This window comes from Panthera leo, chromosome D1 (assembly GCF_018350215.1).
Source record: "Panthera leo isolate Ple1 chromosome D1, P.leo_Ple1_pat1.1, whole genome shotgun sequence".
Classification (NCBI taxonomy): Eukaryota; Metazoa; Chordata; class Mammalia; order Carnivora; family Felidae; genus Panthera; species Panthera leo.
The window spans coordinates 101,515,230-101,659,408 of record NC_056688.1 but is presented as its reverse complement, the minus strand read 5'-3'; the positions used below and the strand labels follow the sequence as shown (position 1 = coordinate 101,659,408).

Here is a 144,179-nt window from a genome sequence, read left to right as displayed (position 1 = left end):
GCATTGACTGACCAAATGAGTCACAGGCTTAAATGAAGTTGCTGTTCTTTTTCTGTTTTTTAAAAACACTTTTATTTCTTAAAGAAATGTTGTCTCATACTTTTTTCATTTTTCTCCACTGTGCGGTATTTAGGATATTTCTCCGCTGCTCTACACAGGTTTTTCTCTCTTTGACTTGTTCCAAGTTTGAGTGACATAATATCCAGAAAATGTTGAGCCCTGTGCCTGGTATCTTGCAAACACTTAGAATTGTAACTATTCCTCTAATTAAGAGTTGAAGATTCAGGACAGGTGTCCCTGAGGACAGGTCCCTGATGGAACAGTGAGTTACTGATGTTCCACACTGTAGTTTGTACAGAGTACCTAGTACAAAATGCAGGGACTGACTAATTGTGTTGATGGGAGGGGGGGAGGTGGGGAATGCCAAATGTTAACTTTTGACTCGAAGCATGTGGTTTGAGTAGAAGCATGCAAGAACATTCTAGGCACAAGGAACTGCAGGCTTGAATCCAAGCAGAGGTGGTAACGGTGCAGGCTTTTTCAGGCAGCAGCATGAGTTCTGAGGGTCAGCGTCATCAAGGGCATGGCAACGGTGAGTAGCAGAAATGGCTGAAGAGGAAGGATGTAACTTATGACCCTTTGTGCCTTGCATGGGACCTTGACACATTATTAAGTTGCCCTATTGGTCTGAGGTTCTTGAAATGGACAGGTGATTTACAATAGGATCACAAACAACAACAGTAACATTTTTTTTTTCTGATTTAGTTTCTACTTATACAAGTGCTAATGACCCTGCTCTAATCTGGTCAGTCACATTTTTTGGGGGGGTATCTTCCCCATCATGCAAGAGTCTTTTACTAAAGTTGAAGAACTCATTCAGTGAGAATGTCCTATTCCTTCTTTCTATCCTTCCAAAAAATGGTCTCTGGCCCCTCCTTCTTGACACAGTTGGGCCAAGAAGCTGTGTCTTTTTGCAATCTCTGTATGGTTTCTAGCAATGCTAGGTGCTCTTTGATGTTTTCTGTCTCTCCCTTTACATTAGTGCCCTCTCCAATCTGTGCTAATTTGGGGACATTTTATTATTATGCCTCCACAACACTAGTCATAGTGTATAACGTCATATATTTATTTGACATCCCTCCCCCAAACTGCAGTAATTTCCACAAGAACAGGCATTGTATGTCTCTCTATTTTAATTTTTGCTTGTTTTTTAAAAAATTTCGATTGATATTTATTAAAACCTTTATATATGTTATCTCACTTCATCCTCACAACAGTTATATGGGGAAGACAAATTATTTCCATTGTATCGATAAGAAAACAGGTTTGGTGAGTTTAAGTGCCCTGCTCCTGGTCATACAATTAGTGAGCTGTAGACCTTGGGTTCACACTTAGGCAATCTCTGTCCTGGGTTTGCTTTTTAACCCTTATAAGTTCACTTAAGTCCTTACCTTGCCTCATAGTTGTATCTCTTTCAACATCTAATTCAGTGTTGGATACCCAAGAGTTGCTCAATGGATATATTTCAAATGGATGAAAATAAGTATGGTCTGGTGTAGACATAAAATTTGCTGTAACCATGAGGCTTTGCTTCTGTCTCTCAATTTCAATTTCTCAAATGCTCTCAATTTCATTGTTTGCAAACTGGCACATTTTATTAAGTGGTACTCAATGTGGTTCAGAGCTAAAATTCAAAGGCCTTTTCCTTATTGTCATTATCACCATTAACATCATTACGGACTACAAGTAATTCTTGAGCATCTATTATGTGCAGACCATTCTATTGGTTATTCCTCTCTGCCAAATTCTGTTTGATCTCAAATACGTCAATTAAACTCACAAAAGAAATGGACTTTCCAGGTCAATTGGGCCAATTATATTTGTGATAAATGATCTCTCCCTTTATTCCAGAAATAAAACTGAGCACTGTAATTGTTCACTTAGAACCAGAAAAGCGTATGAAGATTGGCTTTTCCGTGGCATATCCCCAAGGGAAGATCAGGCTTATATTTTCTCCTCCCATTGTTACCATTGAAAAGAGGATTCCTGTGGAATGAATAGAAGGCACTTTTTTTTTTTTTCCCTAAGATAATGTGAGAAATTCTGACTTCAGTTGAACTTCAAACAAAATCATTATTTATTTTCAGGAAGTAAGTATTGTGTTTAACTAGAGGAAAACGGTCAGGAAATCACTATATGGACCAACCCTCCCCACCCCACCTCCCCTTTCTTGATATAATCAAACCAAAGCGTAATTTGACTTTGTGAAATACAACAAGGTTTTCTTCCTTATTAAATATATTTGATGAGAAAAGCTGAAACGTTTCCAAATGTCTTATCTTTAGTTCCTGTCTTTTTCAGTGGAACAGACAATTAGATGTGTACGTGATGGATGTTTTTATTCTCAGGAACCCTCTGTAGCTAGATGTAGTTGTGTGTAGCCTGCCTCCTTATATCTTGCAGGAAACTTATTAGGCCTTAAAGTAGATCAAAGTACAGGAATTAACTTCAGCCAAAGTTTTCATGACCTGAAAATGTTTCCTTTCCTACATTAGGCAGTGCATGGGATAGGAGTTCCTTAAGAGAAGTACAAGTTTATCTATCTCTCTCTACCTATCGTCTACCTATCATCTATCTATCTATCACTCTATCTCTCTTTCTATCTATCTACTCTATCTCTACCTATTTGTATGTAATCTATCTGTATCTATTTCTCTGTGTATCTATCTGTACCTTTATCTGTATCTATTTATATGTTTTTTCACTTACTTTAATATCTGAGATCTTTGTACAGAAATATAGATATAGATATGATGGAAGGTACATTTGGCCTGGAGGGGACTGAGAATTAAGAGATCAGTTCCTTGTGGATGACCACTCTCAGACACATCTACCTCTTAGAAAGATCTCCCTATTACAGGGAGGTGTTTGAGAGCTGGGGAGGGGGAGATGTTTTGTTTCTGCCCATCCCTTGGCTCTAACAAGGCATATAACCAGCTTTAAGTCTACGAATGAACACAGGTAAATGTCAGAAGAGCTCTTTATTGTGTGTCTCCCTATATAATAACACTATTCAATATATTATGCATTCTATTTCACTCACTCTCTTCACAAGGATTCTTGGAAGAAATCATTTCAAAGTTGGTAACAAGAATGGTGATGTTTTGCCCAAACTCTTGGTTGATTTACCTGTCTTTTGGATGCTACTAATTTTATAGATGGGCTGCTAAAAAGTTTCGAGTCAAAGTTTGTTGTCCCTACAGAACAGTGGGTAGGACTTTGTGCAATAGGTTCCATCCTTGCCTCTATGTTATGTCCTGGTCTTGTTTTTCCTTTGCCTTTTCTTATTTTATTATCTCATTTACCTGTGTCTTATATATCACCCTAAATGCCTTTGACCTTTTTTTTTTCTCAATTCGTAAAAGTGGGGACGTACATATTCACATATGTTTATATTCATATATATGTTTATTTTACATTTTAATAACTGGAGAGGCAAACAGGAGAGTTGGGAAAGAAAAGCCTCTTGCAATTTTCATTCCCAATAAAATACTGCAGTCGAGCCCAGCAATTTACCGGCTTGTATAAAAGCCACATATTGAAGAAAGGGAGGTTTCTTCATGAGAACAAATGAAACTCTAAGGAATCATAGCATAGGTGCAATTAGACGTCCTTGGGAGATGAAGCAAATTTTTCTGAAGGACAGATTACTGAGGTGAAGAAATTGTGAAATCATAGAGAATGCAACACATGATTTTAACGTCCAGCTTTTAAAGTGCTTAAGCACATCTGTGATCTCTTAACGGCCCCCTGAACTAAGGAGGGTAGGTGAGACAATAGAGTTTTGCAGCTTATCAGTTTATTTACATTGTCAGCAGCAAGATCAGAACTCAGGTCTCTTGGTTCTTGGTCTTAAGCCGCTTTCAGGAACATACTTTGTGAAAATGACAGCCTTGAATTCTAAGGCAATTAAAGTGTCACTTATTCCAAGCTTCTTTTGCTTATTACGAAGAATTCCTACTTTGACAATAATTATAGCATATGTATGTATGCATGTGTTTATTTATGTATTTTAAAGTTAAAAAGTGTAGATTCTTACCATCAAATAGATACAATTCCAAGAGAACAATTCTTTATTTTTCTAGCTCAGTTGTAAGTCCATCACCTAGCATCTGAGCAAAATTAAGTTTTTTAATTTTTTCCCTCAAGCATAAGAGATTTCTATTTATTGCTTTCAAGGAAATTATAGTAAATACATTTCCAAGGATATTCCAAAATATGCTTAGACTAATGAACGTATGCTTCTTCATGTAATTCTCTAGTAAAGACAAAAGGAGGCAATGACCAGAAGAGAAACCAGATCACTCCTTCGAGCTGCCTTTTTCATATCTTTCACGGGGTGCTCAATCACCCCAAGTGCAAAGAGAAAAAAGAAAGCTCAATTGGAGTTGGAGGAGAAAGTCATTGAAAAATCCATGGTGACAGGGAATAAAAGGCACAGCGTGGTGAATATAGTAAATGGTATTTTAATAGCATTCTATAATGACATGTGGTAGCTACATTTGTGGCAAGCCTAGCATAAGCTATCAATTTGTTGAATCACGATGTTGCACACCTGAAATTAAGGTAACATTGTGTGTCAACTTTACTCAAAGAAAAAAATACGGTGACACTCACTACGTGAGGAGCATAGTAACCGAACTCCCGAGTCAGCATACCACTGATTTCTCTGTTACCTAAAAAGAGTGATATCCACTGTAGCATGAACATATCTCAGAGTGAACAACGTATATGCATCAGCTGGGTTTTTCCGTGATCTCAAATGGCAAATGATAGAAGTTGATATACTGAAATGCTGACATAGTTATTCATCTTTCCACAGAAAAGGAACATAGACACCCCACATCGATGGATGAGAAAAATTTCACCAGAGTGAAAGAGTTTATACTTCTAGGGTTCACAGCAGACTTGTGGTTACAGAGAGTACTCTTTGTCATTTTCCTCACCATCTATGTCATCAGTCTGTCCGGGAACATCACCCTGATTTCTCTGATGGGTGCTGATTCTCAACTCCACACACCCATGTATTTCTTCATTGGAAATCTTTCCTTCCTGGATCTCTGGTACTCTTCTGTCTATGCCCCCCAAATCCTCATGACCTGCGCTGCGGAAGACAAAAGCATCTCCTTTGCTGGCTGCCTTGCTCAGTTCTTCTTCTCGGCTGGGCTGGCATACAGTGAGTGTTACCTGTTGGCCGCCATGGCTTATGACCGCTACACGGCCATCTCCAATCCTCTGCTTTATTTCCAGGCGATGTCTTCGAGGTTATGTACTGGTCTTGTTGCAGTTTCATACTTTGGTGGCTTTCTCAACTCAACCCTCATTACCAGTGAGACATTTACCCTGAGCTTCTGTGGGAACAATGTCATTGACGATTACTTTTGTGATCTACCTCCCCTTGTAAAGCTGGCCTGTGACGTGAAGGAGAGCTACCAGGCTGTGCTCTATTTCATACTGGCCTCCAATGTCATTACTCCCACTGTGCTCATCCTCGCCTCTTACCTCTTCATTGCTGCTGCCATCTCAAAGATGCGCTCCACCCAAGGCCGCCTCAAGGCCGTCTCCACTTGTGGCTCTCACCTGACGGCTGTCACTTTGTACTATGGCTCTATTCTCTTCATTTACTCCCGACCAAGTACCAGCTATGCCCTAGAAAGGGATAAAGTGGTTTCAGTCTTCTATACTGTGGTCATACCAATGTTGAATCCCTTGATTTATAGCTTAAGAAATAAAGATGTTAAAGATGCCCTGAAGAAAATGTTAGATAAGGCAACATTTTCTTAAATGAAACTCTTGGGGAAACACGGCTGTATCTTTTTTCTAGGTTATCCCCATGTTACTGTTACTAGCTTAGACTCTCAGGAATGATGAAAAGAAGCCAAAAATAAAATTATTGGATAATGCAGAAACACTAGACTGCAATTGTCTTTTTATGTTGGTGCTAATGTATGTGGATACATGCTTACAATAGATGAGGCTGGGGCATTTGGAAAAACTGCTATGCCTGCCAGCTGGGGACAGAGTCCAAAATTCCTGGGATTCTGAGAAGATTGAAGGAGAAGAGTTTTGTTTTGTTTTGTTTTTTAAATTTTCACTTGGCAGTTCATAAGTTACCTGTAAGTATATTTTAATCTCTAAGTGGGAATAATAAAATTGGTTATAGAATCAGCGTGATGATTAGATGGATTGAATGACTTACTTCAAATCATGTAGTTCATAGGGGAGGAAACGGGAATGCAAACCCAGAACTTCTGACTCCAAAGGTTCTTGCCCCATTTGTTGGGAGAACAGAGTTGGGAAGTTGTAAATAAAAATTATATTGTAAAATAGCTTTAGAAATAAGTTTAACTTTTCTTCTCTCATTTCTTTCCTTCCTTCCTTCCTTCCTTCCTTCCTTCCTTCCTTCCTTCCTTCCTCTTGCCATGATACAAAGATGTTCTTGGTGATATACACAGGAAAGGACAAATATCTTAGAGTCACAGTGAGCTTCCAGTGAAAGAGTATTTTCCTCAACAATTAGAAGAACTGAGGGCAAAAGAATAGCAGTTGTACAGAGACAAAAGTGGAGATATAGATGGAAATAGATAAATAAAGAGATAGAGAGACAGATTTCAAAGAGGTTTATATCCGCAAGAAGATTTACAGTGAAAATCTACTAGGGGAAACAATAATCGACAGCCATTAAGGTTCTGCGATTGTTTCTGTTTATTTGCTGGTTCAATGTGATGAATGAATTAGTGAGAAATTAGAGAACATGTAAACATGACTTCTCACATTCCTAATTTTAAGCCTAATTTTAACTTTACATATAAAATGTGAATTTGTACCACAGAAAAAAGCCCTACTGTTGCTAACCAAGTATATTCATTTGCTAGTGTTGCCAGAATGGGTGGCTAAAACAACAGAAATGTATTTTCTCACAGTTCTGGATGCTAAAAGGCCAAGATCAAGGTGCCATTGAGGTTGATTTGTTCTGAGACCCCTTTCCTTTGCTTGCAGGTGGCCACCCTCTTGCTTTCTCCTCACACGGTCTTTTCTGTGTACAAGAAGCCCTCTTTGCGTGTCCAAATGTCCATGTTTTCTTTTTGTGAAAACATGGATCAGTTTGGAGTAAGAGTCACCCTAAACATCTCATTTTAACTTAATCACTTCTATAGAGGCTCTGTCTCCAAATACACATTCTGAGTTACTATTAGTCAACATGTGAACTTGAGAGGGTTGCCATTTGACCCATAATATCAGGGCTTAACAGGGGGTTCCTGGTGAATGAGACAGGGAAATGTAGCCTGGAAGCCTAGTGTAGACAAGAAAGCATAGTAGATCTTCTGGCAGTAAATATATATGTGTGTATATATATATATATATATATATATATATATATATATATGTGTGTGTGTGTGTGTGTGTGTGTGTGTGTGTGCAAATGATACACTCTAAACATTTTTAATTAGAACATTTTGGGGAGTTTCTATTATCAGACATGTTTATGATTATATTGTGATTTCATGGTAAAAGAGTGAAATTTTAATACAATATTTTTCGTCATATCCTAATTACTATATCATCCTCATATTCTAAGCAAACTCTAATTGATTCTTTAGAGACTGGGATAGATATTGCTAGGCTGTTCTGTGGCAGAGGTCTCAAAGGGCTGTTGAGAAAATACATATATCGGCTCCAACAAAGCGTGCCAAAATATCAGAGGACAGAGAAAAGCCTGTAACTTCCAGCATCTGTCCTTCCTGACCAAAGGGTAAGCAACTGGAACCAGGGGCAGTTAAGTGGTTTGGCCTCTCATTGGCCTCAGCTCGATTAGAAGGGGGATACAGGGTTTGGCATGGCTCTTAAAGGATTATGGTTATGCCAAATACCACACACACACACACACACCCCTAAATACCATTCAGATTCCACTAATGGCATGCCTAACCTTCAGCTAGAATTTGAAGGTCAGTCTGGTAATTATGCCGAGTCGTTGCATATTCACTTACACAGTGAGGTGGGCAGAGGAGAAGATTGTTGACATGCTTTTGGACTCTAGTGGTCATGGCACTCTGTGCTGTGCAAGCTAATAGTGTGTAATATTTTCACTTCCTGTTCCTCATTTTCAGGTGCTAGAGGGACACATTCTTCCCCCAAATATTTAGTGTTCCAGTGAAGGGAGGAGGGAACAGGAGAATACACGTCTTGAGAAATCATTCTTATAGGCTGCTTTGACATGATTGGCTCGGACTTCTTCTGTGTCTTTTATTTCACATTCATACTTTCATTGCAATTTATTTCAAATTCAAGATAGATTTTGGCGAATCTTGATGGGTATGAGTGTGATGGTTATGAGTCTTTCTTTAATTATCTTCTTGCTGAGTGATACAGTACTCTGAGTCAGAAAAGTTCAGTTGAGGGTAAATTTGTCCTGAGTAGTTTGTACTAGGTTAGAAGTAGACAATATTTTGAGGAAAACAGCTTCAAGATATAAATATAATTAGTCATTTATTCATTCTAGAAATATTTATTAACTTTCAATTAGTTGCTGGAGACAGTTCTATAAGCTGGATGCAGCAATAAACAAAGTAGAAAACTCATCTTACTGACCTGTGTCTTGCATGCTGGTGGGGAAAATTGGACTCTAAACAATATTCAGGAGTTAGAAGATGACACTAGGTCTTGTGGAAAATAGAGCAGAGTCTGTGCTCACACCCTCATCTCCTTCAAGTCCCATTCAAATGTCATTTTCTGACAAAGGCCCATCCTCATCCCTCTATTTTAAATCCCACGCCCTCTAACCAGCAACGTCCATCGTCTCGTTTTGCTCAGACTCTGCTCTATTTTCCCCAAGACGATTTGTGTTGGTGTAAAGGCCAAAATCCTTAATATGGCTTCCACTAGGCTTTGTGAGCTGATAACTTTTCTGGCTCGTCCACTGGTTCCACTTTCCACTCTGTCTTTACTTAACCTCTCAGCTCTTTGGGCTCACCAGTCGCTCTCTCATGTGAGGGCTCTGATATATGGAACTGCTCTCCTCTCTCTCCTTAGCCCTACAAGGGGCTGGCACTGGGGTCACTTCTCAGGTCTCAATTTCAATATCTCTGCTTCTGTGAAGACTTTGGTCAGTAGACCAAAAAAATTATTTTTTTTTAGTAGAAGGGTAGTAACAGGCGCTGTCGGATATTTTCATTTGTATCCCAAATTATATTGTATTAAAAATGAGCTTAATAAGGCACAGATATTTTTCACTGCATAGACACATGATAACATGGCAGATGAAGTTCAGAGTAACTATTGAGACTGTGGCCATCAGCCACAGGTTTTTACATTTCAATATATTAGCCATAGGTCACTGCCGAGAAAGCTATTAAGCTTGAGCCAATTCAGAAAAAAGATTAGCGTACCAATGAACACCAACGTAGCACTATAAACGTGAAGCTTCTGGGATGTGAGATGTGAGATTATTAAAGATAAGTCAATTATGTGAGTAATTTAGTTTGGTTGATGTCCTAAATAAATGAAGACAAGTGATGAGAGAGGGTTGTAAGAGTAAGTTAAGCTCACTGATGGAGGCAATATAGGACTAAAATATTTCTCTGTGCTAATGAGATAAGATCCATTATATAGTAATAGATGGAGAAATGAATAATCTTCAGGATTCCAAGCTTTATCTACCACAGTGTCGCTGATTAAGTCGTGTCCTCTCTGAACATTGTCAGCTACGTTTGAAAGATCAGAACGCCTAACATTTAAAGAGTGAGATACCTCCCTTTCTAACAAGCAGGAACAGTAGATCTTGGGGTAGAAAGTTTGCATTTGCAGTTTATAGAGTTATAAACCACTTCGGGCTTAGCTCAAAGGAAAACGTTCTGAACATGGAGGTAAATCACAATCGTTTTTCAGTTTTAGTTTTCTCCTACTACCGTGTTATCTAAGTGACAGTCAGCTGGCTACTGGGGCATTAGCCCCAATTCTGTATGGTATTTTTTTTCTGCAAAATTTTTATTTAAATTCACCTTAGCTAACATATAGTGTAGTATTTGTTTCAGGTGCAGAATATAGTGAGTCATCACTTACGTATAACACCCAGTGCTCATCACAAGTGCCCTCCTTAATGCCCATCACCCATCTAGCCCACCCCCCCCCACCTCTAGCAACCCCCAGTTTGCTGTCTATAGCATGTTTTAGAGTACTCCTTCTTTAAAAACTTTTTATTTATTTTTGAGAGAGAGAGAGAGAGTCAGAACATGAGCTGGGGAGGGATAGAGAGAGAGAGAGAGAGGAAGACACAGCATCCGAAGCAGGTTTGAGGCTCTGAGCTGTCAGTGCAGATCCCAACATGGGGCTTGAACCCACAAACTGTGAGATCATGATCTGAGCTGAAGTTGGAAGCTCAACCACCTGAGCCACCCAGGGGCCCCAGACTCCTCCTTTTTAACTTCTCCCTCAGAGCTTCAAAATAACTTGGAAGAATTCATGGCTTCTCAATAAATCTTTCACACCAAAAATTGTTTTTTTCCTAATGTTCAGCATTCACTTATATCCAAAAACACCTCAGGTATTTATATAAATCTCAAATCAATAAAACAAAGTGGGGGAAAACATTCTGAAAAAAAGGACTCTTAAAGATATTTTTATTAAATCAAGAAATTCAGTTTGCCAGAGGATTATAACGTTGCCTTGGCTAGGAAAGCAAAAAAAAAAAAAAAAATACTTGCAACAGACATAAATGGCTTAACAGCTGAGGGCACATACTCTTGATAAAGAAAATTCTGGGTTCAAATACCAGCTCTGCTATTGACCAGTTCTATAACTTTGGAATTATTTCTTAAACTCCATGAGAATCACAATAGTACCTACTTTCGAAAGTTGTGGAAAGGATTATGTGGATTGAGATTAGGATTTAAAATATTAACTGACACTGAGTAATATGTACGTATGCATATATATACATACATATACATATATGTATATATACAGTATGTTGGTATTTGTATAACCATCAGCACAATGACTGACACGTAAATTCTCAATAATATTTGAAGGATACTGAAATTTTTTGAGCACGCACTATGTACGCACTATGTACTTAACATTGGGTTGGGTATTTTCACGCATGTTTCCTTCAATCAATCCAATAACCTGTTGGGGCTTTATTTTTCTTGTCTGTTTGGTAAGACTAAGGGACTTGCCCTGCATTCAACAATTACTAAGTGAAAGCCCTAATTCACAATCAGATTCTAACACCAGTTCCCGGGGTCTTCCCAAGTGACAGACTGAAGTTCTATCATTCTAGGCAATCACAAATAAAAGTCCATAGATGTCCTAGTAATTACTGACTTAACTTATACCTTTGTTTATTTATTTCAATAGAAAAACCACAAAGTGATTTTTTTCCTCCTCAAAATCTTTACCAGGCTTTCTCCTCTGTGGACATGGAAGTAGGAAATCGCACCTTTCTGACTGAATTCATCTTGGTGGGTTTCTCAGCAGACCCACGGTGGCAGCTGATTCTATTTGGAATTTTTCTGATACTCTATTTGATGACTTTGTCGGGGAATATGACCCTGGTCATCCTGATCTGGGTTGATTCCTGCCTGCACACGCCCATGTACTTTTTCATCGGCAATCTGTCCTTCTTGGATTTTTGGTACACTTCTGTGTACACTCCCAAAATCTTGGCTAATTGTGTCTCAGAAGATAAACGCATTTCCTTGGCTGGATGTGGCGCCCAGTTGTTTTTCTCCTGTGTTGTAGCCTACACTGAGTGTTATCTCCTAGCAGCCATGGCCTATGACCGGCATGCTGCAATCTGCAACCCACTACTTTATTCAAGTACTATGTCCAATTCTCTCTGTACTGGACTCGTTGCTGGCTCCTACTTAGGAGGACTTTTAAACGCCATAGCCCATACCGCCAACACTTTCCGCCTGAGCTTCTGTGGTAAAAACATCATAGACCACTTCTTCTGTGATGCACCACCATTGGTAAAAATGTCTTGTACAGATACCCACGTCTATGAAAAAGTCCTCTTGGGTGTGGTGGGCTTCACAGTCCTCTCCAGCATCCTTGCCATCTTGGTTTCCTATTTCAACATCCTCCTGGCGATCCTGAGGATCCACTCAGCCTCAGGAAGGCGCAAGGCCTTCTCCACCTGTGCCTCACATCTCATCTCAGTCATGTTCTTCTACGGATCCTTGCTCTTCATGTATTCAAGGCCAAGTTCTACCTACTCCCTGGAAAGAGACAAAGTAGCTGCTCTGTTCTACACTGTGGTCAACCCATTGCTCAACCCTCTCATCTACAGCCTGAGAAACAAAGATGTCAAAGAGGCCTTCTGGAAGGCAGCACAAACCATAAGGCCACAGAGATGAAGGTTATCTTTTTGCAGATTGTTCTTGTTGCATAATTTTCCAACTCACTGACTTATATTTATATATATGTTTCTAAGCATTGCAATTTTTTGTAAATACAACAAATTATACTTAAAGCAATGTCACACTGAGGAAACTACTCTTTAAGTGTTTGCTATTATTTTGTGTGATTAAACTATTTCACATCTATTAAGATTGGGTTGATTGATGTTTCACAATATTGTGTTTTTGCTTCTTCTTAATTCTAGATTTACATAAAACTTCTCCTCTTGATTATCTTTGGGGGAACCTTGGAAAGACAAGAGAAATTGAAATAGTTTTTGTGCATGCAGTTTGACTTTGAACTTTGGCAAGCAAATTGCTTTTCTTTTTTAATTTTTTTAATGCTTATTTATTGTTGAGAGAGAGAGAGAGAGAGATTGAGAATGAGATGGAACATGAGCAGGGTAGGTGCAGAGAGTGAGAGACACAGAATCTGAAGCAGGCTCCAGGCTCTGAGCTGTCAGCACAGAGCCCGACGTGGAGCTCGAACGCATGAACTGTGAGATTATGACCTGACCCAAAGTCAGATGTGCAAGCAAATTGTATTCTGTGGGGAAAAGATCTAGAATGGTTAAACCTCTGGAAATTTACTGAAGATTTTACAAATATTTATTTTTAGTAAGGCATTCTCTCACTATTTCTTCATAAAGCTCTAAGTGAGTAGACAGAAAATATCCTTCTAAACCTTGTGTCTTCTACATCAATTTAATATTGGGCAGTATGTTTAAAAGTTGCTTAGGACAAGCAAACAAACAAACAGCCAAAATATTTTTTCTACATGTTTGGAGAGATATGTGTCTCTGGAATTGTGGTGTATCGCCCCAAAAGAGTGGTCTCTCCATGGAGAATAGGATGAGTACTCTGCTTTCCACTCCTTCATTTCTACCACTGCACACTCCCCATGACGGAAAAGATGAACACCAAGTGGAACAAACCAAACAAATAAATAAACCTACAAAAGCCCCACTGTCTTCTAGACACAATTTTTCTCCCCCCGACCCACCACAAGATTTTAAGCACGACAAAACTTACAGCTGAATATTCAGAACATAGAAGAATTAGCTGATTTTTTAAAATACTCTTTACAACCACAGTGAAAATTAAGGATTATTAACTACATTTGACAAATGAATAGCCTGTGACTCACAAGTTAGTACTTTATTATTGAAAGACTATAGCTACTGTTGTAGTGAGCATAATTATTTATTTATTTATTTATTTATTTGTTTGTTTGTTTTTAAGTGCATTTATTTAAATCCAAGTTAGTTCACATACAGTGTAGTCTTGGTTTCAAGAGTACAACCCAGTGATTCATCATTTACATATACCACCCAGTGCTCATCCCAACAAGCGTCCTCATTAGTGCCCATCATCCATTTAGCCCATTCTGTCACTGATCTCCCCTCCAGCAACACTGAGTTTATTCTATGTATTTAAGAATCTCTTATGGTTTGCCTCCCTCTCTATTTTTATCTTATTTTTTCCTTCTCTTCCCATAGCTTCCTCTATTTGGTTTATAAATTCTACATATGAATGAAATCATACGATGTTTGTCTACTGACTTATTTCATTTAGCATAATACATTCTAGCTCCATCCGAGTTGTTGCAAATAGCAAGAATTTATTCTTTTTGATAGCTGAGTAATATTCCATGGCATATATACACCACATCTTCTTTATCCATTCATCAGTTGGTGGACATTTGGGCTCTTTCCATACTTTGGCTATTGTTGATAGTACTGCTATAAACATTAGGGTGCATGTGCCCCTTCAAATCAGCATTTTTGTATTCTTTGGATAAATATTTAATAGTGTAATTATTACCCTATAGTCATAGGGTAGTTATATTTTTATTTTTTTTTATTTTTTTTTTATTTTTTTTATTTTTTTATTTTATTTTTATTTTTTATGATCATATCTTTTTCTTTTTATTTTTTTTTATTTTTTTAATTTTTTAATATATGAAATTTACTGTCAAATTGGTATATTTTTAATTATTGAAGAACCTCCATACTATTTTCAAGAGTGGCTGTACCAGTTTGCATTCCCATCAACAGTAAAAATGTTCCCCTTTCTCCACATCCTCACCAACATCTGTTGTTTCATGAGTTGTTCATTTTAGCCATTCTGACAGGTGTGAGGTGGTATCTCATTGTGGTTTTGATTTGTGTTTCTCTGATGATAAGTGATATCGAGCATCTTTTCATGTGTCTGTTAACCATCTGGATGTCTTCTTTGGAAAACTGTCTCTTCATATCTTCTTCCCATTTCTTCACTGGATTATTTGTTTTTTGGGTGTTGAGTTTGATAAGTTCTTTATAGAATTTGGACTATAGACTATAACTTTGGGTTATAGACTAACCCCTTATCTGATGTGTCATGTGCAAATATCTTCTCCCATTCCATTGTTGCCCTTTAGTTTTGTTGATTGTTTCCTTTGATGAGGTCCCAATAGTTCATTTTTGCTTTTGTTTCACTTACCTCCAGAGACAAAACTTGTAAGAAGTTGCTGTGGCCGAGTTCAAAGAGGTGCTTCCTGTTTTCTCCTCTAGGATTTTGATTGGTTTCTTGTCTCATATTTAGGTCTTTCATCCATATTTAATTTATTTCTGTGTATGGTGTAAGAAAGTGGTCCAGTTTCATTCTTCTGCATGTCACTGTCCAGTTTTACTTCACTATTTGCTGAAGAGACTGTCTTTTTCCATTGAATATTCTTTCCTGCTTCTTGAAGATTAGTTGGCCACATATATGTGTGTCCATTTCTGGGTTCTTTCTTCTGTTCCATTGATCTATATGTCTGGTTTTGTGCCAGTGCCGTACTGTCTTTGTGACTACACTTTTGTAATATAACTTGAAATCCAGAATTGTGATGCCTCCATCTTTGATTTTCTTTTTCAACATTACTTTGGCTGTTTGGGGTCTTTTCTGGTACCATACAAATTTCAGAATTGTTTGTTCTAGCTCTGGGAGGAATTCTGGTGTTACTTTGATAGGGATTGCATTGGATTTGTAGATTGGTTCGGGTAGTGTAGGCATTTTAACAATATTTACCCTTCCAATCCATGAACATGGAATGTTTTTCCATTTCTTTGTAACTTCTTCAATTTCTTTCATAAATTTCTATGGTTTTCAGCATACAGATCTTTTACCTCTTTCATTAGGGTTATTGCTAGGTATGTTATGTGTTTTTTTTTTTTTTTTTTTGGTGCCAATGTAAATGTACTAAGTGCTCCAAAACACAAAGGGTATCAGAATGGATTAAAAAACAAAACAAAACAAAACAAAACAAAACAAACAAGATCCAGCAATAAGCTGCTTACAAGAGACTAATTTTAGACTTAAACACACCTGCAGATTGAAATTAAGGGAATGGATGACCATCTATCACGCTTGTTAATGGATGTCAAAAGAAAGATGTAGTAGCAATACTTATATCAGACAAACTAGATTTTAAAACAAAGATGGTAACAAGAGATAAAGGAGGCTATTATATCATAGATAAGGTCTCTATCCATCTAGAAGATCTAACAATTGTAAATATTTATACCCCTAACTTGAAAGAATACATATATATAAATCAATGAATAACAAACACAAAAAACTGGTTGATAATAATACAATAACAGTAGGGGCCTTTTACCTCACTTACAACAATTGACATATCCTCTAAGCAGAAAATCACAAGGTACAATGGTTTTGCATGACACACTGGACCAGGTGGACTTAACAGATATTCAGAACATTTCATCCTGAGTACTCATTCTTCTTGAGTGCACCTGAAACATTATCCACAATAGATCACATACTGGGTCACAAATAAGCCCTCAACAGGTACAAAAATACTGAGATCATACAATGCATATTTTCAGATCACAATGCTATGAAACCTGAAATCAATTACAAGAAAGAAGTTGGAAAACCCTCAAATACATGGAGGTTAAGGAACATCCTATTAAAAAATGAATTGGTTAACTAAGAAATTAAAGAATAAATTAAAAAAAAATACTTAGAAGCCAATGAAAGTCCTAGATAGTCCAAATACTTTGGGATGCAGCAAAGGAAGCCCTAAGAGTAAATTGCAGTTCAGGCCTATCTCAAGAAGCAAGAAAAGTCCCAAATAAACAACATAACCTTACACCTAAAGGAGCTAGAAAAGGAGAAGCAAATAAAGCCTAATGTCATCAGAAGTGAAATAATAAAGATTAGAGCTGAAATAAATGATGTAGAAACAACCAACCAACCAAACAAACAAACAAACAAACAAAAACCAGAACAGATCAATGAAACTAAATGCTGGTTCTTTGATAGAATAAACAAAATTGATAAACTCTTAGCCAGACTTGTCAAAAAGAAAAGAGAAAGACCCAAATAGATAAAATCATGAGTTAAAGAAGAGGAATCACAACCAATACCACAGAAATACAATTATAAGAGAATATTATGAAAAAATATATGCCAACAAACTGGACAATCTGAAAGAAATGGACAAATTCCTAGAAACTCATGCACTACCAAAAACAGAAAGAAATAGAAAATTTGGACAGACCTACAGACCTATAACTAGTAAAGAAATTGAATCAGTTATCAAAAATCTAACAAAGAGTCCTGGGCCAGGTGGCTTCCCAGGGGAATTCTACCAGACATTTAAAGAAGGGTTAATACCTATTCTTCTCAAAATATTCCAAAAAATAGAAATGAAAACTTCCAACTCATTCTATGAAGCCAGCATTAATTACCTTGATTCCAAATCCAGACAAAGACCCGTTAAAAAGAAGAATTATAGGCCAATATCCCTGATGAACATGGATGCAAACATTCCCAAAAAGATACTAGCAAATCAGATTCAATGCTACATTAAAATAATTATTCACCATGATCAAGTGGGATTGAATCTGGAAGGGATCTGCCCCTTCCCTGGCTGCAGGGCTGGTTCAATATTCACAAATCAATCAATGTGATACACCACATTAATAAAAGAAAGGATAAGAACCATATCTTAATAGATGCAGAAAAAGCATTTGACAAAATACAGCATCCTTTCTTTATAAAAACTCTCATGAAAGTAGGTATAGAAGCAACATATATCAACATCATAAGGCCATATATGAAAGACCCATAGCTAATATCGCCCTGAATGGGGAAAGAACTGAGAGCTTTCCCCTAAGGTCGGGAACATGACAGGGATGTCCGCTCTCACCACTGTTGTTAATCATAGTACTGGCAATCCTAGCCTCAGAAATCAGACTACAAAAAGAAGTAAAAGGCATACAAATTGGCAAGGAAGAAGTCAAACTTTCACTCTTCTCAGATGACATGATACTCCATGTGGAAAACCCAAAAGATTCCACTAAAAAACAATTAGAACTCATACATGAATTCAACAAAGTCACGGGATATAAAATCAAAATACAGAAATCAGTTGCATTTCCACACACCAATAATGAAGCAGCAGAAAGAGAAATGAGGGAATTGATCCCATTTACATTGTAATGGGCACATTTATAAAATGCATTTAAATTAAAATTTTAGGACAAATATGTGTATTCACTTCAGCATTTGTATTATCTCTGACACTTTTGATCTTTCTTTTCCTCTGCATTCATCAAATAATGCCTCACTGCCTTCTCTTTTCATCACAGTATTCTTACTATTTTTTTAATTCTTCTATTACAGAAACTCTGGATAGCATAAGTCTCCAGAATTTCTTCACATTCCCATAAAGCACAGTGTGCAGGGGAAAAAAATAGGTAACTTAGGAGAGATAGCAAAGTAAAGCTTCATCTTTTGTGATATTATAAGCAACATATGCATTTCTATTTTGCATTAAAACCCAATGTTGCTTTTTAAAACACTATGTTAATATTAGATTGAACCAATATTTTATAATATATAGTCTGATCACTAGAGTAAATCAAACTAATATAAATAAAACTTTTTCACTGGATTTCTTTGAGTAGAAAAAAAAAGGTGGTTTTTGTTTTGTTTTGTTTCGTTTTTAAATTTTTTTTAATGTTTATTTTTGAGAGAAAGAGAGAGACAGAGCACAAGCGAGGAACGAACAGAGAGAGAGGGGGACGCAGAATCCCAAGTAGGCTCCAGGCTTGTGGGGCTGGAACCCACGAATGGTGAGATCATAACTTCAGCCAAAGTGGGACACTTAATCGACTGAGCCACCCAGGTGCCCCTTGTTTGATTTGGTTTAGTTTGGCTTGGTTTTTGTTTTTTAAAGCCAGTTTCTCAAGCTTCCCCTGAAGCAATGCATTTTCCCTGAGCACTGATTGAGAAATATATGTCAATTCAGACTTCCGAATGTGTTAACCGAAAGAGTTTTTTCAGTGCCTCTTTCACATCCTTATTCCTCAGACTATAGATCATGGGGTTCAACATAGGGAAGAGCACAGTATAAAATGTGGACACCATTTTGTCCCTCTCAAGGGAATAGCTGGAACTTGGGCGAGAATAGATGTAGAGAATGGAGCCATAGTACAAGGTGACAGAGACCAGGTGGGAGGAGCAGGTGGAGAAGGCCTTGCGGCGGCCCCGGGCGGAGCGAATTCTTAAGATGGCAGCGATGATGAACAGGTAGGAGGCGAGGATGAGCATCGTGGGGGTGATGACATTGGAGGCCAGGAGGAAGTAGAGCACAGCCTGGTAGCTCTCTCTAACATCACACGCCAACTTCACCAGAGGTGGGACATCACAGAAAAAGTCGTCAATGACATTGTCACCACAAAAATCCAATGTGAATGTGTTGCTGGTGAGTATTATTGCATTGACAAAACCTCCAGTGTAGGAATATGTAACCAAACAGATGCACAATGTCCCTGACACGGACTGAGCATAAAGCAGAGGGTTAGAAATGGCCGCATAGCGGTCATAAGCCATGGCAGCCAACAGGTAACACTCACTGTATGCCAACCCAGCAGAGAAGAAGAACTGAGATACACAGCCAGCAAAGGAGATGCTTTTGTCTTCAGAGATACAGGTCATGAGGATCTTTGGGGTGTAGACAGAGGAATACCAGAGATCCAAAAAAGACAGATTCCCAATGAAAAAATACATGGGTGTGTGCAGCCGGGAGTCATTACAGATCAAAACTATGAGGGTGGTATTTCCTACCACAGTCAGAGAGTACACACCAAGGAATACCGCAAACAGGACCAGCTGCATCGTTGGGTCTGTGGTGAAACCCACCAGAATGAACTCAGTCACCGAATGATTGCTTCTTCCATGACTTAAGGAGATACCATCTACAAATGAAAGAGTGAAGAGTTTAACACCCTCAGCGATACTACAGGAGATCCTTCTCTGTGATAGGGTAAGGGATATCAGAACAGGAATCTTGCCTGGCTAGGGCAGGTGATGGGAATTTTTGAGTCTCAAAATATTCATTTCAATGAGATGCATTTAACAATAGGAAAGCTTGAATGATCTTGGGGCCTTATTCATTTTTTTTAAGAAAATAGTTCTTGAGCCCCAGGTTCCATCTGAGCATTGGGATATAGCAATGAGGACAATAGGGCTGACCCTTATTCTATGGAGACTTTATTTAGAAGGGAGGCATACGTAATAAATAAACAAATAAGTGTAGAAATATTTTCAGTTAATTTTAGAAATATTAAGAATATAAAACTGGATGGTGGAGTGAAAATGAATTGGGAGAGGAGCTGATTAAACTTAGACAGTGAGAGGAAACATTCCTTTCAAGTTGTTCAAAGTCCATGAGAGATGGGAAAGTCCCCGGGGTTTGGAAGGTGGTAACATTTGAAAAACGGCACAATATACGACCCCAAAATATGGCATTTTGACATATTTTTCTTTTTCATTAATGTTGTAGCATGTATCATTACTTTGTTTTTATTGACAAATAATATTCCTTTATATAGATATACCATATTATTTTACCCATTCATCAATTGATGTATATTTTACTATCAGTAATTTTTGCCAATTATGAATAATGCTGCTATGAACCTTCCTGTAGAAGTTTTGTACAGACATGTGTTCATTTATAATTGCTGAGTCACATGGTGTATCTATATTTAACATTTTGAGAAACTACAAAACTGTATCTCAGATTAGCCCTGCCATTTTTCAATCACATCGGCAAAGTACATGCATTCCAATTTTTCCTTATTCTAGTACAAATTATTGTTTTTTTTGATTTTAGCAATCCTATCGGGTGTGAAGTGGTATAATATTGTGGTTTTGATTTACATTTTTTTTTTAATGCTTAATTTATTTTTGAGAGAGAGAGACACACAGACATACAGTAGGAGCCAGGGAGGGTCAGAGAGAGAGGGAGACACAGAACCTAAAGCAGGCTCCAGCAGAGATCCTGACATGGGGCTCAAACTCGTGAACCACGAGGTCATGACCTGAGCTGAAGTTGGATGCTCAACCCACTGAGACACCCAGGCACCCTTGATTTACATTTTCTTAATGACTAATGATGTTAAGCATCTTGTCAAGTGCTTATTGGCTATCTGTTTATCTTCTTTGGAGAAAAATATTCAAATCTTTGCTCATCTATTAATTAGTTGTGTTTTTTTTTTTGTCTTTTCTTTCTTGAATTGTAATACATCTTATATTCTGGATACAAGTCTTTGATCAGATATATGATATGCAAATATATTTTCTAATTCTCTGTTATCTTTTTATTTTTTTCATGGTCTCCTTTGATGTACAATAGTTTTTAAATTTCATAAAGTCCGATTTATCTTTTTTCTTCTTCTTTGTTCTTGGTGTCTTATTTAAGAAACCATTGCCTAACCCAAGTTCATAACAGTTTGCTCTGTTTTATCCTAAGTGTTTTAGTTTTAGTTCTTACATTTAGGTCAATGATCGATTTTGAGTTAATTTTTGTATATGGTGTGAGATAGGGGTCCAACTTCATTCTTTTGAGTATGCATATCTAGTCCCAACAGCATTTGTTGAAAAGACAATTTTTTCCCCACTGAATTGTCTTGGTACCCTTGTCAAAAATCTGTTCATCATTATATGTTTCCTACTGTTCTTGTAACAAATTACTTTACACTTAATGGGTTTAAACAACAAAAATATATTATCTTGCAGTTTTGTAGGTTAGAAAGAAATCCAACATGGGTCCAACTGGGCTGAAATCAAGAGGTAGGCAGGGCTGTATTGTTTTCTGGAGGCTGTAAGGGAGGATCCATTTCCTTGTCTCTTCCAGCTTCTAGAGGTTGCCCACATTCCTTGATTCATGGTTTCCCTTCTCCATCTTCAAAGTCAGCACCATTGTATCTGTATGGCCAGTTTTCCATAGTTACATCTTTTGGCTCTCAACTCTTGTCTCTTTGTACTTTTAAGGACTCTTGTGATCACATTCAGCCTAGGTGATTATCCAGGACTATCTATTTTTTTAATCAATTAATTAGTTTATAACAATATTTAATGTACATTTATTCTTAACATATAGAACATACAAAGATTTTTTACTGAATAAATGATATTCATTAAGCCAGAGGAAAAGGAGGAATTTACATGAAGTTTTTTTCTCTACTTTTTTTTTAACTACATTATCTTCAAATACAGATGTGGATTCTTAACACTGAAAAATCTTTGAAGCTGTGTTTTTTCCTTTTAGTTGCATTTTTTTTTCCTTTTTTGCTTGTCCTGGTAACTGTTTTATAAATCAATCACTATGCAACCATTTCTACATCTTGAGATTCATGAAGCAAGTTGTGGTCAGCTGCTCTCTTGAAATACAGCATGACTTCATACATACAGAAACTTGTACATTACCCTCTTTTCTTGTTTTTATTTTTGTTTTTGTATTTTTTTCTTGTGTGTGTGGGGGCAGGGGGGGACATATGGCCCTAATGAAAAAGAAACTAAAAATTCTGTACTTAAAAAAAAATGAAGGTATGTTTAATGTACAACTTGTATACACATCACAGCCAATAAGCAGTAAAAAAAATTTTTTTAATGATTATAGGAATTGTGAAGAACTGTCATGTAAAAGGTCAATGGGTAACAGACAAGACAACAGTGGTGAGATAATCAGGATAATCTACTTTAAAGTCAGGTGATTTGCAACTTTAATTTCCACTTCCATGTAATCTAACATATTCATGGATTCCAGGGATTAGACCATGGGCATTCTGGGGAGACTTTCCCCTACCTACCAAAACCAGAGTGTAAAGATTTATTTCTGGGTTCTCCATTCTATTCTACTGATCTTTATGTCCATCTTTCTGCCGGTACCTCGCTGTCCTAATTACTGTAACCTTACAGTAAGTTTTGAAATTGCTCTTAGCTTTTCTCTTTAAAGTAATTCTTGGGGCCCCTGGGTAGCTCAATCGGTTAAGCATCTGACTCTTGATTTCAGCTCAGTTCATGATCTCATGGTCTATGAGACTGAGCCTCAGGTTGGGTCTGTGCTGTCAGCACAGAGCTTGCTGAAGATTCTCTCTCCTTCTGTCTGTGCCCCTCCCCCGCGCACGCTGTCTCTCTCAAAGTAAGTAAATAAACATTTAAAAAAATAAAATAAAATAATTTTTATCTTCCTTCGGCCGCCCCATATACTTTAGTTCTCTTCCACAGTTGCTTCTCTTTGTTCAAACTTGCATATAAAAAAAATTAGGTTTTCTCACTTCTTGAGATCTTCATTTCCTTATGAGCGCCACGTCCTGTAATATTTATATTAAATATATTGTATGCTTTTGTTCTGTCAATCTGTCTTATGCCAATTTAATTCTCAAGCCCAGCCCAAAACCCTAAAGTAAAATTTTGCCTCTCCTACACAGTTTTCTTCCACAATCACAGAAAGAGGAGCCTTTGGCACATTTATCATAAGTCCCAGTGAGACAAACAAATTGAGAATCAGAGAGAAATTTCAGAGTGGAGATCAATAGATTAACCCATCTGGTTATGTCAGGTAGCAAAATATGTGATGTCATCCTAAGTCTTTTAGGTCTAAAAGCCTGGGACTTAACATTATTCTCTAGATTTTATAACTAGCCATGTACAATGTTTAAAAAGACACATCCCAGCTTGATATCGTTTGTAGTAATAATTCTCAATTTTATCACATTCAGAAACTTCCATTTTAAAACAAACATTTAAAATAATTTCTTTTTATGGTCTTAAAATGAAATTTATAATTAATATAACCTATGTACAACGTATGTGTGTGTATGTATATAAAATATGCCAATTCGAAGGTAAAGCGATAAAAAAAGAAAAGTAGCTCATAATGTAACTCTGATAATAATTATAGGATTTATTCCAAAATAATGTGAATTTCAATATGTAAATTCTGGAACACTTGGTGAAATAGAATCATCACATATGTATTAGTGATTCAGATATCAAGAGTGACATTTCCATTAGTGGTAAGATTTTTCTGACAAGGTGAATAATTCTTGATAAAGTTCCAAACAAAATTAATGGCAATCTTCCCTCAATTTTGAATTCTTAGGCGGGTTGACTTATAGTAAAACCTTGCAAAATATAGTGTATACTTGTAAAGTGGGGTAGATGTCAAACTGACGTAATTATAAAGATCTTTTTTCAAAGCACAAATGTCCATGAAGACACCAGATGTAAAGAGTGGAACAGTTGTTTTGGTTGGAAGTTCCCCATACATGCAAAATATTTTCATCCTTGTCTGCCGCTTATTATATAGGGCCTGTGATCTTTGTGACAGTCAAGAATCCAACCACACATTTCAAAAGGATTTTAAAGGATGTTATCACTCTGGGAAGAAACTCCACTCCACAGCTTTGTATTTTACTTTGTAGACTTTTGTACCTTTTTTTTTTTTAATGCTTATTTATTTATTTTTGAGAGACAGAGAATGCAACCAGGGGAAGGACAGAGAGAGAGAGAGAGACACAGAATCTGAAGCAGGCTCCAGGCTCAGAGTTGTCAGCACAGAGCCCGATGTGGGGCTTGAACTCGCAAACCGTGAGATCATGACCTGAGCCGAAGTCAGAGGCTCAACCGACTGAGCCACCCAGGTGCCCCACTTTGTGACTTTTGTAGGATTCCTCTGGGAAAATGTGAAGAAATGGAAAATAACTGGAGAGTATCTGAGTGGTAAATTTCCACTTTTCATGGGCCTACAGGGTTACTGGGGCCACACAGAGATAAGAGCCCATTAAGATATAAATTTCGGGGCGCCTGGGTGGCGCAGTCGGTTGAGCGGCCGACTTCAGCCAGGTCACGATCTCACGGTCCGTGAGTTCGAGCCCCGCGTCGGGCTCTGGGCTGATGGCTCAGAGCCTGGAGCCTGTTTCCGATTCTGTGTCTCCCTCTTTCTCTGTCCCTCCCCCGTTCATGCTCTGTCTCTCTCTGTCCCAAAAATAAAATAAAAAAATAAAAAAAAAAAAAAAAAAAAAAAAAAAGATATAAATTTCATGAGAGCAGGGATTATTGTCTGTTTCATTCATTATTATATGCTTATAACTAGAATAATATCTGATATATAATAGACACACAATAAATATTGAATGAATGAATGAATGAATGAGCAGCCCTGAGTTGGAAAAAGAAACAAACCAAAAGAATTGCTTTTCTGGGTGGCTTCTAAGAAATCTCGGTGATGTTATTCTCACTCTTTATCGCTGGAGTCTGCCTGCCGTTGCAATGTTGTGAATCCTCCAGGAGTTGCAATGTGTTGCCAAATGTTACACATTTAAGGACAGGAGCTGTAAACAGATCTACTCTGCCTGCTGATGCCAGTGCAAAAACAAGTAGGGCACACGTTTCCTTGGGTAGAGAGACCGGGCTGAAGAGTTGAGTTCTATTTTCCCGATCAGATCACAGTCATCTGGCTAATTAATTGCTAACCAGCTAACATGTTATTCTTCCTAACTAAAGTTATGCTTTCCTATTATACGGTAAATCACGTATTTCCGCCTGTAATTACTCGAATATAAAGTGTGTGTTTAGAGAGATCTCCTTGAATTCTTCTCAAAAAATGCCATCTGATGCTATGCTTTGTTAAAGCATTTCAAGCGGGAAGAAATTTGAACTTTTTTGGATGCCCTTGGCCTTCAAGAATCTCTAATAATCTCTGCTACTTCATTCTGTTGCCCCAGTAGCTCTGTAGATACTAAGAATGTTTTTCTTCCCCTTGTCCTTTCTATAAATGCTGATCACCCTTTTTTTTTTTTTTTTGGTCTCATACTAAGATATGCTTTTTCTTCCTGTGAAGTCAGCAGTTTCAGAAGCTACGATAGGAAGGTGGTGAAGATACTTCAAAAGAGGCTTTTTCTTTAGCATTTATGATATCTTAGTATGCACATGACCATTGCCCTGGTTGTGAGGAACAAGAGAAAATTTCCATCTACCTCTAACATCTGGATCAGACAACTTACCTAAAATTATCAGCGACACCGTCATTTCCACGGGATTCAAATTGGCTGGCCTCAGGCACTTTTATTTCGCTTTCCGAATCCCCAGAGTTGTAGACTCCTGTAACCTCTCAGGATTTCATAAGCTTGAGAAATAACGAACAAGACAATTAAACAAAATTGTGTGTTGACAAATTGGGTATTATTTAATATTGGAGAATTCATTTTTTGAGACTGGGATTCCCTGGTGAAAATGTAATCAGTCATAACTTGCATTCTCATTTTCTCTTGACTTGAGTAGAAGATACACTAAGCCTATATGTGGACATATATTACATATAAAATATATATTAATATACATACATCTGCATATTAAAGCACCTATGCTCAACAATACTGATATTTTTGTTAAGTGTTGAATACCTTTCTTTTGTCCTTCCAAATCCATTCTCGATCCTTTTAAACTCCTCTTTTGCTCTAGGATACTCAGCCATATTAACTGTATCGGTGGGCTTCTTTGTTGTCTGTCTACTTCATGGATTTAGCCAGCGGTTATCATTGGTGGGGAACAGAGTGAGGTCCGAGTGGTTTTCTCCAGTCTTCGTTCTTGCAAATATGCCACAGTGGGCTGCATCCCTAGACCTGGATCATAACTCCTGCCAGGTGACCCGTTTCAAAGCCCTCCCTCCATTACTCAAGACTTTTCTGACTTCATGCAAAAATAAAAAAGGTGATAGATGACTCTCAGAAGTTACTGGTTTTAGAGTTAGTACACTATTCTTTGGGAGTTCCTTATACCATGTGCATTTCTTTGTAATAATCCCTTTGTAAACCCTCCCCAAATTAATCAGTTTATGTGTCCATCTGTTACTTGCCAGATACTGGTCCTAAAAGTGGTACTACCGGGAGATAATACAATTGGGATTGGGTTGTTCATGTATTTGAAGGTGGGACAGATAAACCCATCGAGGTGGGAAACGGGACAGTGGTAATCTATTGCATTTAGTAGCATCAAACTTACTTAAGTGATCACCAGTGGCATCATGGAAAAAAGGACAGGCAGAGGGCAAGGCATTTTTTCTGTGGCACAGAGGCATGCAAATAGACATCATAAATATCACGTGGTGATTTGGCTTCTGCTGCAATTTAAACCTAGACTATCTAACTAAAACACAAACAGGTAGCCGGAAAGCCATATTGCAGTGAATAACTCTCAGAGACAAGATGGCAGGAATTTCCAAATATACCACAAACTCTAGGCGGTAACCAAGTATTTTGCTCAGACATTTGTGGCAATGTCTCATGGATTAGGTGGTTCTTCAGATGTGAAGCATATGGGAAACCAACCAAGGTGAAATTTGTCTTGCCAATAAAAGTATTTTGTTTTTACTCGGATAAAAACTATTTCGGGATGTTCTAATGGGGAAATACAACTTACATAATTCTCTGACCTAAGCTGGTTTACAGCCACTGAAAACATTGACTAATGGTGAGGCACGGTTACTCTGAGGAAAGCCCCTGAAACTGAGCCAAGGTTTACACCATACATCTTCCTCCAAGGCTTCTTGTGAATGGCTTGCAGCCATTTACGATGGTAATCCCACATTAGGAAAACAGAAGCACCCAGATCTTGTGTGGGATGTTAGATATGGCTCTGAACTGACACTAATCTGCAGAGATGGAAAACACCTGAGGTACATACTTGCCAGGGACGGTAATTCAGACGACGTCAAAGATAACTTTGGCCTGAATGCATCTGTCAGTAGGTCCGGGGGAACTCGGTATACAGCTGATCGTTATTTACCCAGACCCAGAAATAATACTGTTACAGATATACAAAGTGAAACAGAATCCTCATTTTAGTTACATTCGCTGGCTCTTGGAATGAAGGTTATTAAATTCAAGCTTCAAGGGTCAAGTAGAAGCTGAAATTGCTCTGCTAAGTCAGTAAACAAAATTTCAACCTGAGGGGAAGTACAGAGATTAGTGTTTCCATCAAAGACTTGGAAGATACATGGGGGTGGGGATCCCAATTCATTACTCTTAAATCTCTCTCTCTCTCTTTTTTTTTTTTTTTTTTTTTTTTTTTTTTGGTCTGGGGGGAAAGGGATTGAGAATCTGCAAGGTGGAGATCATGAATGAGCACGTTACAGATAGACATTTGGAGATAAGATGCAGAAAACAGTAATATTGCCCTTGCGAAATAAAATGGAGGGAGTCAGTTTGCATTAAAAACAATTTGGAATCCTTGGCCGCCTCAGTGGCCCAGTCGGTTAAGCGTCCGACTGGCTGCAGCTCAGGTCTCAAGATTTGTGGGTTCGAGCCCCGCCTCAAGCTCTGTGCTGACATCTCAGAGCCTGGAGCCTGCTTCAGACGCCGTGTCTCCTTTCTCTGCCTCTCCTGCACTCATGCTCTGTCTCTCAAAAATAAATAAACATTAAGGAAAAAAATTGTATCCTCACAAATCTGTACTACTGAACAGGCTCACCCTGGCACGAAGCAGATGTCGCCTTTGAGGGATAAACAGTGTGTTTCGACATCACTGAGTTTGTGGGAGAGCCTGAGAGGCTGGTTGGTTTCATTGTACCTGCAGGTGATAGATTTTGTTGGAAGACGTCGTAAACCCCTTGCGTTCACACATATGTACATGATTCTACCCACACGTGCATGTATTGATTGGGAGGCTGCCACGAAGCAAGTGGCTGCCGTGACATGCTCTGTGAACGTTAGTCCACTTCTTTCTCCACACACTCCAGTTTCTGCTACACAAGCCCTTGCACAAATGGCCAGAGCAGCTGGAATGGCTTAACAAGATGGCTTCTTCACCAAGACTGATTTGGCTACTTCCTCTGTTAGGTATCCCAAATGCCAACAGCAGAGATCACAACTGTGCCTCTGATATATATGATGTCATTTTCTGGGAGGATTGTGAATCACTTGGGTAGCAGGGTGATTCGGTTAGACTGCGTCTTCCTAATCCAAAAGTATAAAGTTAATGGCTTTCTTTCCAGGAATAATCACATTTTGGGAGATTTATTGGCTTTATCCACCCATTTTCTGCCAGTTTTTTTTTTCTTGCCAGCACCTGTAGATGTAGCCTTTTTCATGAACATGATATGTCACCAAACATTGCCTCTACCAAGAAAAAAACATTAAATGGCAAAGGAATAGTAACAATTTCCTCCAATCCACAGAAATAGTTGGCTTTACTTTCTGCCCCAACATTCGGAAGCAATTGTCCTGATCAAATCTTTAAAAGGCTAGATGAAAGCTCAGTTGTGGTTGGTAAGGTGTCCTCGCCTGTTTTAAAACAGCGGCCAGTAGATGGCTTCATTTTTCCCTTATCAAGAATGTACATCTCTACAAACCAAGGGGATGAGGTTGGCACGGTGCCTGTGGTGGCCGGGAAAATGAGCCTTTCAAACTCCAAGTATAGCAAGTAGAAGGTCCTGGCTGAAATACATTCCCTCATTTGTATCAAGGTCATGCTCCCCACAGACTGCTCCCTGCTGATGACCGAACACAGCAGGGATACCAAGGTAAGACTGTCTTTCTTAGGCATTGGATGCCTTTGATGGCTAATTTTGGCTCAAGTACCTCCTAGTAACCTTAATGAGCTTATGACAGATGGATCTAGGTCTAGGATGCCTTTTCCTCTCTTTCCTTGCCTCTCTTCTTCACTTGTGTTCAGATTTGCCTTGTTATTTACTGGTACTTCTCGCTTCTGTCTCCTTGCCATTTTCCCTTACACAAGCACACCTATTTCCCCTAATAAAATCCTGGGACTCTTAATTCTATCTCAGTGTTTGCTTCTCGGAGGGCCCTGACTACCACTACTTCTTTTACTGTGGCATAAAATAGCACACAAGAATTTAATTTCCCTACTCATAACCTTATACGCAGTATATTTGGAATCAGCGTCCACAAGGGTGGAATACCCCAAAGGAACACCGAAATGCCCCAGAGGATTTAGTGTTATATTTCATAGTATCCCCTGGGCCTTATCTTTCAAAGGAAAAGTACTGCAACCAAATAAAAAGAAGATGACCAAAGGCTCAGACCTAATAGGAAGAAAATACAGACAGCTTATCCGCTCTCATCCAGCTGAGGTGTTGAGAGTGAATGAACCAGAGTAATGCAAGAAGTGAGGTAGAAAGTTGACTCTTACAAAATATTGGATTTGTTAAAATGTGTTTATCTAAATAATACATCTTAGAAAGCACTTTCTTTTAAACTTCAAACTTCACTTGTGATTTGAGTAATGAGACTCCCTTAGGAATACATAGTGTAATTATAAGTTACTATGGGAGATTTTGAATGTTTCACAGTCATGAACTGCAGATGAATCATTCCCTCTGTGATTAAAAACCTTCCTGCCAAACTTAAAAATATTCGAAAACGTTTCCTGAAACACCAATGCCTCATATTTAATTACATGTGTATTACGTGTATAATTACATGTGTATTTGTATGTCTCTCTAAGATTATTCCTAGCTATGCTTTACCTTCTTACTAGGGCCTTACTGGTGTCATTTAGGCTTGATTCTGGAGTTGAGATACTTTTCCGTACACATTATGACTCTACAATTAGGCCAATGAAAATTAACGGTATCTGGGTATACCAATTACATTGGTAATTATTTGGAGAAGAGGACTTGATTGCTTCTCCTAAAAGGATTAAAATAGGAGTTCTTGATAAGGAGTTTGAGCATTTTTATCGTAGTTAAAAATCGGGATTTGTGACATTAGGATGTCTTTGTTTTGTTTTGAGAGAGAGAGAGAGAGAGAACACACACATGCATGTGAACCTAAGTGGGGCAGGGACAGAGAAAGAGGGAGAGAAGGAACCTTAAGCAGACTCCACGCTCAGCACGGAGCCCGACACCGGGCCCACTTCCTGAGATCATGATCCTAAGATCATGACCTGAGCCAAAATCACGAGTCAGAATTTGAACTGACTGAGCCACCCAGGTGCCCCAACATTAGGATGTTTTAAGAAGGCTGATTACTTCAGTTTTACTTTTTTGAACTAATGTTCTCTGGAATGATGTATTTTCTAGCTTCCCTTGATCAACATGAAACAACTGACTTTCTGTCACTATAATACACCGATCAGATCTGTTAAGATTACTCCAAAATAATATGGTTTATAGGAATTTTACTATTTTTCATGAGAAATAGAGATCTTTTAGACAATGAGAGTCTGAGTTGGCATACATAGCTTTCCATTTTAGAACACTGTCAAAGTCAAACATGTTGGATCAGTCTTTTCTACTCTGCATGGAGCTCTTACATTTTGGGGGACTACTTGCCAGAATTTCACTTTCTTGCATTTTTATCTTTACCACTGCTTATCCCAGTAGAAACGAGAATATATTCGTGTTTCAGCGACATGAGTTATATTTACACCACCTCACTTTTAAAAAATCAAAATTAGATGCAACTCATCATATTTACCCTTTTGCTTTATCACTACCTGTGTGTATCACCCGTACAAGTCTTTAAGTAGTGGGTAGTCATAGACTTTTATTTCTCAAATCGGTTCATCTTACTGTAGTTATTATTCTTTTTCATAATAATTGTGTCTTGATGCTCAGGATGTCACAATTTGGGTGTAGAAGTCCTTGCAACTTCACCCTTGTAAAATAAAAGAGGAACTCTGGTAAGTATACAGAAATTTACAAAAATCGTATCTATGGAAACTTGACTGGTTTTTCCTTAACTGAGGGACACATGTAAGAAACATAGATTGGGGAGGCCTTGCTTGCTGAATTTTGTTGTGCCAAGTTATTTCATGGGTGACTCTAGATCGTTGCACTAATGCTTGGGGGCAAAAAGTACATATATAAATGCTTAAGAAATTCTGTTAAGGGAATAGAAAGTGATAATTTTAACTAATTCATTGTCATAGAAAGATACTAAAAATTAACTTAGCACATTTGTTCCTGTTTTTAGAAAATAAATATTTAGATACTATTCTATATATATCAATCAGCCATAAATAGTCTCATGCTAACGGAGCGAGCTGTTTTCTCACATTATGAAAGTAGAGGAGAGTTTTTGTTTTTAAGATTTTTATTTGTTTTTAATCTAGAGTAACATGAAATTCAATACAAGTTCTTATATTTTATGTTTAAATTCTGTCTCCTAAATTCCCCTAATTTTCTCTTAGGTCTCTTGAATTGTCATGTATCAAGGTGCAAATTCTTTAACTTGCATTGTGAGAATTCTTCATCATGATGGAACACAATGGCAGCTCTTCTTGAAATATAATACCTGATCAACAATTGTCTTTGCATCTCCTCTGAAAGAGAGAGTCTTGATTTATTTAATGAGTTTATCCAGAGCCTCTTTCACATCCTTATTTCTCAGGCTATAGATCATGGGGTTCAACATGGGGAATACCACAGTGTAAAACGTAGAAACTATTTTGTCCCTGTCCAAAGAATAGCTAGACTGGGGACGAGAATAGATGTAGAGAATGGAGCCATAGTACAAGGTGACAGAGATCAGGTGGGAGGAACAGGTGGAGAAAGCTTTGAGGCGGCCCTGGGTGGAACGGATCTTCAAGATGGTGGCAACGATGAACAGGTAGGAAGCGAGGATGAGCACTGTGGGGGTGATGACATTGGAGGCCAGAAGGAAGTAGAGCACAGTCTGGTAGCCATCTTTTTTGCCACAAGCCAACTTCACCAGGGGAAGCAAATCACAAAAAAAGTCATCAATGACATTGCCACTACAGAAGTTCAAGGCAAAAGTTCTTTTGGTGATAATAGAAGAGTTAATAAAGCCACCAAGGTATGAAGATACTACCAAAGATGCACATAGCTTTACGGACATAGCCTGAGAATAAAGCAATGGCTTTGAGATGGCCGCGTAGCGGTCATAAGCCATGGCAGCCAACAGGTAACACTCACTGTATGCCAGCCCAGCAGAGAAGAAGAACTGACATACACAGCCAGCAAAGGAGATGCTTTTGTCTTCAGAGATGCAGGTCATGAGGATCTTTGGGGTGTAGACAGTGGAATACCAGAGATCCAGAAAAGATAGATTCCCAATGAAAAAATACATGGGTGTGTGCAGCCGGGAGTCTTTACAGATCAACACCATGAGGGAGGTATTTCCTACCACAGTCAGAGAGTACACACCAAGGAATACCGCAAACAGGACCAGCTGCATCGTTGGGTCTGTGGTGAAACCCACCAGGATGAACTCCGTCGCTGTGTGATTGCTTCTCTCCATGGCTCACCTAAGAGGAGAGAAAAATAGATTTCAGCTTGCATTATTGTGCTGAATAAATGGAAACTATACCGAATAAATAAATTATATATACTAGAGTTTAATTTTTAATTTTCATTTTTTTTTTAAATCTCCTGACCATTTCTCTTCCCTGGACTCCAGACTCACAGATCCAAATCCCTACTTAACATCTTTTACAGGAGTTATACTGGAAGTTTCAAAAAAATACTGAATTCCAGCAGTCCTTCCTCAGCCTGTTTTGCTCTCAGACTTCTCCACTGCTGTGGAGACGTAATGTAAATGGCGTTATCCCTTTTTAGGGAAAATCAATTACTACTCTCGACTCTTCTTTTCCTTTTACACTGTAACCAACTAATCAGCAACATCTTGATTCTACCTTCACAATGTATCTAGAACCTGAAGAGTGTTTCCAAGCTCCAGTGGTTGCTAGGCTAAAACCACTCTGACCTCTCGTGGGTGTTACCACAGAGCTTCTAATGGTTGCCCTGCTTCCTCCCTCCTTCCATCCTTACCCCACTTGGCTCTTTGAAAGAGGCAGGCAGAGTGATCCTGCTAAAACACCAGTGAGACCATGTTACTCTTCTGCTTCAAACACTCTGGTGATTTCTCAGCTTATTCAGAGTAAAGCCAAAATCCTTACAAAGGTGGACTGGCTTATTGCCTCTCTGCTTCTGACTCCTACTGTCGGCTCCAATCTTGCCACCTCCTTTTAATTCTTAGAATAAACAGGGATACTCTGAGGCTTTGGAACTGCTTCTCCGCATGGCTAGGATGCTCTTCCTCAGTCTGTCTTTATAGCAAACAGTTTTCAAGTGTTAATCACCACTGAAATTACCACCGTTCAGATGTTCCTGATCACCATATTCCAAGCTACTCCCCTGGCATTTCTTGTATCCCTTTTGTGCTTTATTATTCTCCCTAACACTGCTCATTATCTAATGTTATGTACGTCTTTTCTCTTCTCTATAATGTTTTAAAAAAAGAAACAAGGAGCCAAAGAAAGGGTCGTTGGCCCCCTGGGAAGCAAATCAAGATTTAATTACCATTTCAACATACCCTAGGGATGTGACCTTTAAATTTAAAAAATATATACATTCTTGAGAGAGAGAGAGAGAGACAGAGACAGAGGGAGAGACAGAGCATGAGAGGGGGGTCAGGGCAGAGACAGAGAGAGGGATACTTAGAATGTGAAGCAGGCTCCAAACTGTCCCCACAGAGCCTGACATAGGGCTCAAACTCATGAACCATGAGATCATGACCTGAGCAGAAATCAGAGGCTTACCCAACTGAGCCATTCAAGTGCCCAGGAATGTGATCTTTTCTTTTAATAGTCATTCTGAAATTCCCCAGATCAGCACTAGTGAAATCATCTGCATGATAAAAGCCCTGTTTTTCCCTTTTCCCCAAAAAAGGTGTTCTGGCCTAACACAATCCTTTCTTTCTTTTGCTAATAACTTCCTTGCCCCACCCTCCTTCCTACAAAAATGTTCCTTTCTGGGCAGCTCCTGGGAGCCTCCATGTACTTGCTGGCTGGGCTGCTACTTGATTCGTGAATCACTTGATAAAGCCAATTAGACCTTCAACTTTACTCAACTGAATTTTGTTTCTCAACAATATACCCTATCCTGCCTGTTTTTGATGGAAAAAAAATATACCAATTCAATGTTTATCTCATATTCACGTGTAGGTTATTATGAAATTTTATGGGCTGTTTTAAACGTGACACTTAATGCAAATGGAGAACAGTTGTACAGCTGGGCAAAATCTTTGAAAATACAGATCCATGAGACCTAGAAGAGAGTTTCATGTGGGAAATGCTTGAAAACTCCCGGACTCAATCTTCGACTTTCAACTTATTTTCTTTTTCTTTCTTTCTTTCTTTCTTTCTTTCTTTCTTTCTTTCTTTCTTTCTTTCTTTTTCTTTCTTTCTTCTTTCTTTCTTTCTTTCTTTCTTTCTTTCTTTCTTTCTTTCCTTAAGTTTATTTATTTATTTTGAGAAACAGAGAGAGAGAGGGAGAGAGAAAAATCCCATGCAGGCTCAGCACTGTTAGCACAGAGACTGATGCGGGGATGAAACTCAAGAACTGTGAGATCACGACCTAGGCTGGGGTCAGATGCCTAAGTGACTGAGCCACCGGGGTGCCCCTCAGCTTAGTATCTTCTAGTTTGATCGTTCTCTGGTTGTCATCATTATTTCAAAATCTGATTGTTTCTAAACCTAATGGTGAACAATATTCAATATTTTATTTGGAGTCAAGCACTGTTGTTAGTGCTGCAAGTACATTACTTTACACATTCTCATAACATCCATCAGAGGTATATTGACAGATTAATAGCAGTAATTTACAGACGACCAAGTTCGGTGTAAATAAATAGCTAGTAAGTATACAATTAGTAAGTGGTGTTGTCTTACTCCAGAGACTGCTAAGCCATCTCCTTTCATATTTGATATTAGTTAACAGTTGCTTGTGGGATCCATGGGTCTCTCTTTTTTTGGTTATAACACCTTAACTCCAAACCAATAGGACAATGCTGACAGATTCAGATGCTGTCACAGGTTAAGGACCTTGGACATGTTGGGTCAGGTAAATGCTTCTAAGTAATACCCAAATCACCTGGCAGAGTCCTTTATCTCATATTTACAGGCAATCCTGATTATGAGCATAGAAACGATCTACTTACCTTGTCCAGAATGAAGACACTTAAACTCACAGGCCTGAAACTCAGTCACAGCCAACAAAGGACCATGTTGTAGATCCAAGTATCTTATATTTGCTCAGGATCCCCAGTGTATTTGATTCCTCAAACACCTCAGGGGTGTAGGCTTTGAAAGTGACTAAAAGGCAATTAACCAAAAAGTGTATTAACTTTGGTAGTAGATTCTTTTTTTTTTTTTAATTTTTTAAGGTTCATTTATTTTTGAGAGAGAGAGAGACAGAGCACAAGAAGGGGAGGGGCAGAGAGATGGGGAGACACAGAATCTGAAGCATGCTTCAGCCTTTGAGCTGTCAGCACAGAGCCTGTTGTGGAGCTCGAACTCGGGAACTGTGAGTTCGTGACCTGGGCTGAAGTTGGACGCTTAACTGAGCCACCCAGGCGCCCCTTCATGTAGTAAATTTTTATTTAGTGCAAAAAAAAAAAAGGGAATGGTTTTAAAAGTAATCATAATTATTGTGATATTTTGAGAAACTACTCTTTGTAAAACACCTTCACGGGAACTTTATTTGATTGCCAAACAACTTTATGAGGTAGGTATTACAGTTCCTATTACAGACAAGAAAATAGATCCAGAATACTTAACCAACTTCCCCAAGGCAAACTTGGAAGTCAGTGCAGTCAGGATTTTACTCAAGGCAGCATGATTATAAAATTCATAGGCTTTCCCCTAAACCAATGCGTACTTTGGAGAAACATAATCTTTGAGTATCTATTCAGCTATGACCATAAAGCTTTAGAAGAGGACTTTATTATCCTGAGTGTTTATACAGATGGATTTTGCAACAAATATCTCCAGTCTCATTTTTCATCAACTTGTTACTCAATTTTTAAATGACAAGAAAGGTGTCATCTTGTATTGTCCCTAAAGGCAACATGTCAAGTTTTTCCATTATCATCCTAACAATATTTGCTGAATATTTAGGATGGCCCAGGCACTCCACTGAGTGTTTTATTGTATTTTTTAAATTTGTTTTAGCTTATCTATTTATTTTGAGAGAGAGAGAGAGAGAGAGAGAGAGAGAGAGAGAGAAAGTCAGGGAGGGGAAGAGAGAGAGGGAGAGAGAGAATTCTAAGCAGGCATTGCACTGTCAGTGCAGAGCCCTATGGGCAGCTCACACTCATGAAGGATGAGATCATGACCTGAGCTAAAACCAAGAGTCTGATGCTTTACCAACAGAGCTTCCCAGGCGCCTCTCCACTGAGTGTTTTAAAAGTCATGTCAGTTTAACCTTCATGATGATCTTGTGAAGTAGGAGTGATTACTATTCCCATTTTACAGATGAGCTATTTGAGACAGAGGAATGATTGTACATACTTTGTTCAAGGTTACAAAATTTGAGGCTTAGAGAGGCAAGATTCAAGTTCTCTCACTGCATATCATCCGTCCCCAAATCTACATAGCTATACAGCATTTACTATGTTCTAGATGCTCTGTTGGGCACTATGGACAAGAGAGAGAACTAAGGGATGGAACTGATTTCAAGAAAGGTGTAGTTTATTGGGAGAAACCCAGTCTTTGAAAACAAAGAATCGCCATAGGTTCTAATTGGATGATCTATCATCACTGATAGTGGGAGGCAGGCCAGACTGGAGAGCTGGCGAGGGGCAATGAGGGAAGTGTTATGTGTATGTGCTATGGCAGGTTTTACACAGGAGGGAGGAACATATTTCTTGGCTGAAGATGCATGGAGACTTACCATGTGTGAGGAAGGGATTTCTGGTAAAGAAAAAGAAACTACAGTCATCAAGGTATAGAGGCAGGACGTGGAATGGAGAGTGGAAAGTTGTCCAAAGTTTGTCAAATCTGTCCAGAGTATAGAGTGTCTTTTTGTCGGAATGATGTTAGATGAGATTGCACAAGGCTAATGCCACATTCAGAACATTCTTGAAGACAATGGCTTAACCTGGACCAACGTTAAAATGCTTAAAATGTTAGAGGCTATGGAAAAACTTGGTGGTGTTCAGGAGGCAACTAGCACTGCCTGAATCAAAATGTGCCCAGCAAGTACAAATAACGAATGCAGAGATACTCCACTCCACCCAAAATTCAAGATCAGAAAAATGAAGAGAGGGTGGCCCTCCTAAAAATGAAAGTGATGAGGGGCACCTGGGTGGCTCAGTCGGTTAAGTGTCTGATTTTGGCTCAGGTCGTGATCTCCTGGTTTGTAAGTTCAAGCCCCGCGTCGGGCTCTGTGCTGACAGCTCAGAGCCTGGAGCCTGCTTCAGATTCTCTCTCTCTCTCTCTCTCTCTCTCTCTCTCTCTCTCCCTCTCTCTCTGCCCCTCTTCCACTCACTTGCACACACACACTCTCTCTGAAAAATAAATAAACATTTAAAAAATTTTAAAAAATGAAAGTGATGACTGGAGATTATAAAGCAAATCAGTGGGCATGGCTGAGTCAACAGTCAGTGCCTCTGACTCCATGTTCTGTGTTCTTTCTACTACAGTAAATTCCTGCTAAACATTCCCCCACTGTGACAAAATCCATCCTCCTTTTAGGCATTTTTTCTGTTAGTCATATCATGAAGAGAAGGGGCAAATAACTCTTGACTTCCCAAACTTCATGCCCTAACCCACCCAGTCCTCCGATAAAGATGATTGGTAACCTAGTGAGATGGGGCGTGGGTGGAATGGAGACAGTTTCATAGAGCAGTGGGACATCGGTACCCCAAGGGACACATTTTGGCTAGGGATGTCTATGTTTCTCCCCACAAACTCTGCACACTCACATATATGCATACTCTTCATTTCTTCATTTGCAGTTCAAAGGATGTTCAATCGTGAGATATTTACACTTGCTGTTCATTCTGCTTAGAACATTCTTTGCCTCCTTTAGTTGTGCAAAATATATCATCTTCTTAGAAAGGTCTTTCTTGATCACCTTCTTCAAACTTGTGCCCTGTGCACACTGCTCCCCCCCCCCCCCGCCCCGCCCCAGCACTTTCTATCCCTTACCCTGCTTTATTCTTCAGAGCGATTACCATCTGGGTTACCATATAATCGACTATGTTATTTCCTGTCTGTCTCTTTCCACTAGGATGTGAATACAAGAAGGGCTTGTTCTGTTGCTTGTTTTTTTTCACTGCTGGATGCCACTGCTTAAAACAACATCTACCACAGAGAAGGCATGAATAATATTAGCTGAATGGATGAGTAGACAGACTCCTCTAATTCTCAGAAGCATGTCAATTAAATCCACATTCTGGTTTGCCTTAATGATGGCATTTAAGCCTTCGAGGACTTCTTTGTCATTCCACATGACCTGTAATCACAGAAATCTCTGAGCATTCTGTGCTAGTCACAGGCATGCAAAGAAAAATCAAGGACAAATAGTCAAAGACTACACAGTCTGACCACCGAAATACACACATTAATGGCACTTCAAAATAGAGTGTATTCGTGAGAGGGAGGGTTGTTTCCATTTAAGCAGCAAATTCTTTCATGTTGAAGAGCTACAAGGAGGCATGTCTTTGAAATGAAAGGTGGCCACGATTTGGACGGTAGTCCAAGCAGAGACAGCACTGGGCCTTTGGGCTGATGACAGGGATTCAAGTTTGATCTTACTGCTTACAGTTGTTGGAAGACCTTGCACAAGTTACTGGATTATGCCAAACCTTGTGAAACAAGACTTTTAGATAGGGCTGTTGTAAAGACTGAAGAATATAATATTTTTAAGCTGGTATTGGAAGGCCGGGCACATGAAAGATGCTTATGATGTCAGTGGCCCTCCAATTCAGAGAACTTAACTATCAACTGCTATAGGCTGTAGTTGGCTGTAGTTTCTCTTAGACAAATTTTAGCAAGTCAGCTCTTATTAGAATGCCATTATTAGAACTTACTAGAACTGTTATTAGGCCAGCAGTCCTCCTTTACAGAGCTGTGAAGATGAAATGAACTAATATATATTTGTGCAGAGGCATTTTGCAGGAGAGCATATTTGGGGAAGCAATATGGGCTCTTGAGCGTGAAATACAGGGTCACACAGACTTGAGCTGAGTTCTAATTCCAATCCTTTATAACCTGGTCACCTTTGAACCCTTAGTTAATCCTCCTGAGAATCAATTTCCTCATGTGTAGTGTAACACACTTTTTATCTGAAATAATGCATTTCTATAAGATTATGCAGCTATTTCTGAAACACAATGTATTTTTAAGGAAATTAGAAGGTATTTGACATCCGATAATGGCTATTAGGGGTTGAGCATTAAATATTACATTGGTTATTGATGTCATATGATTATGAAGTAGCAGAATTGTCAATATTATGCAAAAGAGTAAAGAGAATACAATTGGTGGCAATATAGCCCCTCATTACCTTTGCTGTTTTCCTCTGCTAGTCAAGCCTACTCTCCTCAGGCACGAGCCTCTCTTGGTGACTCTGGCTGTCCTCCCTGTTCTGCTGACTTCTTTATTTCTCTGTCTTACGCACCATTGCTTTAATAATAATTATGGATGTGTTGGGTCATTGGTATCTTTGGGAACCTGAACTCTGTGGGTCTTGAAAGTACTCAAACCTACAACACACACATGTACAACAAAAGAGTGCACATATTTCCATTGTGTTTCCCTGGAGACTAAACATGGACTGTAGGTCACAGGTTCAAGTTTTACTTTAAGAAAGGACTTCTCTGCTGGCCAGTCTTATGCAGAGGCTACGGCAAGCTGCCAGTAAGCATAAGCTGTTATCTAACATTCTTTTTAAATGGATCTTCTGTCTTTCCATCCCTTGGGAAAAACATAAATTTTAGAAGAAATTACACTTCTCATGATTTGCTTTGAACCTGAGTCTAGGGGGTTCTCTTATTCTGCCTCTAGGGCTCTTGAGGGCCTCACAAAAACTTACTTCTTTGGGAAACAGTCTCAAAGTTATTTTTTTTTTCCACTTTTGTGTCAATTATATAGTTTTATTTTTCCATTTCTTCCTTTATTGCAAATTTCCCTTTATCACCACAAATAAGAGAAAAAGCTGTCTTATTTATTTATTCTTTTCCTCTAGCTGTTTCAGAAATTGCTATAAAATGAAGATAGGGCACGAAAATGAGGCTTTGGACTTCCTACCATATATAACAGGATGTAAACAGCTATTGAACTGTTGTGGGAAAAAAATAAATTTCTATGACAGCAGCAATCACTGAACCGCACAACTTATCAAAATGCATGGCAAGACCCTATTCCAACATTCTAATATTCAAGTCAGTCAGCTAGTTCTCGAATTTTCTACAATAGTTGGTAGATCCTGTTAAAAGAAAACCATAGGCCCCAAATGGAGTCACTTATGTTAAGGCCCCATGTCAGCAACCAAGATTCGATACCGAACCTAACTACAGTTTCAACTCTGCTCCCCCTGCATCAGAAGGTAACCTTCAACTAGTCAGCGTGAAATTACCTGGTCAGCATTAGTGAGATACTCCTCCGGATAGACTCCTTCTTTCCATTCCCCATAGGGAGGTGACCTTGCCTAAAACAATATATTCTTTGCTAATAGTTTCCCTTTTCTACCTCCTTCCTACTTTTAAACACTTCTTTTCCTACAGCTTGACAGAGCTCCTTTCTATTTGCAAAGAGATATGCTAATTCATGAATCATTTAAAAAAGCTGATCTTTGATCTTTCAAATTACTCAGCTGAATTTTTGTTGTTTCACAATCTCGGGGGGTTTATATCCATGGAATTCCTCATGGTTTTAAAGCTTGGGGGAATGGCAAACAAAGCAATTAAAACTATGCATGGGCAAAGTCAGGTCAACCTTATTTAATAAAGATTCAAAAATGTTTTGTTTAGAGACTGTAATTCCCCAGTGATAGATTTATTTGACCATAGTTTTTCTTCACATTCTATATTGAGTTTTGCTGAATCCATCCATATATGTAAAACAGATATGATCCATATATATAAATATAATATATATATTTATATTAATATTATTTATTTATTATTTATTTTATATTTTTATATTTATGTATTATATTTTATATTTATATTATATTTATATTTTATATTATTTATTATTTATTTATTTATTATTATTTATAAAATATTTTTATAAATATAATATTTATATTATAAATATAAATATTTATAATATTTTATAATATTATATAAAATAATATAATATAAATATATTATAATATATAATATAAATATTTATATATTTTACATATATTATATTATTGTATTAATATTATCAGTATTAATTATTAATAATTAATTATCAATTATTAACATTATATATTATATTATATTATAATATATAATATACATATAATATAAAATAATATTTTATATTATATTTATAAAATATTTTTATAAATTTTATATTATAAAATATAATATTTATATTATTTATAAAATATATATAAATATATACATATATAAAAATATATATATATATATATATATATATATATATATATATATGGATCGACTACTGATAAACACACAGGTACCGATTTTGTAAGCAGCAGCAGTTAGGTCCCAAGAAGATGAAAGACACATAGCTTTCTGGACATAAGAAAAGTCATTTTAGGCCTCTGGTCATCTTGTGAAAGAATCTATAAGTCATTGTGTTCTGCTAAACAGTCATTATCAGGCCTGGAAATAATCTAATCATGCCAGGGACAACAAATCAGTGGTAAAACTCCCAGTGCTGATTCAAAAGTGAAGACTGCCCTGATATAGACTCTTGAATTATCTTTTCCAGATTTGAACCCCTGTGAGCCCTCAGATACCTCAGATACCCAAGCAACTGGAGCCAGTATATCGATGATGCAGACCTTTGCCGGCTCTTGTGACTTTGGCAATCTTATGATTGCCACCTGCCCCAATTCCACGTTGGATTCCCCATTGCATAAGCCCCTTGGTGAATGTGTAGGCACCCTTAGCTTAGAACGTCTCCATTTTTATAAGTCCAGGAGGCACTGCTTTGGGAAAGACACTTGGTGTTCTCCTTTACTTGTTACAAGTAAAACCCTTCCTTTTGCTACTCTTTGGCTTTGCTGTGTTTTTTGGCTTCACATCCACCAAGAGGCTGACCCAGTTTTGGGTAACAATATTTCTGTAGGCAGTATACTAAGTATATTTTCCATTTTCCCTTCTACATGGACTGCCATCCTTTGCCACTCTATCTTCTGTTCCAGGAGACCAACCTGTATGAACTGTATCAGTCAATTTGGCCACTGGGGGAAGAGCTAACAGAAGAAAAGAGATGGTTTAGAACGTGTATTCCCAGACTCTGTCCCTGCACAGCCAATCGAGGCCACATTAATCCCTAGATCAATGCCACAGTTTTTATCCCATCTTCCTCACGAAAAAATCTTTCTCTCCCTCTCTCTCTGTGTTCTGATAACAGCTCTTTCCCCTTCTCCTTTTAGGCTCACATGTAGTAAAATTCTGTGTCAAAGGACTAGTCTGTCCTTTGTGGCTTTTCCATACTCCATTCACATCTTTATAAATAGTTCCTCTATTAAGTCCTCTTCAATTTGGGCCATCTGATTCCTGATACGACTCTGACTGATATGGTAATTAATATGAGGAGTAGCCTAAAATGATACCCTTAAACTGGTCGCTGAGATTAGTTTGATTACATATTTAAAGAATGTGCAGATACATCATTTAATAGGGAAATGAGACACTGGTAAGCCATGGCATGTAGTGGCATCATGATACTTTTTTACGTTATTTTTAATTTAAATTTTAGTTATTTATCATAAACAATGTTGGTTTCAGGAGTAGAACTCAGTGGTTCATCACTTACATTCAACACCCAGTGCTCATCACAACAAGCACCCTCTTTAGCACCCATCACCCATCTAGCCCATCTCCCACCCACCCCCCTCCAACAACCCTCAGTTTGTTCTCTATCATTAAGAGTCTTTTGTGGTTTGTTTCCCTCTTTACCTTTCCTCGTCCCATATGCTCATCTGTTTTGTTTCTTAAATTCCACGTAATGAGTGAAATAATGTGCTATTTGTCTTTCTCTGACTGGCTTATTTCATTCTTTCTTAGAGCTGAGTAATATTCCATTGTATATGTGTGTATATATATGTATATATACAGACACCACATCTTGTTTATCCATTCACCAGTCGATGGACATTTGGGCTCTCTCCATAGTTTGGCTATTGTTGATAATGCTGCTATAAACGTCAGGTGTTGTAGGCTCTAAGTCTCAAGCTCTCTTTTGTGTAGCAAAAGAGCAGGACGCAGGATGAAAAGTGAGAGATGGCTAATGTCCCGGAAAAGATAAGAGCCCCGAACAAGGGTCTTGCCCCATATTTATTAAGATCAGAAGGCTTACAAACATGATGGGCATGCACAAAGAGACAAAGAAGCTGGGAACATTAAGTTGGGGTTTTGAATATATATGGTGTTTGGGGTTTGGGTCAATATAAAACAAAATCCTGGCGCTGGGAAGATGGGCAGATGGTTCTTAATGGCGTACAGGAGGCGCCATGTCTGTTACCTTAGCTAGCCTAGGGGATAAGACAGAGAGGGGAAATAACTTCAGGGTTAACAAGGCACCTTTTCTGTTGTTAACCATCTCCACTCTGGGCTGCTTTACCTTCAACACAGCGGTCTATAACTCAATTTACCTGTTTACCTAACTTGGTCCTTCCCTCCTGTGAAAGCAACTTTCTGCTATGGTGCTAAATTGGGGTGGGGGGGGCGGGGCGCTTCTGCCCTGAAGGCCTAATCTTGTATTGGGTGCCTTTGTGCCCCTCTCTATTCTGGGGCCTTTACCCCTCCCTCTCTATTCTGGGGACTCTGCACCTCCCTATTCTGGGGTCAAACTCTGGGTTTGAGTTTACCCAAACTTGGGTGTGAGCATCCTATGACTTTGTACTTCTTAATGCCTTGTTAACCCATTGGTATAAGCCCAGGGATTCCTAAGCTTATTCCCCACAATCAGGGTGCATGTGTCCCTTTGAATCAGTATTTGTGTATCCTTTGGATAAATACCTAGTAGTGCAATTGCTGAATTATAAGGTAGTTAGTTCTATTTTTAGTTTTTTTGAGAACCTTCATATCATTATCCAGAGTGGCTGTGCCAGTTTGCATTCCCACCAACAGTGCAAGAGTGTTCCCCTTTCTCCACATCCTCACCAGCACCTGTCGTTTCTTGTGTTAATCATTACCAGCAATGTCACAGCTTGAAGTGCAGTAAAAGAGCAAAGCACTGAAAAATCAACTGGCGTTAGGATTGATCACAACCACAATAGCATTGATTGGAAAAATCATAGGGTCTTTTGAACCCCAGACTGTGATTACCTGATGGTAAACATGAAAGTGCATTTGGAAAGCTTCCACTGTGGGTTTGAGGGAGCTTCCCATTTCCATTAGTCCTTTAGGAAAGATATGGTTGAGGTCCAAGCCAGGGACTGATTGTGAGGACTGCAGAGAAGCAATACCAATGACATTGACCTTTGAACAACACATGTTTGAACTGTGTGGATCCACTTAACATGCAGATTTTTTTCAATGAATACAGGAAGTGTTGTGAATATATTTTCCCTTCCTTGTGATTTTCCTCATAACATTTTTTTCTCTAACTTTATTGTAAAAATACAGTATCAAATACATAGAACATACAAAATATGTGTTTATGTTATCACTAAGGCTTCCAGTCAATGGTAGGCCATTAGTCGGTAAGTTTTTGGGGAGTCAGAATTTATATACTGATTTTTGAATATGTGTGGGTCAGTGCCACTAACCCCTGTGTGGTTCAAGGGTCAACTCTAAATACTAAGCACAGCCAGAGATTTTATGGTAAGCTAAAATAATTGATGGAGGGAAGAATTACGACCATTAAGCAATGGGATAGTGATATTGGGTAGACAAGGACAGATCCAAAAACAAAAATCCTTGCTTGACGAGACAGTACCTAAATTTGCCCACTTGAGGGAAATAGCTTTTCTCTGGACAAGTTTTCCAATGACTATGCTTAAGAAGTTGCCTCATGGGGGCAGCTGAGCGGCTCAATTGGTTAAGCATTGGACTTTGGCTGAAGTCATGATCTCATGGTTTGAGCCCCATGCCAGGCTCTGTGCTTACAGAGTCTCTCCCTCTCTCTCTCTCTGTCTCTCTCTCTGCCCCTCCCCCACTTGCATGTTCACTCTCATTTTCCCTCAAAAATAAATAAATGAATTAATTAATTAATAAAAAAATTTAAAAAAGTTTCCTCATGGACTTATGTAATTCTCAACACCCAAATTCACCATACCACATTGACTCTGCAATGAAATTAAATATCATTAGCCCAGATGAAGAAATCAAAGACTTTCTCTTAGAGGAAATTTACACTAAGAAATTTATAAGATCCTCCCTATCTGTATTGGCACAAATTCAGGAAGCATGTAGGGGATTGGGCTCTAAAAGTGATAAACCAAGGAGACTGAAACGTAAGGATTAATCAAGGCAAACTTATCACAAGTGGACCCATGAAGGATTCAGGAATTCATTGTGTTTCCTCAAGAACCCTAGCAATTTATGGTATAATTAAATACTCAATAGAATTGATTTTTTTCCCACTGATTACTTACTGAAGATAAGACATTCCCAATGCAGTGATGACAAAATATGTGGTTAACATCAATACCATAGGTTTAGTTAATTTCTTCATAATGTTTATATGTAGTGTGCTAACTTCCTAAGATTACTTATATGCTTATTGTAATCTTTTCATGTTGTAATAAACTTATTTGGAAATCTCCTCAAGGTAAATTTACAAAACAAAAATGAATAAAAATATCTTCTCAGGCCAGCAGTCATTTCTTATTTGGAAAATAGAATAGTTTTCCTAAAGTAAATAAAACAGGAGAAACATGTCAAATGATTAATTCTCCTCTTTTATTATTAAACTTTTAATGTCAATATGACTTTTCAAACAGAAGTGTTTTTTTGTCTTTTTTTTTGAAAAATGATACTCCTTCTAAAATTATTTTTTCAATTCTCAGCCAACATTAAATAACCCGTTTTATGTTATTATTATGCATTAATTTAATACATGAGAATAATTCAAGAAAAATTTAATCTTATAATAACTTTATTCTAGTTAGTAAGTGTATTTAATCTTCATCTGTTAAATCAAAGATTGAATCTGCATAGTTAGCTTTTCATTTAAGAATTATTATCTAATTCAGAATATCAGAACTACCCTTTTTCAATTGGTTATTCTCTGGTGTTATAGCTGCTACTGATTATTATTAGTAGTAGTATTCCTCAGTGCTGACTATTTCTTTCTGATCTTTGTACAACTCCCAGTTTTACTGGCACTATTTGGAAAACATAGATCTTTATAGTTATTATTTGCTGCTTATACCAATAAAACATGGACATATTGATATTTATTTGAATTTCTATATATTTATATGTATTTCTCTCTCTATATTTAATCATATTGCCATTTTTTAAAACCCAATCAAAATGAATATTTCCCTTTCTTTTGTTTTATTGCTACCTTCTTTTTTATTTTTAATTTTTTTAACATTCACTCGTTTTTGAGAAAGAGAGAGAGAGGGAGAGAGAGAGAAAGCCGGGGAGGGCCAGAGAGAGGGAGACACAGAACTCGAAGCAACCTCCAGGCTCTGAGCTGTCAGCACAGAACCTACCATGGGGCTCAAACTCACAAACCACGAGATCATGACCTGAGCTGAAGTTGGACACTTAACCGACTGAGACACCCAGGTGCCCCGATATCACTACATTCTTACACTCTCTCTATATACTTCTCTTTTTATGAGTATCCTGGACTCCTTGGATTTCATTTGTTCAATATATTGCAATAAAAAGTATACTATTCTGGTTATTATCATGATTTTTCTTTGATACTCAGAATGCCACAACTTCAACCATATGGGACCCTTTAAGTCGGTTCCTTTTGTTCCTGTCCTTATTGTTTTAGAAGCATCTATGTTTTCTAGACACAACAGAGTATTTCAGGCACAAGTTATTTATTTTCTCTAAAACATAGACTGTCCTCTAAGAATTACTGATCCTTAAGTGGGCAGTAGTAGTAAGGATACAAATTTAGATCTTAAGTGTGTGAAAGTCATGCAAAATATCAAGCGGTACAATGGATTGTCTTCTCTGAGCATAGAAAGAGTGGCAGTCTGAGGTGTATCTCTATACTGTTTTATTAACAGCAACTAGTGGATGGACTAATTGAGCAGGGACTAGGAATAAGACTGGAAAGTTAGTGACAAGGAGGTCTGAGAGAGTATATGGATGGAGCTCTTGGAAAGGACAGTGTGAAAGTTCTCGTGCTCCATCACAGATGTGAACTGCAGGGCACTGATTGCAGAAAAGGAAATCTGCACTGAGAATGTTGGAAGCCTGTTTCCCTATGTTTTCTCCTCATAGCTTTACAGTTTTAAGTCTTACATGTAAGTTTTTAATCCATTTCGAATTGAGTTTTGTATACAGTGGGTAATTAAGAGTACAGTTCCACTCTTTTGCATGTGTATATCCAGTTTTCTCTATGTTTACTGAAGAGACCATCTTTCCCCATTGTGGGTTCCTTTGCACCTTTGTTGAAGATAGGTTGACCTTCAATGATCAGCCTTTTCTGGGCTCTGTATTCAATTCCATTGGTGTACATGTCTGTTTTTAGTCAAGCACCATACTCTTTAATTACAGAATTTTGTAATCAGAAAATATGATGCCACCAGCTTTGTTCTTATTCAAGACTGTTTTGGCTGTTCATGGCCTTTTGTGGTTCCATATGCATTAAATTTTTTTTATATATATCTGGGGAAAATGCCATACAGGTTTTGATAGATTGAATCTGTAGATTGTTTTGGGGCAGTATGGACATTTTAAAGTAGTATGGAAATTTTAACAATCTTTTTCTTTCTGACCCATAAACAGTGGCTTTCTTTTTCATTTACTTATGTTTTTTTTCAATTTCTTTCATCAATGTCTTTTAGTTTTTAGTGTACAGATCTTTTACCTCCTTGGTTAAATTTATTCCTAAATATTTTATTTGTTTTGATGCTAGGGTAAGTGGGATTTTTGTCTTAATTTTCCTTTCAGATAGTTTGTTGTTAAGGTATATAAATGCAACTAATGTTTGCATTTTGATTTCTTTTACCCCGATGCTTTATTAAAATTTTGTAATAGTTCTAACATGTTTCTGATGGAGTCTTTTGAGTTTTCTCTATATAAGATCATGTCATCTTATCATCAATAGGATACCATATTGCTTCAAAAAACCTCCGGAATTTAGCGGCGCCTGGGTGGCTCGGTCGGTTGAGCGTACGACTTTGGCTTAGGTCATGATCTCACAGTTTGTGGGTTCGAGCCCTGCAACAGGCTCTGTGCTGACCGCTTGCTCAGATCCTGGAGACCGCTTCAGATTCTGTGCCTCCTTCTCTCTCTGCCCCTCCTCTGTTCATGCTTTGTCTCACTCTGTTTCTCAAAAATAAATAAATGTAAAAAAAATATGAAAAAAGACCTCCGGAATTTATAATAGGTCTTTGTGCTGACCATGGACCCAGACAATGTACATATTAATGTGAGAAAACCTTCAGCGCTTTTCATATCACTTGTAAACTACACAAACCTATGAAAGTAATTGCTCCTTCTGGATTTCAGTCTAGTGGAGTCCTCTCTGTTTCTCAGAGTTGTGAGGCTCAAATATACGATAACAGATATGTTCCATGTATTGATTTTCCTTTGTATACTGAGCAGCTTCAACTGCAATTCCAAAGCCAATGCACTCTGAGGGGTTGACACCTGGTAGGGATCTACTCTGGGAGTCTCCAGCTTTCTCAAGGTAGAATTGGACATTCCAAAAAGTCTTGGATGCAGTACTTTTTAGATTGTTTTCAACAGTAGTTCTTAAAAGTTGGAATACAGTAGGGAAAAAAGTGGAAGCAACAGTATGAAACTCCCTAAGAGGTTCAATATTTTGGGCAGTTTTGTGTAAATCCACAAATGTATCTTTTTTTTTCCCACTAAAAATGTCGGAAAATCAGGTGTTAAGGGCTCACCTGGAGAGCTTTTAAAAGTACCTATATCAGAGTCCTATCTGCAAGGATTATGATTTAATTGATTCAGCGTAGGTCTGGGCATTGATGAATAAATTGATAAATAAAGCCAAAGAAACTACAACAGCCATTCAGGATTTGAGAATTACCAGATTAAGTGATATCATTATGTGAAGGCATGATTTGACTCAGCTGGCTCTTTGTACATTGGAAGGACTTAACTAATGTTAACTTTTTACTTCCCTCCCTTTCTCTCTTCCTTCCCTATTTTCTTCCCCCCCCTTTTTTTTTTTCACTTCCTCCCTTTGGTTCCATAACAAGGGAGCAATATAGTGGTCTAGACTTTTTGTGTCCATTTTAAAGACGCATAAGCTGAGGCTCATGAAAGTGAAGTGATGTGTTTGAGGTCACATGTAGGAAGTCCCCACGCTGGCCCTACTGTTTCCCTAGAAACAGTTTGTATTTCATCACTATGCAATAGTACATGGTTCCAGAGTTTGCTATGATCATGGAAAGGGGAGTGTAGGGTTCACATTTGCTATGTGGATAGTTGAGAGTACACTAGCATCATTAGCATCCCGAAATTCCAGTAGGTTCCAGGAAATGACTCTGTGTTTGGTCTCCGAACCCTGGATTTTGCGTTTTGCTCTTCTTGCAGTGAATGCACTCACTCATATTTATGATGACTGGTATTAGGCAGTACTGAAGGATGAGGACACCCTGATCACTCGGAAGGGTCACTTTAACCTTGATAGAGGTTCATCTGCAGAGCAGGGAGGGGAGGAGGAGCAACCAACAAATGCATCAACCAGGAATACCTCGGAACACATAATTAAGTTTTAATTACTGATCTGGGACATTATCCCTCAAGAATCTCAAATTCAGCCAAAGGTCCCGAAGCAAGGATACTCAGACGACTTCGGGGCTGCACTCTGTATGCATTCATCATCTTTCCAAAAGGGCTGAATGGGATTATAGCACCATCTCTCATCGGTTTTTGTGTACATGAGTATGTGGTGCGGAGAGGTATGAAGCAGGTTATTGCTTTGCATTGGTTATGGCCTTCGGGTAGGTTTTATATGTTGTGCCTATTGTCTATTAGATGTAAAAGAAAAAAGGAAGAGTGAAATGAAGCTATCAGTTATTTAACTAGAAGATTTTGGAGTTAGGCAGACTAAAGTACAAATGATGGCTCAGCTAAATGCTCTGACTGAGAAAATGGCATAGTTTCTCTCATCTTCAATTGTCTCCTCTTCAGAATGGATCTAAGTACATTTGGAGTTATTGTAAAGATACGATTTAATACCAGCAAAGTACCTACAAAAATATTTGTCACGCAAATAGAGAATTATAATGCACAGAATTAATATCATTTTCTTCTTGGGTGATTTTTTCCTTTTCCATAAAGAAGTTTTTGTTTGTTTGTTTTGTTTTGTTTTGCAGGTGGGGGTGGTGGGGGTGCCTGTTCTGAATATCACAATTTGTTAGCTTGTGTTATTGATGTTTACTAACATGGTATTCTTGCTGGAGTGTGGGGTTGGCTCCCTCTCAGAGCATGGCCTCCTTGGACCCCTTGCTTTCACATTTTCATATTTGCCTCCTTCTCCTCCATGTTGCATCAAACCCAAACCCCCATTATTTGTTTAAAAGACTTTTTGAAATGGATGCCTGAGTGGTTCAGTCAGTTAAGTGTCTGACTCTTGGTTTCGGCTCCGGTCATTATCTCTGGGTTCGTGAGATTGAGACCCATGTCGGCTCTGTGTTGACAGCATGGAACACATTTGGGACTCTCTCTCTCCCTCTCTTTCTGCCCCTCTCTTGCTTGTGTTCTTTCTCTCTCTCAAAATAAATGAATAAATAAACTTAAAAAAATACTTTGTGTAGCTAATTTACACTAAGTGGTAAATTATCATCTACAGTGCAGTTCGTAAACAATCTTAGTAATGCTTTTGCAAAAGTATGATTAATTCTTTTTCTAGTATAATTTTCAAAACTCACCAATGGATTCACTGGCAAAAATATTTAAGGTGTTCCTGGTTAGCTTTTCCTAAAGTTTTTCCCTAACTAGGTGGGAAACAGGATTTTGATGCTATCTTTACTCTTTTGGTTAAAAATTTTTAATGTTTATTTATTTTTGAGAGAGAGAGACACACAGTGGGAGTGGGGGAGGGGCAGAGAGAGAGAGGGAGACACAGAATCTGAAGCAGATTTTGCTATTTATAGCAAATTGGTTACAAGCCTGGAGTTTATATTGTGAGCTATGATTTCTTAGGTTCTATGTGTCAGATACTATGCTAAAATTGCTAGATGGACTTTCTAATGTAATCATTAAGATAATCCTATGAATTAGATACTAATATAGTTCCCACTTGAGCTAGGAGAAAAAAAAAGGCTTAGAAAAGTTTTGAAACTTACCTGAATGACCCACCAGAGAGCCGGTAGAGTCAGAATTCATATTCAGATGGTCTTTTTCCAGAGTTGATTTTTACCCCAACACTACGGTGCCTTGCAACATTATCCCTGGAAAAGGAGGTATGGATTATGAAAGACCGATAATATCATTGCTACACATCAAAATCTATCCTTCAAACTTAATAAACAATTTGTAGCAAAAAATGTTTTCCATTGCACACATGATTTATATGGCAAAGATTAAAGATGTAGCTTTTAAAAATCCTGAATTTATGAAGGAACAGTAGATTTCTCTAGCATGATGTAAAATATATTGTAGATTTCTTTCTGTGACTTACAGAACAGAAAGAGCAGCCATTTTTCTGTGAAATACGTAACGTGCCTGATATGCTGTGTCTATATGAAGACAAAATAACCTGAGCTTAAGTAAAGTATAAGTTAACACATGTTGTACCTTCTTGGTAACAAGTCACATTAACTATTTCTCTCCCTCTCTCTCTCTCTCTCCCTCTCCCTCTCCCTTTTCTCCAAACTGAATTAGGTGGCTTTTTGAGCCTTAGGCAGTATTGTTTAGAAAAATAAGTGATTTGGTAGTAAATGATTTTGCCGGACTCTATTCTTCCACTAAAATTACGGCTCAGATTTATTCTTCATCTGAGCTCCAGACTTAAGAAAAATAAGAACTAAGAAGAGTTTATTTGAGTTTTATCAACATTTGAGAGTGCTTATTATGTGCCAGGGAATGGCAAAACATAAATCAACCTAACAGGATCCCTAGAAACCCAAAGTCAATTGGAGAGATAGACTCACAACTTTGTATTCACTCACATAAGGACAACAATCAAGTATGTTCAAAGGATGAAAATGGTTCAGCAGAGGGTGCTCTCGTTAACTTTGTTCAGATGAATTAGATTAGGGAGAGTTTCCAAGAGAATGTCATACATGCCTACTATTTAAAGGGCTGAATAGAACTGAGTTTTCCAGGCAGAAAAGTTGGAAGGAGGCATTTAGCAACCGTAGCTTTTTGCCTTGAGAGGTAAGACGGACGTGCGCAGTCAGCTAGGGGGTTGGTTGCTTGCTTGAGATGGCTGTATAGAATCTACAGGTAATTACCAACTATCCAGGGCTTTTCAACCTATATCTAATTGGGTGAGCTTGCTTCCTATTATAGGAGGTACGTTCCTCTGCAAGAGTGTCTTTATTCCTCTTTTCCTTGTAATGGACTTGCAACTCTGTGTTCTGATAGGAATAGAAACAGATTTGTATCCTGGAAAGTGACAATTGAATGGATTCTAACTCTCTTTCAGCAGCTGTAGCCATCAAGTAACTAAAAATGCTGTTTGTGCATGTAAAGGCACTAAATGTGGAGCCAGTATACTTACGTTCCTTTATGTGAACAATTCTACATATGCATACATGCCTAGGGAACCAGGACTGTTACATTTGCCGTGGTTTTCTCACTGTAGACACAGCTATATTAGACACATGTGTGTTGTATATATATTCAGTAATTCAGTGATTTAGGACAAGTTGTTTAGCATCTTAAAGACTTAGTCTCTCTGCCATTTAGGGGAGTGGGTGAAGAATGCCAATAATTCATGATCTGTGCACTTGACAAGATTCTTTAGCGAGAATCACACGAATCATAATGATAATAGTTAACATATACTGAGTTCTTACTATATATGTCTAACTCTATTTTAGGTGTTTTACTTGCATTATCTCATTTATCTCGTCCGTCAATTTTGAGGAGCCTGCTCTGCCCCAGTCCCACGGATGAGGACAGTTGGGCACAGGTTGGTGTCATGAATTGTGCACGGGCACGTGGCGGACCCACACGCGTCATCCTGCTCTCCAGTGGCACACCCCATCCACCTCACTACTAATGGTGCGATCTCCTGAGTGTGTGTCACTTTGTCAACAGAGAAACTCACTGTGGATGTCATTTATGTCATAGTCACTTCTAGAATCACCAAAACGTTTCTTCCTTGCAACAGAACTTTCTTAGTGCTGTTTGAAGGGACTGGGAGGAAGCTCTGAAACTCCCGCTCACTCCATTTCCTGCTGCTTCAGGTGAACACAGGACTGTGACCTGACTTCTCCCTCCTCTTTCCAGGTCCGCCCCTCCTGTATCCCTAGACTTCAGATTTTAGATAATTTAGTGTATCAGTTCACTGAATTATTTGATTTGAAAAGCCCTGATTCAAATCAAAATATAAGAAAGCCCTTTAAAAGACATTACATGTGACTCGATACTATTTGAGAAAGGATGTATTGGATAAAGTGGTCTTTTTCATGACCCACAACTACTTGGTTCTTAAAGGTCTTCCTGGTAAGATTCCCCATGCTCTCGGGGAAGGGGCTGTTTTCTTCATCACAACTTGCCACTCAACTCTGAGCTCTGAGACTGTCGACAATGTCTATTGGGTTTACCAGTGTATGCCCAGCATCTGGTACATACTAGATTATTATAAAGGCATTTTTGAAAAAAAAAAGAATGAAAAAAAAAGAAAGAAAGACAAAAATGAATGAACAAATGAGTGAATGAATGACTGGCAGTTCTTCTGGCTGCTGTAACTGCGCCTGTCTCTGGGACACTTCCTTACCCTATGTATCTGCCTTAAGTCACTGCTTTTGATCTGCTCATGGCTGCAAGTCAGTTAGCCAAACACACTAACTTAGTGCATAAATAAATTTAGAGTAAGTAGGCACAGGGTGGGAGATGAGGAGCTCTCAATGAGTAGACCTGGTAACTTTAACTTGTCTGGATCTTTTTCATTCATTTGACTTCTCTGAAACAGTTTTTATTACAGAAGTGAATTCTAGATAAATGTAGCATCACTGTACATTAGCAGAACAATTAATACTGGATGTTATTTGCGGACTGGCTCTCGCATGTAGATATTGTCTTAAATTCTTTATACACATCATTTAATTTAATCTGCAAAAAATCACTTCTCCCATTTTTTTTATCTAATGAAACTATCCAAGACCCCACAATATGGAGGTGGTGAGGCTGGTAGAATTGGCCATTTGTGTGATCCATGACTGGTTTTGTTGGTGTGTGCAGTCTTCGTTCTTCGGGTGTCCGGGTGTCTAAGCAGGAGAAGGTTGTCTCAGAGTGATACAGAAGAATGTATCTGCCAATCTGTTCCTGCCATTACTTTTAGGTTAGCACAGGAAGCTATGCCCTTCCTTGATTTTTACTTAAGTTCTACGTCATGCTGCTCTGTTGTTGGGTGTGCAGCAAGGACATAATTAGACCTTTTTAAAAATGTAGGGCATGAGGAAGGCTTTGAAGAATGAGTAGGTTTTGAACAGATTATAAACCAACCAAAGAGCATATTCTTGGAGAAGATTCAAGTATATCTGCTTAACTTAAAAAGAGTCGTTGAGTTTGGAAATCTTAACCTCATCAAGAGACTATGGCCTCCAAAAGTAGAAGAAAAGCTTTCCATTTGTAGTACAACTCAGATACTCAAGGCATGATTCCAGATCAAGACTTTTCTTTGCTTTCCTATTTATGTCTTAAATTTCCAACACTGAGATATAGGACATTTGATGTTTGTCTTCAAGCGGATGCTTCTGTAAAAAGGGGGTGGTTTGAATAATGGATATGATAAAAACAAACTTCACTGTGACTGAATTTGTGTTCCTGGGCCTCTCATCTCAGCCAAAGATGCAGCTCATTCTTTTTATTATGTTCTTGTTTTTCTATTTGTTAACAGTAGTGGGGAATATTATAATTATCACTGTTATTCAGATAGAACCTCGTCTCCAAACCCCCATGTACTTCTTCCTCACTAATTTATCCTTTCTAGATATCTGCTATATATCCACCAATGTCCCACAAATGCTGTCCAACATGGTGGGGAAAAAGACCATTCCATTCTCTAGCTGTGCTACTCAGATGTACTTCTCCCTCTCCTTTGGAATGATTGAATGTGTTCTTCTTGGGGTCATGGCTTATGACAGATATGTAGCCATTTGTCACCCTCTTCATTATACTGTCATTATGAACCAAAGTATCTGTGTCCAATTGGCAGCCATTTCTTGGTCCAGTAGCTTCCTGAGCTCCATGGTTATCAATGTCCTCACCTTGAGTTTGCCCTACTGTGGGCCCAATGTCCTGAATCACTTTTTCTGTGAGGTCCCTTCTGTCCTGAGGTTGGCTTGCACTGACACCTCATTTACTGAGCTGGTTGTTTTCATCTTCAGTATTATCATCGTCTTCATTCCTTTTCTCCTGATTGTTGTTTCCTATGCCCGAATCCTTCTATCAGTCCTCAGGATACGGTCAGCTTCTGGAAGGCACAAGGCACTGTCTACCTGTGCCTCCCATCTGACAGTGGTGGCCTTGTTCTATGGAACTGCCATCTTCATGTACATGAGACCCCAGTCGAAGTCCTCCAGGGCTGGGGGCAAGATCATTGCAGTGTTCTACACTGTGATCACACCTATGCTCAACCCCTTGATCTATAGCCTAAGGAACCAAGATGTGAAAGGAGCTTTAAGGAGAGCTATTGCAAAACAGAAGACAGGAGGGGTCTTAATGGGACATAAAGTTAACTGTTAATCTAAGATGGCTGACTTCTGGATATGAAGTAAGACAATAAATAAGACCTTGAACCGTCAATGTTTGTCCTGCCATTCATAAAGAACACATAAAGCCAGCTGCAAACTCAGCAGGAACACATATTCTCCAAGGGCAAATTGCAGCTTTAATGTGCCAAAATAACTTCTTTCATTGGGTGACTATTTGCTTACTTACTATGAACTTTTAGTTCTCTAAAATCATAGACTATCTGAAATTAATTGCTTGACATTATAACAGTAAGATGAAACATCTTATGACTGCTGGAGGACCTAAAGCATCTTCATATAGAGAAACATCCTGAATTTTTAACTCAGGTGGAGAAATTCAGATAAGGGATTTTGGACATAACATTTCACATCTGTGTTAATTTGGTAGTGAACAAGGAAATAAGACTATGCATCTACTTTTTGGTTTAGACCAATTTTGACCCCTTTACATACATACAAGCTTGCTTTGTAACAAATATATCAAAATATTGCTTCATTTAAAGTTCATGAGGCAGCCAGACCATGCAGGGCTGAGATGACTAGTAAGGAGTAATGATTTATTCTTAGTAAAATGTGACACACACACACACACACACACACACACACACACACACACATTTGTGGAAATAAATGTTTCCTGTATTTTGAAGCTCTAAAAAGAATTGTTTTTTAAAATAATTATTCTTTGAATTCAGAGAATAGAATATAATTTAGCATTATTATGCTTAATACCCATATATATGGCCTTTGATTAACATGCCGTTAAATTAGCTACTCTATTTCAAAAATTTCCTCACTTATTTGTTTTACAATTTAGAAGAAAATAAAAGTGCAATTCCACTCTCAGATATTCAACAACTAAAATGCAACCATTTCGTTTACCTAAATATGAAGGTCATATAAAATCAGTAAATGAAGCATTCTTGATGGACTGGTTTAACATTGATTCAAAAAGTAAAAGGCAAAATCAGTAACCAACTAGTCAAATTCATTACAAGCAGGGTGCTTTTTTTGTGTTATATGTGCCTTAATATATATAACTTTATATGTTTGCTTGAGACATGAATAAGGATTAGAAACATCTACTTCTAATCAACTTTCTTCTGAACAAAAGTAACATTTGAAATTCTCTCAAATATTACCAAATAAGAAATATAACAACATACTTGGTTGGCTATTTATGAGTTAGAAACAATATTAAATTCGTTTTGATAAAGGAACGTGAAATGCCCAAAGGTACATCAAATGGAAAGCTTATTTTTTGCTTCACAAAAATGACCCATCCATTTTACTCTTCGGCTCCATAAATGAGTGGCAAAGTTAAAAACGCAGAAAACATTTGCAAAACCATTCTCACAAAGGAACACATAGCTGAAACATGTAAACAAATGGAAGTGAGTATTTTTGTGTAGTTTTCCTAAAATTGTTTTATTTAGACCAATTGTTTAGATCTAATCAATGTGTTCTGATTAGTTTGTTTTGATCAGTAGCTTGGAGTTGGGCGGACAAAGGGTGGTAAACAGTTCACACAGCCCACGCCTATCTTAGTTCCCATCCAGACCTTTTCAAGCCAACTTTCTTCCTTTCCTATGTTTGCTTCTTTTGACAGAAAAGGAAAATGTAACCCTTAAAGACATTTAACTGATAATTCTATGTACAATAGGTTACCTCATTGCTAGAACAAACAACAATTTATTTTAAGATTAACACAAATAGGCGCGCCTGGATGGCTCCTGACTTGGGCTCAGGTCATGATCTCAAGGCTCAAGAGTTCAAGCCCCGTGTGGGGCTCTGTGCTGACAGCTCAGAGTCTGGATCCTGCTTCTGATTCTGTCTCATCTCTCTCTGCCCCTCCCCTGCTTGTGCTGGCTCTCTCTCAAAAATAAATAAACATTTAAAAAATTAAAAAAAAAGAGTAACACAAATGATGAACCCAATTATTGGTCCTTCACAACATCAAATGTCCCATTGAATTACTTCCTCCCTACATTTGTTTGGCATGATGGTAACATGATGACAGCATAGCTAAGAAAAATACTAACTAGCACTTTGTTCATATGTAAATAAAATTAAAGCCTAGAGTAAACAAAATAATCAGAGAATGTACTGTTATCATGAGCTACAGTCTCTCAGTACTTGATTAATCAGTGCTTAAGGTATTATTGTGTATTATAAGGGACTACACTTGGAACGAGAACAATGAAATTACAATCGCACAGTTTTAACTTAGCTACGTTAATAGGAACAAGCTATTCCATGGCTGTGAGCCTCATTTCCTTCATTTACCAAAAGAGATTGTTGTGGGATTGGATCATCTTTAAGTATCGATCAATCACGTCTTATAGCTAGCTACCTCTTTCTCTCTGGAATAGATGTATTCTAAATTTATCATCAAATTTATGTATAATAAACCTATCAGAATCTCTACTGCGATGACATTATATTTGCATTTTTTGGATTTGGTTGATTTGTTTTAAGGATAATAATGTAATGTTGAAAGACTTAAGGTCATCATGGTAAAGCAGAGGATATAATAAACCCTGTTGTCCTACGTCATGTTACCAGCTTTCTTAATGAGTATCTTTTCTCTTAAAGTGAAAAAACATTAATTTAGTGTTCTGGTTGGTAAAGGTCTGGAAGGGAAACACTGGAAGGGAAGAAAGTCACAGTGAAACTGATTTTTCCTCCTTAATACCATTCTCTCAGTGTCATCCGAAAGCTAAACTATTTCGCCTCTTTCCCTTGCTTATTCGTGATACAGCGAATCCTCCGGCCCATCTGACCTCGTGAAGATTCAGCTCACTGGGGTCGTAGGCGAATGTGAGTCTTTCAACAAATGCCTCATAACACGATCTTGTCTAAATCCCAACTAATCAATCTCACCAACTCATCAGACTGCATGTAACCAAAAACCAGATCTTTATACCGGTTCTCCAGTTCTAATTATGCCTGTCACTTTCTACAGGGCTGTACACTTCTCTATTTTATAAAACCCTGGACTAAGAATAAAAAAAAAAAACAAAAAATTCCAATCTCAGCCACGACTTCCACGCTAGGAGCACATCGGCACGCCATTTAAACGTTTATAACTCCAGTTTCATCATAAAATATGGGGTCAGTAAAGTTGTCCTGTGAATTTCAAGATCTTATAGATAGTTTCAGTAGGTTTCTTGAGACCCAGAGTTGGGGCTCAGTTTTGGCAGTTCTCTAGTCCGGGAGGGCGTGGTCATTCATTTGTTCAATGAGCATGTGTTACTTATTATATTCCAGCGTTTGAGGACAAAAAATGAGACTACCTTAAAGTTTCACAGGCTCCGTAGGAAGCCTTTATATTAAAGGACTACGTACACAGTACCACACTAACACGGAGGAAAGCTATCATTTATTAAGCCCCAAAGTGCTTAAATACCTTACTTAGATTTTTCTTATATTTTAATATCTGAACAAGGGCATTTTTAAGAGTGAGAAGTAACCGTATTGATACTTACTCCAAGATAAAAACAAAACTGCCTTGTGCCAGAGGGACAACTGGCCACAGGAACGCTATCCTTTTGTTCGTTCGTTTGTTTTTTGAAATATTTTTAAATTTAAATCTAAGTCGGTTAACATATAGTGTAATAATGATTTCTGGGAAGAATTTAGTGATTCAGCTCTTACATATTAACAGCCAGTGCTCATCCCAACAAGTGCCCTCCTAATGCCCATCACCCATAACACTATCTTTCTTAATTCTCACTGCAACCCGATACAAAATTGGCACCATTTTGCAGATGAGGAAAAAGTGAGTCCAGGAAAAACCTACAGAAGTGATGATTGATTTGTGACATAAAACAGTGTTTTCTAGGTGGGTTACTGGCCTTGGAAGCATGGGACTGGTTTTAGTGAAAGTATACAAGGGGGGAAATTGTCTTCAAACTGAGGACACTAAAGAGAGGGGTCTTGTCAAAACTCACATACCCTGTTAGCAGCAGAGCCTAGGTCTACAGCTCTTATTCTCGGGCTTTGCATAGCTCTTGATTTGGTTATTGGTGGCGGCAGTTTCAGAGAGATAATATAGTAACTGGATGTATGATGCACTCCTCATTGGCAGATGCCTGTCTTATATTTGTGTCCTCCAGAGTCTGGCATACATTTAGCACTTACAAGTTTTTGCTGAATATATGAAGGGATGGATCCCGGGCTGAGTTGAGTCATCCCTTATACCAGTCCCATTCCCTATATATTTAACTACATTTTCTCTGACTTGTCTTCAGAGTAGAGAAGCTTGCAACATTTGGACCTGTCATTCCTCATGACCTTGAAAAAAATACGCTTTGGTGCAATTGGCTCTTTATTTCCCCTTTCAAGTTTCGTCTCCCTTTCCAAGCAACATGTGAGACAATTTTAAATAAAAAAACAAAGACATCTTGCTCAGCACGCTTTTAAAAAATATTAATTTATATTTCCTTCATATCAGAGCGTTAAAGGTTACAGATAACCCTACAGAATTTAAGACTGATGCAGCGAGTGGATGATAGCTTGAGTGGAGTCTGTTGGAATGGCATTTGCGTTTTCTGTCTACCGTCGCCACCCTTTTACTACTGCCATTTACCTGTGGTAATGACAACTTTCCATGTTTTGTCACTACTGAGGTTTTCTTCCAGTTAGTTTTTTGAAAGCAGCTTTCACGTCCTTGTTCCGTAAACTGTAGATCAAGGGGTTCAGCATGGGGATGATAATAGTGTAGAACACAGAGGCCCACTTGTCTTGGTCCAGGGAGTAGCTGGATGTTGGCCTCAGGTACATAAACATGACCGTGCCATAAAAAAGGGTGACGCCAGTGAGGTGAGACCCACAGGTGGAGAAAGCCTTATGGCGGCCTTCAGCTGAGTGCATTCTGATGATTGCTACGAGGATGAAGGCATAAGAGATGAAGATGATGAGGACGGTGCTGAATTCAATGAAGCCACACAGACTAAAGAGCAAGATCTCGCTGATGTAAGTGTCTGAGCAAGAGAGGGCTAAGAGAGGTGGGATTTCACAGAAGAAGTGGTTGATAATATTGGAACCACAGTAACTCAAACTGAAGGTGAGGGAAGTGTGGGCTACTAAACTCACCAAGCCAGCCAGGTAAGAGCCCAGCATGAGAGCCACACAAACTCTCTTGGACATGAGAGTGCTATAGTGGAGGGGTCGACAGATGGCCATGAAACAGTCGTAGGCCATGGCGGCCAGGACATAGCACTCGGCATCCACAAAACCTACGAAGAAAGCAAACTGGGTGGCACAGCTGGAGAAGGAGATAACTTTGTGCTTTGTTAAGAAGTCAGCCAGCATCCTGGGGGCAATGGCTGAAGAGTATCCCAGGTCAACGAAAGAGAGGTTACACAGGAAAAAGTACATGGGGGTGTGAAGCTGAGTGTCCGTTATGATCAAGATAATCATACCAATGTTCCCCACGACATTGACCAGGTAGATCAAGAGGAAGACCACAAAAAAGATGGTCTGCAGTTGAGGGTCTTGAGTGATGCCCATAAAGATAAACTCGGTCACCATTGAGTGGTTTTCTTTATCCATCTTTTATATTTTATGTGTTCCTGGATTTGCTTTACTGTTTGAAGTGATTTTTAGAAATCTTCCCAGTAATCAGGTTCTATGACCCATAGGGTAACCCAAATGACTTTAATGAACGTGATGGATATGTGCTCTCTCCAAGTACCCAGTGAAAATAGAAGATGGAAAATTCTGCTTCTCCAAAGACCTTGGTGTTCTGAGGTCATTTATCACATGCTACCAAATGTTTGACCTAATCTGTTCAGTTATCTGCGTTATTAATCAGTAAAGAAGAAAAGTCTTGAATGTCCCTTCCTTCTTCCTAAAACAAAGCAAATACGGGCACAGATAATGAATAAACATTAACACTCATTACAAATAGGCACAAAAAGAAACTGAACAACTGAGGGATCTCAAAGTATAACATATCACACACACATACACACAGACAGACAGACACACACACACACACACACACACACACACACACAGAGTAAAATACTTGGAGCAGAAGGTTAGCAATATTTAAAAAAAGCAGTGGATATTTTTTAAAAAGCCAGGAGTTACTGAGCGTTAACTATATGCCAGAACGTTGAGTGTTTCCACACATTACAAAATTTCATTCTCACAACAGCTCTGTGAAGTAGGTACCTCTGTCTTCTCTATCTTATACCTGAAAAGAATAAGGCTATATATTAAGGAACTTCAGCAAAGTCAGCAGCCAGTAAGCAGCAGAGCTGGGTCTGTCTGACTCTGGGGTTCACTTCACTTTATTGTGAACATGTGATATAATGTGATATAATGAAGTTACATCCCTTTATTTTTGCACCTGCATTTATTTTTCCTGTCTTGCATACCATGCACAGACACAGAATTAGTCCTTTAGGCTCCCTAATATTTAGAAGCATCCAGAGATTTGGCATGGGAGTAATCAGGATGAAAACACAGCTGTGTCTTTGGACAATTCTATTGACTAATGAACGGGTTGTTGCATAGCTCAGTTCAGAGTTAAGATTCAAGTATCCTTCACTAAGGGGGAATGGAGAAAACATTATCCAACTCTGTGGTCAGAAAGCTGCATGTATGAACTTTTTGTGTATGTATGTAGTTGGATTTATATCTGGCCCATTGAAGAATTCTGAGAAGGAAGTGAGCAAAACCATACCAATCCAAACCAAATCAAGCCAAAACATGAGGTAATTTAGAAATAAGTAGGATTCTCTACTAAATGTGAGAGAGAAGTCAGAGTGTATCTCCTTTAGTTGGTTTACTGCTTAAGAAAGACAAGAGCAGAATAGTATAATGTCTTTCTTTGGAACATGGAAATTCAGAACAGGTTATCTTAAATCCTATGGTGGTCGGAAGTAGTGCCTCCACCTTTCAGTTTCTGCATAGAATATAATCAGTCACAATAAAGAAGGGGTCTAATAATGAATAATCAATACCATATATTTTCCTAAAAGTGTATAGTTTATAAATTACTTTTTGATTCATTCTTAATATGTTGTTGAATGTGTGCATTGTTTCATACATTAAGCCAATTAGGAAACAAAATGAAAAGATAAATCTTGGAGAAATTGTTTGAAAAATATATTTTCACAAAGAATTTCTTTTTCCTAAGAAGGCAGCTGGGTGCCTCAGTCAGTTAAGCACCCAAATCTTGATTTTGGCTCAGGTCAGCATCTTATGGTTCCTGAGATGGAGCCCCACGTTGGACTCTATGTTGACAGCCCGGAACCTGCTTGAGATTCTCTCTCTCTCTTTCTCTCTCTCTCTCTCTCTCTGCACCCCCCCCCCAACTCATGCATGTGCTCTCTCTCTTTCTCTCAAAATAAATAAATAAACTTAAAAACGAACTTGTTCCCATAATATAAAAGGAAACTTAAAATTTACTAATGAGAAAACAAACAACCCAAAAGTAATGGGCCAAACACTTGAATAGACACTTCACCAAGCAAGATACATGGTGGGCAAATAAATGCATGGAACATGCTCAAATCACTTGTATTAAGGATATACAAATTAAAATCACAATAAGATATTTCTACACCTCTATTAGAATGGTTATAATTTAAGAAGATGAACCATATGAAGTGTAAACAAGAAAGTAGAGGAACTGGAAATTTCATTACTGTTAGTAGGAAGGTAAAATAGAACAACAACAACAAAAAATAGTACAACCACTTTGGAAAACACTATGGCAGTACAAAATTAAATATACACATATCTATTGTATGATCCAGCCATCCTCCCCCTGCAAAACAAAACAAAACAAAACCAAAAAACACGTGGGAGCAACCCAAAGCCCCATCCATAAGTAATAAGAAATAAGGATAAGCACATTTTAGTATGTTCATAACAGAATACTACTCAACAATTAAAGAAACAAACTATTGATACATTAAACATGATGGATGGATCTCAAAAGAACTAGGGTGAGATAACATACTTGATAAAAGAATATACCTTATATGATTCCACTTCTAAAAGTCTAGAGACTGCCAGCTAATTGATAATGACAGCCGATCAATGGTTGCCTGGGTACAGGTGTGCGTGGGGAGAGACAGGAGGGAAGGATTACCAAGGGGCATAAGGAAACGTTTTGGGGTGACAGATTAGTTGACTATGTTGATTATGATGATGTTTCATGGCTTATATACATATACTAAAACATTAAAATTTCGGCTTTAAATATATTCAATTCATTGTATGCCAGCTATCGCTCAATAAAGCTGTTAAAAAAAAAAGTACTTGTCCTTACCTCAATTATACTCATTCTCGTTACCTGTGGATGTGTATGTCACTTTGCAGGTTCTGTTAATGAGGAAACAAAAACAGGCAGAAGGGACCTGCAGTCACACAGTGAGTTAGGTGCAGAACTGGCAATTGAGTCTAGGACTGCCAATTTCATACACACTGCCATGTTCATTTTTTCCCTCTGCTTCACACTGGAAGGTGAAAATAACCCATCAGGAAAAAAATATAAGAGGTCTCTGAGTGCTCCCATTTCTCAGTGTAGTCTTTTACTTTGGCAAAAGGGAAAATATTCCTATTATTGATACTGGGATGACTCATTCAGTCTAACCTCATAATTTTATAGAGGAAACAGACGCAAATCAAGCTTGAAAGTGCAGGATGTTACCAGGAGTTACAGGGGTGAGGGATGCCCGCTCAGAACACAGCACGTAGGGCAGGGCTGGCTGGTCTTCAGCTGGGCATGTGGAGACCAATTCGTTTCACTCACTTGAAGAATGGGATTAGAAAATCATTCTTTGCTCCCTTACGGAGTCAAGGTTCCAGTTAAAAGAGAAGTGTATGGGAAGGGGTTTCACCAATCATAAAGTGCTCTGCCTGTTCTTGCTTATAGTGGACAGACAAGTCCAGGCTTTGCTACCTGCATTTTTTTTTTAATTTCTAGCACATTACTTATCTTTTTTAGAGTCTCACTTTTTCATTTTTTGATGAGATTAATGCTATATTAATATCTTATTAATGCTAACTTTCTGCAAGAAAAACACATCAGTTAGAGTGTATGTATATTCTATTATCTATCCATCATCTATCATCTATCTCTCTCTCTCTCTATCATCTATCTATATCATCTATCTATCTATCTATCATCTATCATCCATCTACCTACCTATCTACCTACTTACCTATCTATCACCTATCTAGTGCTAAGATCAGTATCTGTCATATGCTACACGCTTAATGCATTTGGCAATTATGTCAGTGTTAATTAAGTTAATTGTGTAAGAGGATTTAATTCAGTAGATAGTTTTGTGCTCACAACCCCCAGAAAAAGAGTTCCAATCCTTATCCATACAGGTGATGTACCATGGACTGCTTTAACTTCTAGTGAAGGAGTGATTTTTCCACAGCACTTCCATTAAGTGCTAAACCAAGCAGAGACAGATGAGGCTATAAAATTCAAAATCAGAGTAAAGATCAAAGAAAACCATTATATACACACACACACACACACACACACACACACATATATATATATGTATACTCTCATGAGACTACGTGAGACTATATATATACCAGTCTATATATATATATACATATATATACCAGTCTATATATATACCAGTCTATATATATACATATATATATATATATATATATATGTATGTATATAGCCTACGTGAGACTGGTATATATATAGTCTCACGTAGTCTCATGTAGCTAAACTTCAACTGATCTGACCCTTGAAGAAATGGTGGAATATTGAATAAATAAGAATATTCCATAGTTAAACTCTATTAACAAAAAAGACCAGCAAAAGTATTGTCTTATACAAGCTAATACAGGTCAAATATATTTTAGATTTCTATGTATCATCTCCTTTTGCATGTTCAAATTAAAAGAATTTTAGAATAAGAGTCTGGGGTCCTGGTTGTTATCCTGTTTTTTCCACTAATTAGGTGTTCAAACTTGATGAATTGTTGCATTAGATGCAGCTTCCTTATCTGTGAAAGGAATAGGGTGAAGAATCCAAACTCTACATGACTTTTCTACTCTAGTATTTTCTGAGTGCGTACTTATTGTGAAGTATCTAAAAGCCAAACCCATAGTTTATGTCTACTTTTGAACATTTAAAATGGCATGGCCCCAATGCCAAGTAAAGCCATGCTCAGAGGAACACGGGCAGGGTCATGCCACATCCCTAATGGTCATGTCTTTTGCCATCTGTCCCCATACTGACCTGTGCCCTGATTTGTTTTCTACCAGTTGGGGATAATGTCTCCTCTTCATTTGATGGGTACGATGAGCAAATATTCTGAAAAGAATCCAAAGGTGGTGACTCACGCTGGCAGCGGTCCCTGAACTCCTAGCTCAGCCACCTTTGCTCCTGTGTGCAGGAGGTTTTATCAGGTTTCAGAGTCACATACTATCCTCAGAGGAAAAGAGCTGGCATGATTTCTGCAGTCACAGGAGACTGGAAGGTCTGATGAACGTCACCTCTAAGGAATTTCACTCCTTCTCCATCGTAATGATAAAAAGAAGGAAACACAAGGGACTTCTTTTCTGCCGCTCCAGTGTGGTGACTGATTCAAGCAGAAATGCATGCACTATTTTTCCAGCCCAAAGCTGCCTACTGGGTATGATTTTGATGCTAACTTAGGTCTGTTTGTTGATGCCTAAAAGTCTTTTCACAGAGGATGATAGCTTCCATGTGATATGGATGGGCCATCTTTAAACTGGACATGAAGCCAGTCTGGCATAAGGGTGGCATACAAGTACATAAGATACATATGAGAGTTCACACATAAATTGTTTCAGTTTCCCATTTATATAAAGAAAAAGAAAATGAACAGTTATAAGATTCTCACTGCCTACCTGATATTTTCAAAAAATCTGCTTTTTATTTGGAAATGCTATTTGACTTGAGATAAAGTTTCATCCTAAAAGAAGAGATTCAAGAATAAAATTTTTAAAAGAATTAAAAAAAACCTTTGTAATATCTTTTTCCATTTTTTGACTTTCAGCCCATATATGTCCTTAAACCTGAAGTGAGCTCTTATAGTCAGGAGATAGTGGATGTTGTTTGTGTGTGTGTGTGTGTGTGTGTGTGTGTGTGTGTGTGTATGGTTTGTTTTTGTTGTTGTTATTGTTATTGTTGTTTTATCCAGCTTTGTACCTGTATTCTTAAATCTCATTTTATGATTAAAATTGAATTCCTAATAACATTGACATGTTCACTTTTTTATAAGATTTATTGATAAGTCAAACCTTGATTTGAAATAAATATTCTCTCATTTCTCCAACTGCATAATAACCCATTATATGGATGTAACATTGCTTATTTAAAGTATCCTGTTGAAGGACATTTGCATTGGTTCTGATCTTTTACTATTAGAAGAAAAAAAATGCAGCAATCAATATCCTTGGGCATATCCAGTTGTCTCAATAACACTTCTTTTCTTTTCTTTTCTTTTCTTTTCTTTTCTTTTCTTTTCCTTTCTTTTCTTTTCTTTTGCTTCATTTCATTTTGTTTTATTTTATTTTATTTTTGAAATGTTTATTTATTTATTTTGAAAGTGAAAGAGCACAAGCAGGGAAGAGGGCCAGAGGGAGAGAGAGAGAGACATAGAGAGAATCCCAAGCAGACCCCATGATCAGCGTGGAGGCTGATGTGGGGTTAGATCTCACAGTTGTGAGATCATGACCTAAGCTGGAATCAGAACCCTGTCACTCAACTGACAGAGCCACCCAGGTGCCCCAACATTTATTTTAAAAATTATCTTTTCCCAATTTTGTGAATTGAATTTTCATTTCGTAGAGTCTATATTTGTGTTTTTCTGTTCTATTCCCTTGTTTCTTCACCTTTCTATACAATTCATTCTTCAATAATTCCTTTTTAAATTATACACTCCCTTATATATTTTACAACAGCAAATCTAGTCCCACCTCCACTTGTTTTCTTTTGTTTTTTTTTTCCAGGGTGGTCATGACTATAACAGAATTTTTAAAAATTTTTCTACATAAACTTTATAGTCAACTTACTTAGGGAAAAATCTGAGGATATTTTTGAGACTACATTACATTAATAAATTAACTTAGGGAGAATTGCCACATTTATTCCATTAAGTCTTATTATCAAATAGCGTGTATGTCTTCATAACTTGTTCAAGTCTACCTCTGCACCTTTCCATTACCCTGCTATGAAGATTTCATACTTGGTTTACGCTTAGATCTTTGGTTCAGCAATCAAAAAATGAGTATCTTATCTTACATATAAACTTTCTAACTGGAGGTTGGTTTGTTTATATGAGCTTATTAGGTTAATTTTACCTTTTACTAATTTACTAAATTTTATCTCTCTCTGGTTTTTTTTTTAATTGATAATATGATAGTAGGAGTAGAAGTAGTAGTTTTTGTGTATGGTGTGGTAGAATGTGGCTACATCTAACACTGTCCTAATAAAGATTTAGTTAAAATGAAATGAGCCTCCAAAGCTTAACAAGAGAATTCTTCTTGGTTTTGCCAGATGATATAAGATCTATTTAGATGAAACTTTTGGTGGCTTGTGAGTAGTATGTAGGTATCCCCTGGAACAATGGATATATATTTTTTCTCAGACCCCAATGACATATTTTTATAGCAAGTAGCTTATGTTGCCCCCTCTATGTTTCTGAAATGACATTCATGAATAATTTACCTACACTCATAATTTAAAGAGGAGAAATAAAAAGAAGAGAATTTGCAATTTACAATAAATAATTTAGCATTTTTTTTCACCATGTATTTATTTATGTATTGAGTATCTTATACCTGAAATAAACTTGAATACCCTGGGACATGGAGAATTCTTTGTTGTTAGGGACTGTTTTGCACTTTGCAGGCTTTTAGCATTTTTGCCCCTTACCTACTAGATTCTATCCCCTTCATGTGACAACCATAAATTCCCATAATGTCCCCAGAGGAAAAACACCACCTCCATTGAGACCTTCTTGATTCCAAGCATCTGATATTAAATAATAATTCTCAATTAAGGGGTGATATAATTTACTACATTAGACATCTAGCTTTCCACTTTTCCCCTAATAACTGATGCATTCTTTCTCTTGGCAAACAACACCGCCAAGACTACTGTGCTGGTCAGAGTTCCCCAGAGAAGCAGACCCAATAGGAGATGGATATGTAAATCTAGATAAAAGGAGATTTAGTGTAGGAATAGGCTCATGTGGATATGAAGGCTGAGAAGTCCCACGATCTGTTGTCTGCAAGCTGAAGAACTAGGAAAGCCAGTGGCGTAATTCAGTCTGAGGCCCAAGGCTTGAAAATGGTATGGGGGTGTGGGGTAAGCTGAAGGTTCTGGTCTGAGCTTGAAAGCCTGAGATTCAGGAGTGCTGATGTTCCAACAGGAGAAGATGGATGTCTCAGCTCAAGCAGAGAGAACAAACTCCCTCTTCCTCTGCCTTTTTGTTCTGTTCAGGCCCTCAAAGGATCAGATGATGCCCACCCACAATGGCGAGAGTGATCTTCCTTACTCACTCTACTGATTCCCATGCTAATCTCTTCACAAGACCCCCCCACAGACACATCCAGAAATAATGTTTTATCAGCTTTGGGCATCCCTTAGCTCCGTCAAGTTGGCTCGTCAAATTAGCCATCAGAAGTATTGTATGCATTATTCCCGATTAGTCGATCTTGTCCAGAGGACATCAAATAAGTCAGTCATCATTATTGTAGTTTATATGTTATTTACATTTATCACAGAAGGATATTTTTCACCAACTCTTTGCTACTTTTGGGCTGCAATGACACAAAATGGTTAGCAATGCTCATTCTGGAGTAATAAAAAAACATGTTTGAGTCCCAGTTCTGGTGTGTATTAACTATTTGGACAAGTCACTTCTCAAGGCCCCAGTTTACTTATCTGTGATGGAGGTGCTTAATAGAAATAAAAAAAAAAAATGCACGTGTTTAGCAGGACCCTTGGCAAATAATACACACTCAGTTAATATTAGTTGCTATTATTGCTTGGCTCTACTGTCTTCTGATTACGACCCAGGAGATGACCAGCTGGTTCATAATCCATATTAATATGTAAGCTCCTTTAAAGGGGAGGTCACATCTTTACAGGTTAGTATGGTCTCTGTTAGTTGATCAATAAATGTTTGTTGCCTGCTTACTAGGCTTTAGAGTCCCATGGTTCTTCATAAAAAGTTCATTGCAACCTTATCAATGGGTTATCTTTTATGGCACCAACTTCACATTCTGGTATCCAGTGTTAGAATAATCTGAGTGCTCCATGGAGATCACTTTGCAGCCTAATTTCTGATGGTCCCCATCATGGTGGAAGAGAGATAGAGCATCATCTGGTACCTCCTTGAATGACAGTCAAATGAGGATTAGAAATGAATTCTGTTCTTATTCTGAAGCTTTTTGAGATTTCCTGCTCCATAGTTACCTCTGTGTGTTTCCTCCAATCAGCCCCTCACCATGATCCAGGTAGCATAAATTCTTGTAAGTACACAAAATCCTTCCAGAAGACAGAGGTAGAGCTAACCTACTATTTTGTGGATTCTTTCAATGCTCCTAAGGGAATCAGACCACCAGCTGTAGGGGGAGACAGAAGAAGAATGTTTAGTGGGGGTTAGAAATGCAGAACTGGAAATTCATTCTCCACTAGGCTTAGGTATCCCTAGGGCAAAGGAAAGAACTGTGAAGAGAACATATGATTTCCTTAGCTTCAGAGGGAAAAACAAGTAGATTAACATGAGATGACACGACACAAGGGATGCAGTCCCCAGAGACTGAAGAACAAGAAATATATCCTATTGAAAATAATTCAGAATGCTTACTCCAGTCTTATCCAGAGACTCTACAATTGGAAATAATTGCAAACAATATTACAGTTTCAGTGCAGCAATATATTTTATATTTTAAAATGTATTTTACCTTGATATAACAAATTGCAGTACTTATTGCTAAGAGAAAGTAGGAAAGAATGCAAAGTAACTCTCTTTTGACAGGGAAGGTTATAAAGGGTTTTTTTCTTATCTCTGTAATGAATGATGCCGAAAGTCTATTCTAACTGTGCCTACTGCTTAACCTGGGAGCATTGATGAATGTCTTCTCTGAGAAGGTTTGATGTATGTTAATTTTTTGTTTCTGTTTTTGTTTTTGTTTTGTTTTGTTTTTAGAGAATTTAATCATTAGAAACAAGTAAAAGGACCAAACAGAAGTCAAGCAGTCCACAAAGGTCAGGAAAAGATACAAGGGTTCTGCCTGCTTAACTTACTGACCTGAAGAAAAATCCACAACTTTGTACATTTCTCCAATTAACCATATACCCAAATCTCCAGGAGCACTGAGAAGCTAAGAAGGTATGTTAAATAAATTCTCTGTTCAAATGGTATTTTTGCTAATCAATAAAGCAAATTAATGAATGTAAATTCTAAGAAAGACAATTTTTAGCAACTATATTTTTGGCAATTATATTTTCTCTTCAGGAGATACACAGACTTTTTTTCTATATGTAACTAAACATATTCTAGCATATTACTGAAGCTCTGATAATTACAATATCAATTACTCTGTGTATTAGTGCACACATCTGTTATTGAGGAGGTCATTCTCAATGATCTCAAATGTTAGGAGAATGAGAGTCACATTAGCTGGGTATAAATTAGACTCCATTGGTTTAAATCTGTGACTCTGGGAGAGTCACAGATCGTTTGCACCTCCCATTTCTCATGTAAACTGAAGATTATAATACTGCCTTACTCATAGGATTTAAATAAAATATTTCAGGAAAAATACTTAACACAGTGCCTGTAAAGCATAGGGAATGCTCAACACATTTTAGTATTTTAGTACTTTGCTTGTCATTACCTTTCTTTGTGTCTCTGCCATGTGCATGCACACACAATGTCTATAACATTTTATTTATTTATTTTTCACTGTTTCTGATATAATAATCCTCTCAGGGAAATTTTTTGATTGCGATAAGAGAAAAAGATCCATTCCTCCTTTTTTAAAAAAAATTTTTTTTAACGATTATTTATTTTTGAGACAGAGAGAGACAGAGCATGAACGGGGGAGGGTCAGAGAGAGAGGAAGACACAGAATCTGAAACAGGCTCCAGGCTCTGAGCTGTCAGCACAGAGCCTGATGCGGCCCGAACTCACGGACCTTGAGATCACGACCTGAGCCAAAGTCGGACGCTCAACCGACTGAGCCGCCCAGGCGCCCCCCATTCCTCCTTTTTAATTCCTTCTGGAGATGCTATTCTTTGAAGTTTAAATAGTAAGATTATTTCAAGGAAGAGGACCAGGGCTAGACATCTGTACCATGAAATAGGGAGGGGGCAACGCAGTGTTGAGAAACAGCAAGTAATTTGGCATCAACCCAGGGTCATTCTAAGCTCCAAATTCACCACCAGTTAGCTGAGTTCATTACCTCATCCAACAAAAGATAATCTTATTAACACTCTTAGGGTAATATCTGCTTATCTCCACTGATTTGTAGTGATGCAAGGATAAGATAATGGGTACAATCACAGTTAGAAACCATTACAATACTGTCTGACAGACAATGCCAGGTTTATCATTGAACCCCTATTCCTATTCCAATGGAAACTAGCTGGAGCAGAGCATGGATAGGCACTTCTGAGTATCGCACTGTCTGTGAGAATGGGACCAGCTCCTGTGCTCTCTTCTCCCCAGCTGTGCTCAAGAGATCCATTATCTCCAGTGTTAGCAGAGATACTGGGTTACTTTCGTCCCATGTTTTAATTTTAGACAGTATCAAATAACTTCCTGCTGTGAGTGAGAAATGATTTAACACTTTGAACTATGATTTTACAGCCAACCCAGCACAGTTTTATCTATTAATACTCTGAGGTCATGGAAGGGGTAGGGGATTGGACTGGGAGTGGGGAAGAATTCCACTGGAGCTGTTTGTTACCTAAACTTTTACTTGGAATCTCCAGGCTGGGTTTTCTTTTTCCTTCTCTTTTCCCTTTCTCCCTTTCTTTCTTTCTTCCTTCCTTCCCATCTCCTTCCCTCTCTTTCTTTCTTTCTTTCTTTCTTTCTTTCTTTCTTTCTTTCTCTTTCCTCCTTTCTTTCTCCCTTCCTTCCTCCCTTCCTTCTTTCCTTCCTTCCTTTCCTTCTTCTTTCTTTCTTTCTTTCTTTCTTTCTTTCTTTCTTTCTTTCTTCTTTCTTCTCTTTCCTCCTTTCTTTCTCCCCTCCTTCCCTCCTTCCCTCTCTTTCTTTCTTTCTTTCTTTCTTTCTTTCTTTCTTTCTTTCTCTTTCCTCCTTTTTTCTCCCCTCCTTCCTCCCTTCCTTTTTTTCTTCCTTCCTTCCCTCCTTCCCTTCCTTTTTCCTTCCTTCTTACCTTCTTTATTTCTTTTGCCCTGTATTTGGCTTTTTTTACACTTTTTCAGGAGCAAATTTTATTTCCAGTTAAATTATTTGGCAGTGTATGATTCCCTCAATACAACACTGTAGCTGGAACATTCCATTTGTTGCTGCTTCTCCTGCTTTCCGGTTCTGGTGTGATCCTGGGAATCTGAATGTGAGGTAGAGGGTCTCACTGCTGTGGCTTGCTCTATTACTTTCATCTGGGATGTCTATTAATTCTTACAATCTGATTCTCTAAATATTGGAGGGAATTATTCAAAGTTCTCAGTACTTAGAAAATACTTTTTTTTCCCCTCTGTAGAGACTGATACTGGAAAATTCCAGTAGGTTTGCAAACATGCTAGTTGCATGGGGATTTCCTCTTTTTTCTCCCTTAGCTATCAATTTTTAAAGTTCCTCCCATCCCCAGGAGATTCAACTCTTTTCTTTTTATTTGGTACTTTTAACTAATTTTACTAGCTTTCACTGTTTTTAATTCATTCCATTAATACTGAGAAGTAGGAAGTGGTCTGAGTTCATTTTGCCATCTTTCTCCAGAAGTTGTGTCCAGAGACTATGTGTTAATATATCAATTAATTTATTTGTCATAAATAATGAAGAGAGATACATCTTAAGGTTAAGTTCATATAATTATCCAATAAACAGTTAATGCTAGATGTGAGCTAGGTTAACGTATATATTAAGTCACTCATCTCAAGGTCATTAGTTAGTAGGCAGTACACCTAGAACTTAGCAGAGTCTTTTGATGTCTTTTGACTTGACATCAAGCCCAACACATTTTTGGAATTTCTGTATATACATGTCAATAAAAAGATGTTTATGGCTCTTTCATGTTTATATCTGACCAAATACCATGCTTCATCTTCTTGTAGCTGAAATGAGAAGATATATGAAAGAGGTCCAAGGACGAAATCAAACAGAAGTGACAGAATTTATCCTCTTAGGACTCTCAGACAATTCAGATCTACAGAGTGTCCTCTTTGGATTGTTTCTGTTAATCTATATGGCAACCATGGTGGGTAATTTAGGGATGATGGTGTTAATTAAGATGGATCCTTGTCTCCACACTCCAATGTACCTCTTTCTCAGCAGCCTCTCTTTTGTTGATGCCTCTTACTCTTCTTCTGTCACTCCTAAGATGCTGGTGAACCTTGTGGCTGAGAACAAAGCCATATCTTTTAATGGATGCGCTGCCCAGTTCTACTTCTTTGGCTCCTTTTTGGGGACTGAATGCTTTCTGTTGGCTATGATGGCATATGATCGCTATGCAGCCATTTGGAACCCTCTGCTGTACTCAGTTCTCATGTCTGGGAGAATATGTTTCTTGCTAGTAGCTACGTCTTTCCTAGCAGGCTTTGGGAATGCAGCCATACACACAGGAATGACTTTCAGATTGTCCTTTTGTGGCTCTAATAGGATCAACCATTTCTACTGTGACACCCCACCCCTGCTCAAGCTGTCTTGCTCTGACACTCGCATCAATGGCATTGTGATCATGGTTTTCTCCAGTTTTAATGTCATCACTTGTGTTATGGTTGTTCTCATTTCTTACCTGTGTATCCTCATTGCCATCTTGAGGATTCCCTCTTTAGAGGGCAGGCACAAAGCCTTCTCCACCTGTGCCTCCCACCTCATGGCTGTCACCATATTTTTTGGGACAATTCTCTTCATGTACTTGCGCCCTACATCTAGCTATTCAATGGAACAGGACAAGATTGTCTCTGTCTTTTATACAGTAGTGATTCCTATGTTAAACCCCCTCATCTACAGTTTGAAAAATAAGGATGTGAAAGGGGCCCTAAAGAAGAACTTACAGAAACACATACTGTAAAGCCATGTTATATATCATCCTGTTATGCAGAAGAAAATACGTTTTCACATTAATTTTATTGTCTGGTTGCTTAAGCTCTGTGTGTTTGTGTATATTAAAGTTGATTGTTTAAAATGGGGGTATACTTCTAAATCTTCTGGTTTTTTAAATGTGCATTCATGGGCCTATATGATGAATAAACACAGTGGGGGGAGGTTGGTGCTTGGTAAAGTATCAAAATACTTAGATTTGGCTGACTTGGGCTTACGATCCAATGTCAATATTTAGCTTTTCTTGATCTGATATCTATAATATGGGTACAACTGCAATAACAGAGTAGTATTTTCCTGATTTTGTAAATCAACTGGAATATTTTGAGGGTAATGATTCAATGTACTTTAACTTTTAATCTTCACTTCTCCCAGAGTTTCGTATAGTTTTCAATAAATGTGTATTGAAAGTAAATTACCCATCTTTTGTTCATGGTAGTGGGGCAGGGCACTGTCAATGTAGGAACAGTGGGGGAACTGCCTTCTTCCATGAGATGGCATGTCAAAGGAGGCCGATGATTCGGAATCAGGTAAATGTCTACTCCCTATTTCTCTCCATCTCACTATCCCTTCGAGACCTTGAGGGAGCACACCAGTACTTCTCATGCTCCAAGTAAGATCACCTCACTCCCCACCCTCCAAATTGGTTAGAGACCACAAAGAATGTGTTAATTCACCATGTCCACTCTGAATAGTTCCATCCCCCTATAACTTCCACTTTCAAGTGTTAATCAACGTTTCTTTCAAAGATATTCAAAACTGTATCATGCTTGGTATCCTCCTTCCTGTTGCCTTTTATTCTGGCTCATATGCTATAATATCTGTCCTTCTGTTGCTTCTTATTCACCAACCTGAGACGAGTTGCCCTTGATCAATATTCATCGCTACTCTCAGTGCCCAGCTGAAATTCCATGGTCCATCAAATAACGACTCATCCTCAATCACCCTCAATTCCATGCTCTACTTTCTCTCCATTCTGCACATCTGACTAAATCCCAACTTAGTGAAACTAACTTGTTTCTTTGTTCTGTCCTCCCTTGAAGCTGCTTAGTACAATTAGAGAACACCTCTCAGCATGCCATGCTCTGCTGCCCATCTTGTGTCATACTTCTTTCTTCAAAACAAAAACATTTAGACAAGATCATCCCCATCTTGCCGTCTCTAATCTTTTTACATATACTCTTATTCCCACTTGTCAAATGGATATTGTATCCCTTGCTTGTCCCTAAACCCAGTTCTGGCACACATTTGGAGCTTTCCGTAAACTCTACTTCAAAACACTCTACTGGAATGTTCTCATTTGTTTATAAGCATCTTCTAGTATCACCCTTGTTAATAATTTCTTTGGCTGAAAGTCTTATCCAGTCACCAACTTATTTCTCTGCTCTCTTTACAATGAATGTTTTCAAAATAACTACCTGTACCCCTCGTCTCTACTTTCTCGAATCCCACTGCATTTTCCAGTTGTGTTTCTGTACTGCCTCTCCATTGAACCCAGTCTTGTCAAGGACACATAAGAGCTTCACATTACTGTCTCTAAACATTGTTGTTCTTCTGTCTTATGTTTACTTGGTATTTCAGGAGATTACAACTTTTGTACTACTAGGAGGGTCTATATCTTAGCTTCACACCTATGTATCTTTGAGCTTAAAATATCCTTTTCCACATTAAGGTATAAATTGTGTTTCCTGCTACTTGTCCATAGTTTGTGATTAGAATAAGGAAATACACACGCTTTATATCTTGAGCCATAATCCATTAAAATTATTCATACAAAACTCTGCCCACATTTAATGTATATAATTTGTTGCGTCTGGGCACATGTATACTTCAATAAAACAGTCAAAAAGTTATTAATGGAAAAACTAGCATGTAACACGTACTAGAGATATAGCAGGTAAAAAATTAAAGGTTCTAATCTTCCCAAACTTATATTTCGGTGAGGAAGACTTTATTTTCTATGCCAAATGTGCATGTATGTGTGCATAGGTGTGTGTGTGTGTGTGTGTGTGTACATGTGCACGTGTTTGACATGGGTATGAGTGGTATTTTGAAGAATAGAAAACCAGGTATTAGAGTAGGGAATGGTGGTGTCAGAGAAGAGTTCTCTGTGGAAATAACATTTGATCAAGGCTTGAATAAAGGTAATATCATCTGAATGTCTGTGGAAAAGCATTTCAGGTACACTTACAGTAAGTATAAAGGCCCTGAGGCAAAATTCTCCTCGGTTTGCCAAAGGAATAGCAGGAGACACGTATGTGTGGACCAGTATGAACAAATGAAAGGAGGAAAAGACATGCAATGAGGAAGGTGTTTGAGAAGAAGTGATTGATCAAACAAGCCTGGTAGTTCACCAAGTGTCTTTGGACTTCACTTTTTCTGATCACCCTGTGATAACTGTCCACACCCCGACTCCAGACTGCAAGCTGCATGAAGGATTGAACAAGATAGGTTTTATTGGCTACTCTCTCAGTACCAAGGATACTGGTAGATATTTGTTTAATTAATTAATTAATTAATGCACCGAGAGAGCCATATTCTAGTAGAAATGAAGAGCGATCCCATTTTAAGTGGAATTCTGAAGTGTGGAGGCTGGATCTGGTCCATTTCGTACCGTTTAATTTAGTGTCATGTTCCATGGAGTCTCAGGACCATGCAATAGCTTCTGTACTTCTCTATGTGCCTAAGTTACTCTCCAGGGTATAAGTTGTTCACTGGGGAGAAAGTAGTTTAATTACTTCAGTGAAGAGCAAATATGTGTCTTAATTTTGGATTGGCACCTTTCAAGCTTTCGATTTTTAGTGTTTTGCAGAGACTAACTCTCAAGAGAATCACGACAGACTTGATAAGGTGGACCGTCTGCTTTCAGATTCAACAGCAGCATTTTCTACTCTTCTTTGAATTAACCGTGTCTTAATTCTGTCATAGCTGGATCTCTTCCACTGCTTGCATTTTCATCCCAGCTACAAATTTCACACTGTGAGACAGAAAACTGGTATTCCTCCCAAAGCAAGAAAACAAAACTAAAAGTAAAAACAATTACTTCTAGTGAAGATCTCTTAAGGCCAAAGGTAAGACGGTTTAATTTATCTGAAAGTGTTTGGATATCGAAACGTTCTGAGACAACTCAAAAAACATTCAAGTAATTAACCATCTCAATTATGATATGTCTGAAACACTAAATTTAATGTTTCAACTAAACTAATTTGGATTTTATTTTTATTTCGATTTATTTCTTTGTTAATGTTTTTAAATTTTTAAAAAATGTTTTATTTATTTTTGAGACAAACAGAGACAGAGCATGAGCAGGGGAGGGGCAGAGGGAGAGGGAGACACAGAATCCGAAGCAGACTCCAGGCTCTGAGCTGTCAGCACAGAGCCCAACGCGGGGCTCGAACTCACAAACCATGAGAGCATGACCTGAGCCGAAGTTGGACACATAACCGACTGAGCCACCCAGGTGCCCCCTGGATTTTGTTTTTAGAAGAAGACAGGGATTTAGGATCACTAATAACAAATCAGAATTTTGTAGAATTTTCAGTATATACAGACACATGCATATATGGATGTATATATACATGTATATCCATGTGTATACATACTTGTGTATGTGTAAAACAGAGAAAATTAATTTTTGTAGCAAGAATGCCATATATAATGTGAGTATGTTTGTATATATACATATAGGCATAAAGTAGAGCTTTACAAAATTTTTCAATTGGTTATTTTATAGGGTAGGATTTTGTGTGAATATAGAGATAGACCTGTTAAAAGACTGTTGTAATAATCCAGGTGAAAGATAATGTTGGCTGAGGTCTTGGTAGGAATGGAGGTGGTAGGAGGTAGTTAATACAAATATTTTGAAAGTAGACCCAACATAATTATCTGATGGACTGGTTATATAGCGTGTGAGAGAGAGAAGAGATCAATTTCTTCAATATTTATTTAATTGCATCTGAGCAAATGAAAGTATAGAGTTGTCATTAATTTGAGATAAGGAATGCTATGTTTGGAGCAACTTAGGGAAGGGCCTGAGAAATTCAGCTTTGGGTTATGTTGAGCTGCTCTTTGATATTAATGTGGAGATGTAGGCAAGCAGTTGAACTACAAGTCTGGAGTTTGGAAAAGAGGTCAGGGCTGGAGATACAAATTCAGGAGTTTTAAGTATATAGAAGGTAATTACGCTGGCAAGATTGAATAATCAGCCTGGTAGAGTGTAAATTGGAAAGAGAGAAAGATTGAGGACTGAGCTCCTCCAACCTTAAGACTAAGAAAGGAGAGGAGGAATAAGCAGACACTGAGAAGAAACAATCCATTTGGTAGGAGGAAAACTCAGAGTCTGCTGTCCTAGCAGATGAGAGAAAAAAGTCTTCTGAGGAGTAGTAAGAAATCAACTCCCTCAAATGTTATTGATAGATCAAAAAGATGAGGAATGAGAATTGACCGTGGGGTTTGACAATGTAAACATCCCTGACGCCTTCGGCAAGAAGTGTTTCTGTGGAGTGATAGGGTGCAAGCCCAATCAGAATGGGCTTAAGAGAAAACAGGAAATGCAGTCTTGCACACAGCAAGGATATTCAACTGTATGGTATGTTTAATTGCCAAGGCCAATGCAAAGGAATTGGATCGTAGGAAGTGAAGGCAGTAGGGGCAAGGGGGGAGGAAAGAAAAGTTGGAAGTTAGCGTAGGCTATGTATAAATAGGGTCAGTCATCAAAGACTTCACACACACACACACACACACACATACACACACACACACTTTACTTTTAAAAAGAAAATAGGTTACTGAGTTTACTTAAGGAAGTTTTCTTCACTGCAATAAGCAAATAAAGAGGTTAAATACACAGGTCTTCTGGGCATTTAAGAACTAATCTTAATTATAGCAGAGAATGAACTATTTTATTTTCCTGGTATTTTTTTTTCTTTGTGCAATTTATTTTCTCGGTTTCTTTCTTATCTTAGCAAACGAATCATCCATTCTGAGACAAAGATATGAGCAACCATACAACAGTGGCTGAATTTATTCTCATGGGATTCAGGGATCATCCAGAACTACAGTTTCTTCTTTTTATGGTATTTCTAGTCATCCATATGATAACTGTGTTTGGAAATTTTGGCATGATCCTATTAATCAAGAGTGACTCACATCTCCATACCCCAATGTACTTTTTCTTCTCTAATTTATCCCTTGTTGACTTCTGTTATTCTTCTGTCATTGCCCCTAATATGCTAATGAATTTCTGGGTGGAGAACCCAGTCATTTCATTTAGTGCATGTGCCACGCAGTTCTTCTTTTTTGGTTCCTTTGCTGGAATTGAGGGCTTTCTGTTGGCTGTGATGGCCTATGACCATTACATGGTCATCTGCAAGCCTCTTCTTTACACAGTCACCATGTCCCTGTGTCTTAATGTCCTTCTGGTATTGGCCGCATATCTTGCAGGCTTTCTGAAGGCTGCCATTCACACAGGCTTCACCTTTCAGCTGTCTTTCTGCCACTTGAATGTCATCAACCACTTTTTCTGTGACACTCCACCCCTCCTGAAACTCTCTTGTTCTGATACACATGTCAATGAAGTTGTCATTTTTGCTTTTGCCAGTTGTAATGAACTGAGCTGCCTCCTGATTATTCTCAGTTCTTATCTGTACATCCCCATTGCCACCTTGAGGATCCATTCTGCTGAAGGGAGGCCCAAGGCTTTCTCCACCTGTGCTTCCTGCTTGATGGTGATCACCATTTTCTTTGGCACTCTTCTGTTCACGTATCTGCGCTCCAGCTCCTGCTACTCAAGGGACCATGACAAAGTGGTATCTGTGTTTTATACAGTGATCATTCCCATGTTAAATCCTCTCATCTAGAGTCTGAGAACTAAGGACGTCAAAGCTTCCTTAGGTAAAAATTTTAAAACAACCTATTCTTCTGTACTTAGAATCAACAAAGTGTGAGATTTTAGAACTCTGAAGGAATGTAGAAATGACTAAATCCATCTCCATTCATCCTGGTTCCATTTCATTCTGCCATGAGTTTTGTTGTTGCTGTTTTTGATAGTAGAGTTGGGCCGAATGTCTCAACATCCTGGGGAATATGGTTAAACCTCTATATGAATCCCACTAACTCCACAGAGCCTTTATGCTTGAAACTAATCAGCTATCACAATACAACTCCCTGTTCAGAGACATAAAACCCAGTATAAAAGTAAATGAGATAAAGACTGAATAGCAGAAGGAATGACTCTTTTTTTCTTACTTGAAGCTCCATGATTGAACAGTGATTTATGTAACTTCCAGAGGACAGGTGATAAGGGGCAGGCTGAGCCAGAATTTGTCCAGAGGACTCGAAGAGGGCTTAGAGACTGCGTTTTATCCCCAGTGAACTGGAAAAAAATCATAAAAATATGACATCATAAAAATATGATGTCACATACGTAGATTGAGAGGTCCTCTAAAAAAGAAAACTAATGGGGCACCTGGGTGGCTTGGTTGGTTAAGTGTCTGACTCTTGGTTTCGGCTCACGTCATGATCTCATGGTTGTGAGATTGAACTCCACTTTGGGCTCTGCCCTGACAGCATGGAGGCTGATTGGGGTCCTCTCTCTTCTTCTTTCCCTGCCCCTCCCCCGCTTATGCATGCTGTCTCTCTCTCTCTCTCTCTCTCTCTCTCAATAAATAAATAAAACTTTAAAAAAAAAAAGAAAAGTTATTCTCTTATATCTGGTTGGATGATCTGTTGGATGATGTTTTATTCTTTTTAAAACAAGTTATCTTGTTTGAAATTAAACATTTCAAATGATCAGCGCCCCCTCCAACTAACAATGTTAAAGTGACTACATTCTGGCTACTTACTCTAATATACTGAAAAACAAAACTAGAAGCCAGAAGCTTCTTGGTATGTTTGTGATAGTTACAAATAAATGTTTGGATTAAAATAGCAGGCAGACCTTCCTTAGGGGGTACAGGATCAAGAAAAAAAATCTGGCCACAAGGCAGTACAGAAGCATGACTTTTAGGCTAAAACCTGTAAGATGCTGCTCTTATTCCTTTTGTTTTTCTATAGTTCCTAGATTTGAGGGTTTTATGTGTTTTCTTCCTTCTGTTTTTGTCAGATGGCCTAACATAAACAACATCGTCTTTTATTATCCTGTTCGGTTCAGTGTACCTGATCCTCTAAGAATATGCAATTTGTGATGATAGGAATTTGAAAAGTAAATGGTCCTATCCGGCTGGGTAAAAACTCTTTGGGCCCCTATTCCAGAGAGAAAGCCGATAAATAGTTGCCTTGACAGTTCCTATTCGCTACTGAGAACTCTATTTAACTACTTCCCATCTTCCTCTTCTTCTTTCTCTTTCTCCTCCTTCTCTATTTTTTTCCTCCCCTTGTTCCTCCCAGGCTTCAGTGACCATAGAAACAAAGACAAGAGAAGAGCTAAGAGATAAATCAGATAGTTTAATGGGCTCCATCTTTTCTTTTGTAAGTTTATTTATTTATTTTGAGAAAGAGAGCGAAAGTGATAGAGAGAGAGAGCAGGAAAGGGGCAGAGAGAGAAGGAGAAAGAGGGAATCCCAAGCAACTCCCTGTTCAGAGACATAAAACCCAGTATAACTCAGAGCCAACTCAGAGCACTGCCAACTCAGAGCCCAATGCTGGGCTTGAACCCGGAACCGTGAGATCGTGACCTAAGCTGAAACCAAGAGTGGGATTCTTAACCACATCAGCCACCCAGGAGCTCCTGGGTTCGTTGATGTAATTGTTAAACAAATTTCTAGTAGAGAATGGGTTTGAGGAAAATCTTAGCTTTCAGTACTAAAGCTTTTTGCTCTTCATGTTTATAATCTATAGTATAAGCTGGATCTCATAACATCATACTCCGGTATTAAACATGGATAATTTGATCTGCTTGATTTGAAAGCCAAGTTGATTGCTCAGTCATATTTTTGAAGGTAAATTTATTCCCCAGGAAATGTAGAAATTTGAAGTGAAGGTTCAATGCAGTCTGACCAATGAGTGCAGCCAGAAAGTTGCAATTCCGGTTTTCAAGGCTACTGTACAACTGGGGAGCTCATCCTTCTCATCAAGATCCCCTGCTGTTTTTCTGGAACAAACACTCCTGGGATTGCTGCAAGCCTTTGGTTAAGTCCCAGAGTTCTGTCAACGTTGATTTGGATAACTTTTGCCAGTGTTCTTGTTTCTTTTGCAGAGGAGCAGGGTTGGGTAGTTCATTGCTCTATCTTTCAGGCAGTTGATCCCTCTCTCTATATTTTTGAGATTCATTTACAGTGTATGCGTAGTGTGTTCATTTTTATTTCTGTGCAGCATTCCATTGTATGGACATACAACCCTTTGTTTATCTATGCGTCTGCCAGTATACACTTGAGTTTCTTTGAGGGTATGTGTCTTCTTTTCTCTTGGATAAATACTTCAGAGTAGAATTGCTGGGTCAGTTTTGTAACAAGGTATAAGTTCCTAAGTGAATTTTATGAGAAATAACCAGTTTTCTAACGTAGTGAAATTATTTTGCATTCCATCAAGTGGCACATCATGAGAGTTCTAGTTGCTTCCTTTTGTCACACTCAATCGTTTTAGTTCTTGCCATGGAGGTGGCAACTATCCAGTTGTAGTTATAATTGATATGCCCCCATTCGAGAGACCCCCCGAAAACAAACTACCAGAGTCCAGAGTCAAAGCCAACCGGCAAGGGTCGTTTATTGCAGGTTCGAACCCGGTCCTCCGCGCACTCCTTGCCGGTGACAGCGAGGATCTTACAGCTTCTTTTATAGACAGGCACAAACAAGTTAGGGATTTTTTTGTGGTTACAGAGCTATTATTGGTTGACATTTAAATTTGAACACTCAGCAGAACTTGATTGGTTCCCGGCTTTTTTTTCAAACCACTCAGCAGAACTTGATTGGTTCCCACCTTTAGGTCAGACCACAACTGGGCATGCCCTGGCTGGTTCCGGGAACGGCAGTGGGGGGGGAGGGGGGGAGGTTGGAGTCTTTTCTTTGCAGTTGTGAGTACACCTGGTAATTTTTCTCTTAGTCTCTCAATAATCTGCATTTATTTGAAGATGATAGGTAACTGAAATTATTTTCTTGTGGTTTTTGACTATTCACGTGTCTTCATTTGTGAAGTGTGCCTGCTACATTTTGTTGTTTATTTTGATCAGTGAATTGTGGAGGATATTTTTGTGTTCTAAATACAAGTCCTTGTCAAAAATATTCCATACGAATATTTGTTTCTAGCTTGTGGCTTACCGTTTCATTATCTTAACATTATTTTTGAAGAGTGCATACTTTGAAATTGGATGACATAAAATTTATATATTTGTTTCACAATTAGTGATTTTTCTGTCCTTCCTAAGAAAACTTTGGTAACCTTTAAGATCATGAAGACATTCTTTTATTTTTGTTCCTGGAAACTTGTAGATTTGGTGTTTACATTTCGTTCTATGATCCGTAACAAATTAATATTGGACTATTGGAGTATAATGTGATATAGGAATTGAAGTTAAATTTTTCTACAGATTAATTTTTCCAGTGGCATTTTCCATTGAAACACCTTCATACCTTTGTTCAAAAACCCACCGACTATATATGAGTGGATATGATGAAATTTTGGGGTGATGGTGGGGTTCGTGGGGTCTGGAGCCAATGGCCAAGAAAGAATTCTTAACTGACATCTTTGGTGCAAAAGATTTTATCAAAGCAAGGGACGGGACCCTTGGGCAGGAAGAGCTGCACAGCATACGTGGGGGTTGACTGTTTTATGGAGTCCTGGGAGATAAAGTCAAGAGGAATTTCCAAAGAGACTTTCATATGCTAGAGACTCAAAGATTACCGAAGGCTTAGCTATTGTCAAGCCAAGGTTGTTTTTCCCTCTAGCAGAGCATTAACAGTAAGACAGAAGGGAGTTCCTGGACTTTAGACCATTGATGGGATTGCCTTTTTCTTATAAACCAGGGGAGACTCTTATGGGTGTAATCAGTTGTTTTTTGTCCCTTCCTTTGTCAGTCAGCAGCAAACCTATTCCTGGTGGGAGTGGTGTAGCTTGTATTTTGCCCTCAGCCTGCCTTACGCTCTCTCACCAGATACATTTCTGGATCCTTTGTTCTGTACAATTAATCTGTTTGTTATCTTTAGATCTACACAATGTTGTCGGTACAGTAAGTTTTTATTAAGTCTTAAGATTGGTTAGGCTAGATCATTCGATAATTTTTCTTCACTCTCAAAATAGCTTCGGTTCATCTAAGTATTTTTTTATAGTTATCTCTCTACATATTTTGGAATCAATTTTCAAAAAGATAAGCTTGCTGCAGGGTTGACTAGACTTGCATTAAAACTATTGATCAAGGGGCGCATGAGCCTTGTCATTTGAGCCTCTGACTTCAGCTCAGGTCATGATCTCACAGTCCGTGAGTTTGAGCCCCGCATCGGGCTCTGTGCTGATGGCTCAGAGCTTGGAGCCTGTTTCAGATTCTGTGTCTTCCTCTCTCTCTGACCCTCCCCCGTTCATGCTCTGTCTCTCTCTGTCTCAAAAATAAATTTAAAAAATGTTGGGGCGCCTGGGTGGCTCAGTCGGTTAAGCGGCCGACTTCGGCTCAGGTCACGATCTCGCGGTCCGTGAGTCCGAGCCCCATGTCGGGCTCTGTGCTGACAGCTCGGAGCCTGGAGCCTGTTTCAGATTCTGTGCCTCCCTCTCTCTGACCCTCCCCCGTTCATGCTCTGTCTCTCTCTGTCTCAAAAATAAATAAACGTTAAAAAAAAATTAAAAAAAAAATTTAAAAAATGTTAAAAACAACAACAACAACAACAACAACAACAGCAAACTATTGATCGATTCAGGAAGAACTGACAACTTAACAACATCAGATTGTCCAATCCACAAGTGATATGTATCTTTCCATTATTTAAGTCTATATTCCCTTTACAGTGTTTTGTGATTTTCAGATTAAATCTCTTACGTAGTTTTTATTATATTCAGTTCTAAGTAGTGTATGCTTCTGATGTTATTATCGGTAATATTTACTTATTTATTTTTAAGTTTTTCAGTTGTGGTTGTGTTAACAGAGAGTTAGGGGTCCCCAGAAAAACAAAACTTTCCTGACCCAAGAGAAGTCGTTTTAGGTCCATGATCTGTGCCCTACAAGCTCTACTTACCCAAGCATACTTCTGTTAGAATATCCAAGGAGGTGATAGAATAACAAAGAAATGCAAAAACCCCAGTAGTTAAGGATTTTAAGGGAAGAAAGGGAATGTAGAAACTAATACTCTCTACCAGGCCAGGAAATAGCCTGGCCACAGGAGACACTGCAAATCCATGGTAAAATCCCAGTGCTGTTTCAAAGGTACAGATCGACATAAAGTGCATTTTGTTGTTGTTGTTTACAGAGAGAGAGAGAGAGAGAGAGAGAGCGAGAGCCCACAAGTGAATGAGGGGTAGAGAGAGAGAATCCCCTAAGGGGCAGAGAGAGAAAGAGAAGCAGGACTCACCAGATGTGGAAGTGGAGCTCATGTTCACCCGTGAGGCTAGAACTCATGAATTGTAAGATCATGACCTGAGCCCATTTCAGATGCTTAACCCACTGAGCCACCCAGGCGCCCTACCTGGAGTACATTCTTGAGATTTTTTTTCTGCAGGACTGAAACCATGTCCCATAGGGTTAATGAGGTTGAAACTAGCAGAAAATTTAATTTATTTTTTAATCTTTATTTTTTGAGAGAGAGACAGAGTGCGAGTGGGGAAGGAATAGAGGAGACACACTCTGAAGCAGTCTCCAGGCTCGAGCTCTCAGCCCAGAGCCCAACGCCAGGTTCGAACCCACCAACCGTGAGATCATGACCTGAGCTGAAGTCGATGCTTAACCGACTGAGCCACCCAGGCGCCCCAAAACTAGCAGAAAATTTAAAGCTTGTTTTCTCAGGGAATTGATTTGGTTCTGTTGTCAAAAACTGCCCTCTGTGCTCCAGAGCCAAAGTATGTAGCACGAAGACAGTTTGGAGATAAAGAAGGAAGATAATTTTTTATTTTGCCAGGCACAGGGGCTGCAGCAGGCTAATGCCTCCAGGACTGCAAGCCCACCGGGGGCTAAAGGCTAAAGGGTTTTATAGGAAAACACAGGCCACTTGAGTCTTATTACGAAGTATACATTGAAGCCAGCGAGGTGTCAATATCCATACCCAGTTCCTGGAACAAAAGATTGTACAAAAAAGCAAGTGAAGGGGAGGGCAAAGCTTCAAGAATGAGGAAGGGAAAAGTTTAAAACCAAGCCTTGCTGAAGTCCAAATGTGTCTGTCCATCTTTCCATCTTTATGTTTCTTTTAAGATTAAAAAAAAATGTTTATTTATATTTTAGAGAGAGAGAGAGTGTGCAAGTGGCGAGGGGCAGAGAGAGAGGGGGACAGAAAATCCAAAGCGGGCTCTGTGCTGACAGCAGACAGCCTAATGTGGGGCTCAAACTCAGGAACCGTGAGATCATGACCTGAGCTGATGTCTGACGCTTAACGAATCGAGCCACCCAAGTGCCCCCATCTGTATGTTTCCGTAGCAGTTTCTGTTCCAGTCAATGAACAAGCAGGACGCTGCATTTCTTAGCTGAAATAACAAGCCCATCCAGTTTATACCAGCTCTCAGAGCAGCGAGTAGCCCCTTAACCCTGGTCAGACCCTGGCCTCTGCTTCATCATAATGTTAAATCTCTTCTCTAGGAGGAGCACAAGCATCGCGAACACAGCATTCAATGTGTCTCGGCATGTTTTCTAAATACCCCTGTGCAAGCTTATGGCTGCTTTCACATGCAATCGAGTGGGGAAAGAGTTAGTATTAGGCAGGGAGAGGTAAGGGACCCACAGGGAGGCAGTGTGCACCTGCAAGCTGGAGGCTGAAGGGGTAGCAGGGGTTTGGGAGAAACAAACAAAGAAACAAACAAACAGGATAAAGATATTCCAGACACACCTGAGCTAGGTGCCATGCGTGGAGCCTCACAAACTTTCTGATAAGGTCCCAATAAAAAGTCGGGGACAAAAATCCTTGCGGCAACCCAGTCGGGACCTTGCTCACTCTTGAGAATTTTATACTTTTCTCTCAATAAACTCTGTAGCTTTGCTCACTTTCTGTGGCCCCTGAGATTCGTTCTTTGACCCTGTCAAAGCCTGGCGTCTCACCACTGTCCTGTAAAACAATGACAAGTTCCCCTTTTTGAATAGTCATCCTAAACGCTAATTAAAAAGAACCCGCTCACCCTGCTCACAGAGTCTCTGTGATCTCCTGATGTGAGGTAGATAGTTTTTGTGTGTGTGTGTGTGTGTGAATGCCATCTGATGTAATCTCTATCCGTAATTCATGTTACTTTGGTGACAATTGGATTTTGCATCATAATATAAATGATTATGTATATTGATCTTGTAATCATGTGACTTTCCCAAATATACTCTTAACTGTTTTTGAATATATATAAAACATAATTATATGACTTTATATGTACAAAATACATATATATTTAGTTCAGACGTACAACATAAGATTCAATATTAATATATATTGCCAAGCAATCATCACGATAAATCTAGTTAACATTTACTTTGCACCTTTTGAATGGAGATTCAGTGCAAACTGTCATGTGATCTGTGAATAGCACAATTTTATTTTTTCCTTTCCAATCTGTATAACTTGATTACGTTAAATTTAAAACTTCCAGCATAATGTTGGATCTGCTATAACTTGTCAAAAGATAGCCAATGGAATAATCACAAAAACACAAGTAACAAATTTATAATGTCAGTAGGATGTTTTCAACCATCTGACTATTGTAGCACTTTTGTATCTGTGTCTTTTTATTTTTTCTCCTTTTTTAAAAAATGATGTTTATTATTTATTTTTGAGACAGAGAGCAAGCACAAGCAGAAAGGGACAGAGACTGGGCTGGACTTGGCTGACATTTTGCCATTTTGCTTGTCCCAGATTGCAATTCTCTTTGTTTCCCGAATAAACCCACCTTTTGCTACTAAAATAACTGGCAATGTCTATTTTTAAGATTCACACCACGGTTTGGACATCTGAAGATCGGAGCTGCCTCTCCTGTCTTTGGACAGCCTACACTTTGATTCCCTGGATTGTATTGACTTTGATTTCTTGGATTGTATTAACTTTGATTCCTTGGATTGTGTTGATCTGGAACTAAGTGCACTGCAAGATACAGGCTAGTGAGAACATCTCTAGATTTTTTTATTCTCTAACAAATGCAGTGCCGATGTTCAAATATTCTTTATTCTACTTTCAACCCTCCTCGTGTAATCACCAGTTTTATGAATCATCAATTTTATGAATGATCCTGGCTCTCAGACCCATCTTTGATTTTTACCATGTTGATGAAGTGAACTCAATGGGGCAGATTGGTTCCTGTATGAATCCATGGTGTCTTCCCTTTAAAGGGCCCTCACCCCTGAATGATGCTTCTACTTCCTGTCCTTGGTTATGTTACTCTTCTGCCTTGTATATTCTTTCTGCTTCTCATCTCTCTCACTGACTCTGCCTTCCTTCCCTTTGCTCCCATTAGATGACTTAAACTCAGTGTCTATAGACACTGATGTCTTCTGATGAGAGTCCTCTCATCTTTACTATACAAAGAATACAAAACTCATAGACTCATATTTTCCTTCTTCTATGGTATTAAAGGTGATGGCTGATTTCATTATCACTGCTAAAGATCTCAGTACTCAGTACCAAGATGGACATAGATGTTAGGCAGAGATTTTGGCCTCAAAGGAGAAAGTAGGATCTCAAAGCACCAAATTAAGGCTGTGCTCCTGAGGAACAAAACTATTTTAATTAGTTCTTCAGAATTATTTCTGAAATACTCTAGAGAATGTACCTGAGATATACATTATAAATGTTTCCACCTTGTTTTTACAAAATACAGAAAGTCAGCTTTTACAGGTGGGTCATTTTCTACATTTCTTCAGTAAAAATATGTTTGTTCTTTTGTGTGGAGATGAGTGCCAATGTGGAGCAAAAAAATTAATTTCCTCAATTGTACTTGATATTTCTATTCATATGCTAATATTTTGTAGTATGTCTAAAAATTCAATTATTATTTTTTTGTTTTAAATTTTTTTAATGTTTTTTTTATTTTTGAGAGAGACAGAGACAGAATGCGAGTGAGTTGGGGCAGAGAGAGAGGGAGGCACAGAATCTGAAGCAGGCTCCAGGCTCTGAGCTGTCAGCACAGAGACTGATGTGGGGCTCGAACTCACGAGCTGTGAGATCATGACCTGAGCCGAAGTTGGATGCTCAACCGACTGAGCCACCCAGGCACCCCTAAAAAATCAATTATTTTATTGAATATATAAAAATAGTTTTAGGGAACAGCTCTTGAGGCACATTGTTTTCCAGTAATACCTTATTTTTGTAAAACATTGAGATATAATGGCTCCAGCTGGAAGCAAAGGCCACATTTAAACATCATTTGTGCTTTCCAAAACAAATATGTTCATATATGTGTTTGTCGCTCAAAAAATGGAAACAAACAAACAAGCAGAGAAATCCCACATTCTTCTCCATTTACTTGGGGTTTTTATTTACTGTTTAAATTCTACTTTCTCGGAAGAGACTTCTCTGAGTATTTATCTAAAAGCATCCCATCTTCATATTTCTTTATACTCCTGGCTTCTAACTGGAATCACATTCTATAGGCTTGTCTATATGTTTAATATCTGTTCCTTCTCCTACAACATGGGCCTCATGAGGATAGGGAATTTGTTCAATGTTGTAAACCCAGAATTTAGAGCAGAAAAAAATATATTTTCAGTCATGTGCATATATATGTAAATGAGTGAGCAACTTTATTAAACAGAGGGAATGATTCTTCATTCAGGACATGACTTGCCATATACCAAGAGATAAACCTACTAATTCAATGCTTTCTGAATAAAATGAAGACAGACCACAATGGGTTTCAGGTGAAAATGGTGTACTAAATATTTCTTCTATTTTGTATCTAAAATATAGGTTATCAGATCGGGGGAGACCCTAGAAACCCAACTTCCTTTATATTTTCCATTTGAATGATATAAATGACTGTTTTTAATATCTGCTTTTAATTCTTGTATTTTTCTTTTTATAAAATTTGAAAAAAAATACCCAATATGGAATTCTCTCTTGCGAGAAGGCAAGTATAAGTGTGATTTCACACATACAAGTGAGAGCAAGAGCAAAAGTGAGAGAGAGAGAGAGAAAAAGTGAAAGAGATCACACGAGAGATACAGGACAAAAATATTTCTGTAGATGTTCTGATGTGTTTGTTAAAAGAGAAGAGAAATTTCCCAGTAGATGAATATATCAATGAGTCAATGATAAAATGGGTGGAATAAATGCAGAATCTGGATCAGATGGAACTCCTCACTTTCTCTAAGACTATCAGTTTTCAAGGGAAAAGAAAATGTCTCCCCCAAACCACACTACAGTGACAGAATTCATTCTCTTGGGACTCACAGACGACCCTGTCCTGGAGAAGATCCTGTTTGGGGTGTTTCTGGTGATCTACCTGATCACGCTGGCAGGGAATCTCTGCATGATTATGCTGATCAGGACCAATTCTCACCTCCAAACACCCATGTACTTCTTCCTTAGCCACCTCTCCTTCGTGGACATTTGCTATTCCTCCAATATCACTCCAAATATGCTGCACAACTTCGTCTCCGACCAGAAGACCATCTCCTATGCTGGATGCTTCACACAGTGTCTTCTCTTCATTGCCCTGGTGATCACTGAGTTTTATATCCTTGCTTCGATGGCATTGGATCGCTATGTAGCCATTTGTAGCCCTCTACATTACAGTACCAGAATGTCTAAGAACGTTTGTATCTCTCTAGTCATGGTGTCTTATACATGTGGTTTCCTTAATGGACTCTCCCAGACACTGCTGACTTTTCACTTGTCCTTCTGTGGCTCCCTTGAAATCAATCATTTCTACTGTGCAGATCCTCCTCTTATACTGTTGGCCTGCTCTGACACTTATGTCAAAAAAATGGCAATGTTTGTAGTCGCTGGCTTGACTCTGTCAAGCTCTCTCTTCATCATTGTCCTTTCCTACCTTCTCATTATTGCAGCCATCTTGAGGATCCGTTCTGCTGAAGGCAGGCACAAGGCCTTTTCTACTTGTGGTTCCCACTTGACAACAGTCACCCTATTTTATGGAACCCTCTTCTGCATGTACTTAAGGACCCCATCTGAGAAGTCTGTGGAGGAGTCCAAAATAATTGCAGTCTTTTATACTTTCTTGAGCCCAATGTTGAACCCATTGATTTATAGTCTACGGAACAAGGATGTGGTTCATGCTATGCAGCAAATCATTCAGGGAAATCTCTTTCATAAAATTGAAATTTGGTTATCTGTTCATTTGAAATAAGTGTCTGTGATAATATGGGGGTTAGAAATGAGTAACAGAGGGGTTCTTCCTGTGATAGAGTCCCCAGTGCAATTTCTTTTTGAGGACCAACATCATTTAGTCTGTGGAACACTTGGTTAACTTAAAACAAACTCTCTTTTTTCTTAAGCAAGAAATTCCTAGGAATCAGAATGTTGCTGATATCCAGATTTAGAATCCTAATTGAAAAAGTGTATTTGAGAATCACTGCAAAAGTACTCTCTATTTTGTCTAAATAATTGTATGCTTCCTTTTAAATATTTTTTAATGTTTATTTATTATTTTGAGAGAGAGAAAGAGAGAGAGAGGGACAGAACTAGATTGGGGAAGGGCGGAGAGAGAGGGAGAGAGAGAATCCAAAGCAGGTTTCAGGCTCTGAGCTGTCAGCAGGGAGTCTGATGTGGGTCTCAAACCCACGAACCATGAGATCATGACCTGAGCTGAAGTCAGATGCTTAACTGACTGAGCCACCCAAGTACCCCCAAATTGAGCTAGTCTTTTTTTTGTTTCTAATTTTTTTAATGTTTATTTATTTTTAAGAGAGAGAAAGAAGCATGAGTGGGGGAGGGACAGAGAGAAAGGGAGACAAAGAATCCAACGCAGGCTCCAGGCTCTCAGCTGTCAGCACAGAGCCCGACATGGGGCTTGAACTCAAGAACCTGGAGATCATGAACTGAGCCAAAGTTAGACGCTCAACCTACTGAGCCACCCAGGCACCCCTCCTTTTATTTTTTAGTTCTGAGAACCACTATGGCTTCCAGGACCCAATGTGTAAATTTCAGGAACCAATCTGTAAACTCAGTCTTGGCAAATCTCTTAAACCAAATGGTTGACCTCTCTAGTCTTTCTTTATATGCTATTTATTTACTTCTATTTGTGATTTATTTTTTTCGTTGTTTAACTCCTTGGGTGAAGGCCTCTTCAGAAGTTCTTTAGCAATAGGATACAACAGGGGCGCCTGGGTGGCTCAGTCGGTTGAGTGTCCGACTTCAGCTCAGGTCACGATCTCACGGTTCGTGAGTTCGAGCCCCGTGTCAGGCTCTGGGCTGATGGCTCAGAGCCTGGAGCCTGCTTCTGATTCTGTGTCTCCCTCTCTCTCTGCCCCTCCCCCATTCATGCTCTGTCTCTCTCTGTCTCAAAAATAAATAAACATTAAAAAAAAAATTAAAAAAAAAGAAATAGGATACAACAAAATCAACATGCACAAAAATAATCATATGTGTCATACAGCTGTACTTTACTGTGCATTTATATATCACTATTTATTTTAATCTTCAGATAACAAATCTGTGAGAAAATTATGCTCTCCATTTATACCATTTGGAGTCTTAGGCACAGAGAGATTAAATGGCTTTCTACAGTCATTCAGCCACTAAATAGCAGAAAGGCAAACCCCTTGATTCCAAATATTCTCTCTTTCCTATTCTCATTGTGGTTACATTCAGCAAGCTGTAGTGCTGGGGGGAATGTTGGGGATAATAAAGGGATGAGGTTACTGCACCACATGAAGTCATGGTTATTATCATGAGGGTGTAATAGCTAATAATAGCTAACATGCAATTCCTCTCACATTCAGGTAAACATAATTTGTGTGCAATCAAAATAGAATTGTCTTAGTGTTTCATGGAAATCAGACAGTTTTGATATATGGTAGATCTATTTAGACTATATTTTATGAATATGTTTTCCAGATTATAAAAGCACACATGTTCATTATAAATAACTATAAAATAAAGACAGATGTGAATAAATAACTTTTATCAGTGATATGTCTAAACCAAGGGATAATTTCTGTTTCTGGTTTCTGTTTTTCCATGTTTCTTCTCAGCAATTTTAGATGCATATATATTGTGATAATTTATAAGACAAAATTGGAATCCTATTCCAAATACAAATTTGAATGTTGACTTTCACTTGATAATGTAAAGTTTGCATTTCCTGCAGACTAAATATTTTTGATGAATACCATTTAAAAAGCATTTTTTAAATGTTTATTTATTTTGGCGGGAGGGAGAGAGACACAGAGCATAAGCAGTGGAGGGGCAGAGAGAGGGAGACACAGAAACTGAAGCAGGCTCCCGGCTTGTAGCTGTCAGCACAGAGCCTTGACACTGGGCTCAAATTCATAAACTGTGACGTCATGACCTGAGCTGAAGTCAAAGGCTTTGAGCCACCCAGGTGCCCCCACCCCCCAATTTTCTTTAAGTTTATTTATTTATTTTGAGAGAGAAAGAGAGAGAAAGAGAGAGAGAGAGAGAGAAAGAGATGAGTGGGGGAGGGGCAGAGAGAAATGGAGAGAGACTCTGGAGCAGGGTCCTTGCTGTCGGTGCTGAGCCCAACAATGTGGGGCTTAACTTGCAAACCATGAGATTATGACATGGGCTGAAATCAAGTCAGGCACTTAACTGAAGGAGCCCCACAAGCACCCCAAGTAAATACAGTTTCTAATGTAGCTTAATACTCCATAATTAAATTATACCTGAACTTAATTACAAACAACACATTGATTCTAGAAAAGCAAATTGAAAAATATGGAAATATCTAAGGAATAAAAGCAAAATTTACCTATGATCTCTTACCTAAGACAGCTGCTTTCAACATTCTGGTGTGTTTTCTTCCATTTGGATTATCTTACAAACCATTATTTCATATCTATGCATCCTATTGTTTTTAAGACTGACTCATATCTCTATGTACATATGTCTCTGATTGTTTCTTTAGGATCGGTCTTAGATGTATGATTGTTGAATTACATGTTTTGAACAGTTTTCAAGCTCTTGCTAAATTTTTTGATGTGTAGATTTCCCTCCAGAAAGCATCAACCATTTATACTTATGAGTAGTCATGTTTGAGAGTAAATATTTCACTATGTTGTTATTAATATTAGGGAATATCCTCTGAGGGTATTTACTTCTTTGTTGTCTCCATAGCAATTCTTGGGAAGGAAGTCTGTTTTATTTTAACAGAATATTACATATATATATATATGTATATATATATATATATATATATATATATATATACATATATATATATTTCCAAACATTCTGACTACTTTACTTTTACCTTCATTTCTCTAAAACATAAATACTATAGACACAACTATTATTACATCCATGAATAATCTTTCTGAGTGATGGAATAAATGCAGATTTCCGAGATGGGCTAAGTCTATAAAACCTAGCTCCATATAGAAATACATCAAAATGATAGCATTGGTTGAGTTCTGGAGTTGTTATCTACACACAGCATGTTTATAGGAAGGTAATCTTATAACTTGCTATAATGTCATTTTAGGACTTTGGAAAAAAATCCAAATGATTAAAATTTTATCAAATTATGTCCTATAAGTATAAATTTAGTACATAAATGCATGCATTTATTATTATTATTTTTTCTTTCCCTTTCTTTTTTTTTAAATTTAAATTCATGTTAGTTAATATATAGTGCAGTGTTCGTTTCAGGCGTAGAATTCAGTGATTCATCACTTATCTATAACACCCAGTGCTCAGTCCAGCAAGTACCCTCTTCAATGTAAAGTATATATTTAACGAATAAAGAGACTACATCAGTTTGATGATCCCCTTTTACTTCTGATGATTCCTCATGTGAAGAATATTTACATTATTATTTGGAAAAATATATATATATATTTGCTTTGTACTGTTCTCCACCCTAAATTTAAATAAGGTTATATCTCTATTATATTTTTCGTTGCCATATTTTATAGGACTATACTGAATTATTCTTGATACAATTCTGTTGTATGTTGTAATATCATATGTACCTCTTTTCATCACATTTTAAAACCATTTCCTCCTACTAGCTATTAAGCAACCTTTGTTTTTCCACTGATTTGTGACATCACTTTTATTGCACACTAAGTGAATCTATTTCTGGCCTATTCTATTCCTTTGATCAATTTGTACATACATTTTGAACTAAATTCATATAATTAATGTAGATTTAAGTAAGTGTTAATTTCTGGTAGACAAATTTCATCTTCATTATATGCATGTCTTTCAAATTCATGGTAGGATAGTGCAAATCAAATGCTTCTACCTATCTAACATTTTGTAACCAAGAAATTATGCATATGATGGCTCAATCTGGATAGCAGGTGCACCCATACACATGATTTCAAATATAGTGATATATGCAACACATATTCCTTGTAAATTATTGGAAACCATGGAAAAATATTTTAGTCTTCATAGTATTGTTATAGTTTGGTCCCCACATCTGATGGGGAAATGTATGGAATCTCAGCAGTAGAGAGGTCTACTTTGGGATGAAAGGTTACTGGTGGGTTAAGATTGTTGTTTCGTTTTGTTTTGTTTTGTTTTGTTTTTGCCAGAAAAGCAAAGAGATTATAAATGAAAAGCAAAACATTTAACTTTGGCATATTAATATTGTGTATTTGTTAACATTTTTACACAAACGTTTATTTTTGTACCATACCAGTGTTCATAATACAACATTATTTTTCACTAAAGATATCTAAACACAGAATCTTATTCACAATTAGGTTGTCCTTTGTCAGTAACTGTCCCCTGAAAGACTGATGTGCCCACACATACTTCTCAACAGTGCATCATTTCAAACACGGCGGAGAAAAAAAGCCTACGTTGATTTTAATTAAAGTATTAGAGAAGCCTGGGTGGCTCAGTCAGTGAAGCATCAGGCTTCAGGTCAGGTCATGATCTCACAGTTTGTGATTTCAAGCTCTGCCTTGAGCTCTGTGCTGACAGCATGGAGCCTGCTTAGAATCCTCTCTCCCTTTCTCTCTGCCCCTCCCCCGCCTGCTCTCTCTCTTAAAATAAATAACCTTAAAAAAATAAACATTAAGCTTTTAAATAATCAGAAGAAAACATTTCTGAGGTAAATTGCAGTGGAGAAATTCACAATGGAAGACCGTAGAACTATCTAAAATCAAGAGGCATATTATATTTCGGGAAGTATTTGCCCCAAATAAGATAAAGTGGTGAAGGTATTAACACACGATTCAAAGTACTAAAACACCATCATATAAATAAATGTTGAAGGCTATATGCAGAAAATAGATAAAAATACAAAAGTGCTAAAAAATTAATGAGTAAAAATACTAGTAACTAAACATATGAAACAAATGCTCCAGTGCCAATTTGCCAACTTCAAACCCAAAATACAATAATATGTTAAGATATTGGAACCGGGGTTCACCTTCGTTGGTGGGAACTCCCACACCCCCATTCAAATCACATGTCAGAACTGGAGAACTTATCAGTTTAGTTTAGACGGGGTTTTCTTTACAGATGAGTTGGAGCTGACCCCAGAGAGCCAATTCTTAAATATTCAGATTTGAAAGCCAGTTGTTAAATGGATCCTCTTGAAATTGGCAGGGGAGTGGGAGTATTTACAACAATGAAAAAATTAGCTAATGCTACCGATCAGGACTCCCCACCCCCCACCTTATCATTATACCAATGGTTATGCTTTCAGTATTTATCAGATTAATCTTATGTAGTTTGTAGTTTAAGGGATCATGGTCCTAACTGTGTCTATAGATAAACCTAAGGCACTAATCAATCATCAATAAAGAAAAGATGATAATTTCAAACAAAATAATTGAAATAAGATACTTTTGTGGATTTATATTTGATTTCAAAAAAGACTGGCACGTTCTACATTATGGGTGTCAAGAAAACGATAATACAGTTTTTCTGAAAATCAATTTAACATTATGTTTTCAGGAGTCTTAAAAATGTATAAATTTACTCAGCTATTCCAATTTTAGGAATGTGCAAAAAGCAAACGAAAACACTTGGGTGGAGAATTTGATTGTAATGTTTGTTTTATAATTGAGGAAAAAGAAATGAATGGCCTATTAAATACAGGCAGCCCTCACTTTGTGTGGCACCGTGTTAACTAAAACTTGTGCTGAATTCAAATGCCACCTGCTTTGCACAGTTGTCAAAAAATCTCAGTTATCACAGCTGCCCTGCATTTTGTAACAGTTAGGCATAAGCAGTTGCCAGAGAGAAAACTAGCTGTAAGTAACCAGGGCCTTCATAAGTGAGTGTTGGCTATATCATAAAGGAGAATTTGAATATCATGTGACTGATTTTTAAATTATAATGTTCTACAGACATTAAAATAAAGAAATTACCAGTTAAGGATGGGGAAAATGATTTTTTATAGCTTTTTATGAGAAAAGAAGGGTGCATTAATATATACATTATGATGACTTTGTTATCATAGAATTAAGGAAAAGTAAATCTTGTTCCTTGTATCTATGTACCAGTTTTCCTTGATAAACAACTATCTTTTTTATAAGAAAACAAGCAAACAAAAAAAACTACGTATTTCCAGTAAGATTCAGATCTCAGTTTATAAAATTAAAAGACCTGTATTTATTAATGTCAGAATTTAGAAATAAAAGTAGGAAAAGTACGAGTCGGACTGTTCTATCACTTATTGAATTGGAAGTTCATCTAGGTTCTTTTTAATTCAAATTTTATTATTTTTCTCCTTAAAAATATTGTGCTCTTGAATATATTGAGATTCTTCAGGGGTAAATAGAACCAGGCTGATTTGTTAGGAGTGGGGTGCAAGCAAGTCAATATCAATCTCTGTCTACAGAGTTTTAATGTGGAAACAAAACAAAATTTGTATTTAATTCTGAAGTTTACTTCTTAAAAGACAATTTCTTGAAATAAAGGATTTTTTTTTCTTCTTGAGCTGTAACGTTATCATCATAACACACTGTGACATTGAGATTAAGTGAAACACATTTCTGTTCCAATAAATTGTAACTGATGGATCAGTGTTTTCTGATGTTTTTATACTTACTATATTTATACACACAGACAATGAAATGAACACTCCCAATGCTGTTGGGGATGAAGGAAAACTTGGGTACCCATTCGCTGAGAGTTACTGTATACATCAGGACATCTAAAAGAAAAGAAAAAAAAAGTCGGAATAAAACTGAAACTCTACCCTAATAACTTTCTGTAAGAGGAAGAATACGAATTGCCAAAATATTAAAAGGAAGAGATATTAAATGTGTCACACTAATATCAAGCTACATTATGCACTTCAGTAAAGACCAATTTCAAAGAGTATCAAATAATCTGGAATAATCCTATGCTACAATTTAGTTGTAAAATACTAAAACCATGCTTATTAGGGTAGCTGTTATTTTACAGTAGTTTGTGGGTAGACAAGAGCCGAAAGGTAATATGTAGAATTATAGAACAAATTGCTGTCAATAATGAAGGGACAAAATGATAAAAGTGTCTTATGTAAGCAATAAAAATTCTAAATCAGGAAATGGGTGTTGTTTCCGTTAGAACTCACTTAGTCCCTTTCTGCTACTTTATTCTTAGTACATAGAAATGCAATGGATTTCTGCATATTGATTTTGTATCCTGTGACCTTACTGAATTCATTTGTCAGTTCCAATAGTTTTAGGGGGAGTCTTTAGGGTTTTCTACCTACACTATCATGTCATTGTCAAATGGTGACAGTTCTTCCTTACCAACTTGGATGTCTTTTATTTCTTTTGCATGTCTGATTGCTGTGGTTAAGACTTCCAATATTATGTTGAATAACAGTGCTGAGAGTGGACATCCTTGTCTTGTTCCTGATCTCAGGGGAAAAGCTCTCAATTTTTCAGCATTAAATATGATATGAGCTATGCGTTTTTCATATATGGCCTTTATTATGTTGATGTGTATTCCCTCTAAACCTTTTTGTTCAGGATTTTTATTATGAATGGATGTTGTACTTTGTTAAATGCTTTTTCTGCATATATTGACATGATTATATGGTTTTTATCCTTTCTCTTGCTGATGTGATATATTACATTGATTGATTTGCAAATATTGAACAATCTTTGCATCCAGAAATAAATCCCACATGACCACTGTGAATAATTTTTTAATGTATTGTTGTATTTTTGCATCTATGTTTATCAGAGATATTCTGTAGTTCTGTCTTTTTTTGCAGTGTCTTTATCAGGTTTTGGTATCAAAGTAATGCTAACTTCATAGAATGAATTTGGAAGCTTTCCTTCCTCTTCTATTTTTTGGTATAGTTTGTAAAGAATAGGTATAAACTCTTTAATTGTTTAGTAGAACTCATCTGTGAAACCATCTTGTCCTGGACTTTTGTTTGTTGGGAGTTTTTGATTATCAACTCAAAATCATTGCTAGTAATTGATCTTTTCAAATTTTCTATCTCCTCCTGATTCAATTTTGGGAGATTACATATTTCTAGGAATTTATCCATTTCTTCTAGATGTCCAATTTACTGGCATATAGTTTTTCATAATATTCTCTAAAAATCCTTTGTATTTCTGTAGTATTAGTTGTTATTTTCCTCTTTCATTTATGATTTTGTTTATTTGAATCCCCTCCTGCTTTTTTTTTTTTATTTGAATCCCCTCCTGCTTTTTTTTTTTTTTTTTTTTTGATGAGTTTGAATAAAGGTTTTTCAATTTTGTTGATCTTTTCAAAGAATCAGCTCCTGGTTTCATTGTGACCTGTTCTATTGTTTTGTTGTTGTTGTTTTAGGTTCTATTTCATTTATTTTTGCTTTAATCCTTATTATTTCCTTCCTAACTCTGTTTTTGGGTTTTGTTTGTTCTTCTTTTTCTAGCTTCTTTAAGTGTAAGGTTAGGTTGTTTATTTGAGATTTTTCTTGCTTCTTGCAATAGGCCTGTATCACTATAAAATTCCCTTAGAACAACATTTGTCGCATCTCAGAGATTTTGGACTGTTGTGGGTTTTTTTTTTTTAAGTTTATTTACTTATTTTGACAGAGAGAGTGAATGCAGGAGGGGCAGAGAGAGAGAGAGGGAGAGAAAGAATTCTAAGCAGACTCCACACTGTCAGCACAGAGGCCAACGCAGGGCTCCAACTCACGGACTGTGAGATCATGACCTGAGCCAAAACCAAGAGTTGGATGTTCAACTGACTGAGCTACTCAGGCACCCCTGGACTGTCGTGTTCTCACCGTGATTTATTTATTTATTTATTTATTTATTGTCATTTTTATTTCCTCTCCTATTTCTTGGTTGGTCCGTTCACTGTTTAGTAGCATGTTATTTAATCTTCACGTGTTTGTGTTTTCTCTAGATTTTTTCTTGTGATTGATGTCTAGCTTCATAGAGTTGTGACCAGAAAATATGCGTGGTATAACTTCAATATTTTTGAATTTTGAATTGAAGCTTCTTTTGTGGCCTAACATGTGATCTATTCTGGAGAATTTTCCATGTGCACTTGGAAAGAATGTGTATTCTGCTGTTCTGGGTGGAATGTTCTGAATGTATCTGTTAAATCCATCTGTCATTCAAAGCCATTTCCCTGCTGATTTTCTCTTTGGATGATCTATCCATTGATGTAAGTGGGGTGTTAAGGTCCTCTGCTATTATTGTGTTACTATTGATACTTTCTTTATGTTTGTTATTAGCTGCTTTATGTATTTGGGTAGCACTGAATTGCTCAGCACTTTCTCTGTGTTGTTCCCTGAAAAGCTTTGGGTGGTAGGCAGGGCCTATGGTTAGACCCAGTATCTGCCCCCAGCTCACTGCTGGGGCCGCAGTAAGACTGGTGTGTGTGCTTATCTTGACCTCTCCCCAGGAGAGGAGTCACTTTGGTGTGGGGCTGGTTCCCATCAGGCTTCGTGCACACTATTAGACTTGTGGCACCACTTTGGATGGACCGTGGCCAAGAGCATACTGAAGTGGGCAGGTTCAGGGGCTCCTGGGTGGCTCAGTCAGTTAAGCCCCCTTCTTCAGCTCAGGTCGTGATCTCACTGTTTGTGAGCTCGAGCCCCGCGTCGGGCTCTGTGCTGACAGCTCAGAGCCTGGAGCCTGCTTTGGATTCTGTGTCTCGCTCTCTCTCTGCCTCTCCCCAGCTCACGCTCTGTCTCTATCTCAGAAATAAAGCATTACAAAAATTTTTTTGGAAGTGGGCAGGTTCATGGGAGCAGGGTGCCCGGTGCCAGCAACATCTGAGCCAGTCCACTGCAGGAGGGGACCTGAAGCCACCTGGAAAAACTTCTTCCCAGGCCAGAATGGAGGTGCTCATCTGTGGCAGAGCATGGGGGTGGAACACTGTTAGCAAGCTGGGTGGCGAGTGTTCCTGCTGTACTGGTTCCCACAGGTGCCCATGCATCTAGACTCGGGTTGGGGAGGGGGGAGGGCAGTGATCTCCACCAGCTCTTATGTTTTTGGAGCAGTCTCCCAAATATCGCTGTTCCTCCAACACATGCTCTGAGATCAGTAAATAAATCTTCCCTTATACCCCATGCATTTTTCAGATTGCGGCTTCTATGCTGTCTCTCAGTAGGGATGTTTGTTATGATATCTTTTTAAAGGCAGAAACTCAGTTTTTACCTTCCCTCCAACCCCCGCCCCCCCGAGCTGAGTCCCCTGATTTTTAAAGTTGTAGATGTTAAGCACCCCTGATTATAAGAACTCACTAAGTGAGGCCCTTTAGATTTTCAAAGCCAAATATTATGGGGATTCATCTTCCTCATGTGGATTTCCCATGTCTGAGGGGTCTGGTGTGGGGGGTCTGTTCCTCTCGCCTCTCCCTTTCTGCCACGTCCCTCCATCCTGTGGACAGTCCCACCGGTCCATTTGGCTCTGGACTGTATTTTCCACCCTTCCTATCCTCTCTGATGTGGCTTCTTCTCTACATTTGGCTGTGGAGAGTTTATTCTGCCAGGCTTTGGGTCATTTTCTGGGTTATTTCACTGATGAGGCTATAATCTAGGTGTATCATGGGTTGAGGAGAGCCTAGGACCCTACTATGTACTGTCTTCCCAGAGAGTCACTGTCATCTTTTTAATTCCTGCCATTGAGGTGTCTGGGAAGTGGTATCCAGCTATAGTATTAACTTGCATTGTCTTGACAATTATAGATGTTGACATTCTTTTTCTGTCATTATTGGCCATTCATGTATCTTCCATGACGTGCCTATTCACTTCAGAATTTTTTTGAAAATGGGGCCGGTTATATTTTCTCCCTGAGTTGTAGAGGATGTGTATGTATTCTGAATGTAGGTCATTTGTCAGGATTACTCGATATGAACATTTTTCCTAGTCTGTGGTTTCCCTGGTCTTTGTGCTCCTCAAATCTCTCATATATCTTAACGTCCTCTTCCTCACTCTCGTTAGATGATGCCTCATGTGTAGCACCTCAGTGTTCACAGGGGAAAACAGGCTTTCTAATAGGAATTCTCACTCTACTATATTAAAAAAGCAAAACTAACCTACCCTTATTTTATACCTTCCATAGTATTAAAACAGATAGCTAATTTTTCTAATTGTGCTAAAGATCTCATGACAGAACTAAGCAGTGTATGTATATGTTACGTAGGGATATTAACCCCAAAGGAGAATTCAGTTCCCAGAGCATTAAATTAAGGTTATGCCTATGAGGAACAAAGACTCTTTTAATTGGCTTTTTGGAATTATTTTTTACTCTACAGAATATACTTAAGAAATATATTATAAATCTTCCCACCTTGTTTTACAAAACGTGGCAAATCAGCTTGTTACAGGTAAATCGTTTTATACATTGTTTACTAAAAATATGTTATGTCCTTTTGTATGGATATTAGTATCCCAACAATATGGAAAAAATTGCGTCTACACGCATTCCATATTCATTTTTCTTCATAGCATTTGGTTGTAACTAACATAATGATAGATATCTTTCTCTATGTACTTAAATCTGTCCGTTCTCTTACTATATATGCTCCATGAGGTTGGGATGTTTGGTCACTGCTATAATCCCAGAACCTAGAACAGAAAGAAAAAAAAACAGTCTTTACAGTGTAAATGAATAAATGAATGTGTGAATTTTCAAAGCAGCAAGACGCATTCTTTATTCTGCCAACTCTTAGCTAAATATCCATACACAATATTTATTTCACTCAATGAGTTTTGTGAATGGAATTAAGCTAGATAGCAACGACTTTCAAGTAAAGTGCTGTACTGAAGATTTATCTTCTAGAATATATCTGAAACAATAGTATATGAGAGTTGGTGGGACTCTACATATCCAAATTCCCTTTTTGTCCATTTGAATGATGTCAATTGCCTGTGGCTTTTCATATCTGAATTTCATTCCTTTGGGTTTTTTTCTTAGTGTGTAAAAATCAAATATGCAGTTCCTCAAGAAAACGGGTATAAATTTATGAATATGTATATAAATAAAATATGTAATATTATTACATTATTATGTATTAATTAGTATAAAATATGAATATATATATATACACACACACACAAACAAAGGTGACAGTGTGTGTGTATATGTGTGTTTGAGTTACAAAAACAAAGAGATAACAAGAGACACAGAATAAAAATATTTATGTAGATAATGTAATGTATTTTTTAAATAGGGAAAATTCCAAGTAGATGAATATACCAATGCCTAAATGATAAAATGGGTAGAATAAATGCAGAATCTGGATCAGATGGAACTCCTCACTTTCTCTAAGACTATCAGTTTTCAAGGGAAAAGAAAATGTCTCCCCCAAACCACACTACAGTGACAGAATTCATTCTCTTGGGACTCACAGACGACCCTGTCCTGGAGAAGATCCTGTTTGGGGTGTTTCTGGTGATCTACCTGATCACGCTGGCAGGCAATCTCTGCATGATTATGCTGATCAGGACCAATTCTCACCTCCAAACACCCATGTACTTCTTCCTTAGCCACCTCTCCTTCGTGGACATTTGCTATTCCTCCAATATCACTCCAAATATGCTGCACAACTTCGTCTCCGACCAGAAGACCATCTCCTATGCTGGATGCTTCACACAGTGTCTTCTCTTCATTGCCCTGGTGATCACTGAGTTTTATATCCTTGCTTCGATGGCATTGGATCGCTATGTAGCCATTTGTAGCCCTCTACATTACAGTACCAGAATGTCTAAGAACGTTTGTATCTCTCTAGTCATGGTGTCTTATACATGTGGTTTCCTTAATGGACTCTCCCAGACACTGCTGACTTTTCACTTGTCCTTCTGTGGCTCCCTTGAAATCAATCATTTCTACTGTGCAGATCCTCCTCTGTTAATGTTGGCCTGCTCTGACACTTATGTCAAAAAGATGGCGATGTTGGTAGTCGCTGGCTTGACTCTGTCAAGCTCTCTCTTCATCATTGTCCTTTCCTACCTTCTCATTATTGCAGCCATCTTGAGGATCCGTTCTGCTGAAGGCAGGCACAAGGCCTTTTCTACTTGTGGTTCCCACTTGACAACAGTCACCCTATTTTATGGAACCCTCTTCTGCATGTACTTAAGGACCCCATCTGAGAAGTCTGTGGAGGAGTCCAAAATAATTGCAGTCTTTTATACTTTCTTGAGCCCAATGTTGAACCCATTGATTTATAGTCTACGGAACAAGGATGTGGTTCATGCTATGCAGCAAATCATTCAGGGAAATCTCTTTCATAAAACTACAATGTAGCATCTGTTCATTGTAATTACTGAGTGTCTGTAATAACATAGTGGTCCCTTCACAGGACAAACCTACTACTCTACAGTCATAATGTAGCTTCATAAACTCTCAATGGCATTAGCAAATTTCTCCTCAAAATTAATAGCTTCAGGACAAATTGTTTCCATAGAAACTGTAATGTTGAAATTAAACACCATTTTCCTTAGCAAAAAATATCAGAATATAATTTGGTGTTATTCCAATAATTACATAAAATATTTCAACATCTTTACTTACTTGAGGGTAAGTATTAGGATTAATTCAGTCTGATAAGAACACTGGAAATCCATCTTCTTTGATCATATGGTCTACAGAGGCATAGTAAGGTTCAAACTGGAGTGTTTAGGTTTATACTTAAAAAGAATATGAGAGGTGTCTGGGTGGCTCAGTCCGTTAAATGTCTGACTCTTGAATTTGGGCCAGGTCATGATCTCATGGTTGTGAGGCTGAGACCTGCATCTGGCTCTGTGCTGGGTGTGGAACCTGCTTAAGATTCTCTCTCTCCCTCTCTCCCCTGTCCCTCCACTACTCTTGTTCTAGCTCTCTCTTAAATAAATAAATAAATAAATAAATAAATAAAGAATAAAAAATGTGAAATAATCTATTCTTCAATGAGTGATATAGAGCAATGGTTCTGAGGCCTGAGGAATCACTGGAATGACCTTGGGGAAATTTTAAATATATGGATCCTTCATTGTATTATGCTTTCTATGTATTTTTCCTAACCAATTTTGTAGACATCCTGAGAAACTTTTTGTCTTATTGTAAATACTGTTTATGCTCCTTAATCTTGAAAATAAACTGTGAATACTTGCTTGTAAGTTTCCATAATTATGGATCCAAATCTATCATAGTATAATAGCAATGTAGGTATATTTTTTCATGTAATAATTCTGACTTAGGTATAATTTATTCAGAGTTAATAGAATCTATCAATTGGCTTTTATAGACCTGAGAATGCCTTGGAACAGTCTAAAGATGAGTGGCATGTCTATATATTTCTGGAGGAAAACACCTGATGTTTACTTTGCTTCATAAAAGTGTCTGTGACGGATTATTTGGTAGAGAAGGCTCTTTACACTGGTTCTCAAAATTTCTCTTGTGAAAATTAATAGTAAAGGAGATTATACGAAGAGGTACCTAATTCATCCAGATTAACACATGAACCTATGCGTTATTAATTGTCTTAAATGTTTGGTATTCTAATATTGTGCACTCTCGTTTTAACTAAGACCACCGCACTAAACGTTTATATAAAACAACTTCTGTATTTACGGTAATGTACTCAAATGGTTTTCCAGAACCATATTTAAATGACCTGCAGTTTTAGTAAGTTAGACTCCGTTTCTTCCATCTCATTGGAGTGAATAAGGCTGGTATTATCAAACATGGTTGCTGTACATAAATAAAAATATAGACAGATATTAGGGAGCAACGTTTATTGGTGAGGTGTCCTAAGCCAAGGGATAACATCTGTTTGTATTTTGTTATATTTTTCTCAATGAATTGATATTCATACATGTTCTTATAATTCCACATACAAGTTTGAACACTGATTTTCACTTGATAGTATAACGTTTGTATTTTCGTATACACTGAAGATTCTCAATGAACATCACTTTTAAAGTAGTATAAATCACGAAATTCTATCATACTTGAACTTCGTTACAAAAATATTACATACCAATTGTAGAAAAGAAAGTTGAAAAATACGAAAGGATTTTTCCATTTTGGAATAAAATTCAATTTCAATTCTGAAATAAAAGCAAAATTTACTTATAAACTCTTACTAAAAATGTATTTGGTGCACTTTATCTGTATATAGTTTGTTTTGCAAGCCATTATTCCATCATATTGTTGTATCCTATTATTGTTAAGACTGACTCATATCTCTATGAACATACTTGATTTTTTCTTAGAATGGAGAATTGCTGCATGAAATGCACCAAACAATCTTAAAGTAGAGTATATCATTTCAAATTCTTTACTCCTTCATTGTTGCAACTGAAACTCTTAGGAAAGGATCTGTTTTAATTGGAACAGAAGAAGAATTGAAATACACATTTAACTAATAATAAAGGACATGATTGCTGTTGGTGTTATTTCTGATGATTCCTTAAATGAAGATTATTTACCTTTTTATTTAGAAAAAGTTTTGAATTTTATTTTGCTTTGTGGCTTTTTGCATCCTAATATTAAATAAGTTAGCATCTCTTGTGTGTTATTAATAGTATTTCATGGCCATATATTATAGGAATATCTTAAATTATTCTAAATACAATTTTGTTGCGTGCTATACTATTGTATAACCTTTTCCTTCATATTTTAACCCATTTCCTCTAAATACTTTTAAGAAACCGTTCATTTTCCAGGAAGTTTGTGATTTTATCTTCCTTATCTAATTAGATGCATCTGTTTCTATTTCTTCTTTGACATACCTGTATATGTATTTTAAATTCTTACAATTAATGTAGGTTTAAAATGTTTTAATTCCTGAGAAAATAAAATTCCATCTTCATTATTTTTCCCTTCAAAAATTATTACGGGAAATGAAAATCAGATGCTTCTAGCTATCCAATATATATATTTTAAAAGATAATTTATTTATTTGAGATATAGAGTGCAAGCATGTCTGCGAGCAAGGGAAGGGCAAAGAGAGAGAGAGAGAGAGAGAGAGAGAGAGAGAGAGAGAGCATCCTAAGCAGGCTCAGTGTTGTCAGTGCAGAGCTGATGTGGTGCTGGATCCCATGAACTCTGAGACCATGACATGAGCCAAAATCAAGAGTTAGGCGCTTAACCGACTGAGCCACCCAGGCGCCCCTAGATAGCCAATATTTTTAACCTAGCATTTACGCATATGCTGGTTTAATTTATGAAATATATGAGAACATATAAATAAAAATCAAATGTGGCTATACATATAATACATATCCCTTTTAAATTGTTTGAATAATGTGGAAACACGTTGGTGTGAGTAGCCTTGTTAAAGTTTGATCCCCGTGTCTGATCGGAAGATGTAGGGAATTATAGCATAGAGAGGTCTGCTGAGGTATAAAAAGGTGAGTTAAGTTTTTTTGCCAGAAAGGCAGAGAGGTGCTGGTGGCCTATAAATGAGGAGCGAGAATGTGGTTTTATATATAAACACTGTGCGTTAATTAATATGACTTTTAAATGTTTATTTATTTTTGAAAGACAGAGAGAGAGAGACAGAGAGAAAGAGAGAGAGCACGAGGGGTGGGGGGCAGAGAGAGAGAACGACCCAGAATCTGAAGCAGGCTCTAGGCTCCCAGCTGTTAGCACAGAGCCCCATGAGGCGCGAGAATCCACAACCACGAAATTGTGACCTGAGCTGAAGTCAGATATTTAACCAACTGAGCTACCCGGGTATCCCCATTAACTAACACTTTTACATGAACCTTAATTTTTGTACTGTACCAGTGTCCAAAATGCTGCATATTTTTCAACAGATCCATAAACACAGAACCGTACCCTTAGATGAATTTTCCTTTTGCCAACAACTGTTCCCCCAACAACTGACATGTCCACACCTACTCCTCCTCCTCAACGGTGAGCCATTCAATCACTGAAAAAAATTCTTGTTGATTACAATTCTAATAAATATTGACAATTCAACAAGCAGAAGCCAATATCTCTGAGATTAGTAGCAGTGTAAGAAATTCAAGATAAAAAGTTACTCTATTTTGATGATAAAATATTTAAAATAAGCAGCACTCAACAATTGAGCAACGATTTTGCCACAAACACGATAAAGTGGTAAAAGCATTAAGGTCTGATAAGTTCCTAGAAATCAGTTGGAGCACTGATCCCCAACATGTAAAGAAATGTTGCAAGTTGTGAATGTAAATTTGCTAAAAATTTAAAATGCTAAAAATGGATGAGTGACAAGCTTGGTAATAAAACCATGAAATAAGACACCCTTTTCTGTACGTATATAGAAAAGAGTTCGAAAGGACTGGTACGTTCACATATTGTTGAGTCAAGGAAAATAATAATATACACTTTTTCTGTAAATCAATTTACCATTAAGTTTTTAAGAGTCTTAAAAAATGTTGGTCCACTTTGGGGGCACCCGGGTGCCCCTGTTGGTTAAACATCCGACTTTTGATTTTGGCTCCAGTCATGATCTCATGCTTCACGAGATCCAGCTCTACGTTGGGCTCTGCTCTGAAGGTGCAGAGAATGCTTGGGATTCTCTTTCTCCCCCTCTCGCTAGCCCTCCCCCACTGATGCTCTCTGTCTCCGTCTTTCTCTCTCTTTCAAAATAAATAAGTGAACTTAGAAAAATGTCCACTGTTATTCAACTCTTCCAATTTAAGAATATGCTGAAGGCATAATAAGACATAGGGGAGTGTTTTCATAAGAATGTTTGCTTTGAAATTGAGAAAAAGGCAACAAAGGCTTATGAAATACAGGCCACCCTCACATTGCAGGTTACCCTGTTCACTGAAACTTATGCAGAATGCAAATGTGTCCTACTTCCTAACAGTCACAGTCACCTCAGCACAGTGCCAGGTGAGGATTGCCTGCGTTTTGTAACCCTTAGGCATGGGCAGATTCTAGACGTTAAAATGACCAAAGGACCCAATTAAAGAAAGGCCAAAAGATTTTACAGAGAATTTTAGAAGGAAATAGGGTACAATGATGTTTACAATATAACTTTGTTAAGCGCTAAGATTAAGGAAAAGTAAAATTTGTTGTTTATATGCATATACTAATTTTGGAAAAGAAACAACAATTTCTTGTATATGTACAAAAAAAAGGCAAAAAAAAAGGTATGTTACCAGTACAGTCCTGATCTTAAGATATAAACTGAAAGATCTTTATTACTGTTAGATTTCAAATAAGAAAGTGGGAAAAACAAGGGCTCCAAACAGTTCCCTAATAGTAATGGAACTTGATGGTAATGCAGATTCTTTTCAATCCAAGTTCCTCTTATTTTTCCCCTTAAAAATACTGTGTTTCAGAAATCTAAGTGTCCACCAATAGACAAACAGATAAGGAAGATATGGTACACACACACACACACACACACACACACACACACACATAATGGAATGCTATGCAGCCATAAAGTGGGAAAAGCTTATGTTCTTAGTGACAACATCGATGAGGTAGAAGGCATTATGCTAAGTGAAGTCATTTAGACTGAGAAAGATTTATGTGGCATCTCAAAAATAAAACAAATGAATAAACAAACGAACAAAAGACCTGTAGACAGAAAGAACGCAGTCATGGTTGTCTGAGGAGATGTTGGTGGGGAGATGGAAAATGGATGAAGGGGACTGGGATATACAGGCTTTTAGTTATGGAATGAATAAGTCTTTGGAATAAAAGGCACAACACAGGGAGTATCATCAGTGATATTGTACTAGCATAGCATGGTGACAGGTGGTAGCTACCTCGATGGTCAGCACAACATGACATATACAGATGGCGAATCACTATGTTGTACACCTGACACGAACGTAACATTGAATGCCCACTGTACCTAAATAAAAAAATACACTGTGCTTCCAATTAATTTGAGGAAACAGACTATGCTTATGTATATTTTAGGGGTGAGGTTTGGGGAAAGTAAGTATCAGTATCTTTATCTGCATAGTTTTAATCAGGAAAACAATTTTTTCTTTGACGCTCAAAAGTCTATCAACCCAAAGAAAGTTCCACCAAATGAAGAATTCTTCTTGTGCTGTAACATCATCATCACAACAGTGAGAAGTACCGTCTCATGGAGATGAAGTAAAACAAATTTCGGTTCTAATAAACTGATGCACCAATGTTCTCTGTGATGATTTTATATCTACTGTATTCACACATACACACAATGAAATGGCACTCACAATGCTTTTGAGGAGAAAGGAAAACTTGAGCACCCACTTGGTGGTGGCGACGATACACGTCGCTACGTCCAAAAGGAAAGAAAGAAAGAAGTAAGATTAAAACTGTAGAAACTTGGGGCGCCTGGGTGGCTCAGTCGGTTAAGTGTCTGACTTCAGCTCAGGTCACGATCTTGCGGTCCGCGAGTTCAAGCCCCACGTCGGGCTCTGGGCTGATGGCTCAGAGCCTGGAGCCTGCTTCTGATTCTGTGTTTCCCTCTCTCTCTGCCCCTCCCCCGTTCATGCTGTGTCTCCCTCTGTCTGAAAAATAAATAAACGTTAAAAAAAAAAAAACTGTAGAAACTTATCTTCATGTAATAACCAATCAGAAGCTGAAACTTACGTGGAGAAAGATTTTCCTAAAGAGAGAAAAATAAAAACTGCTGAAATATTAAAAGGAAAAGATGTACTAAATGTGTCATATCAATGGTAAGCTATATTAATTCACTTAAGTAAAGCCCAAGTTCAAAAAGTATCAAGCAATCAGGAATATGGCTGTGCTACAAGTTAGTTGCAAAATACTAAACCCGAATTTTCACGCTTAGAATAGCTGCTATTTTAAAAATAGTTTATGGGTAGACAAGAACGGAAGAAAGGTAATATGCAGAATCACAGAGCAAGTAATTGTCAATAAGGTAGGAACAGAATCATAAAAGCCTCTAATGGAGGCCATGAAATTTCTATATCCAGAATGGGTTTCGCCCATTCCTATAGATATCTGCTTTGATTAAGGAAAACTATTGAAACAAATGTGTTGGTTAATTAAGACGTCAACTATCAGATTCTTTGTGAAAATAATAAAGCACAGATGGTTTTCTACTCTGGATAAGTAGACATAAGAATGTACCAAAAAGGAACGTATTGAAACAAATATGCAGAATTAGAGTTTTCAGCCTTTTTAGAGAAGATAATCAGCTTTCATTAAAGGAAATTATGTAGCATATCAAGTGAATGTAAATTATTTGCATATTCAGGAAACATACTGCAAAGCCCTGCACTTTGCTAATAAGAATAGCTCAGTGATGGTCAATATTGTGGACCTATGAGCTGAAAGGAAGGACTTCTCTGCAGACTGATCAAGGGGAAGGGAGTTCTTGAGTGAGACTAAACAGGGGACCCTGCTTAATTATAAGCTGCTGACTTCCGCTCTTGTGATTCCCACCTGTCATCATCTCCAAACAACTGTCCTTTTCACGGCTGCCATTAGGATTCTCACCTGGTCAGAAGCTGTGCATATATAATCAATGTTAGTGTTACTCCAGAGAATTGCACTCAGGTACAACCAACAGGGGCTGCTTTTTCATTGTTTTTGGCACGTTTTTGTTTTTTTCATTGGGAGACTGTCAAAATAGACCGTTTCTCCATTGTGCCAAAGTTCCTCCGAAACCCTGTTCTCAAAGCCTGCTTCACATCTTTGTTCCTCAGGCTGTAGATAAATAGATTCAGCGTGAGACTCACAAAGATACAAACCGCTGCCACAATTTTCCCTTGTTCAACAGACTGCTCAGGGACTGGTCTCAGATACATGCAGAATAGGGACCCAAAAAACATGGGGGCAGTGATCAGGTGAGAGCCACGGGTGGAGAAGGCTTTGCACTGGCCTTTGCTGGAAGGGATCCTCATGATGGTGGTGAAAATGAAAATGTAGGAGATAAGGATGATGAGTAGGATATAAGGATGGAACGGTGAGGCCCACACACAAATAGAGCCGTTTGCTTTCTGTAAGTGTCTGATCCTGTCAGCATCAGGAGGGGTGGGGCAGCACATAGAAATGGTTGATGAAGTTGTGTCCATAAAAGGATAAGCGGGATGTCAATAGTATCTGCATTGTGCCCACCATAGTACCCAGAGGTAGGGGGCAGTGACAAGGCAGATGCAAAGGGGCCTGGACATTCTGCTGTTGTAGTGTAGGGGATGGCAGAGGCCCACATACCTCTCAGAGGCCATGGTGCCCAGCACGTAATGCTGCATAAGGCTGATGAAGATTGGTGGAGAGAACTCTCGTATATTTCCTTTGACCACTCCCATTTACTACTTAAAATTCTTCATCTAACTACTCCTCCTTAGCTGCTTGTCTTTCATCCTCTCATGTTTTTAAAACCGAGGTCTCTGAAACTGGGAACCAAGAAAAGAGAAGGGAAGAAAGATTATCTACATAGCTTTCTGGATTCCATCCTTGAAGTGTTTCTTAAAAATTTTTTGAGGGGAAGGAAACGTTTGCTCTTGAACTGCATTAGTGTAAGGCTGGAAAGAGCCCTGATCACATCATACCTTTGCAGTTACACTTTATTAGTAACAAATATTTTGTCAGTATTAAGCATCTAGTGAATAACTTGATCTGCTTGACCCTGTGGAAATAAAAGTGACCTTTAAGTCAAATTTATGGAGGTACATATACTCACAATGAAAGATAGAGATTTTGATTGTATCTTGGCAGTGCGTGCAGCCATGCAATCACAATTGCACTTTTTCAAAGCTGCTGAGCCCTGAGGATGGGGAATGGGAACGGGGCACATAAAATCACCACAGAGGTCAACATTCTTACCAGATTCTGCCATTTTTACTTGAATAAGCAATCCTAGGTTTATTGCAAGCCTTTGGTTACTTTCCAAAAGTCCGAAGAAGTTGATTTGACCACTCTGCCAGTGTTCTCATTGATTTTACGGAGGAACAGGTTTGGGAGAGGCCATTCCCCTGCTTTTAGGAAGTTCGTTGTTCTCTGTAGTATGTTTTCGGGATTTATTTAAGTTGCGTTAGTCAGGTTTTGTTTTTATTTCCATTATATGTAACAAAGGAAATTTTCAGTAACATTGGGGGCCCTGCTCCTGGACTACCAGGAAAGTTATTATTTAAAATTTACCAAGGTCCAGGGGTGCCTGGGTGGCTCAGTTGGTAAGCATCCTACTTCAGCTCAGGTCATGATCTCATGGTTAGTGAGATCGAGCCCCGCATTGGGCTCTGTGCTGACAGCTCAGAGCCTGGAGCCCTTTTCAGATTTTGTGGCTCCTTCTCTCTCTGCTCCTTCCCCACTCACACTCTGTCTCTCTCTGTCTCAAAAATAAATAAACACACACAAAAAAATTAAAATTTACCAAGGTCCAAGTGAGTTCGCAAAGGCTCAAAGCATGGGTTGTTTCTCCCCCGAGCACACATCTATCTGCTTCATTAAAAAAATAAAAATAAAGAAATCACCAAGAAGAAGCATCCCAAACATAAAGAAACAAAACAAAACAAAAAGCAAAACCTTCCTGATTCCCCTAAGATTAAAGTCATGCAGCAATGCACATACTAAAAACATAAGATTAGGGTGTAACTTTCTGGAATGTTCTTCATCATGGTAATTTGCAACTCCTTATGTTATATATATATATATATATATATATATATATATATATATATATATAGTGTTCCCCCCCTGAGCACTCTCTTCTTTCTGAAGACTGTGTATCTTGGGCATCTGTCCCACCTTGGGCTCAAATAAAACTCGTCTCCTTTCTCTTCCAAATTTTTAAAAAGTTTTGTTCATTTTGTGTCCACATCTGGACATACCACAAATTGTTCGTCTATGCGTCTGCTAATATATGTTTGAGTTTCTTTGTGGATAAGTGCCATCTATTTTCTTGAATAAATACTTAATACTTGTTTCGTCACAGGTTAGTAAGAAACTGTAAGTCTATGAGAAATTTTAGGAGGTAGACCCATTTTCCAAAGCCGCTGAATGACTTTATATTCCCTCAAGGGATGTATTAGGAGAGTTACGTTATTTCGCATTGTCATTTTTGTCTGTTTATTCTCAATCTGTTTTAATTCTTGCTCTTGAGATGGGTGTGAAGAAGCATCCGGATGTAGTTATAATTTGCTTTTCTTGACAATTATAGTGGTCGACATTTTTTTTTCCCTGCTGTTATTGGCTGTTCAGATATCTTTTATGAAGAGCCTGCTCACTTCAGATTCTTTTTTACTGGGCTGGTTATATTTTCATCCCTTAGTTATGGAGGCTATGCACTTATTCTGGACATAGATCCTTTGTCAGAATTACCTGAGGTGAGTATTTTTTCTAGTCTGCAGTTTTCCTGGTCTTTGTGCTCCTCAAATCACTCACCTATAGTACCTTCTTAGTCTGCAGTCTCACTAGCTGAAGTCACCTTAGTGTTTACAGGGAAAAACAGACTTTCTAATTGGAATTCCCACTCTACCATATTAAAAAAATGCAAAACCTATCTATCCTTGTCTTCCTTCTTCCAATAGTATTAAAACGGAGGGCTAATTTGGCTAATTGTGCTAAAGGTCTCATGCACAGAACTAAGCAGTGTATATATATGTTAGATAGGGATATTGGCCTCAAAGGAGAATTCAGTTCTCAGAGCATCAATTTAAGGTTATACCTGTGAGGAACAAAGACTCTTTTAATTACTTTTTTAGAATTATTTTTTAATACTCTACGGAATATACTTAAGAAATACATTATAAATCTTCCCACCTTGATTTTACAAAACATGGTAAATCAGCTTTTTCCAGGTAGGTCACTTTCTACATTGTTTACTAAAAATATGTTATGTTCTTTGTGTGGAGATTTGTATCCCAATAAAGAGGAAAAAATGCATCTAAATGCATTCCGTCTTTATTTTTCTTCATAGCACTTGCTTTTAACTGACATAATGATATATCTCTTTGTCTATGTGTCTAATATCTGTTCATTTTCCTACAATACATGCAGCATGAGGTTGGGGTGTTTGTTCACTGTGGTAACCGCAGAACCTAGGACGGAAAAAACAAATCAGCCTTTACAGTGTAAATGAATAAATGAACGTGTCAATTTACAGAGCAGAAATAATTCTTTATTCTGTAAACTGTTAGCCAAGTATCAAGAGATGAATCTCATAAATAAATGTTTCTGAATGAAATCAAGCCAGACGGCTGTAGATTTAAGGAGAAAATATGGTACTAAAGATTTATCTCCCATGTTATATCTGAAACAATAACCTATCATTGTTCGTGGGACATTAGAAATGCAAGCTCATTTTTGTCCATTTGAATGATGCTAACTAATTACCTGCACCTTTTCTTATTTAAAAAAAAATCTATTTTATCTATCTATCTATCTATCTATCTATCTATCTATTTATTTATTTATTTTAGAGATGAGAGACAGAGCACAAGCACAGGAGGGGCAGAGACAGGCGGGGAAATAGAATCCAAAGTAGGCTCCAGGCTCTGGGCTGTAAGTACAGAGCCTGACACAGGATTTGAACCCACGAACTGTGAGATCATGACCTGACACGAAGTCAGACGCTTAACTGACTGAGCCAGCTAAGTCCCCCAAATTGAGTTAATCTTTTTTTTTCTTTTTAATTTTTTAAAGTTTATTTATTTATTTTTTGAGAGAGAGACAGAGCACAAGTGGGGGAAGGGCAGACAGAGAGGGAGACACAGAATTCAAAGCAGGCTCCAAACTGTCAGCACAGAGCCCGATGTGGGCTTGAACCTGTGAACTGTGAGATCATGACCTGAGCCGAAGTTGGAAGCTTAACTGATTGAGCTACCCAGGCAACCTTTCTTGCACCTTTTCATTGCTGAATTTCATCCCACGGGTTTTCTTTTTCTCAAAGTGTGACCAAATTCAAATATTTCAAACTTCCCAGGAGTTCCCTGGGAAGAAAGGCATAAATGTATGAACATGTATATACATAAAATACGTAATATTATACATTAGTAGATACTAATTAATATGAAATGTGCATATATGAATATATATACACAGGAGACAGAGAAAGTGGGTGTATGTTTGGTATTTGAGATATAGGAGAAAAAGACGGTACAGTGACATGTACTAAATATTTATGTAGACGTTCTGATGTGTTGTTAGAAGAGAAATTTTCTGGTAGATGAATATATCAATGAATAAATGATGAAATGGATGGAATAAATGGAGACTCTGGATCAGATGGAATTTCTCACTTTCTCTGTCACTCTCAGTTTAAAAGGGATAAGAGAATGTCTTCCCCAAACCACACTACAGTGACAGAATTCATTCTCTTGGGACTCACAGACGACCCTGTCCTGGAGAAGATCCTGTTTGGGGTGTTTCTGGTGATCTACCTGATCACGCTGGCAGGCAATCTCTGCATGATTATGCTGATCAGGACCAATTCTCACCTCCAAACACCCATGTACTTCTTCCTTAGCCACCTCTCCTTCGTGGACATTGGCTATTCCTCCAATATCACTCCAAATATGCTGCACAACTTCGTCTCCGACCAGAAGACCATCTCCTATGCTGGATGCTTCACACAGTGTCTTCTCTTCATTGCCCTGGTGATCACTGAGCTTTACATGCTGGCCTCAATGGCATTGGATCGCTATGTAGCCATTTGTAGCCCTTTACGTTACAGTACCAGAATGTCTAAGAACGTTTGTATCTCTCTAGTCATGGTGTCTTATACTTGTGGCTTCCTTAATGGACTCTCCCAGACACTGCTGACTTTTCACTTGTCCTTCTGTGGCTCCCTTGAAATCAATCATTTCTACTGTGCAGATCCTCCTCTGTTAATGTTGGCCTGCTCTGACACTTATGTCAAAAAGATGGCGATGTTGGTAGTCGCTGGCTTGACTCTGTCAAGCTCTCTCTTCATCATTGTCCTTTCCTACCTTCTCATTATTGCAGCCATCTTGAGGATCCGTTCTGCTGAAGGCAGGCACAAGGCCTTTTCTACTTGTGGTTCCCACTTGACAACAGTCACCCTATTTTATGGAACCCTCTTCTGCATGTACTTAAGGACCCCATCTGAGAAGTCTGTGGAGGAGTCCAAAATAATTGCAGTCTTTTATACTTTCTTGAGCCCAATGTTGAACCCACTGATCTACAGTTTAAGAAACAAGCATGTGATCCATGCTATGCAGCAAATCATTCAGGGAAATCTCTTTCATAAAACTGCAATGTAGCATCTGTTCATTGTAATTACTGAGTGTCTGTAATAACATAGTGGGTCCCTTCACAGGGCAAACCTACTACTCTATAGTCATGATGGAATATTACATAAACTCTCAATGACATTAGCAAATTTCTCCACAAAGTAATAGCTTTAATAAAAATTGTAATGTTGAAACAGTATTTTCCTTAGCAAAAAAATCTCAGAATGTAAATTGTATAGTATCCAATAATTCCCGAAAACACTTCAACGTCTTTATTTTCTTGGGGATAAATATTAGAATTAATTGTTTGATTGGAACATGGGAGATTCATCTCTGAATTATATGGTCTAGAGAGCCATAATGAGGTTCAAAATAGAGTGATTAGTTTTAAACATTTTAAAAGAGAATTATGAAATAATTTATTCTTCAATGAGTGATATAGATCAATGGTCTTGTGCCTGAGTAATCACTGTATTACATTGGGGGAATTTTATTTTATTTTTATTATTTTTTAAACGTTTATTTATTTCTGAGACAGAGAGAGACAGAGCATGTACAGGGGAGGGTCAGAGAGAGGGAGACACAGAATCCGAAACAGGCTCCAGGCTCTGAGCTGTCAGCACGGAGCCGGACGCGGGGCTTGAACTCACGGACCATGAGATCATGACCTGAGCCGAAGTCGGCCGCCCAACGGACTGAGCCACCCAGGCGCCCCGGGGGAATTTTAAATATATGGATCCCCTATAAGTTTAAGCTTTCCATATTTTTTCCCAACCAATATTATAGATATCCTGAAAAAGTTTTGTCTTATTATAAATATTGTTTATGCTCCTCAATTTTGAAAAAAATACTCTCAACACCTGCTTATAAGTTTTCAGAATCATGGATCCAGTTCAATCATAGTATAATAGAAATCTAGATATATATTTCATTTAGTACTTCTGACTTAGATCCAATTTATTCAGACTTAATAAATAGAGTCTATCAATTGGCTCTGTAGACCTAAGATGCCCTGAAACATTCTACAAATGAGTGGTGTGTCTTTATCTTTCTGAGGAGAATACCTGATGTTTACTTTGGTTCTTAAAGTGTCTGTGACTCATTAGTTGGTGAATAAGGCTGTTACAGTATTTTCCAAAATTTCTATCGTGAAAAGTAATAGTAAAGAAGTTATATGAAGAGGTGCATAATTCAACATGTTAGCACATGAACCTACGTGTTATTAGTCAAGCTGATGGCTGCATATTGAAATGTAGGTTAAATTTTCTAAAAATTATCTTAAATGTCGGTGTTCTAATATTGCGTGCTCGGATATTAACTAAGATGGCAGTAGTAAATGCTTATGTGAAATCAATTCCTATATTTATAGTAATGTATTCAAATGCTTTTCCAGAACAATACTTAAATGACCTGCAGTTTTAGTAAGTTAGGCTCCATTCTTAGGTCTCAGTTGAATGAATAAGGCTGATTCTTTCAACAATGTTTGCCATATACAAATTAAAAAAATAGACTGATGTGAGGCAATGACATTTATTGGTGACATTTCCTACTCCAGTGGGCAACTTCTGTTTGTATTTTATTTTTATTTATTTATTTATTTTGAAATTTTTCTTTAATGTTTATTTATTTTTGAGACAGAGGGAGACAGAGCATGAGTGAGGGAGAAGCAGAATCTGAAACAGGCTCCAGGCTCTGAGCTGTCAACACAGAGCCTGATGCGGGGCTCGAACCCACGAACCGTGAGATCGTGACCTGAGCCGACGTCGGCTGCTTAACCGACTGAGCCACCCAGGCGCCCCTTCTGTTTGTATTTTATTATATTTTTCTCAATGATTTGATATGCATACATGTTCTTATAATTCCTGAGACACAATTGGAATCATTTGCCCTATACAAGTTTGAATACTAAGTTTTCACTTGATAGTATAATGTTTGTATTTTCATACAGACTAAATATTTTTAGTGAACACCACTTTTAAAGTATTATACAGAAAATTCGACCATACTTGAAATTAGTTACAAGAATATTGCATATGAATTGTAGAAAAGTAAATTGGAAAATACTAAAGGGTTTTTCAATTTTGGAACAAAATTCAAATTAAATTTTGAAAAAAAAAAAGCAAAACGTACTTGTAATCTCTTATTACAATGAATTTGGTGCGCCTTCTTTGCATACAGTTTGTCTTGCAAGCTTCTGTCATATTGTATCCTATTATTGCAAGGATTAACTCATATCTCCATGAACACGCTTGATTGTTTTTTTAGGATGGGGAATTGCTGCATTTAATGCTCTGAATATGGCTTTTGCTATTTTTTAAACTTTTTGTTAATTTTTTTCTGTGGGTAAATTTTTCTCTGGGAGTCATCAACTTAGTCATAAGCACTTATGACTAGTTATTATATTAATTATTAATTAATGTCTATTCATGTCTATTTATTAATTCATGTCTATTTATTCATGTCTGGACATGTCTATTCATGTCTAATTATTAATATTTGGGCATATCATTTAAGATTGTTTGTCTTCTTTGTTGTCTCAACTGCACTCTTAGGAAAGGAATATGTTTTAATTGGAACAGAAGAATAATTGAAACAGATTTTAAGTAATAAAAGACATACATCAGTTTGATGATTGCTGTTCATGTTATTTCTGATGATTCCTCATATGAAGAATATTTACATTTTTATGGGAAAATTTTTTTAAATTTTGTTTTGTGACTTCTCTGCCACCTAAAATTAAATAAGCAAGCATCTCTGTATGTTATTCATTTTTCCTGACCATATTTTGTAGGAATATGTTGAATTTTTCTAAATAAAATTTTATTGCACACTGTGATATTATATAACCTTTCCCTTCATATTTTAACCTGTTTCCTCTTTTTTTTTAATTAAAAAATTCCTTTGAGTTAAGATACCGCGTAATATTTGTTTCAGGTGTTGAATCTAGTGATCCTTCCCTTACATACAACTCCTAGTGCTCACCACAAGTACTCTCCTTAATACCCATGCTTCATTGAAACCATTCCCCACATACCTCCCCTCCCGTAACCCTCAGTTTGTTGTGCATAATTAATAGCCTGTTTTCTGGTTTGCTTCTGTTTCTTCTTTTCCCCTATGTTTATCTGTTTATTTCTTAAGTTCCACATATGAGTGAAATCATATGGTATTTGTCTTTAACTGATATCTCATTTTGCATAATACTCTCAAATCCCATCCATGTCAGTGCAAATGGCAAGATTTCATTCCTTTTTATGGCTGAGGAATATGCCATTATACACACACGCACACACACACACACACACACACACACACACACTAACTTCTTTATCTATTTATTAGTTGATGGACATTTGGGTTCTTTCCATAGTTTGGCTATGTTGGTAAGGCTGCCACAAACATTGGGGTGCATCTATCTTTCCAGATCAGTATTTGTATTCTTTGAATGACTACCTGGTAGCACAATTTCTGGATCATAGGGTAGTTGTGTTTTTAACTTTTTGAGGCTACTTCATCCTGGTTTCCAGAGTCCCTGCACCAGTTTGCATTCCCACCAACAGTACAAGAGGGTTTCTCTTTCTCTGCATCCTCTCCAACATCTGTTGTTTCTTGGGGTGTTAATTTTAGCCATTCTGACAGGTGTGAGGTGGTATCTCGTTGTGGTTTCGGACTTGTATTTCTCTGATGATGAGTGATGTGGAGCATCTTATGTGTCTGTTAGCCATCTGGATGTCTTCTTTGGGCAAGTATCTATTCATGTCTTCTGCCTAGTTCTTAACTGGATTATTTGTTTTTGGGTACTGGGCTTTATAAGTTTTTATATATTTTGGATACTAACCCTTTATCAAATATGTCCTTTGCAAATATCTTCTCACATTCTGTAGGTTGCCTTTTAGTTTCATTGATTGTTTCCTTTGCTGTGCAGAAGCTTTTTAATTTGATGAAGTCCCAATAGTTCATTTTTCCTTCCGTTTCCTTTGCCTCAGGAGACATACCTAGTAACAAGTTGTGGTGGCCAAGGTTAAAGAAGTTGCTGCCTGTGTTCTTGCTAGGATTTTGATGGTTTCCTGTCTCACACTTAGGTCTTTCATCCATTTTGAATTTATTTTTGTGTATGGTGTAAGAAAGTGGTCCAGGTTCATTCTTTATGTTGCTGTCCAATTTTCCCAACATCATTTGTTGAAGAGACTGTCTTTTTTCCATTGGATACTCCTTCCTGCTTTGTTGAAGATTGTTGGCCAATGTAGTTGTGGGTTCATTTCTGGTTTTTCTGTTCTATTCCATTGATCCATGTGTCTATTTTTCATCACTACAGTTTTGTAATATAACTTGAAGTCTAGGATTGTGATCCCTGCAGGTTTGCTTTTCTTTTTCAAGATTGTTTTGGCTATTGCGTATCTTTTGGGGTTTCACACAAATTTTAGGATCATTTGTTCTAGCTTTGTGCATAATGCTGGTTATGTTTTCACCGACATTGCATTCATTGTGTAGATTACCTTTGGTAGAATAGACATTTGAACAATATTGGTTATTTCAATCTATGAGCCTGGAATATTTTTTCCCATTTTTGTATCACCTCAGTTTCTTTCACCACTGTTTTATAGTTTTCAGAGTACAGACATTTTACCTCTTTGGTTAGGTTTATTCCTAGGTATCTAATTGTTTTTGGTGCAAATGTAAGTGGGACGGATTGATTTCTCTCTCTGCCGCTTCATTATTGGTGTATAGAAATGCAACAGATTTCTGTACATTTATTTTATGTCTTGCAACTTTACTGAATTCATGTATCAATTTTAGCAAATTTTTGCTGGAATCTTTTTAGATTTCTATATAGAGTATCATGCCAATCTTCAAAGAGTGAAAGTTTGACTTCTTCCTTGCTGATTTGTATGCTTTTATTTTTTTTTTTGTGGTCTGGTTGCTTAGACTAGAACTACCAGTAATATGCTAAATAACAGTGGTGAGGGGTGACATCCCTGTCTTGTTCCTGACCTTAGTGAAAAAGCTCTTATTTTTTTCCTATTGAGGATGATATCAGCTGTGGGTTTTTCAAATATGGCCTTGATGATGTTGATGTATGCTCTCTCCATCCCTACTTTGTTGAGGGATTTTATCATGAATGCATGGTGTATTTTGTCAAATGCTTTTTCTGCATCTATTTATAGGATCATATGGTTCTTATCCTTTTTTTTTTATTAATGTGGTTTATCACACTGATTGATTTGTGAATGTTGAACCACCCTGCAGCTCAGGCATAAATCCCACTTGACTGTGGTGAATGATTCTTTTAATGTACTGTTGGATTTGATTTGCTTGTATCTTGCATATATATATATATATATATATATATATATATATATATATATATATTTATGATATGCATCCATGTTCATCAGGGATACTGGCCTGTAGTTCTCCTTTTCCGTGGAGTTTTTGTCTGGTTTTGGAATTGGGATAATGCTGGCCTTCTGGAATGAGTTTGGAAGTTTTCCTTCCATTTTTATTTTTGGAATCGTTTGAGAAGAATAACATTTAACACTGCTTTAAATGTTTGGTAGAATTCCCCTCGGAGGCCATCTGGCACTGGACTTTTGTTTGTTGGGAGATTTTTGATTACTGATTCAATTTCTTTGCTTGTGATTTGTCTGTTCCAGTTTGTATTTCTCCCTGTTTCAGTTTTAGTTGTTTGTAGTTTTCTAGGAATTTATCCATTTCTTCCAGATTGCCCAATTTGTCGGCATATAATTTTTCATAATATACTCTTATAATTGCTTGTATTTCTGTGGTGTTGGTTGTTGGTTGCTATTTCTCCTCTCTTATTCGTGATTTTATTTATTTGGGTCCTTTCTCTTTTCTTTTTTATAGGTCTGGCTAGGGGGTTTATCAATTTTATTAATTTTTTCAAAGAAAGCCCCTGGCTTCATTGATCTGTTCTATTGTTTTCTGTTTGTTTGTTAGTTTCTATATGTCATTTATTTCTGCTTTAAACTTTATTGAGCTTCTTATTCTGGCTGTAGGCTTTATTTGTTTTTATTTTTCTAGCTCCTTTAGGTGTAAGGCTAGGTTGTTTATTTGAGATGTTTTTGCTTCCTTGATAGGCCTGTAATGCTACACACTTCCCTCTGACAACTTTTGCTGCACCCCCGATTTTGGACTGTCATGTCTTTAGTTTTATTAGTTTCCATGTTTTTTTTTTAATTTTTTTTTTTTTTAATTTCCTGGTTGACCCATTGATTCATTAGTAGTATGTTGTCTAATCTCCATATATTCGTGGTCCTTCCAGATTTTTTCCTGTGGTTGACTTCAAGGTTCATGGTGTTGGGGTCAGAAAATGTACATGGTATGATCACAATCTTTTTGTCTTTGCTGAGGCCTGACCTATTTGTGACCTAATCTGTGATCTATGTTGGAGAATATCTCATGTGTACTTGAAAAGAATGTTTATTCTGGGGCACCTGGGTGGCTCAGTCATTTGAGCATCCAGCTTTGGCTCGGGTCACTATCTCACCACTGGTGAACTCAACCCCCGCGTCGGGCTCTGTGCTGACAGCTCAGAGCCTGGAGCCTGCTTCGGATTCTGTGTCTTCCTCTCTCTCTGCCCCTCTCCTGCTCCTGCTATCTCTTTCTCTAAATAAACAGTAAAAATGTTTTTAAAAAATTTAAAAAAAGAAAGAAAAGAATGTTTATTCTGCTGCTTTAGGATGAAATGTTCTTAATGTATCTGTTAAGTTCATCTGGCCCAGTGTGTCATTTAAAGCCATGGCTCCCTTGTTGATTTTTTTGCTTCATCTATCCACTGATGTAAGTGTGGTGTTAAAATCCCCCACTGTTATTGGTTTATTATTAATGAGTTCCGTTATGTTTGTTATTAATTGTTTTATATATTTGGGGGCATAAGTATCTACAAATGTTAGAACTTCTTGTTTGACAGTCCCCTTTATTATAATATTACAATAATATTATAATAATATTACAATAATATTATAATAATCTTATAATATAGAGCCCATCATCTCTTGTTACATTTTTGGTTTAAAATCTAGTTTGTCTGATACAAGTGTTGCTACTTTGGCTTTATTTGATGTCCATTTCCATGATAAATGTTTCTCCATCCCATCACTTTCAATCTGCAGATGTCTTTAGGTCTAAAACAAGTATCTTTTTGGCACATATAGATGTTAACCCATTTCATCATAATATTTTTAAGCAATCCTTTATTATCTCACAAATGTATGATGTTATCTTCATTGTATAATTAGATGAAATACTTCTGTTTATTTCTTATTTGTTCACATCATTTAAAATACATATAGATGTAAATACATCTAACAATAAGTTCTTACAATTAATATAAATATAAAATATGTTCCAATTGCTAGTAAAAATTCCATCTTCATTATTTTTCCTTATAAAAGTTTTTGTAGGAAATGCAAATCAGATGCTTCTAGTTATCCAAGATTTTTAACCTGGCATTTATGCATAAGATGGTTTCATTCATGAAGTACAGGAAAATATATACATAAAATTCAAATATGGCTATGCATACAAGACATATCTGCAGTAAATTATTTGAAGAATGAATAAACATGTCTTGGTATGAATAGGACTGTTATGGCTTAGTCCTCACGCCTGACTGGGAGATGTATGGAATTATGGCATAGACAGTTCTGCTTAGGATGAAAGGAGATGAGTGAATTAAGACTTTTTTTTTCCAGAAAGGCAGAGAGATGCTGGTGGCCTATAAATGATGAGCAAGAATGCGGTTTTATCTATAACCATTGTGCATTACTTAACACTTTTATATAAACATTTGAGTTTTGTAACATTGCCAGTGTCCATAATGCCACATATTTTTTTTTGCAGATATGTAAACACAGAATTTTATCCCTAGCTAAATTTCCCTTTTGCCAACAATTATTCCCCCCCAAAGAACCAACATGCCCACACCGAGCCCTCAGCTGTGAGTCATTCAATCACTGGAAACAAATTCTGTGTTGATTAGAATTATAATAAATCCTGAAAATTTCAACAATCAGAAAAATGTTTCTGAGCTTAATAGTAGTAGGAAAAGTTCGCGACAGAAAGTTAATCTGTTTGACTATAAAATATTTAAAATAAGCAGCACTCCAGGTGCCTCGGTGGCTCAGTTTGCTAAGCATATGACTCCTGGTTTCGGCTCAGGTCACGATTTCACAGCTTTTTGAGTTCGAGGGCCAGGTTTACCTTTGTGCTGGCAGTGCAGCCTCCCTCTCTCTCCCTCTCTCTGCCCCTCTCCCACTCACATTATCTCTCTCTCTCCCTCAAAATAAATAAATAAAGTTAAAAAAATAAATAGGTAGCACTCAATAATTGGGCAAAGATTTTGCCACAAAGAGAATAAAGTGGTAAAAGTGTTAAGGTCTGATAAGTTCCTAGAAATCAGTTGAATCACTAACCCCAACACATAAATAAATGCTACAAGCTGTGAATGGAACTTTGATAAATCTAAACATGCTAAAAATGGATGAGTAGCAAGTTTGGTAATGAAAACATGAACTAAGATACTCATTTGTGGGGGCGCGCCTGGGTGGCTCAGTCAATTAAGCATCCAAATTTGGCTCAGGTCATGATCTCACAGTTCGTGGGTTCAAGCCCTGCTGGGCTCTGTGCTGAGAGCTTGGAGCCTGGAGCCTGCTTCAGATTCTCTGTCTCCCTCTCTCTCTTCGCCTCTCCCCTGCTTGTGCTCTCTGTCTCAAAAACAAAACAAAACAAAACAAAACAAAAACATTTAAAAAAGGATACTCTTGAATGTCAGTTAAGAGAGTTCTAAAGGACTAGCACTTCCATATATTGTTAGTGTCAGGAAAAATAACAATTCACAGTGTTTCTGGAAATCAATTTAACGTTAGGTTTTCAGGAGTATTAAAGATGTTTGTCCACTTTTATTCAGCTATTCCAATTGTAAGAATGCGCTGAAGGCCTAAAAAGATATTTTGAGAGAATTTTCATAGTAATGTTTCAAAAGTCTATCAACCCAAAGAAAGTTCCACCAAATGAAGAATTCTTCCTGTGCTGTAACATCATCATTACAACAGCGAGAAGTACCGTGTCATGGAGATGAAGTAAAACAAATTTCGGTTCCAATAAACTGATGCACCAATGTTCTCTGTGATGATTTTATATCTACTGTATTCACACATACACACAATGAAATGACACTCACAACGCTTTTGAGGAGAAAGGAAAACTTGAGCACCCATTTGGTGATGGCGACGATACATGTCACTCCGTCCAAAAGGAAAGACAGATAAAAAGCTTCTGCACAGCAAAGGAAACAACCAACAAAACTAAAAGGCAACCAACGGAATGGGAAAAGATATTTGCAAATGACACATCGGACAAAGGGCTAGTATCCAAAATCTATAAAGAGCTCATCAAACTCCACGCCCGAAAAACAAATAACCCAGTGAAGAAATGGGCAGAAAACATGAATAGACACTTCTCTAAAGAAGACATCCGGATGGCCAACAGGCACATGAAAAGATGTTCAACGTCGCTCCTTATCAGGGAAATACAAATCAAAACCACACTCAGATACCACCTCACGCCAGTCAGAGTGGCCAAAATGAACAAATCAGGAGACTATAGATGCTGGAGAGGATGTGGAGAAACAGGAACCCTCTTGCACTGTTGGTGGGAATGCAAATTGGTGCAGCCGCTCTGGAAAGCAGTGTGGAGGTTCCTCAGAAAATTAAAAATAGACCTACCCTATGACCCAGCAATAGCACTGCTAGGAATTTATCCAAGGGATACAGGAGTACTGATGCATAGGGGCACCTGTACCCCAATGTTTATAGCGGCACTCTCAACAATAGCCAAATTATGGAAAGAGCCTAAATGTCCATCAACTGATGAATGGATAAAGAAATTGTGGTTTATATACACAATGGAATACTACGCGGCAATGAGAAAAAATGAAATATGGCCTTTTGTAGCAACATGGATGGAACTGGAGAGTGTGATGCTAAGTGAAATAAGCCATACAGAGAAAGACAGATACCATATGGTTTCACTCTTATGTGGATCCTGAGAAACATAACAGAAACCCATGGGGGAGGGGAAGGAAAAAAAAAAAAAAAAAAAAGAGGTTAGAGTGGGAGAGAGCCAAAGCATAGAGACTGTTAAAAACTGAGAACAAACTGAGGGTTGATGGGGGGTGGGAGGGAGGGCAGGGTGGGAGGGAGGGCAGGGTGGGTGATGGGTATTGAGGAGGGCACCTTTTGGGATGAGCACTGGGTGTTGTATGGAAACCAATTTGACAGTAAATTTCATATATTAAAAAATAAAAATAAATAAATAAATAAATTAAAAAAAAAAAAAAAAAGGAAAGACAGAAAGAAGTAAGATTAAAACTGTAGAAACTTATCTTCATGTAATAACCGATCAGAAGCTGAAACTTACGTGGAGAAAGATTTTCCTAAAGAGAGAAAAATAAAAACTGTTGAAATATTAAAAGGAAAAGATGTACTAAATGTGTCATATCAATGGTAAGCTATATTAATTCACTTAAGTAAAGCCCAAGTTCAAAAAGTATCTAGCAATCAGGAATATGGCTGTGATACAAGTTAGTTGCAAAATACTAAACCCAAATTTCCATGCTTAGAACAGCTGCTATTTTAAAAATAGTTTATGGGTAGACATGAACGGAACAGCAAGGTAATATGCAGAATCACAGAGCAAGTAATTGTCAATAAGGTAGGAACAGAATCATAAAAGCCTCTAATGGAGGCCATGAAATTTCTATATCCAGAATGGGTTTCGCCCATTCCTATAGATATCTGCTTTGATTAAGGAAAACTATTGAAACAAATGTGTTGGTTAATTAAGACGTCAACTATCAGATTCTTTGTGAAAATAATAAAGCACAGATGGTTTTCCACTCTGGATAAGTAGACATAAGAATGTACCAAAAACGAACGTATTGAAACAAATATGCAGAATTAGAGTTTTCAGCCTTTTTAGAGAAGATAATCAGTTTTCATTAAAGGAAATTATGTAGGATATCAAGTGAATGTAAATTATTTGCATATTCAGGAAACATACTGCAAAGCCCTGCACTTTGCTAATAAGAATAGCTCAGTGATGGTCAATATTGTGGACCTATGAGCTGAAAGGAAGGACTTCTCTGCAGACTGATCAAGGGGAAGGGAGTTCTTGAGTGAGACTAAACAGGGGACCCTGCTTAATTATAAGCAGCTGACTTCCGCTCTTGTGATTCCCACCTGTCATCATCTCCAAACAACTGTCCTTTTCATGGCTGCCATTAGGATTCTCACCTGGTCAGAAGCTGTGCATATATAATCAATGTTAGTGTTACTCCAGAGAATTGCACTCAGGTACAACCAACAGGGGCTGCTTTTTCATTGTTTTTGGCACGTTTTTGTTTTTTTCATTGGGAGACTGTCAAAATAGACCGTTTCTCCATTGTGCCAAAGTTCCTCCGAAACCCTGTTCTCAAAGCCAGCTTCACATCTTTGTTCCTCAGGCTGTAGGTAAATAGATTCAGCATGAGACTCAGAAAGATACAAACCGCTGCCACAATTTTCCCTTGTTCAACAGACTGCTCAGGGGCTGGTCTCAGATACATGCAGAATAGGGACCCAAAAAACATGGCGGCAGTGATCAGGTGAGAGCCATGGGTGGAGAAGGCTTTGCACTGGCCTTTGCCGGAAAGGATCTTCATGATGGTGGTGAAAATGAAAATGTAGGAGATAAGGATGATGAGTAGGATATAAGGATGGAACGGTGAGGTTAATCTCCACACACAAACAGAGCCGTCTGCTTTCTCTAAGTGTCTGATCCTGTCAGCATCAGGAGGGGTGGGGCAGCACATAGAAATGGTTGATGATGTTGTGTCCATAAAAGGATAAGTGAGAGGTCAATAGTACCTGCATTGTGCCCACCATAGTACCCAGAGGTAGGGGGCAGTGACAAGGCAGATGCAAAGGGGCCTGGACATTCTGCTGTTGTAGTGTAGGGGATGGCAGAGGGCCACGTACCTGTCAGAGGCCATGGTACCCAGCATGTGATACTCCATAAGGAGCAGAATCACAAAAACAAAACATTGGGCCAGACACCCCATGCAGGAAATGGTTTTCTTCTCTGATAGAAAATTACCAAGCATCTGAGGTGAGACGTTAGTAGAATACAAAATATCCACGCATGTAAATGGGTGAGGAAAAAGCACATGGTGTTTTGCAGCCGTGGAGTGAACCTGATTAATGCAATGAATCCGACGTTCTCTGTCAGAGAGCTGAGGCAAATCAGGAGAAACACCACAAAAAGGATGGGCTGCAGCCCTGGTTGGCTTGTGAGTCCTAGCAGGATGAACTCAGTTGCCTCAGTGCTATTTTGTTGGGGAAGTTTGTCCATCATCATATTCTCTGATAAGAGAGTAATTTTTCAGATATAAATCCAGAAATAAACTGCATTCATTTCAAGACTAAACAAAGTAAATGGGCACTAAAACAAAGTCAGGTTTGGAAAGAGAGGTGTAAATAGGTCGTTAGTTGCCCCAGTGATAGAAGAGTTGCAGCAGGTGCCTTGAGGTGGTTGGTGGTGAAATGGACAATATATTTGAAGTCCATGCACCTGCCATGCTGACTGCTTTGCCACTCTCACCTCACAGCTAGCACATGCAGAATTCGACTTAGCTCATTGGTGTCCCTGATTAGGCTGTGGTATCACAACCACTGGTGCTCCAACATGGCTACTGCCATTGTCTGATCACGACATAAAGCTTCATCAGGAAATCAGGAGACGGGGTGATGCTCTGTAGACTGGTTGTATTGTTGTCAACAAGGGCCAAACTTCTGTAATTGGAGTAGAATATACTCTTGAGAGCCTGTTGTGTATGTATCGATGTTCAGTTTCTTCCTCATTTCTTCCTTATTCTCTTACAGCAACGTAGGTTTCTTGGTGTCTTTTCCATCTCAACTCCTTTCAAACCAGCCACTCAGAGTCTGGGTTGTTTCCTCACCTAATATCCCTTTTGATCTCATGGTCTCTTTTTATCTCATAATATCCCAATATCCATTATTATTTTATATTATATATGTCATGTTCATATTTCATTTTATCTCATGCCTTTGATTTCATACCTTATATCTAAACTATCAGGAAGTCTTATCTGCTATACCTTCCAAAGATTATGCATGGAATCTTAAAACAGCTTGTCAGCATTTTCTCTGCTGTCAGTTAGGTCTAAGATAAAATTCTCTCTCTAGTCCTTTTTCTTTTGCCACATTGTCCTTCTAGTGTTTTTTTTTTTTTTTTTTAAACATCTTGAGCACAATCGTATCTCAGGACCTTTGCATATGCTCATCCCTCTGCTTTGAAATTTCTTCTACCAGGCCTTTGAGTCACTCATGGCATCACCTCATTTAGATCTCTCAAGTTAAGTTCCGCTCCAAATAGCTCTTTAATCATGGACCATGATCTATTTTTCCTCATTTATCACTTCTGAAATGATTATTTATTTACATAAATAATTATTACATAGTTTTTAATCTGTCCTCTATTAAAATGTTAGCCACAGGAGGGCAAGAACTTTATTTTTTGCCACATCCCTAGAACCTGGGCCAATACCTACATCGTTTGATACAATAATCATTAGTTGAACAAACGGATGAATCAATGAGGTAAGTTTGCCAACTCACATCCGCTGATTTTTCATGATGTGTAGATGTCTCACCTCTGTGATGTACCAGTGTAGACTGAGTTGCTACAAAAATTCTAGCTACCATATCTGATTTGTTTTTATAACACAAACTAGTGATAATGGCATCTGACCCAAAACCTTTTTAATTGATGATTAAAATTTGCAGTTTGGACTGTTAGAAAGAGTTGGAAGTTGACTCAGGACAGAAAACATAAATTGCCTTTAATTTTTAAAGCCAGGAGGATGTTAAAAGTTTATACATTTTAAAGAATAACTCTATTGCTTATAACAATGATATATTCACAAATATAACACTTCAATCAGTGATGATCAACTCTGGCTTCATGTCATATTCAGATGGGGAATATTTGAGAGCATTGATACTGGGATCACAGCTCAGCTCAGGAGAGGTATACACATTGGCATACTTTTTAATAAACTTTCCACATGATTTTAATGTACAGCTAGGGTTAAAGCACTGAGTGAGACAGTTGTTATGATCTGTTTAAACTAAATAAAAGAGGTTTTATCACATGTTTTTACCCTCTGCTAGTTTATACTTTCTCCTTAGAGAAGATCCTGATGTATCACCACAAAGTTTCCCTAAGTATAGAACTTGCCATCATCATGCACACAAAAATTTTCCCCATTAGTTTGAAGAAGGAAACACCCCTTCCTCTGACTTTAGCTCTAGTAGTATTCTGTTGGTTTTTTAGAACCTTGAAAAGAGATTATCTTACCAAGAGGCTCCATGATCCTAACTCAAGTTTTCTTGCATTCATAAATAGAAGGAAAAAGAGGTAAGCCTTATTATTAATGATCACACCATTCTGTTATTTACTGCATAAGGTCCAGGGTTTTCTTTCTTGGATACACGTGGAGAAACACTTACTGTGGAAGTAAATTTGGTATAGTTATAATCCAAATTATAAGCTGAAGTGAAGGAGTAGAAGAGAACTCATGTGTTCATATTCTCACTTAAGTGTTCAGTGTTCAAAACATGCCAGCACAGATTTTGTTGAATGGCATCTAAGACTTTTTCAGTCACACGTCACATAGCATAGCCCACAATGCCATGGGCCTTTGCCAGATGGGTGCATTCCACGTTGTTAAGAGACCCTTCTTCCTCTGTCATTCAGTGCTCTCATTCCAATAGAAAGATTAGTGAGAAAGTGAGAGGAATGAGAGTAATCCAAAAGAAGAGAATAACTAAATGTATAAAATCATTACAGTTCAAATAACAGATTTGCCAAAAAGAACCACAATTATGCTTAGCTTAGGTAGGAATTAAAGGTCTATGAACAATATGGGGACGGGGGACAAACAAACAAAAAAACCCTTCAATCCCTAATGAATCTTTTCTGATAACTTTGGTTAAATGGGATCCTTTAGCTCAAAAGTTAATAAAATCCATTGCAGTGTTGGAAAAGGACAGAAACACAGTAAAGAAGGAATTCCTGTATGACTCAGTTGGTAGAGCATGTGACTCTTGATCTCGGGGTCATGAGTTCCAGCCCCATGTTGGGCATAGAGTTCACTTAATAACATGTGTTATATATATAACACAGTAAAGAAAAGTATATTCCCCTTGAACAAAACAATTTAAATCTGTTTTGATCATTCTGGTCGCAACAATGCCATCATATTTCAGTGCAAGCTTGAATTGAGTAAATCTATGAGAAGCTCCTTCAAATGAATAAGGGGAGGTGTTCACATTTATGTTTTTCTTTCTCACCCTTAACCTTACACTCATTTACCTAAATCCTTTAAAATTTTTCTCTTAATAAAAAGTATAGGAAATCATTACACTTGTATGGAGTGAAAGTACATTTTCTTGTGCGAATGTTTAAGTCTCTAGTCTTGGAGGAGGAAAGGTTAAGAGGGAAGGGTGAGGTACGGACTTTTTGAATTCCAAGAACTGGCTGAAGCTTGGTGTGTAAGTCTATTCTAAATCTTAGCTGTATTATGAAATGGATCTGTAACCAATTTCGAGATGGTTGCAAGGCCTGACCTCTTAACACATTACCAGTCACCTGCTGTCTTTGTCAGAAAGAGTCGGAGTCTGCCTGCCTATGGTTTTGTCTTAATGTGTCAATTTTTATAATCCCTGCTAGTTCCATTTTATGTTCAAAAGAGGAGATACTAAGATATCAAACAATATTAGGAGTTCTTGATTTACAGACTTGCCTGTGGAGGGATAGTGATTTCCTAGCCTCCTGGAAGGTCCCCAAGGTAGGAGGATTCATACTTGGATGACTAACTCTGGATGACTCCTCTCTGAAGCATTCATCAGGAAATCACCTAGGGGACATCATTAGGATTCCCTCTGGAGGTCTTTACAAAAGTCACTTCTCAATGGATCAGATCCTCATTTATGGGTTAATCATTAAATGAAGGCGGTATCTTTCATTAAATGCAAGAACACATGGTACCAATTTTGATACTGAGATTTCTCCTAGGGTAGGTAATAAGGTATTGCATCCTTTGTAACGAAAAGGTCTTTGTCGTGACTCTGCTCATCGTATCCTCAGCTGGAATAGTTGTTTCCCCTTGTGAATGCCACTGGTGGTTTTCCCTGTCTCTCTTGTTGTACTTACTACTTTTGTAACCTTTCTATTTCTTTTACAAGATTGCCAGTGCTCTGAGGACAGAATGAATGTCAATTTCAGTTGACATCTCCGGAACAGATCCATACAATATTTTGGGTGCACAGTTGATGTTTAATGGAGAGGTACTGAATGAATACCTAAGCAGTGATGCTAGGAGGAGCGTTGTGACTTAGTGGTGTTCCATGTAAACAGCAGCTTGTCTCATTTTCACTAGGATCAACCTAAGATCATTTCTTCCTGTGAATTAAATGGCAAGTTGCAGGGAGTGAGTTTTTAGACTCTCAGATCTAATTGAAAGGTTAGTTTGAATCAAACTAGTTCAAGTAGACTTGTTGGCATGGACTGCTTATACAACGGTAGGTTTAGTTTATGATTCCTGCTCATACAATATTTCTTCTTTGAATTTTATTTACATTATAATTTGAAATCAGAGTAAATTCCTAGTACTTCTGAGCCAGGTTCATAATAATACCATTACAAATAAGAAAAAAATAATAGTATTTTATCTTTTATATGATTGAGCCAAATTTTCCTCATCTGAAGTCCATCTACCATTAGTGCTTGACATAAAAATGTAGATTATGACAGAGAGAAAGTAAAGAGCCCAAAGCCTGGTACTTTGGCATAGGCATACTAATGAGTGAATAAAAAAAAAAAGAAAAAGATGATTTAAGGCCTTAGGAAATAACTCTGAGACTGGCTCTCCTTGCTGTGGGCTTTGACCTTGAATCAACTTGTCAGGCAGCCAAGGCAAAGTAGACTGTGGGCCCACCTAACATAAATAGTGCTCCTTGGACTTGACTTAATGTTCCAACAGTTTCTTTGGTTTCCATGGGGGAATGGACTATCCCCAAATTTCCAAATTTCCTTCATCTCCTTGTAGGGGAATGTGAAAATATCACACAAAGGTGGGAACCTGAGATGTGTTGCATCAGCGAGGCTGAGTACTACACAGGAGCATTCCCAGGTCATGTCTACAAGAGTCTAAGGGGCAGATTTAAGTTACAGGAGGGGCTGTAGTCCGCTGAAGAGCCAAGGTAAAGCTGGGTCAGTAGGGAAGATTAGCAGGCTGTGTCCAGCCAAGAGAAATTAAGGACTACAAGATGCACTTGTCCTGGTAGAGGACAGCAGAGCAACCATGTAGATCGGAAGCCAAAGAAGGCCAAAGAGAAGCACAAACATAACGGATGCAGATCAAAGCCTCTTTTCACCAGTGATAAGAGGCCTCATAAGTCATAAAACGGGGGAAATCATTAAAATATGAAGGACTTGGCCTTTCCCTAAAGAGAAAGAGCAACCAAAGAGTTATTAACATTTTGATGGCTCTAAGTCTAAAGTTGCTTTTTAAAAGAAAATCATACTTCACAAGTCTACATGCTATGGAATTATATCCTGACACAAGGATTCAGGCAACATGACAACTAAAGATAGATATTTTGTCATTAAATTTTCTTCTGAAAATATAAGAGAGAAACACGCAAAATATTTATTTACCAGTTGCCATGAACATGTGAAGAGTAAATAAAAGAACTTTACTCGTCAGGTGGGTCAAAAATCTTGCTAGGTGAAAAAAAATAAGCAACAACAAACCCTATATATACTCCTTGTCATTCTGAAAGTGCTTTTCTGCCTAATTGATCTGTTGAGATGGGTCAAAGCTTGAATATATTATAATTATCCCTTATACTTTATAACACAGTATTAAATCCATGCTACCATCAAATCCTTCATGAAATATGCTAGTAGAAAGAAATTATGTTTTCATGTTTAGTTAAGATATTGTTTTTCCTCCCTTAAGGTGATACATTGTATTTATTGTGGAAATTTGAATTGCTTACCAATCAACTGACCTATTGTTGAGACCTTGAATATGTTTTGACCGTCAACTTCCACATTATACACTCTGTATACATGCTTTGATCGTTGAAATTATCTCTGCATTTTCTTAAATTCATCTGGGCAGATATAATTAACTGGTTTTATAGCAGATTCACCATAAAAAACACACTGTATCTTGTTTTCCCCCATCTCTGCTCAATGTAATTGTCTCCAGAGGAAGAGGTAGACAATTACAGGGAATTATTAAAGTTACATTTTCACATTTACTTTACGTTATCTTCACCTACAACACATTTGAGACTCAGATAGTGTGGAAGATACTCTCATCTCTTGAGTATTTATGAGGAATACAAGTCACTAGTGTGCTAAGCATTTTAAAATAAATATCCATCTTCATTACCACAAATAGGCAAAGAACATTTGACATTTACAATATTTCTGTGATGCAGATATAATTTATTTCTTAAGCTGAAAGTCCTGACACTCAGAAAAATTGAATACTTTTTTCCTATGAACACAGAGCTAGGATTCAGGTAAAATATTATTTGCTTAGATATTTCTCTGAGAACATTTCAGCCCATATGGACTTGTTAAGGCTAATAATGAATGTTTATGGGTAATTATGCTTCAGACATTCTTGAAAATTATAAATATACACACATACACACACAGGTTTCTTATGGAGAAGACTGAACTATTAGAAGCACCAAAAACCTTTATAGTTTCCAGGCAAAAGGATTGGGTCTAGTACTAGATTGATAGCGTTTAACGGGATCAAAAAGTGGTCAGAGCCATGACTTGCTTTTTTCTGTCGTGCACTTCCCATTCATAGCATTTGTCCAAATTTGAAATTTTTATTAAAGAAAAATTAATTTTAACATTACATATTATTTAAAAAAAAAAGTATCTCCCAATAGTTTTAAAGCAACTTTGCAAACTTCTTTGAAGTTTCTTTGGATGCCTACGATTCCGATTGTTTTTCCCTTCTTTTTCTCCTCCTTCCCCTTCTTCTCAATTTAGGAAAGTTTGACTCAGAGTATTTCAAAGTCAAGGATATAATAATATTCAGAGGGAATGGGGATGAGAACATGTAATCATTGATAACAGAGGCTTCTGGAACGCATGAAGAGATGAAAGGGTGTGCCAATTATGGTAACAAGGGATGAGGCAGAGGTTTCTAAGTGACTCTGGGGAACAAGGTTTTAAATGACATTTTGGATTCCATTCACTACATCCCCCACATGCTTATCTAAGTAGGGTGAGTACAGATTGGTGAGATTATGGAAAAACATTCTTGCTGTTGCCTGGCCAACAATAGGAGACATCCAATTCTCTATGTGGTTCATGAACATGTCTCATCTCAGTCAGACGTGCTGACTGGCCATGGCTCTGGAAAGGGAAGGAGAGTACCAGGGCTATGCCTATGTGCCTGGGGGACTTCAATTCAGAGGAAAGGAACAGAAAAGCAAGTCTAAGCCACATTTTCAAATCCAAGTCGACCTGCAATAATGTTAGTAATGATAATATCTGACTCGTGCATAGTCCTCAGTTGAGTCATGATACAAAAAGAGGGTCCTTTTAAGCGCCAGGCCAGAATCTTCTAAACCTAGCTATAGCCCAAATCTTTAACAAAATGAATAATCATTATTACTGCTATTACTTCCACTGCCACATTATTGAATAACTACTGTGTGCTGCTCTGACCTGGATTAGGAACATCGCATAAAACAACATTTCACTCAGATTGTTTGCCTGAAGGGAATTTAAAGAACGGACACAGAATACAGGCAAAGTTATGGAAATTGATCAAAGAAGTTGAATCATCTGGAGGCTAACTTCAGAAAGGCGTGTCCACTCCTTGTTCTAAAGCGACCAGGCAATGACTACAACCACCAGACCTGAGGGGATCTAGAAGCAGGAAGCAAATCCCGGCCAGTTTCTTTCCCAATACACAGCTCAGCAGGAGTTTAGCTTGGAAGGATGCAGCCACTCGAGCACCTTTGTTGTGAATAGGGGAGAGAAGGAGAAATAAATTGAGTTACTTTTCTCTTTCTCCCTCTTTTCCCTCCACTGGTTCCTCCCAGTGGCCAAACTCAGCTGACACTGGACACCAAAGGATCTCTACGGATGTGATCCATCAGGGTTCAACTCCAGAGGGACAAAGGAAGGTAGAGAAGAAAAGGCAGTGGGTCAGGGTTGGAGAGGGTGACAAAGGGAGAACCCCAGCACATCTATATCATGTGTATATCCATAACATTCCCACAGTACATAATAGCTATGGAGTATTAATCCTAGTAACATGATAAAGCACAAGGCTCGGAATGAGTAAATAATGAGTCCAAGATCAACCTAAGTTGATTGATCTTCCAATGACATTCCAGACTCCAAAACTTTCTGTGTGCACCAGGCACCATTCTACCTGACAGGTTGTAGACAAGAGAACCTATTATTCCCCCAGTCAAGAAATAGTAAGACATTCAAGCATAATTTAAAATAAATGAGGAATCCCCTTGCTTTATGATTCTCAAGAGATTTGATTCCCTGTTGATATTGGGGCATGGGCCAAAATCAGGTCCTCAATGAGCTTGGTTAGGATTTGCAAAAGCATAAGTTAGTGACTGCACATTATCTGAATGATTTGCTACTGGAGATAATTAAACCATAGGGATTTGGTGCCTGTATGACAATTCTGTTATAAACTCTTCAGGCTAGAAGAATCCGAACAGTTTATAAACCTATAACAGTTTATAACCTCCTATCTGTGCTGTCCTTGGGAAATCACTCTTCTTTCACAGGTAGGATTTGGCGTTGTCAAAATACATTTTGGAATGTAGAGATAAGTATTTTAGTCAACAAAATCAAGTTATGGGCTGAAACATATGCTGACGAGTTAGCAAAACTGTTGTTATCGAGTTAATGATTTTCTAAGAGTACAAATATTTATACGTGTACAACAAAGTAATAGTTACTAGACCGGAGAGAACATCCATTCCATATATAATGATTGATTGGTTCCATTTGGGAAAGCACTGTTCCAGGTGCCACTGAGGATCTAGCTAGAGATTAGATAAACTCTTGTCCCTGAAAGTTACACTTGAAGTTGAGTCTTATGTTAGACCAGACCTGGATTTTTCACCTCATACAACAGTAGCTACAACTTCTTAAGTGTTTCCTCCATGTGAGACATATTTTAAAAGTTTTGCACTAATTTAAATCCCTCATATGAGGGAGTTGCTCCTTGAACCTAATTTTACACATGAGGAAATTAGACACAGAAAGATGAGGAACTTGGTCGTGCCCCATGGCTAGGAATTGGGGGATGTGGCTTTCCTGCCAGGTGGTCTGCGGGCTCCTAGGATCTGTTCATTTTGATGACTTTCAAAATCTAACCCAGTATACTGTCTCTTACTTAATGAAGAAAATTAGGGAGTGGCATTAAATACTTTCTGGTTCCTTCCAAGCTGGAAATGCTACTCGTTATAATTACAAGCATCCTATTGTACAATGTTCTACACCCCTTCATAGGAAAACAGCCACTCCCAGGTTTATAATCCACATGAAAGTTAATCAAAGTGCATTTCATGAAGATGCCTTCCTAAATCTTTTCCCACTTCAGACTGAATTATGACCACATATCAGGAGACATCACCCTTCTTAAAATAAACATCAACCTTGTAGACTCTTTAGATGAATGGGTAGTGCCAGGAGAAATCTACATGACCAGAACCTCAGGGTGAGGGTGAATGTCAAGAGTACAGAGCCTCAGGTACCCCAGAGCCAGTTCTGTCTCCCTACAAATACTTCTTTCTGAGTTTTCTCTGTTATAACTATGTAGGGTGTTGTGATCTATTTCTTTAAAGAAAAGTTATCGTCGTATAGTGTCAGTTAAATAATCAGACATGTTCAAGGTTACACTGCATCATTAACCCACAGAAACAAAGAGATATTAATTATTGATGCTTGATTTATATGTTAATAGATATTTATTAAAAACACCATCCCAGCATGAAAGAGTATTTGACTTTTATAATAACTTCTCTGACATTACAAACTTAGAAATGTACAAAATATTTATGATTACATTGATTTAAGTGACTTGTCTTGGATTTTAATACCATGGTCAATATGACCACAGTCCACATGTGCAGAGTGGGATAATGCAATGGGCAAGATTATTGGAAAGGCATTTACAAAGTGCCTTAGAAAATGATTTCTGCCCATTCTTGGATGTGTAGCTATTAGTAAAAGGCAGTATAACATGCTGTCATACCTGTGTGTGTTATTGAAGGAAGCTACTGGTTTTTACAAGATGGTATTTATGGTACATAAAAGTACCCTCCATAAATGCAGAAAGGGGAGATACACTTGAGGGTAACTTAAGTCTTGCCTCATTTGTATGATTGCTATGATTATTATTCCACTAGGATCATTCACATGTATTGAAAACCCTAATCAGAATTTATGTTACATAATTTTTCTTATTTTATGTGAAAGTTAAAAGGAGGTAGAGTTACCATAAAATTATTATAAGGCATGGATATGTTAACTATTTTTTTTTCATTATTGTCTCCTCCTGGATACCAGGGGGACTTTTAATCCTATTGCTTTGTCTAATCTTTCACCCAATAAACATTTGATATCACTGATATATAGGTATGTGTATATTGTGTATATTTTATACATATATATATATGGTTTGCATATTATACATGTATCTTTTTTTATATCAAAAACATGATTGACTTTATGCCTCATGAACCAAGTTTTGGCCCTGATTTTTGATAATGATACCCAAAGCAGAGGAGATCCTAGGCTGAGTCTTACATGTTCACTAAGGTTTGGTGATAGGGGACCACCTGAGTAGAGAAGACACCAAGGGAAAGGACATGAATTGAAGCATGAGGGAACAAACTGCTTGAAAAGATCTTGAGTTTGGGGAGGCAAGAGGACAAAAGCTAGTTTTATAGGGATATGCGTCATTCCCTCTAGCTGCAAAAAACAAGTGATGATTTATATTCCACATCAAAACTATATTGACAAACAATGGATTTCAATGTCCCAAAACAGCAACGTTTAAGGAAATTGTAAGTGAACAAAAGTAATACATCTTGCAGAGAAGATTAAGTCTTTTCAACACAAAGAGACTTGAAGAAAAGCATTTAGAATATGACTGCCTTTATAAAAGGAGCTCTCTACTAATGTAGATGTTCAAACTGTCAACTGCGGGCTTACTAGGCTATTTCTTTAGGACACGTGAAACTTACAAGTTTGAGACTAGAACTATCAGATGACATGATGGGGGTAACAGATGCGTGACAAAGACATGCATTTCTATTTGCTTTCTTTCAGTCCCCATTTGAAGCCGAGCACACACAATGTTACAGAGAAACTACACAGCAGTGACTGAGTTTATCCTCCTGGGACTGACAGATCGAGCCGAGTTGCAGCCTGTCCTTTTTGTGGTCTTCCTGGTCATCTACCTTATCACAGTAGTTGGCAACGTGAGCATGATTTTGTTAATCCGAAGTGACTCAAAACTTCACACGCCCATGTACTTCTTCCTCAGCCATCTGTCCTTTGTGGATCTCTGTTACGCTACCAGTGTCGCTCCACAGATGCTGGTTCATTTCTTATCCAAGAGAAAAGCCATTTCCTTCCTTGGTTGCCTTCTACAGTTCCACTTTTTCATTGCCCTGGTGATCACGGATTATTATATGCTGACGGTGATGGCTTACGACCGCTACATGGCGATCTGCAACCCCTTGCTGTACGGTAGCAAGATGTCCAGATGTGTCTGCCTCTCTCTTGTTGCTACGCCTTATATTTACGGTTTTGCAAATGGCCTGGCACAGACCATCCTGATGCTTCGCCTCTCCTTCTGTGGACCCAATGAAATCAACCACTTCTACTGTGCGGACCCACCTCTCATAGTCCTTGCCTGCTCGGATACGTACGTCAAAGAAACTGCCATGTTTGTGGTGGCAGGTTTCAATCTCACATGCTCTCTTGCCATCATTCTCATCTCCTACATTTTCATTTTCACGACGATTCTGCGCATCCGTTCTGCAGAGGGGAGGCGCAAGGCCTTCTCCACCTGTGGGTCCCACGTGACGGCTGTCACCATCTTTTATGGGACGCTATTCTGCATGCATCTGCGACCCCCTTCCGAGGCATCTGTAGAACAGGGGAAAATTGTCGCAGTTTTTTATATCTTTGTGAGCCCTATGCTAAACCCTTTGATCTATAGCCTGCGGAACAAAGATGTTAAACAAGCAATCAGGAAAGTTGCCCAAA

At 37.9% G+C, this 144,179-nt stretch overlaps 12 protein-coding genes and 2 pseudogenes across 13 annotated transcripts in view; 9 read left to right on the top strand and 5 right to left on the bottom strand.

The window, feature by feature from the left end:
• The first annotated feature begins 4,908 nt into the window (after positions 1-4,908).
• On the top strand, positions 4,909-5,844 carry LOC122200738 (olfactory receptor 1013-like). The gene has a single exon (XM_042906461.1). It carries the CDS (start codon positions 4,909-4,911, stop codon positions 5,842-5,844), a length of 936 nt encoding a protein of 311 aa, XP_042762395.1.
• Positions 5,845-11,465: 5,621 nt separating this feature from the next.
• Positions 11,466-12,419, top strand: LOC122200949 (olfactory receptor 9G4). Its single transcript, XM_042906738.1, has one exon. The coding sequence runs from the start codon at positions 11,481-11,483 to the stop codon at positions 12,417-12,419; it is 939 nt and encodes a 312-aa protein (XP_042762672.1). The 5' UTR covers positions 11,466-11,480.
• Positions 12,420-18,758: 6,339 nt separating this feature from the next.
• On the bottom strand, positions 18,759-25,832 carry LOC122201330 (olfactory receptor 1013-like). Its single transcript, XM_042907206.1, has 2 exons — positions 25,808-25,832; positions 18,759-19,711 (listed from the first exon to the last, which is right to left on the bottom strand). The coding sequence occupies exons 1-2, from the start codon at positions 25,830-25,832 to the stop codon at positions 18,759-18,761; spliced, it is 978 nt and encodes a 325-aa protein (XP_042763140.1).
• Positions 25,833-32,107: 6,275 nt separating this feature from the next.
• On the bottom strand, positions 32,108-33,025 carry LOC122200760 (olfactory receptor 9G1-like). Its single transcript, XM_042906488.1, has one exon. It carries the CDS (start codon positions 33,023-33,025, stop codon positions 32,108-32,110), a length of 918 nt encoding a protein of 305 aa, XP_042762422.1.
• A 22,743-nt stretch (positions 33,026-55,768) lies between these two features.
• Positions 55,769-56,734, top strand: LOC122201329 (olfactory receptor 2G3-like). The gene has a single exon (XM_042907205.1). The coding sequence runs from the start codon at positions 55,769-55,771 to the stop codon at positions 56,732-56,734; it is 966 nt and encodes a 321-aa protein (XP_042763139.1).
• Positions 56,735-61,365: 4,631 nt separating this feature from the next.
• On the bottom strand, positions 61,366-69,636 carry LOC122200725 (olfactory receptor 1019). Of its 2 annotated transcripts, XM_042906454.1 has the most exons (2): positions 69,609-69,636; positions 61,366-62,288 (listed from the first exon to the last, which is right to left on the bottom strand). In XM_042906454.1, exons 1-2 carry the CDS (start codon positions 69,634-69,636, stop codon positions 61,366-61,368), a joined length of 951 nt encoding a protein of 316 aa, XP_042762388.1. The 2 variants fall into 2 exon arrangements, with proteins under 2 accessions (XP_042762388.1, XP_042762389.1); XM_042906455.1 differs by lacking the exon at positions 69,609-69,636 and having other exon boundaries at positions 61,366-62,298.
• A 5,394-nt stretch (positions 69,637-75,030) lies between these two features.
• Positions 75,031-75,984, top strand: LOC122200596 (olfactory receptor 5AP2). Its single transcript, XM_042906303.1, has one exon. The coding sequence runs from the start codon at positions 75,031-75,033 to the stop codon at positions 75,982-75,984; it is 954 nt and encodes a 317-aa protein (XP_042762237.1).
• Positions 75,985-81,043: 5,059 nt separating this feature from the next.
• LOC122201129 (olfactory receptor 1020-like) lies at positions 81,044-81,871 on the top strand. Its single transcript, XM_042907046.1, has one exon. The coding sequence runs from the start codon at positions 81,044-81,046 to the stop codon at positions 81,869-81,871; it is 828 nt and encodes a 275-aa protein (XP_042762980.1).
• Positions 81,872-92,441: 10,570 nt separating this feature from the next.
• LOC122201328 (olfactory receptor 5M10) lies at positions 92,442-93,410 on the top strand. Its single transcript, XM_042907204.1, has one exon. It carries the CDS (start codon positions 92,442-92,444, stop codon positions 93,408-93,410), a length of 969 nt encoding a protein of 322 aa, XP_042763138.1.
• Positions 93,411-105,954: 12,544 nt separating this feature from the next.
• On the top strand, positions 105,955-106,902 carry LOC122200368 (olfactory receptor 5M10-like). Its single transcript, XM_042905928.1, has one exon. It carries the CDS (start codon positions 105,955-105,957, stop codon positions 106,900-106,902), a length of 948 nt encoding a protein of 315 aa, XP_042761862.1.
• A 7,256-nt stretch (positions 106,903-114,158) lies between these two features.
• On the bottom strand, positions 114,159-114,857 carry LOC122201327 (annotated as a pseudogene).
• A 3,966-nt stretch (positions 114,858-118,823) lies between these two features.
• On the top strand, positions 118,824-119,771 carry LOC122200355 (olfactory receptor 5M10-like). The gene has a single exon (XM_042905908.1). The coding sequence runs from the start codon at positions 118,824-118,826 to the stop codon at positions 119,769-119,771; it is 948 nt and encodes a 315-aa protein (XP_042761842.1).
• An 11,395-nt stretch (positions 119,772-131,166) lies between these two features.
• LOC122201326 lies at positions 131,167-132,149 on the bottom strand (annotated as a pseudogene).
• An 11,105-nt stretch (positions 132,150-143,254) lies between these two features.
• Positions 143,255-144,179, top strand: part of LOC122200339 (olfactory receptor 1030-like) — a 945-nt gene continuing 20 nt past the window's right edge. Inside the window, exon 1 of the mRNA XM_042905894.1 lies at positions 143,255-144,179. This exon is cut by the window's right edge and continues 20 nt beyond it. Within this exon, the coding sequence (XP_042761828.1) occupies positions 143,261-144,179 (919 nt within the window). The 5' untranslated portion in view covers positions 143,255-143,260.

Excerpts from the sequence above, each read along its gene's own strand:
- LOC122200738 (XM_042906461.1), top strand. The coding sequence starts at position 4,909 with ATGGATGAGAAAAATTTCACCAGAGTGAAAGAGTTTATACTTCTAGGG.
- LOC122200949 (XM_042906738.1), top strand. The coding sequence starts at position 11,481 with ATGGAAGTAGGAAATCGCACCTTTCTGACTGAATTCATCTTGGTGGGT.
- LOC122201330 (XM_042907206.1), bottom strand. The coding sequence starts at position 25,832 with ATGACGGTGTCGCTGATAATTTTAG. Across the intron at positions 19,712-25,807 it reads GGTGTCGCTGATAATTTTAG|ATGGTATCTCCTTAAGTCAT; the intron begins GTAAGTTGTCTG and ends TTTCATTTGTAG.
- LOC122200760 (XM_042906488.1), bottom strand. The coding sequence starts at position 33,025 with ATGGAGAGAAGCAATCACACAGCGACGGAGTTCATCCTGGTGGGTTTC.
- LOC122201329 (XM_042907205.1), top strand. The coding sequence starts at position 55,769 with ATGGATATGATAAAAACAAACTTCACTGTGACTGAATTTGTGTTCCTG.
- LOC122200725 (XM_042906454.1), bottom strand. The coding sequence starts at position 69,636 with ATGCTAAAAGCCTGCAAAGTGCAAAACA. Across the intron at positions 62,289-69,608 it reads AGCCTGCAAAGTGCAAAACA|AAAACCACTCAATGGTGACC; the intron begins GTCCCTAACAAC and ends AGATGGATAAAG.
- LOC122200596 (XM_042906303.1), top strand. The coding sequence starts at position 75,031 with ATGAGAAGATATATGAAAGAGGTCCAAGGACGAAATCAAACAGAAGTG.
- LOC122201129 (XM_042907046.1), top strand. The coding sequence starts at position 81,044 with ATGGGATTCAGGGATCATCCAGAACTACAGTTTCTTCTTTTTATGGTA.
- LOC122201328 (XM_042907204.1), top strand. The coding sequence starts at position 92,442 with ATGTCTCCCCCAAACCACACTACAGTGACAGAATTCATTCTCTTGGGA.
- LOC122200368 (XM_042905928.1), top strand. The coding sequence starts at position 105,955 with ATGTCTCCCCCAAACCACACTACAGTGACAGAATTCATTCTCTTGGGA.
- LOC122200355 (XM_042905908.1), top strand. The coding sequence starts at position 118,824 with ATGTCTTCCCCAAACCACACTACAGTGACAGAATTCATTCTCTTGGGA.